The sequence below is a fragment of the Pseudonaja textilis genome, chromosome 1 (genome assembly GCF_049901715.1).
Source record: "Pseudonaja textilis isolate UNSWEBS1 chromosome 1, rPseTex1.2, whole genome shotgun sequence".
In the NCBI taxonomy this organism is placed as follows: domain Eukaryota; kingdom Metazoa; phylum Chordata; class Lepidosauria; order Squamata; family Elapidae; genus Pseudonaja; species Pseudonaja textilis.
Genome location: NC_141990.1, coordinates 272,275,130 through 272,376,702, shown reverse-complemented (window position 1 = coordinate 272,376,702; position 101,573 = coordinate 272,275,130). Strand labels below are relative to the sequence as shown.

Below are 101,573 nucleotides of genomic sequence, written 5' to 3'. Positions count from 1 at the left end.
TGCTTCACAGTGCTTTACTAAGCAGTTACAGAGTCAGCATATTGCCCCCAACAATCTGAATCATCATTTTACCGACCTCAGAAGGATAGATGGCTGAGTCAACCTTGAACTAGTGAGAATCGAACTGCCAAACTGCTACAATCAGCTGGCTTCACAAAACATACTAAGCCTCAAACAGGCAGATTAAATGACTTACTATAATACATGAACCTAACAACTGCAATGAAGAAGATCCCAAACATAGTGAAATTAGTATGTAGTTGTAAATAATGTACTGTAAAATTCATATATATATATATATATATATATATATTCATTAATTTAATTCTGATGCTTCCCAACTCCAACTACTCAAATATTATCTTTTATGTTATGTCAGAACTATCAGTAATAAAGATAATTCCTACCAAAGATGGCAAAATTGTGATTTTCCAATTCTTTCTGTGATGTGTTCTTTAAATTGAAATCAAACTATGTTATTTATGTTAACATTATTAATGATAATGTTTGGTTATCATTGTATCATTGTACTGCAATGTGTGTGTTGGCAGAGCTATTGATATCCCAAAGATACTTTTTCAAAATGGAACTGGACTTTGTTTTTCCTTGAATACTTCTTTGCTTCTCATCCAAGAATCTTCTTTAGTTCACTTCTTGGATGAAAAGCAAAATGTCTTCGAGGAAAAACAAAGTCCAGTTGCCTTTTGAAAGAGCACCTTTGGACAACCATTACCTGGATGACTGAGAATTTCCATAGACATAGCTATTGATATCTACATTGGCACACCCCATCAAAAAAAGATGAAGAGCAGCAGATAGGGACTTTCCTATAAATACCAGACCAATCTAAGTCTTTTACAGGACACTGAGCTATAACAGGCAACAAGGATTTATGGTAGTTCACTGAAAAATAGTCACTTTTTTTTACTGCAATTCCCATCTTCTAGTGTTTTTTTTTTTTTTTGTCAGGCAGGGAGTGAAGATGGGCCTGACGCAGCTGGAGAACACCAGGCAGTGAGGATAAAACTTCACTGGGTGTTGTGTCTGTTATTTTTCTAACTATTCCCACCGGGAATATCATATCTACTTTGCTATTCATCAGATCACCCCATTGGGCATGAGAACTTCAGACTACTTATAGCAAAACATTTTTAAACTACATAGGCTGAGTGCCTGGAGGCTAAGTCATATCACAATACAGATTTGGTATATCACATTTGCAGAGCTTCATTCAGCTGACCTAATATATAAGGATTGAAGTAGAGGGCTTGCAAGAATATAAGGGAACGGTGTGTTTCAAATTGACCCACTACAGGGAACCTTAAGGCCCCAAACTGAATCATGCAGCCATGAGCACATAATTCCGGTGTCCCATCACCAGAAATCGAAGGAACAAGAATAAACCTGGATAGAAGAAAGCAGTACATGATCAGTAAAACGCAGAAAGAAATATTTTGTCACATGAAAGTTCTCTATCTTCTGTGGGTGTGGGTGTGGGTGTGTGAAACCCAGGATTTGTAGAACAATCAGGACTTCAGCTTCCAATTTTACAATAAGGCTTAATCTTGCAATGTTTAAGTAGCAACGAGGTAGTTTCAGAGAAAGGCCAAAGAAAAGAAGGCTGCCAGGAAAGATAGTTTCCCCCACTCCCACTCCCACCCCTTTCAAAGAAGAGCAACGTTTTGGGAGAGGATGGTGATGAAGGCGAAGTGGTTCTGGCCTGGAAAACTCAGTACCAGGAGTGACTACATTGTCAAAACGTGGAAGTCAGGTTGAGTAGCCGCCGACATTATTTCCACCTGTAGCAAGGGGGGCAAGCTTAGCTAGCCATCCCAAAGATTCGCACCCGGGGGTCGCAAACCGTCGGAAGGAGATGGGAACTGGAGCCGATGCCCCGAGTAGTGGACGCTACGTGGAAAGGCGAACTCTCCCTGAAAGAAAGAAAAACTCACCCGGGGGATCCCCTAACCCCGTTGCGCAGTCGAAAGACGACAGAAGCAAGGAAGGCCAGAGGGGACCGAGGGCGGGAGGGGGGCCAGAAGCAGCGGCTAAAAAACACGACCCGAAAAAAAAACTTCCTCGGAGCAGATGCTGAACGCGGGGTTGGAGCTGGGATCGGGAAGGGGACGGCGGGGGGAGGGGGGCGAAAGAGTCGGCGCAAGAGCTTCAATTTGGAAGAAGCGGGGGGTGCAAAGGCAGCATCTCTCCCCCCACTCAAGGTCCAAGGAGGGCGGGAGAAGCAGATGGGGACTGACTGGGGGGCGCTCAGCGGGGCTGCGGAAAGACAGGTTAGGCGGGGGAGGGGGCGGGGCCGGCGCAGAGGCGGCTGCAGCTGCGGCTGCTTCTGCTGCTGTCGCTGCCGCCGCCACTCGCGTGGGGACGCCCCTCCCCCGCGCTGGGCGGCCGTGTCCGTGTCCGCAGGGAGCCGTCTGCCTGTGCTGGGACCTGGTGGCTGGTGTGGAGGATTGGTTAGCGGGGGCGGGCAAGGTGCCGTTTGATTGGCGGGCGCCTCAGAGCGGACAGCCGAGGAGAGCGCCATGATTGGCCGCCGACGAGGAAGCAGGAAGGGAGGACGGAGCGGAGCTGGGGCTCGATGCTGCCGCTGCCGCTTTCGGGGGAGTTAGAGCAGAGCGGCGGTATTGGAGGAGGAGGAGGAGGCGGCGAGGACGACGGAGCAGGGGAGGTGAGGGCACAGCGGCGCAGGGCAGGAGCCTTTCCCCGCGGCCGAGCGGCCGCCACCGCCCCCCTCCGGCCTTGCGCGCGCGGGCCCCAGAAGGGGGCGCGCCTCCTGTCCCCATCCTGTAGCCGGGCGGCGACGCGGAGGAGGAGGAGAGGAGGAGGAGGAGGCAGCGGCGCTGCTGTTGCTGCTGCTGCTGCTGCTGACGCAGCAGCGTGGAGCCCGGGTCTCGGGCGCCCCGGGGCGTTCCAGCCGCCGGATCTGAGCCCGGCTGGGGCCTTCGCCTACCCTGGGTGGGCCCCACGGAGTCAAACGGCGGCGGCGGTGGAAGCCACGACGACGGAGCAACCCGCGAGCGCCCCGGTGAGTGAGCCGGGGACTTGGCCAGCCCGTCAGTCAGTCAGTCAGTCCGCACCGGCCGGCAGCGCGATGGGGCTCCGCCCGCCGCCAGCCTTGAACGCTCGCGTGGTGGGGCGGGGAGGGCGCCGCGACGGGGAACTTGCGGGGCGCGGGCGGGTTAAGGGGAACAGGTGCCGCCGCCGCGGCTGGGGTTAGGGGTGGGTGGCCGGCCCGGGTGGGAGAGGAAGCGGAGGGGGCGCGGCTTTTGCGGGACGCCCCCTCCTACGAGCCGGCGCGCTGGCTTCAACGGGCGGCCCCCGGGAAGTTTCTGCCAGGATCCGGTTGGTGCTGGCCCCTGGGCCGCCGAGGACGGCGACTCGAGGTCTTAACGCGTGGAGCCCTCCAGCTCCGGGGGGGCGTCCCCGTCCCCTGCTCTGCCTCATGTCGGTCCGCCTCTCCTCGTGTCATGGTGGGTGGGTAAGCGGTTGGACTGGCTGCGTCTCTCTTTCCTTCCCTTCCCCTCCCCTCCCCTCCCCTCCGGGTATTGGCGTCTTGGCGCTGAGGATCCCCGGTTCCCGAAGGGTGCCGTGGCCCGTCGGGTCGTCCTAAGCCTGATCTGAAGGGCCCTCCGCGGCTGCTCCCATCTCACTCTCCCCTCCCCATCACCCGGCCGCCAGAGAGCAGCGAGGAAATGGCCCCCGGTGGCAGGTGGGCTGAGCTTTGACTCCGACACCCCGGTGTCTCCTTGGGTCCTATGAAGGCGCCTGCCTTTCTCCTTGGGATTACCTTTGGGTCTAAAGTTATGTAACAAACCTATTAACTTTTACAATAGCGCCGGAGGGAGAGGAAAAAAAATCCCCCCCCCCCCCAACAATCCGGGCCGAGGCAGGAACCGAATCTATGTTGGAAGCTGAGCAATTTAGGGTTTGAGCTTCTTTCTTGGCGATGTTTCGGTTTTCCTGGCGATTTTTCGGTTTTCCATTCTTGATGGCTCTCCTGTCTTTGGAAGGTATAGCCAGATAGGAGGCTTTCCCAGTTCCCCGGGTCAGCTCCATCTGGGGGATTTGGGGAAGGGATAAATGAGGCAGGGAGACAAGGTATCTTTAAAATGGTATATAGGAAGCAGAGAGACCAGTCTTGATACCTTGTTGAACGTTTTTGTTGGAAGAGAAACTAGGAGCCAGCCCCAGAAAGAAAGGACGAAGCTTTAAACTGTTCTTCAAAAGGGGTGTGTATATTTCTTTATGTATATATGTGATATCAGCTCTAGAAATACAACTCTGGGATATTTTCTCTAGAAACAGCCAAATAGTTAACACTTTGACTTCGCTCTAAGAGAAATGTATATAATGCAATATAAGCGTTTGAAAATATTGAAATAGTGAAGGAAGCTTGGGGGGTCATGACAACAATACTAAATCCAAAATGATGCCAGAAAACACTTTTATTTTCTTATGTAGAAAATGATCTTGCCAGGGATTCAAGAGAAATTAAAAAAAAAAAAACCCTTTTAATATTCTCCACTATACCATGGTTATGACATCAGCCAGAATCTTATCTTTAAACTACTTTAGCTGCAGATTTAGGCATACTAACCTGAGGAGGAGTGTTTTGGGAGTAGACATGAATAAGAATAGTTGCTTAGTTTTCAGTTCTGAAGTGTTCTTCCTTTCCATTAACAGTGCTTTATCACTATTTACAAATGCATATTCGTCCTGCTTTTAATGACACTGCATTCTTTCAGGTAGTGGTGGTGTTGCTCACTATTATTAATATACAATCAGTTGTTTGAAGGAAAAGGCAACTCTTATCCTTGTAGCAGCAAGCAAAAAATTATGAACTAATCAAATTCCCTCCCAATATGCCAGTTGGAAATATGCCATAGGAAATTATGGCTAAATTTTATTTGGTGGCTATGAGGATGCTTTCCTATATATTCTATATATAGTACAAGCAGGAAAGTACAGGGAAGTACAAGCAAGCTCTTCAAAAAAATATATAAGAACTGCTGGGAAAGCTGAGCAAGTTACACTGTGCTTCTTGTGGACCATGTCTCTGAAAAGTGACATGAAGATATCAAAGGAAATTTGAAATGAAATTGGTTATATGCAAATAAAATGTATAATGAGTTTCAAAATCTGATACCAAATCAGTTTCATGTCAGTGGTGTGAATGAGGCTCAGTTAAAATATGTGAAAAATATATTTTGAGTTCTTCATGAAGGTTTTAGATTAATACTTAGTAAGAAAATGTTCAGGGTATTTTAATTTCAATGTTAAGAAATTACAGCTGAATTATAGCTGTTACTAGCTTTGGTGGGGAAAGGCATGTGGAAAATTCTAGGAAGAAAAATATATTCGGTATACATGTATGTCAATCATGTGGTTAAAACAAGAAATTTCAGAAACTGCAAAGTGGCATGTCCAACCTTCTGTTTCAGCTGCTTGCTGACAAAATCTTGAAGCTGCTTGCCTAAGAGGGAAAAAAAACATAGGAAAGAAAAGTTTTTCCCTCCCTGCTGTATTTTACCCTAACTGTGAAAGGATGATATTGACTCAGTTTAAAACAACAACAACAACCAAGATTGGCATTGTATTTGCTTGCTGATTTCCATGTCTCTCTGTCACATGGAAGGCAGGAGTCTTGTTTTCTATAGCAAGGAAGTTATATCTGAGAGTTCCTCTTTGGTGATGCTGTTAAAGGGAGCAGGCAGCAGAATTTATGAGATGAAGACATTGATAGTTGCTTTTTATTTATTCACAATATATTTACATTTGCTTCCTGAATAATCTCAAAGCATAGGACATTTCCTTATTCATGTTGTTTTTCCAGGATTGTTTAAGGATGTTTCTTTTTATTATGATTATGGGAACTAAGATACATCTGAGTCAGTTTGCTTAAGGAATGAAGAGCTAATGTTTGTATCCGAAATGTGGGCTTACTTATCACCCATCCCTAATTTTTCCAGGTCTTTTTACTTACGGGATAAGTAAATGCCATATAAGTCCTGTGAATTGAATAGCAGAATCCTGAGGATCATAGGCAATACAATCTAAAAATGTTTCTTTGACATTCCAGTATGATTTCTGGAGAGCCTTTACAGAATTCTGGTATTTGAGACAATGTCTTGTATTTTAATAGAACAAAATATGTATTGTTTGCATATTTCTACTGTGTATTGTTTGTAACCTGAACTCACAGAAGCTTCTGTGGAAACATTTATGTTTTTATATATTAAAAATGAGTCTGAGAACATTTAAAACTATACAGCACTTTGTGGCTGGTGAAAAACCTCATATCATCAAATGTATGTGTTCCCTATTGTAAAAGAGTCTTGAAATTTCTTTTAGTGCTTAGAACTTGGCTTGGGAATGGGAAAAGGAGGGGTAGTATTAGAGGTATAATAATTTGTCAGTTGGGTGCTAAAGTGGCAGTGATTGTTCTTGCCTAGCAGAAGAGTTAGAGACCGAAACAGCAAATAAGGACTAGTAAAAGATGGAAATTGAGGGAAAATTAACTTTAAATCTACAGAAGGAAGAATATGGAGAAAGTTTTGGTGAGATTATAGTGTTCAATAGAACACTAGCTATCAAGTGACAGTTTCTTGTAATGTCTGAATTTGTCATAATGAACTGAATATAATGATTTCATCAAGCAGACAAAGAATGCTGTACATGATCGTTATTACGATGCTAAATTGAGATGAAATAAAGTATTCTAATTTGTGTAGAAAGCTGTACAGCATCTTAACACATGCCAGTTTTGAGGAAATGAATTAATTTACTACTGTTTATGTCTGTCTTTTTAAACATATGTAATACTTTTGTGTGTATTTACCCTGATTTGATAATCTGCGGATCATTTGTTTATGTCTAATTCCATCCTGATCCACAGTCCTTTTGCTAGGCAGAGGACTCATGCTTGGTTTTCATTGTCATCAAGTATGTAAATCATGAATAAGACTCATAAGAAGGTTCAAAGGTTGTTGTGTTATGGGTAACATTTTTAGGCGTTAACTTTTTGTCTGCATCACCTCCCCAAATAAGTACTTGGAAAAGCCACCAGGAATTGGACTTCAGGTTACATAAGAAATTAAACAAACCCTATAAGACAATGGTACTACGGCTGGTAGTAAAACTGCCATGTATCATGCTCCCAAGAAGACAAGCTGAATTCAAAGGTTTTGAGCTCTTTTCCTTTTTAACAGCATTTGGTTATTTTATTTTAAATAAAAACACAATGCATCCATCCTGAAAGAAGCCTTCACTGCAGGATAGTAAGGTGTCCTAAAGAGAACAAGACTTAGCCATTATCTATTATTTTCTCCCACAGCAGAACAAAGTTATTTCCCCCAGAAAATGGAGTGCGTGGAAAGGGGAAATTTAAGGCCTTTTCTAGCAATTGGTGGGATGTGAAATAGTGCTGTCCACTGAACAATTGGGAACGCTGCATTGGAACTTGCTTTGCTTTCTGCTTTGCTATGCCCTGCATAGTCAGTCAAGAAAACCTCTGGCTTCCATAGGGATTTGCATATTTTGAAGGTAATATTGCTTCTTGAAAATGTTTTCTGTGTTCTTTTAGCACCTTGAATCATGTATTTTATTACTTTTTTCTTAACTTGGCAATTGCCTTAAGGAAGTTCTGCCTTGTTATATTTAAAATAAATAAACCCACTAATGAGCTCATGGCTGAGTGGAGATTAGGACTAGAATTTCGGCTATTCAGTTGATATCAGTAAGTTATGATAAACTGAAGAGAGTTGAAGTGGCACATTTATGCCATATTCAGAGACTTTCTTAACATACCAATTTTTCTCAGGCTGATTTCAAACAAAAATTTTCAAAAGAAGTTGATATTTGTCATAGATGAGTTACTGCAAGGTCTGGAGGAGTTGGCCTCCTCCCTCCCTCCCAATTATCCATCAGCAGTGGTCATTTATTTCTTTTAGATTCTTTGATCTCGTCAAGTACCTGGCAGTAGCCTTGTAAAGCAAGAGAAAACTAATATGTTTACCAAAATTTTCTGGCTTGTTGAATAGATTTACTTAAATATAGATAAAACCTTGCCCAGCATTCTGATTCAAGAGATGCATTAATCTCTCTGAGCAAGGTCTGCAATATTATTTATTTTGGCACTTTTTAAGAGGCAAACATTATGCCTGATGAAACTACTGAGACAGCTAAATAAAATTTTAAGCAGATTTTTTTCTGTACTCTTATTTTAAAATATAATTGAATTAACTTGTGACAAAAATGTAAGTTTGAGTCCTTGAAAGTTCTAGATACTAAAAGGTGTGTGTGATCTCTATATTTTCTTCATCTAAGGTGGACATTTCTGACACCTATTTCTATTATAAATTTCCCTTTTCCTTTCTTCTCATATTTTCTTGGCAAAAATTCCTCCATTTAATATGCATTTATAGCTGGTGTTTGTAGGTTATTGGCTGTAAAATCCCATTGCCCTTTAGCTTATGCAACTGTGCTGGCTGTATTCTGCACAATGCTATGCCAGAATTTATTTAACTATGAATGGTTGACCAGGCTGTAGGGAACTGGATTGCACCTAGTGCTAACCCATAATGGGTGAATTTGCACAACAGACGAATCCAAATACATTATGGTTTAGCTTTAAATGTAAACTAGGCCCACACTAATTAAATCAAGCTAACTTTTAGAGAGATCTACTTTGCTACAGGAAACCTATTACTAAACTTTCAGCTCTCTACAATATACCTTAAAAGACTGGCCATTTAGGAACAGAAGAACCTGCTCTACACCGTATCAGACTTCTTAATCTGTCTGATCTAGTTCTTTCCATGTTGAGTGACAGCTGTTTCCAACAGTATTTTTCCTAGACTTTGGTTATATATACCAGATCTTGGTTTGTAGAAAAAAAATGTTTCTGAACTGCAGCACCAAATTTCAAATGTTTTCCTTATTTACTAGACTTGAGCAAAACATTTTTAAAAAAATGCTTCACAAATGTACCAAAGCAGTTCTGTCCTATGCAAGACTTACATGATTCCTTGAAAGTTGTCCTTGTCTGTTTCCACCTGTATATGCATGATTGTTTCATTGGCAGTCCCAGTGGAAGTGTAGATTGTTTGCATAGATGTGTGCATTCACCATCGGGATAGGCTCTGGAGTAGCAGCACAAGCTTTATAGTAATGCAGCTGTTTCATTATTTCAAAAAAATACCTTGCATAACCATACTATTTACTTCATCCCATGCATTCCCTAAATTATAGGTGGATTATATGTAATCTGAATCGGAAGATATATCTGTTCTATGCAATACATCTGGTACATGCACAGGTTTCAAGCTTCCTCTGTATCATTATTGCTCCCACTTATGACATTGGCTGGTTGTTATCTTGTGGCCCTTTTCCAGAGATAAGAGTTGTCCTGTTGATTTACCATCTGGCCACTGTGACATTGACATTTATTTATTTACATTTGGCTGCCTACCTCCAGTAGATTTCATTATGGAATTGCTAAAATTCACCACTGTCTGGATTTTGTGGTGACTAGGCACCATCTTGTTTGGTTACTTGGTTTCCTTTTTGGTTTTCTTTCTTCAAGGAAATGGATAAGGAGCTCTCTAGGATACCTGCAACCACCTGCGGGCTGCAGTCTCGTCCCACTGACTCTTTTGGGCTGCTGAGGAGGTAATAGGTCTGTGGTCCAGGAGATTCTCCCTTGCAGTTGAAGCTGCCATCTAAATCATGTCCTGGTAGCTGGAAATATGCTATACAGCTACTTATATACCCCAGGGTTTCTTTATACACCCCTGTTTTATCTATAGATGGGGTTGTACTGGCTTTGAAGGAGTAAGTCCATGATATGGGAATCTGCCCAGACTCACGGGTCCTGCTGGACCAGCAGGTTGAGGCCACATCCTGGGAGGCCCTTGTGCAGCTTTGCATCAGGTGCAGTTTTACTCGGAATGAGAAGACCTGACTTCAGTGGCTCACACCTTCCATCACCACCCAACTAGACTGCAACATGCTGTGTATGGGGGCTGCTTCTAATTTGGGACTGCAAACTACCACCAACTAGTTAATGCTGTTTTTTTTTTTTTTACTTTAAAAGACCTTTATGGCTTGGTTACCATTCATTCAGTCATGCCAGGAAAAACAGATGATTGAGCCATTATTTTCAACAGATTAGCAGGGCAAAATCCAGAAGTATTTTTCAGTGATGGGGCTGACCCATCAGTTGGGGATTCACCCCAACCTTATCTGCCTTCTACCAACCTTCTGCTGTAGGCAGAGCTTTTCTGGCAAGCTTTTGGGGATCTGATACTTTGCACTATGTTTGGGGTTTTATTTGTTACACCTTTATCTTTTGTATTTTATTCAATATTCTCATTTTGTGAGCCAGAAGAATGTTGTGATTGTGGCTGGATTTCATAAATAAACAATCTAAGATATTTTACGCTACTGTTAAGTGGCTAGTGCTGCTGATAAAATATTTGAACAGGGCAGATGTCTTTAGATTTGTATTCTCCTTATGAATGGTATCAAGATACAAACTGGTTTATATAAGATGCTGATGTGAATTAATCTGTGGGGGAGATGGCCTTGAATAAAACCCTTAGCTGCTAAACCTAGCCCCTTGCAGCCTTATTATTCTTTAGTGTTCATTTGATGCTGCTTATATATCAATTTACATTTGTATTAAAACGAATTATTAAGAACCTACATCTTCATATATGAGTGAGATGTATTTATGTACTGATTTTCTATCCCTAATAATAACTGGAAGCAAAACAAATAACAAAAATAACTGTTATCTTACATTGGACGTGCAGTATGGGTTATCAATTGATATTGCACGTAATACAACAGGTAATATTGGTTAATGAAAAAGAATAAGCCTCATCAATTTTGTTCATCAAATGGAGCCCGCGGAGGTGGCCACTTTGGATTTTACTTCTGCATAGCATATTTCCCACCACTTTGCCGTAAAGATCCAGATAAAGAAATATTGCAGCAAGGCTACCATGGGAACAAATTCAAGTTCCAGCTGATCAATTGAGCTAATTGAAACTCACAAATATAGACGTGTGCATAACTATAATTCAAGTATACTACATTAAACCAAAGAGAAAAAGGATAAGCACTTAACATTTCCTTCACGTGCATAAGTTTTTAGTCAGGGCAGGATAGCCCTGTGTTGTTAGATTCTTTGCTCTGAAGTGCTGTGGCTGCCTTTTTTTGTTTTTTGTTTTAAATGGTTTTCGGTGGCTTGGATAATTTCTGCATAAATTGGTTATACTATTGACTGAAGATAAATGGATACATTGTTTAACTGTATCAAATACTGCACTCTTTGGGAAAAGTAATTTACTTTTCGAACATGTGATAAGGTCAAGTTTTTACTAAAACTGTTTGTCCCTCGCATATCTATGGGTGTAGATTGCTTTGTTGTAGAATACCAGATTAAATGTTTCAGAGCACCATCAGTAGAAGATTTGGAAACTGGTTGATCAAGAGAATGTTAACAGTAGATCTGGTCATAAGACAAAGAAAAATGTTAAGTATGGTAGATTAATGACTGACATCAAGAAAAATAATACCTTGGATGCACAAAAAATTTGTAACCAACCAACACACTATATGTATATGTAACTGGAAGATGGTTTTATGTTTTATGTTTTGTTTGGGTATATTTGTCCAAAAATAAAAAATTCTTTAAAAAGAAAAAAAAACTAATACCTTGATGAAGTGTTTAGCAACATACAGTATATGTTTCAAGTTATTTAAAACTCCTTTAGAGTACATTTAAACCGCACTGATGAGAAATAGAAATACTGTTGCTTCTTTGTTCAAGAAAGGGTTACTTGCAGTTATGTTGTGCTTCAGATGGCTTAGCTTAGAAAGGAGGAAGATGTTCTCCAGCTCCAAAATAAAAAGAATGCATCAGCTTCAGTTGTCGGAATTGCAAAATGCCAAAGCCAATTCCATCTTTTCTCTTTTAGCTCCAGAAAGGAAACACGCTACTGGTTATCTAGGCAATGCATTGCCAAAAACTCTGGAGTGTGCTTTAATTAGAGCTGAGCTTCTAATCATCTTCTGCTGGTTCTGAAACCAGAGCTGGAGGTTGTCACTCAGTGGACTTGCAGCATGAAGTTTGGAATTAAGATCACAGTCCAATGTACACCTTGCAAAATAATCTGCGCTTAGTGCAGTAGGGTTTGTTTCCTATTAACCATACAAGAGATTTCATTGGAAGGTAATTATTCTGGCATCCAAAATATAAAGCAAGCAAGGTCAGCTAAAATGTTTAGGTCTAACATTAGTAAGAAAGAATAAATGCAAGTATCTGTTGAGCAAAGGATACCAGTAAAAAAAAAAAAAGTCAAATGTTTGAAACTGGAAAAATGATGAGATGTTAACTATTTCCAAAGAACATTCTCTTTAGGGAAAACTTCTTGTCAAACTTAATTCCTAATTGTATACTTATGTAAAAGATGGGAAAAGTTTAATTAGGTATGGATCCAATGTTTATATAAGCTTCCACTTAATTCCAAACCTAGAACTATTACAAATTATGTCAAGATAGATTATTTGGCAAAAAAGTATATTTGTAAATAAAAAACCCCAGCAATTAAAGATAAAAAAAATGGTAGTATAAACATAGCTTTGGCCTAACTTCAAATTATATATGCATATGAGAAATCCCCGTGTTCAGCACATATAAAGTTAAAAGTCAAAGTCAAAGGGGATGCATTAAACCTTGGTGAGTCAATGCACCCATTTTGACTTCTAAAAACTTTCCCCAATTTGTTTGATCTCACATTGCCACCTAACATATCACTTGCGGCCCTCGGAAGTCAAAATAATAAAGTGTGCTCTTCCATAATGGTACATGTTGTCTCTCTTGGACAGCACGTGGGTAGTTTTTAAAGTTTCTAAAGCGGTAGAGTTTTAGAGAATTGAATGAGAAGCAGTACCTGCTATGGAGCACAAGACGGGAGGGGGTTCCTGAGAGTAACTGCTCTGTAAAGGTGGCCCTAAGGCAATGACTGTGTATCCCAATTAAACAAAGCCTTGCTTTTAACAAGGGACCTGCTTACTTAGTCAGGCCTAGATGATGTTGTCAGATTGCTGCTGCTTCTTCTTTTTTTTTTTTTAAGAGCACGTTGTATTCAGTGCCATAGTTTTGCTTGGCAGTATCCCTAGCTTCACAAAGTATCTTGCTTGTTATAGAAAATTATTTGGACAGCTGGATATGGCATGTGGGTTTGAGACTCCGTAGTACAGGCATGGACAAGCCACCGTATCCACCTGAAGTCTTGACTTCCATGGCATTCTCAATAGAAGCTACCCATCCAAATCTACCTCAGCATCAAACAGCAGATTTGGGGTTATTTGTACAGCCCTAGTGTCTTGTACTAATTCAGTGCATTTGCTGGGAGACAAACTGATCCTTAAAAAAAAAAAACCCATCTTTTTTGCTGAGAGTTTTTTTTTTTTCTTATAAGAGAGTAGAAGAGAGTTGATCCCATCCAATACAAAAGATTTATTAGAGAAAGTGGAAGGAGCAGGGATTAAATGCCCATCTAATATTGAAATTCTTGTTTTTTGAACGTGGATTCAGTTTATTACCTGGACTTCAAGGAATCACATTTAATAAACTTAGAACAATGGTAAATACATGGGGAAAAGAGCCCAATATAGATTAAACTTCCTAAAAAGTATATACTGTGCTAAAGGCCCAGCTGCAAACAGTTCCAAAAAGGAAAGAAAATGGGAAATAGCAAAAGAATGCAATATAGCTGCACACAAAGCTCAGTGAAGTTCTGGGGAAGGGGGTAGTCTCTCATAAAGGAGACGGAAAGAGGAACACGTAATCAAGTAGGCACACACAAAAATAGCCTGAGATGATGTCAGAAAGGCTAAAACTCACAATGAACTGAGGTTGACCGAAGAGGCAAAGAACAACAAAATAGACTTTCCCAAATATGTTCAAAACAAAAGAAGTGGGGGGGGACTTTATTAGCTACTGAATGAAGACAGCAACACGTTAACAGATTAATGAAGAAAAATTGAACTATGTTGGTTCGGTTTTCTTTAACCCTGAAAATACGTGGGCAGTCAAAGCAGAATTCCAATTTGACCTTGTTAGAAGCAGAGGATACAAACTGACCTTGAATAAATTTAGACACCTCTAGGCCAGATAAATTGCATACTAAGGTACCTTAGGAACTTATTGTTAGTATAGTGGAACCTCTGCTACCTTTGAGGAATCCTGGAGATTAGGTGAAACATGAAAAATTTAAAAGACAGCAAACTTTGTATATTTCACAAAATGGAATAATATGTTAAGCGGGGTATTCAGGCTGTGATTTTGGGATTGGACCTCCTCAGCATTTTGCTTTATGACTTACATGAAATAATGCAGGGAGCGCCTATCAAATGTGCAGAATTGAATGAGATGAATTTCTTAAAGGGGGGTAAAATATATTAAAGTATCAAAATAAATTCTAAATGTGCTACTGGGATTTCTTTATATGATGGGACTTCAGCATAAAAGTTTTTAAAAGGCCTGGAGTAATAAGTTTAGAAATAATAAGCTATATATTAAAAACATCAGATATTGATGGTCTAAAATTATTATAATGTAACAAATACAGCATATTTGCTTATTGTAACATTTATAAACTCTCAATCCCATGAAAACTTGTAGCAGTTGACACATCATCTAACAAAAACATATATTCAATATCCTGTCTAATTAAAACCATAGCATGTAGACCGTACAAAAACTCAGTGATGTCAAAGGAACCAGATGTTTGGGGGGGGGGTGTTGATAGCTATTCTAAAATAGGTGCCACAAAATTTCCTTGTGTCTCAAAGATATTCCATAGGGATGGTATATACTGAAAAATAATGTTTCCTTCCTTCACAACCGAGATCTGATCTGAAATCTGAGAACTATAAAATGAAACATGTTGATGAAGATACTCAGTCATCTAGGAGGAGTGGTCTGGAAATTGAGTCATGGCAAATGGACTTCTTGTTGGTTTGAAACATTTCACTGGTTATCTAGTTCCTTATGATGGTGACTGACTAATACAGTCAAATTATGAGATATTTTCAGGAACATTTTAGGTAGGCCATGGTATATTTTAAGCATTAGTGCCTTGTGATACTGTAGATCCCAAGAATTTGAATTATTTGAATAGAATCAGGCAATAAGAGACATAAGGACTGCTAGATAGTGATATGAGACATACAAGGAAAGACAATTGGCACATGGACAAGATAATGATACCTAGTTTCTGGCAAGCAATACAAATTCTTTTATCATTCAGAGTCCCTACCCTCATTTGTACAATAAATGAGGGTAGTGAACTTTGCAGTACTTTGAATTCAGAAACATCCAGTGCTTGTGTGCATAAGCAATAATTCAGCCTTGAATATTTTATATAGATCATCATCATGCAAAAAGATTAAAAATAAAAGAAGAAATCATTTGAAATATGAATTGAACCACCTATGGGCACAGATGGTTAGATTTCAATCTACTACTTCATACAGAGATATACAGAAGTAGAAATATGAACTAGATAATATATCTGGCAAGAAATAAACATAAAAGGCAAATCTTGATTGAGAAAAAGGAAGCAGATTGTTTTATATCTGCTTATGCATACATTGATACCTGTTTATGGCGAAGAAAGCTGTCAGAAAAGTCTATGAGCTGATTTGGATGATGATGGTTTTTAGAGAACATGGATTATCACATTGCTAAAGAGGAGTTGGTATTAGATTCTATTCCAGAAAATTGTAACACTTGAAGCTGTCCATAGGGATATTGAGAAATAATGTGTATATTCTCTAGGGTCACAAAGTTGGTTATCATTCTTGCCAAGTAACAATAGCAGAAGAAATCTAAGTTTGTAAAATGCTGTAGTTGAGCTGCTATTAAGCCTGCACAGTGAACAAAGCAGGGCTTTCCATAACTTTCTGCATTTTTATTTTTCATCAGCATTTGGAAGCATCAATATCTAATGAGACCTTTCCTGTTGCCTCTGTTATGGGCAGAGTATGTGCCTGTATAATAAAGCCTTAAGGTTCTATACAATTCTCTATGCTTGCACCTCATCTCCAGCATTAATTTTAATTATTATTGTTTCAGCAGACCTCTAATGCTTTCATGACACAATTCAAGGCTAGTGCTTGATTAGATGTGTCAATGCAGAATGAGAGAGCCTTTTGGTCATGGAAAATAATTGCTGTAGTGCTTAGTGGCATAAGCATAACCAGCAAAAGCTGGTCTCACTACTGGTATATCACAGCTGTGCTGCTATGATGAAAATATGGCTAGATGTTTGAGGCATTACTAATAATTACTATGCCTCAAGAATGTGACACAACTTGAATCAGTTCCATTGTTGTAAACCTTTTTAGGGAATGTGGCTTAGGTGTGTTTTAAACCAAGGGCTTGAAATAAACCATTAAACTGAACCTTCCTGGTTCAATTTAATGTGTTTTAATGTTTTGGGGGGGGTTGGAAATGAGTTGTCTGGACTGTCAGAAGCAAGGAGGAGCTTCATGTATGGTTTCAGTGTTTCGATCCTGCACTTCCTTCCTTGCTGAACTTGATCCGTGGCTGGTTGGTAACACCCGGCCAACTTGGGCAGGTCTGAAAAAGCTAAGCAGTGTTGGACCTGCTTAGTCTTTGGATGAGAAGACATCAAGACAGCCTTTTCTCGGAAGCGGGGCTGGAATCATATGGGGAAATGGAAAAGCACTTTGGTATTTTTGCCAAGAAAACAGCCTGGACATTTTTGTTGGGTCACCAGATACCGAGCTCAACTTGAAAACGTTCAACTTCGTAGGTATAGCTGACCTTCAGTAGAACAAGTTACGTTAATTTTTTCATTCTATTCACACATTTGTATGCTGGATCTTGGACTGCCACTTTGCCTTATTTAGCAAGTATAGCATAGTAGAACTTTCAACTGTTAATATTCGAGGGAGAAATGCCATTGTTTGTTGAAGATTGCAGATTCTTTAATAAGTTGCACAAATGTAAATTTTGATTTAGAACATTTTTGAAGGCTTGCTCACTACCTAAATTTCCTCCTTAATTTAATGTGGGCGAGCACATTCCACAGACCCTATCCAGCCTCTCAGTCCTTCCTTTTTAATATTTAGTCAGCTTCCTAAAGTGACGTAACAAATGTTGTGAATAACAACTAACACAGTCTTTGCAGAAAGTACAATACAGGTAGTCCTTAACTTATGAGTCCAAAATTTCTGTTGTTAAGCAAGGCAGTTGTTAAGCGAACTGTGCTCCACTTTATGACTTTTTTAACCTCAGCTGTTAAGCAAATCACTGTATAATTTGTTAAGTGAATCATCCAGTCATTAAGTGAATCTTGCATCCCGCATTGATTTTGCTTATTAGAAACTGGCTGGGGAGGTTGCAAATGGTGATCACATAATCTTGGGACAGTGCAACCGTCATAAATACAGGCAGTCCTTGACTTACAACAATTCATTTAGTGACTATCAAAGTTACAACAGCACTGAAGAAAGAGGCTTATGACCATTTTTTACAGCTACAATCTTTGTAGCATCACCATGATCACATGATCACAATTCAGATACTTGGCAACTGGTTCATACTTACGACCACTGCTGTGCCCCAAGGTCATGAGATCCCCTTTTTCAGCCTTCTGACAAGCAAAGCCAATGGGGAAGCCGGACTCACTCAACAAGCGGGTGAATCCACTTAACAACTGCGGCATGCAAGGTCATTAAATGGGGGAGAATGATTTCCCTATTTTAAGTGATTCACTTAACAAATGACTCACTTAACCACAGAAATTTTGGGCTCAATTGTGGTTGAAAGTCAAGGACTACCAGTATGTGCCAGTGGCCAAGTGCCTGCATTTTGCATGGGATGTCATAACAGTTGCAAGTGTAAACTCCAGCCATAAGTCCCTTTTTGCAGATCCCATTGTAATTTCGAACAGTCACGAAACAAATGATTGTAAGTGAAGAACTACCTATAGCCGTGATGGCGAACCTATGGCACACGTGCCAGAAATGGGCACTGCGCATGTGCACGCACCCTCCGCGAGCCAGATGATTGTTGGATATCTGCTGTGCACGCGCAGGGGGGGATGCACCCACATGCGCAGGGACAGGGCACGCACGGGGGGTGTCTGTGCACATGCATAGAGGCACGTGGTGTGGGGGGTCATGCACATATGCGCAGAGGTGTGCGGTGCACGCATGGAGGTGTCATGTACGCATTGCATCATGGATGCAGGCATGCGCTCACTTTTGGCACATGACGAGAAAAAGTTTAGCCATCACTGACTATAGGTACAATGAGCCTCCAATAAATGTAGCATTTCTATTGTGCTTAATGCTCTAGGTCTGCAGAGGAAAATTGGGGGATTGAAAAATTCCACTTTGGTGACATCTTCACGTCATCCATTGCCTCCCCTACTGCATGTGTTCTACAGAATTTTTATGCCAAGTGTTCTGTTTGGGTTCTTTTAGAATACTGTAGCTCAACAGTGGCAATGTCCAGATTGTGGACTTCAACTCCCAAAATCATCAGCAGTGACCATACTAAACTCCTAAAGAAGTCTAGAAGTTAAAAGCCATGCATCTTAAATTTGCAACACAGTTGCATGGAAAAATAATGTTTTATATACAGTTTTAGTGTGACAATCTGCTTCCCAATTATATGGCACTGCTCTTGAATAATCCAGTATGCAATATTTGGCATCCTCCATATCCTGCAAATCAGAAAGATCTATACACAATGCCACAATGAATATTTCCACTATATTATTATAAAGTCTTTATTAGGATCATATTTCAGGCCCTCCAAAGAATAATGCTCTTATTATACATTGTATTTATTTTTGGCAGAATTTAATTTTGAAATTTAGAATTTCTGATGATTACATATCTTATTTAGGTCATATCACAAATTATATAGACACAAACCTGGAATTGTCCTGTGTCAAATATACAAGACTGATTTACATTCTAGATTTCTTAAGTGCAGATGAAACATGGTTTGGAGCAATTTCCTGTACAATTAAAATAATTCCTTTCATATAAGTTGCTGAGAGTCAAATTGATTGCTGCAAGATACAAATGTAATAAATAAATGCCATGGAGTAATTTGCATTTGAAAAAGTCTCAATCAAGGGCATTTATATTTATCTTATATACTCCAGATTAATAAACACCTAGAAACACTGATTACTAAGAAAGAAGAAAACCTGCTTACAAACATTACAGGTAAATATTTAGTTTCTAACTTCCCTCTTGTACTCAGACTGAGATTGATTGATTATATGCCATCAAGTTGTTTGTGATTCCTAGCAGCCACAAAGACAGATTTTCTCCATGACTGACTGATATACTGTACAATATTTACAACATTTAAATTTTTCATGTCTTTATGATTTCAGTTCTTTGATAAGTTCTTCGCCACCCCTTAAAAATATATTCTAAATTCTTAAATTTGCCTTGTTGCATAATATATGCAGACGTGATTCTTGCTTAGGTTTGGTTAAACTTATGCTATTGATTTTACCATTGCTGCATATTCTCCAATTTTTAACTTCCAATCTGATATCATCAGTAATATATATATATCTTTTCCAGAAAGTGCTTCGAAATTACTAAATTTGGAATTGGCACCTATTGATTATTATTAACATGCTTTGGAAGCAGAAAATGTTCCATGGAAGATTACACATTAGAAACTTCCCACAGTTTTTGGCTTGTGATCTCTTAAGCTTTTAAAATTGTGTGAAGTCCATTTAAGTGTTAGATTACAGATTTGTGTATTTATCTTTTCCAGTCAATAAGAAACTGAAATTTGAGGGGTGGAATTGAAAGGGGCCATAGATTACTCACCCCTGCATTATTCACTGGTGTTCCTTTTCCACAGCACATAGAGATTTTGTCATGACAGCTGAACCTCTCAGATAATAAACATGCCCTATTAGAACTTTTCTTACGCCTGTGGCATGTAATAAATTTTGCATAGCTGACATGGTTTTCCCATGTAACATGGATCATTGCTAAAGAAATGGAGCTATTCCCTCTCTTGAGCAGTTATGAAATCCAGCAGAGTGCTTAGTATTTGAATTCTTAAGTGTGAATTTTATGGGGAAATACCTGCCTATTCTGAAAGTAAATGGTGAACTTTTACCCGTTTGGCTGTGGAGACTGAATTAAAATCAGCTTCTAAGTTCTTCTTGTTGCTCGCCTGTAAGTGAAAGCAAAACCAAATTGAGCCCTTTGAATTAATGATAGTTTCACTTTCAGTATAGAAGAAGAGTGTCACATTTCTTTTCTCAAGCTGGGGAAAGTTTGCCTAACATCAGGTGTTTTAGGTTGGTCCAAAGATATCATTTGACAGGCAGCAGAGTTCCAGGGCTCTGCAGAAGAATTGCTTGCCATTTCCCCTAGTTTGTCAGCTCCTCCAGCTGGATGGTGTGGATTGCAAGCTATACTTCTGTGGTTTGTTTACAGTTAAAACATATTGCCTGAATTAACCGTGGTGGGTAGCCAAGGATTGCTTTGGGTTTGTTTTGGGACAAGGTCCCCTGTTGAATTCCATGTAGGAGCATTCCTCAAACTAAATTTGGCTGAGATGCTTATTTATGACCAAACCAGGAAGAGGAGGTAGTTTACAAAGCCATGCTACCCCAAGGCTTTGACTGGTATACTCACGTTATTCCTTCCTCTGCTGCCATAAGAATCCAAAGCATCCCACTATCAACAACTTCTTGTAATTAAATAGACTACTGAGTCAGTTTCCTGCAAAGCTTCTTTCTCACCCCCCCAATCCCACCCACCCCCCATGTCTTGTAAAAATCTCCTTTAGCAAAACAATATGTGGGTCAGATCATTTTGAGACATCCCTGTATTTTCCCCCAAAGAAAGGCATGCATTTCTACCCCTAATTGCCTTACCAGTGGGCTAGCTGTTGTTCACAGAATAGAGGTGGACCTTATTTAAAAGGCAATAGACTTTAGAAAAGAAGAAGATCTAACTGCAATGAGTAAAAAAATGTATGTAGAATTCATAAGTAGAAAGTCATGAACTCCATATAGATTGCTTAGATGCATCAGTCTCTGTCCTTTCTCCCCCTTTTATGCCAGAAACTCTTTTCTCCAGCCAGTTTTATTCCCTTATTTTGCTTAACTTCCCCTCCTGTTCACCTCATGTTTATCCAGGGTTTTCTTCTTTTATTATCTGTATGCTGGAAGGAAAGTGTGTGTGCGCACGTGTGTTTGTGTGGTATTCTGGGTATCCATGTGAAAAAGAATGGTTTGAGTATGTATATGTAGATAGGAGAAGCAATTAATTTAATCAATGAGATAAAGATTGAAGACAAAGACAATTTAATCAGTAGTTATTGAATTAGTTGCTTTGCTTTCCTTTTTGTCCAGAGACGTGTCATTTCTGGCCAATTTGCACACAGGATACACGGTATACACATATGCAAATGCCAGAGAGACACATGTATAAGAGTGGATATCTGGGTTTGGTTTCAACTGGGAGTTGGCAAATTAGACTGACTTAGGAGGTGCCTATGTCTATAATTCTTGGGGGGGGCACTTATTTAAGAGTAATTTTCTTTGCAGTACATATGTGCTTTTCTTGGACTGAAATATATTTATTTACCCTGGATTGTTGTAAGTGACTTTTTCTGAGCCAGTTGTAATTTTGAACTGTTCTTAAAGTGAACAATCTATGACTCTATGCCGAAGACTACCTGCAATCAAAACATCTCTAGTATATATAAATAATAAAAGCCTCTACAATAACAATAAATTCAATATAAATTCAGTTTAAAACAGAAGAAGCTTAACATACAGGCATCATTATAGCACCTGGAAGAACTCTCTCTTTAACAGCTTCCTAAAACTCCTTGATGTAAGGTAGTTTTGTTCTGAAAGAAAAGGCTCTGTTTCACAGCACAGTGGAAGTATAATCAACATATTACCAATGCTGAGAATCCAGAAACCAAAACTGACAGCAGTCCTTATTTACATGATTTTGTCTACTCTGGAAAGGCAACTTTGCCTGGAAGGATTAGAAAATAAAAATCTGGAAATCTAAATCAATCTTTCTCAACCTGGAAGGTTTCCAGTGCAGAATTTAATATCTGCAATTCCCAACCAGTATGACGATCCCTGAGAAGGTGATGTATAAAGCCTTGCATGACTGCGCACCAAGGGACTTTACAGAACTACCTGCTCTAATGGCAGCCTGTCTGAGTGGGTCTTCTGGGAAGGACATGATGGTGATGGAGCATTTTTGTGAAGTGATGAGCAGAACTAAGACTAGAAAGCATTATTCAATCATGGTATCCATCCGTTGGACCATTCTTCCTATAGAATTAGAAGGATTGTGGGTTATATGACAAATCCTCCTTTTAATCTACTCGTACATGAAATTTCAGTTTCCTAAAGTAAGAATTTTGAAGTTGTCTCTTTTAAATATCCTTGTTACGCGCAGCTCACTTGTCAATCAGAATAATTTTGAATTTTATTTCTGTCATCTAGCATATTAGGTTTGCCACCCGATTTGTATTATGTGCAAATTTGATAAGCTTTCCTTCCATTCCTTCATCCAAATCATAAATTAAAAAATTGTGGAGAACTTAACCTTAAGCGCTGATTTTTACACCACCTCACTTGATATTTCATTCCAGCTGGTGAGAAGAAATCATTGATAAGCATTCAGTGGGTAAGATTTCTGAGCCAGTTATGTATATGTGTGTGGTAATAGTTTTATTTAATTTAAAAAAGAAATATATTTACAATTACAATCTAACTTTTATATTTATATGGGCCCCTTGCGTACATATGACATCATAAATGTTACAAGATTTCATGATTCTTACCTGAAATAAGAGGAATTTTGAATGGGTATGCCAAATTTTCTGAGATTTGAGGCTAAAGCACCAATTTCATAAGATTGTAGGGCGCGATCCTGAAATATCTAATTTAGTACACAAACAGAATGGAGAATGGTGCATTGTAAACATCCATTTTTTCTGGCTTTGGCTTCTTGGAACACCATTGTTTCAACTGTTTAAATCATAGAAAACTATGTAGAGCACAGGCTATTTGGATCATTACAAGCTTAACATAAAATGCCTATATTTCAAGAAAATTTTTGAAGTTCAGAGCAAAAAACTGGAGCTATTTCAAGTCTAGTTCCAGTGGAACACAGGCAATTTGACCATTCCAGTGAAAAATTCTGAGCAGATTTTTTTTCCTTTTGGTTATAAGCTCCAAGCAAAATAGGTATCCCATTGTACATGTGCTTATCTCTCCATTCTCTAACCTTGCTATCTGCCATTCATAATTGTTTTAACTGTGGAATAACCATCCCTAAAGAAATACATCTGACTGCACATAAGAGGGCCTTCTCTGTGGTGGTTCCCTCTCTCTGGAACATCCTCCTCCCCCCGGAGATTAGGCAGGGCACTACTCTAACACCCTTTCAGAAGACCCTGAAGATGTGCTTCTGCCAGTGGGTCTGGGGAATCCAGAGCAGGATGGATCCCATTACATGGCTAGTATGAATGTGTGTTGTCGCCAAGGTGGGGAGGGGGGATTATTTTATTATTTTTATTTCTTCTATATGGTATTTTTATATCCTTGTAAGCTGCCTCAAGTTGCCATGTGTGAGTAGCAATATAATTTTTTTAAACAAAGCGTACATACTATGGAGAGTTAGTTTTTATCTAAATCTTGCAAAAAGTAAAGAAGTTGGGCAAAATTCGTGTTCAAGCTCTCGGAAAAATGCAGATTCCGATGTCCACCTGAGGAAGAAGAATAATGTATTGAGCAGGTATTTTTGTAGATTCTAAAGATGATAGAGATGTATTTGGCTTCACTTAACCAATTGAGATAAAAGCATTGAGGTATCCAGAGGCACAGGGAAAATTGGGAGTCCTTCCGGTCCACAGTTCCCCTGAGGCAACTTCCCTGCTGCTCAATTTTATAGAATCAATTAGCACCTCGAGAAATTTTTATGGTGGTGAGAAGAGGTAATCTCAAGCTTGCTTTTTGTCACACAGGTCTTTTTCTTCCGCAAATGATGGCATTCTGATTTACAGTATCATGGCTGCCCTTAAGAACTCTGGTCATTCCTTGTGTTTTTAAATTGTTTCATATGATCACACCCCAACCCTACAAAATGTTATAGGGCTGCTCTTGACTTAGGGTATCAAGTCAATAAAGTAACTCTAACTTATGTCCCAGTGTGGCATAGAGCATTGGGCAGGAAATACTGAGAGATTGTCTTCGATATCAATGCCATTATCATCCATAAATAGCACCTGTGTTAGAACTTTGCCATTTAAATAAATGCCTTCATCCTGCCCTTCCTTCTTTGCTTTCCCATTCCTTTATCTAGGTTTTTGAGGTCTGCCAAGTTTGGTTGGGTGCTATCAGCAAGCTGGGTTAACAGACACATATAGTCTATATTGTAGAGATTTATGATAGTATTATGGAACCTACCAATTGGATTGGTTGAGCCCAAACACTCATTTCAGCAACTCCTATATATGCATTCCTGGTTTTCCTTGAACTGTTTGGAATATTTTCCCTAGAATTTTTTCTATTTCTGCAAATCCTTCGGATTTACCCAAGCATGTTGATACCTTTTTCTCATTTTCAGAAAGCACTTTCATTGCCAAAATGTCACAATTGTCTTTATATAATAAACTTTTGTTAAAAAAATATTGAGAGCAAAGCAATCGCAAAAACATATAACCAGTCCTGAAAGCTAGATTCTATTAAAAAATGTTTGCCTGTCAAAATAAGTATCTAGTAAAGAAGTGTGAGTTGTTCCAAGTGAGTTCTGAGCAGGCCTGTCTGGTGAAAACATCTGATCCTAAAATCCCATCTAGGCAGAGAATACATCAATACAAGAATCTTCCATTTTTGCAATTCTACCTGCCTTTTAAGTGGTTTCTAAGTATTAACTGGAGATTTTATCTTATATCTGTAGAGAATCGGATGCTGTTTCTCCAGTAATCAGGTGGAAGAGAGGTTGCATGTTCTGAATAGATCTTCATGATTAGTAGTGGAAATAAACAAACTGAAGAACAATATGTTTAGATTGCATAAGTTACAATCCAAGTTAGTTGCATTTGGCTCTGCTCAAGTTAATGAGACTTTAAGTAGATGCCACTTTCTGTAGGATATGGAATTTGGTTTTAAGTTTGATTTCTGTTTTAAAAATGAGAGCCTGTTTGGTGCAGTGGTTATGGTACCAAACTAGAAACTGGGAGACTGTGAGACTCTTACTTGTTTTTTTGTAAAATGTATTAGTTGCCATCTTGCCATAACATAATTCTGGATGACTTTTTACTTACAACTTACTTACTTATTATCTGCATATTTTAGATGTTTTTGAATACAATTTACATATTTTTATAAACATGACAGATATTAAAATGTAGCTGGTAGACATATGACAATTTATTGTAAAATAAATGTGGTACAGAGTCTGAACAATGTTGAATCAGCTATTAGATCTTTCCTTTTGGGATAATTTATAATGACTTTACCAAGGAAATTATTGTTTCCCATCAATGCTATCACATCATGGTAAACTGATTTCTTTCTCACAATCTAAATCTGAACTTTATAAACTATGATACATTTATGCACCATTTTTAAACATTTATAGTATTCCCAAAGTGGAAATAATGTACAGAAACTGAAACTATAGATTTCTGCATTGAATAATGGATACATTCAATTTTTACCACAATAAAGAGCTTTGAAAGGGTTGAGAAGGGAGGATATTTTAATATTTCATTTACAACACGAGCAAGTATATTCATTTCAGTTGAAATAATTTGACTGTAATGTTGAGAAATGAAACTTAATAACTCGGGTGGGGGGCATAGAAAACGGACTATGAGTCAGCATGCATATAGGCAATGCTCCATTACTACTCCGAACCCCACGTTCTCCTGTGAGCTGTTCAGAGCATCCAGTAGTGGATGTATGTCTAGGCTGGGTTTAATTTGTGGAATGCTCCTCCTCCTCCACGGTACTCCTCCCCAGCATTCCCCAGTTTTGGCGAAGACGAGATAAATAACCGCCCTCATCCTCAATGCCACAAATTAAGCCCAGCCTAGACATGCAGAGACTGAAGCACCTCCCACTACTGGATGCTCTTCACAGCTCAAAGAGAACGGGCGTGTCTGTTAAAATTTCTGTTTCCCTTTTCTGTTAAAATTTTAAATATCTTAGCTTCGTGTATACTTTAGTGGATCACAAAATCCAGTCCACCCAAAATAATGGAACAATTTGAAGATTCAATACTGTAGCATTTAATAAGAAATGTATATAATATATTTGTTGAAATAAAAGATCACTGTCAATCCTGAACTCTCTCTGGATATCATCTTTCTCACAGTACTCCCAAGATATGTCCCGGGGGCATGATTGTACTGGGGCACACAAACATGCTCATCCATGGTTCCCACAGCCCACCAATTGGTGGGGGAGATTGGCTCTTACATGGAGGGCCGGAGGTGGAAAGAAGAATATTGCCTTTACCCTACCTATCTTCTGATTTTTTAAAAAAATATTTAAGAGAAAGTGGTGTTGCAGTTGAGGTTGTTTGTGTGTCTTGATGTGACAAGATTGCTAGCACTGATAGACCTTTCATTGCTTCTGGGTGTTCTCAAGAGGCGGAGGAGGGGGAGAAGGAGTAGCTTGATTGTTCTTGGTTTGAGAAGAGTTGAAATATTTGAAAATATTGAGAGTGTCAGTGAAAGTGATTGAGAGAAGGGGCGTTGGTTCTTACCTGATACGCTTCTTTTCGTAGAGCTGTTGAGAGTGTCCAGGTTGGGGAGGAGCTCCAGTCTCGGCTCTCACAGGCTGAGCTTGAGATTGAGGCACGCCTCTCACCATCACGTGGTCCTCCGGGCGCGCCCCAGTTTTGCGAAGACGAGAAGGAAGGTCCTGTTCTCATCTTACTCAGGAAAAAAATATTAGTTTGCTCGGTCGAACAGCAGGGTTTCCCACCAGACGGCCTACGGGTGGGGCTGGACACTCTCAACAGCTCTACGAAAAGAAGCGTATCAGGTAGGAACCAACGCCCTTTTTCCATAGAGCTGTCTCGAGTGTCCAGGTTGGGACATACCAAAGCTTGGCTAGTCCTGCGGGCGGGCTCCCGTCTGGAATGGGACCTCTCCTGGAACCCTGATGACCCGCTGGAGGCACGCCCAACAGGAGAACCCCTCGGAGGTTGGAATGCCTCAACGAGAGGGCCTGATGAAGGAGACGGGGCTGTCTAAAGGTAGCCCTGCCGGGATGCCACGGATGCTTACTGAGACCGTGGGGCAAGGAGACTAGGTAGAGCGGCCAAAACCTTGTTAGGGACCCGGTGCACGAGGAGCCGGGCAGAGGCGAGGATGGAAGTTCCCCTGAGAAGACCTAGCCAGAGTGAGGGGAGGCGCCCTCAATAACCGGAGGGACACCGTTGCGAGGGTGGCGATGGGACGCCCTAGGGTGTTATGGGATAGACCCTGTTGGGAACCCCCTGAGAGAACTCCAGGTCAGAGTGATGGAGGGGGCGTAAGGAGTTCCCAAACTGTGACCTGTGCTAGTGGGGACCAAGTTTGGTTCCGCCCAGAGCGAGGCGGTCGGCCCTGCTCAAGAGCCAACTGACCGAGGACCGCCCCAGAGGGAACTAAGGGTAGTAGTGAGGACCAGGGCAAGGGGTCCGTGTATCTGGATTATGAGGCTGTGGGCCGGGGCCCAGAGAAGGAACCCCAGCTAACATGGGGTGGGGATAAATGTGTTGCCAGCCAGATGCCCTGGGGCAAGGTGAGGAGGACAAGGGTGCTCCAGACTATGAGCCTGCGTCCGGGAGCCGTATGGTCTACCGGGAGTCTTGGTATGGAGAGGTAAGGCAGATATGAGGATTAGGCTTCCCCAACGGTTTGGGCAAGGCTGAAGAGAAAGAGATTTTGCAGGAGTTAAGTGTCAGAGTGGAGCCAGACTAGGCGAGAAGCCTGAAGAGGATTGGCTTTCTCGCTCTCCTTCTCCTCGTTTTTATACTTGTTTCTTTCTTTCTTTCTTTCTTTCTTTCTTTTTTTGGGAGGGGGCAGCCACCTGGGGGCGACTGCATTATCGGGAGCGACGGCGAACCTCTCCCGGATCCCGGGAGGGCTTCCTGGACGAGGTGTCTCCGGACCTGTCTGGTTCCGATCGGTCAGGAGGCCTGTAGGGAGATGATTGGTAGTACCTGGGGAAGGAGGAAGAGCGGGAAGAACCTTGGCGAGAAGAGGGAGAGGAACCTCTGAAATCAGACCTCCTAGCAAGAGAAGGGAGATATTTGCGCTTGTTGCGGGTCTCGGCCAGGAATGGGTGAGAACCGGTCCAAATAGCTTCCCCCAGAGATGGGGGCTGATGCTAGCTTAGCCTTGTTTTTACGTCCGCCTGCCAGTGGCGGAGCCAGAGAAGGCGACGGGCAGTAACCTGGGACGAGATGGCCCTGGTGGAGAATTTTGCAGCCTGGAAGATGGCGTCTGCAGAGAACTCGGCTGCGGCCAGGATCTTGGCAATATCCTGGTGCGCTCTGAGATTAGCTGCGGGACGTGCTGCTTGAGCTGCTGAAGCCACTTGATGGAGGTTCTGGTGAAAAAGAGCGCGGCCGTGGAGGCCCTGACCGCCCAGGCATCAGAGAGATGAGCGCGGCGCAGGGCCAGTTCAGCTCGTTTGTCCTCAGGCTGGAGAGCTTTGAGGGACTCGCTGGGAGTTGAGCGGGAGGCCAGACCTACTACGGGCTCGTCCACAGGGGGATCGAGCAAGGTAGAGAACTGCGGTTCAAGATTGAAAAACCGCTTGTCCTGGGCGTTGGGAGGAGGAGGAGGCCCGAGGAGGCTAGCTGCCTTGAGACCATGTCAGAGGATATGGGTGGGACAGGAATCACTTCGGTTTCCACCACAGGCTGGGAGAAAATGGAGTCGGGAGGAACCCCGATGCCGCTGGGTTGGGTGGGGGGAGGGTTCAGGCCCGAGGTATTCCTGGCCTTGAACAGGAGGGACCTAAATAGATGTGGTTTAAACAGCCCCAGAAACGCAGGCTGGCCTGGAGAGAGGCCCTCGTCCTCCGACATGTCCCCTTCTGGGGGCCTGCTCCCGAGAGGAGTTCACTGTCTACGACAGACCCCAATTCGAGATCCTCCTCGTCCCCAAGGAGGGTAGGGTCCCCGAGTTCCTGGGCCTCCATCTCCTCCATCTCCAAGGGCAGGGTCAAGTCCCGTGGAGAGCTACCTGACCATGCGAAGTTGCTGATCCTCGAGCCTCGGGGCCTCAGGCCTAGGGGCCAGACCGGTCAGCTGCTGAAACTGTTGTGCTATCCCGTGCCGGATGGCCAGCTCCATCGCTCGTTTGAGATTTTCGGGATTTCCACCGTGGGGGTGGGTGAGGCTCCTCCGGGCGCAGACCTGCAGCAGCGGGGGAAGGTGGCCTCAGGGGCCTGTCCAGGCTGCGATGAAGAGGCAGAAGCAGGGGAGGAGGGAGGATGGGTGGAGGTAGAGGATTGGAAGGGTCCAGAGGCACAGAGCTTGACTCCTTAGAGCGTCTGTCAATCTCCTTTTCAAGGGCCCTGTGTCGCCTAAGGGCATCCCTTTGAGAGGCTTTGGATGTTTCCTGTGCTTGTTTGCGCAGGTGGTGAGATTCTAGCCTTGGCCTTCAGTGAAGTGCCACGAGATGCATTGTCGTCTGCCATCTGGAGAGGAGAAAGGAGGAAAAGTTCTTGATTAACGTGAGGTGATTAACAAGGCTGGACACAGCCTAAGCAGGGCCGGAAACCCAGTACTAGTTTCGCCCCCCTAGGTCAAGGGCAACAGAGGTGCTTTGCACGTTGTTGAGAAGTAGGGCCTAGCCCAGAAGCCAATTGCCAAAGATGGACGCTTAAAAAACCGCCCCTGCCGGGCGGACCGGGGAAGGGGATGGCGGAGCTGCTATCTCCCTTGCTGGGGAGAGACTGTGTAGCCAGTAGACTCCTATATCTAGAGGAGTACCAAGGCAGGATTGCAAGGTACCAGCAGGGATTTGGACATTCCAAGGATCTGCCCAGGAATCAAACACAATGCGGCCTGCAGGTAGGCCTCGAGCAGTGGCAGGCGTCCCTGGGGCTACCAACCAAAAATTTTAAAGTAAAGTGCCATCACGGGTCCTCGGACAGTTGCACGTTTGGATGCGGCCTACGTAGAGGCCGGGTATCCTAAGCGCACGTTTCGCACCCCCTTTTGATCAAAAAATTTTTTTTGTATTTAAAATAGGAGGCTGTTGCACAGCAGGGCCTAGCCCAGAAGCCAATTAGCCAAAAGTTGAACGCCAGGCAGCTACCCCTGCCGGACGGACCGGGGAAGGGGATGGCAGAGCTGCTAACTCGCCTGCTGGGGGAAGGGCTACAGAGCCAACTAACCCTGGTTAGCCTGATAGAAACTAAGTGCAAACAGGCAAGGATATAGGCAGTCCGGAGTCTGCCTATAAAACCTTAAGAAAAACCCTGTTATAGGCCTCTGAAAAATGGCGCCCGGCCATGCCACACACACAAGATGGCGGCGACTCCTGCCACTCCCAAGATGGCTGACGCCACAGGAGCCCAAAATGGAGGGCGCAATGGCCAGGCAATCCCCAGCGGCGGCTATCACCCAGGAGAAGTTAAAAAGGCCCGGAGGCCACAAAGAAGTACCTGGGAGAGGCAGGGAAGCATCTCCCTGGGTTAGAGGGCGTTCGGGGGAAACGGCCAAAGAACAAAAACAGGCAGGAAAGAAACGATGCAGCTTTGCACGGAGCGAAAAGGCAGCAATCGGAGGGGGCAGCGCTCGAAGCGCTGGATTCTCCCTTAAAAGGATAGTGAAACAATTCCCCTTAGAAGAAAAAGGCTCCCTAGGGAGCTCAAACCTCAGTTTCCTGCGCTGTCTGAGAGTCCAAGTTGATCAAAAAAAGAAAACACAAGGTGCTAGAACGACCAGGAGCAAAAGAAAACCAGCCTGACTGCCACGAGGCTGAGCAAAAAACTGGGGCGCGCCCGGAGGACCACGTGATGGTGAGAGGCGTGCCTCAATCTCAAGCTCAGCCTGTGAGAGCCGAGACTGGAGCTCCTCCCCAACCTGGACACTCGAGACAGCTCTATGGAAAATTACCATTTTGCATGGAAGACATCGGTAGTTTCATTTGGAACAAGGTCTCTCTTCTAGAAATTTAAAAGAATCCATTAGTAAAATAATGAACTAATTATGAAACCTTTTCTAATGTAAATTATTCCAATGTTTTCCTCCAATTCATTTATATCACAGATTACATTAATGCTGAAAATAACTTTTTCTGGGCATTGTTTGTATAATAGGTATGCTCTACAATTAAGCCGGGATTCCTCCCCAAGAAAGGCAAATTTGTGCTTATTCAGCCTCACAAAAATGTAGTTATATTCATAGGTGTACCTCAGGTGCTTCAATACAATTGTAATTGAACAGTGTTAAACCTTTGGGACAGTTTTCTTCTAGTTGGAATAATTATTTCATTGTGTCACTGAACATATGCTATTGTTCTTCTCTAGGACATACTCCCACCACACAATTCATAGTGTTGCTTACATGGTCAAAAATTAAGACTTGCAAGCAAAGTAAATACTCCGCAGAATTTCAGTGCACACAATTAAAAAAAAATGTCATGAGAGAAAGTGCAAGCCTATTGCCGGAGGCTTCTCTGCATGTTTTGCCTGTAACTGCTGGCTCATTTTTTTTTTTCAGTGCCTCATAGTCTGGAAATCAAACATTCTAGCTAAGGCAATTATTGGTTTTGATAACAGTATAGTGTGTCCTGTAATTTACTGTGGAGTGGGATTGCTTGACAGCGATATAATTGCTAGGATGGGGCATATGTCCATAGAGATTCAAGGGATCCGTATGTTTTCAGGGACTGGGATTTGAAGTGTTGGTGGGGGAAGCTACTTCAGATAGTCTTGCAGTTTTGGTTTGACTGAAAAAGTTTACCGGCAGTTACTCCAGCGATTATAAGATAGCTACAGAGATCATCAGATCATCTAGGCACTTTTCTTTTACTTCCTTTTTTAAAAAGAACTGAGTAGCTCTGTTTTTTGCATATTTCGTCAGTGTCAAATTAAGACATGGCACTTTTTCACACAGCACTTGGAAAATGAGGCAAACATGCTGCTTACTCAGTGTTTTCTGCACTTAAAATGGTTATAGAAACAGTCTTTGAGAGCAAGGGTGTCTATGTTTGACACTGCTTCCATAACCTAATTTTCAAAACAAAATTTTAATTAACTGGAGAGAGGAATTCAAAGAAAGTTCTGGACTAAGAGTGAAAACGAAACTTCAGATCTTTTGCTGATAAATTTCAGTAAGGGGATTGTGCTGCATTGGTTGTTCTTGGATTCTGCTGTGACTAGAGGTCCCCAATATATTCTTCTTCAAATGAACTTTGAAAATGAAGATGCTCACTCTGAAGTTCATAACTTTATGCAGCTCCCAGGGTCTTGGATACAATATATAGAGCTTCTCCAAAAACCAAATTGTGTCTTAAAAGAGAGTAGCTGTATTTAAGTCTGAATTGACATGCGTGAGTAGGTGGCAATATAAATTTTCAAAATAAATAAAATAAATAATGTATCTGATTGTTTAAATTTCAGTCTTTGTTTTAGCACTGCCTAGACACCAAAAACATTGGCCATCCCTACTTGGGGTTTCAAGGAATCAGTCAGCCATGTTGTTTCATTTTTAGCATTTGCACACGACTGTGTACCAGAATTGCCTGATTCAAAACTAGACAGGTAGTTTATAAAAGTAGAGCTTTGATAGGTGCAGTCTAAAACATTTGGATAGTACATGATTGGGAGAGTTTTTGGAGTCTTTAGTTTGTAGTAAAATAAATCAATTATGTCATTTATTAAAAGGTGGTACACTATGTAGGTAATTAATTTTTACTGACTTACTGAGGACAGAGGTTCAGGTTGTAAGTAACTTTTGGGGATTCATCGTAAAGTCACTAATGCATAAACTGCATAAATATTATAATTCCCTCAACAGCTTTCCTTATTGCAGCTAGATTTAAAAAACTGAACTGAAAGGCACTAAAAATGGGTGATGAGTCGACATTAGCCAAATAAAATTAGCAAAAGTAGTTGTCTTTTTCTTTATACAACCTGTTGGCCCTCCTGAAAATCATTATTATATCATTGACAGAGGCTCTGGGACAGCCCAGACCTTTCACAGGTAAATATTGGTAGTGATGTTGTTGCTTGGGCTAATCTTAGAGATTCTTCTAGTACCTCCTGCAAAAGGGAAGTGGAAAGGGGGGGAAAGATAACGTTTCTCAGTTGCGGTTTACTCCCTCAGGGCATTCTAAATATGGTATTGATTCTCTTGGCCACAGTTTGGATTGTTTCCTCCCACACAGAGGCTTTTCTTTTTACAGGGCTTAAAAACTTTTTGGATAATAAATGCTGACACTTGGTGGCCCCTGCATGCTTCCAGTGAAAGGAAAAATAAAAATTTGGACATTTTCCTTGATGCAATAGAGGGCTCCATTCTACCTTTCAGTTGATAAATGTGGATGTATCTGTTGCTGACTGAAGACTAACTGCACTTTAGATACAGTTTGAGACCTGCTCATCTCTGTTTTTGGAAAAAATGAAAGCAAGGTTAGCTGCCCACCCAAGGAGAAAAAAGCACTGATAGTTCCAGCATTTTTCTCTGTTGCACATGGTAGGGGAGAGAACTAAAACCTTTCTGTATATTTTAAAATTTAAAAACAGGCACATCTATCTATATATGCTGCTCCAATCTGGCAGAGATATTGATACATTCTGGAAGCTTGTATTCCTTTCTTACTGCCTCATTCACAGAATTTTTCAAAGGCCCTAAATGGGTATGATCCACTGGCATTGCTCAGGAGCCATGCATTTTTACTGCCTTATTGATATTTTATGACTGCAAAAATGAAGGAAAAATAGAAACAAGAGAAACAGCAGAGCATCAATATTTATTTTTAGCAGGTCTAGATGGAATCATATATCATTTTTCAATAATATATGATTGCATAGCTTTGTTGTGTCAACATAATAGCCTTTTTTCTTCTCCCACAAGTTTATTTGCACTGTGAAAAATCAGAGATGGGGTGGAATTTTTCTGGGTTAGTATGGAATGGACTAGAAAAATGTTGAAACCAAATTAATTTGGAAATGAATTCACATTACACTGTCCTAAAATAATAGTAATTCCAACACTGAAATAATAACAGTTGTTAAACATAGATAGAGAACTGCAATGGATACTTCTAAATATCTAGAATTGTTATGAATGAGCAGCATTTTTGGTTTGTAGAAGCAGAGCCATAACTAGGAAATCTTGAGTGGTAGTTTGGAATTGGGATTGAGAGAATCAGGTGTATGGTAAGCAGAAAATTTAAAATTATGCTATCTTGATGTGGATGTTTTAAGAGAAGGGAATAGCTGCTTTACCTTTTGGGGGGGAAATGTGTTTTTAGACATCAAAATACACTATTCTTGATATATCCGCATTAACTGAAACCAAATGATTATATAGAGGAGGGGTCTTCAAACTTGACAGCTTTAAGACTCGTGGACTTCAACTCCCAGAATTCCTCCTCCAGTCATGTTAGCTCATGAATTCTGGGAGTTGAAGTCCACAAGTCTTAAACTTGCCAAGTTTAAAGATCCTTGATATAGAGTAGGGAAAAGTAAATGCAGCTAGAATAAATGCTTATATCTAAACCTGTTAAATTATAATTGCCTAACGCATCTCTGATAACCTGACCAATTAGTTCCATCTGTGCGTGGGAGGGTGTTTTGTTTTTCTTCCTAATACGTTCTTAAAAGTATTAAAAATTAAATATCCACATATGTGTCTTAATAATATGTGATCCAAAAGCAGTATGAAGAAAAATCAGCATTTCTGAGTGTTGCTCATCTTGGTTTCTAAGCCTGCCCTTATAGCTCTGTATGCTCATTCTCTGTTGGCTAAGAGATGCCACCCTCTGCAGATCAGTTTCTCACCCTGGTCAGGATGTGTTCTTCTATATGCAGGGATTTCAGAGATGCTTCTCATATTTTCTCCAGTCCTGGTCATGAATTTTCTTTCTTTTGAATGCATTCTATGCAGATGAAGATCAGATATATTGCAAACACAATTTATAGCTTTTTAACAGGATTTTATTTAAAACATAAATATTCAAAGATATATTCACTTTTCGAATACCAAATAAAAATGCTAAAAGTAGATACTTCTCTTTTTTTTTTAAAAAAAAAGGGGTTTCCCTAGTTATGTGAGAGAAATTCTACAAGTGGATAATCCCTGATGGCAACCATCCCTACAGATGATAGTGAGATGGATCCGAGTTGGTTGAAATTAACAAAAGAGTAGCATGCTTCTGCATAAAGAAGGAAGGTTTGGGGGTTAGTCTTATGCTGTGTTCAAAATGGTGGGATGCGTCCTGTTCTTTTCCAACAAAAATGGGGTTTTCTGGTTATGTGAGAGAAATCTTGGAACTGGATAATGTTGATGGGAATGGAAGATGGTAAGATAAATGGAAGATGGTGAGATAAATCAGCATTTGTTGGAATTAGTGTAGAGTAGTTACTAGTATAGAGTAGCATACTTCTAAGTAAGGAATGAAGATGAGATGTTTGGTCTTTAGCCAAACGATCTGGTCCTGGTTTGAAATGAAGACATGTTTGTACGATAGCTGAAATCCTAATTTGATTAAACGCCCTATCCCTTGCCCCCAAAGATCCATATTTTGTATAGAGCACATACGTTCTAAATATCAGTTGGTGCATTGTGTGAGGAAGCATTTATCTACCGCTGATATTAAGATATTTTCTTTGTGTTCTCAGGGGTGGACATTGATCCTATGACGCATGCCCGGAAGAAACAGCTCTTGCTTCTGAAATACTCTGCTGGTTCTGCTGGCCAAGCTTTGTCACCGATTGACGGTGAGAGAATGGATAGGACTGAGGTGGAGGGTGGCAAGCAAGGAAATGGTACTGAAGGGCAGAAAGTCCAGACTAGACTTGCCAGTACAACTAAAAGCAGGAATTTGCAAGAACTCCGAAAGACATATCCCTTAAGGAAACGCCTCAGTTCCTCTGTGGACAAAAAAACCTGCTCCGTGCTACTCACAAGACTAGAGGATGTAGCTGGATCACTGTCAGAGGAGACTCCAAGGGTGATGAAAAGGGGTCTTGCCAGTCGCATAGATGACTTCAGACCTTCCTGCCTTCCAGAACAAGTTCAAATAACAGGAGCAGGGAAACAAGACTCTTCTACAGGCAAATGCCAGCTATCATGCCTTGGGACTGAGGAGGAAGGGCATAATGTCTGCCTCTCGGAGCCCAGAAAACGGAGACTAGCCTCCTTGAACGCTGAAGCGGTGAACAACCTGCTCTTTGAACGGGATGACAACTTATTATCTGGCAGGCGTTTTCGAAAAGATTCCCCCCAGGTTAGTGGGATTTGTTGCACTAATAGCATATGTTGCAAAGCTCAGGGCTCATGGCCCTTGACAGAAAAACGAGGCACTAAAACAGCGAAGGGAAAGAACCAAACTAAATCAAGTCAGAAGTGTGCTCCTTATAGCCAGTCCCTGGGCAGTGGCTCTGAAGGGAAAAGACGGGAGGACAAAGGAATTCCCTACCATCCTGCCCCAAAGAGATTGGCCAGTCTCAATGCTGCAGCTTTCCTGAAACTGACTCATGAGAAAGACCAACCATTAAAGCCCAGAAGTAAATCAACTGGAGAAAGCAAGGTGGAAGGACACAGTTCCAAATCAAAACTCAAGTGGGCCAAAGCCAATGGAAAAAATTGTGTTAAATCCAAAAAGGAAATATCCTCTGTCAAAATAGAGGGTCAACATACCTGGCAAGGTGTCTCTGAGGATACATTTAGAAAAGCAGCTCATCAGGAGTCTCCTAGAATCTATGGGAAAATGGAATCCATCAATTACACACCATCACCTAACTCTTCTGAAGGCACAGAGAGTTTCTTCCACAGACTGCCTTTGCTGATGGGTGGGCAAGCTTCCATGAAGCCTGAATATGGAAGACCTGGGGAGAAATCTCCTACGCCCAAGCAAGAATTTCATCAGCCTTCCTTCCCAGTACCTCAGTTCCATCCTTTGCCTGTCCCAGGCAATCATCCAGATTGTGGCTGTCTCTATGAATCGTCTGACTTGACGCCGTTGAATGGATTTTATGTTTATTATGGCCAAAGTGGATATAATAGTTACACTCATTGCTCGATATACCCGAAGGATGAGTTGTCGCAGGCAACGGGTTGTGAGGGGCTTTTGGTATCTCCTGGTTCCTTACCGTCTGACCCCTCCTTTCAGCCATTTCATTGGTGTAGCTCTCCATATTGTTGTGGAGAGGGACCAGCAATTAACAGCTTCAGCCTTTGTGGAGTTATGCATGTACCAGAAAGCAGAATTGGTAGTGGGCATACAGGGCGGAATGGCTACCCTTATAAGATGCCTTTTGCAGCAGGTAAGTCTACAACCATCTCTTTTTGTTAAAAATGCTCATATTTGCGGGCAGTTCAGTCTCTAAATAAAGTTGTTCCCTTGTTGCCAGTAGATGATATGCTTGCATTGCCTGGATGATTGGATGCTAGAATACTGTGCTGGCCTTCAGCATCTCTGCACCTGAAGTAGGAAACCCATGTGGGTTAGGTCATTTTTATTCACAGACAAAGTTTGAGGTTGGAATCAGAAGAGCTCCCCCATGAAATCTCATGCTAAAGGAGATGTCAGTTGTGTCTTCCTGAGCCGTGGTGGTGCAGTGGTTAGAGGGCTACAGAAGGCTACTTCTGCTGACTGCCAATTGCCAGCAGTTTGGTAGTTCAAATCTCACCAGGTTGACTCAGCCTTCCATCCTTCCGAGGTGGGTAAAATGAGGACCCAGATTGTTGGGGACAATATCCTGACTCTGTAAACCACTTAGAGAGGGCTGTAAAGCACTGTGAAGTGGTATATAAGTCTAAGTGCTATTGCTATTTCTTGTAGCAGCCCAGTTGCTCCTTTCAAAGATCTTATGCTCAATCCTCTTCTCAGTTGCATCAAGTTTGCACATGGGATATTTCTTATAAATGCGTCTCCAGTTGATGCTTATATTCACCCCATCAACTAAAAGGCTGGCAAAACTTGCCGGCTGCTAATATAGAAATTCTGCTTTATGTTTGGATAATTCAGTTGTAATTTGAGTAGTCTAAAATGTAAAACAGTTCACTTAATGGAATGTCTTGTTCAAATTGTAATCCAAACCTAGCGTTTGGCCTGTATGTGGTTTCCTTAAGCAAGCAACAAAGGCATAAAAAAAGGCAGATGTTGCAAAAGGATGCAAGAAGTAGGATAACACAGAGGAAATGGCACTGCTTGAGGTTTCTGTTCTTCCCTGTTTCTGACTGAAGCTGTGAGCATGACACAACTGATTCATGTTACATGTAATATAATACGGATAGAGATACGTGTTGGATAAGTAGCGTACTATTGTTTTTGCAAACCAGGTATTCTGCAGCTAGGGTGAGATTGGCTAGCAATTTGAGGAATTATAGTCCTAACAACTCTGCAAGGTAAATAGAGTGAGGAGGCTGCTGTAGAAGGATGGAATATGTGGAGACTAGAAAAAATGTGGATTTTTTTCAGTCTTTTCTATCCTTCTCAACAGGGAGCCTTTAATTGCAGATATTTCTTCAAAATTCTCAAAGTTCATGATCCAGATCTGCAGAGCACCATGTGTGAGAGGACTGGTCTACTCAAACAAATGTTGATTTAAATCCATCGGAGCAATCTTTTTGACTATTCACTACTTCTTCCAGGTTTTTTTTAAATTTGTGGAACAGTCTAATTTTTTAAATGTACTTAAGCCTCTCCGAAGGCTTATCACAATTTTTTGTGTGGGTATTTTGTATTTCTTATCAAAAATTTGCACCACCAATTTTGGGTGACTTGCCCCAGATTTCTGCAATATATTGCTGGGGATTCTGAGATTTATGGGCCATGTATAGCTTACGAGTTTTCTCTCCCTGAGATTTTCTCTCCCTCGTTCTCCAAATATAAATATCTCATTCTCCAACAGTAGCACCCACAGTGTAGACACTTCGAAAGAACACTTGCTGCCCATCAGCCCTAGAAACGATCAGTTTAAACATAACTGCTTAGTTTCCCTTTCAACACTCATTCAACTCCCTTAATTCCACTAAAAAAAAAATGTGTTTATTTCTACATATCTCATGTCATGGTTCAGCTGCCTGCACAAACTACATGATGTCAGCCACTTTAAAGTACTGTAGAAAGAACATTGTTGTTCCCTTTCTGTGCACAGCTCTGCAGAGTCAGATTGCTTTATATACAGGTAATCTCAATTTACAATCACAGTTGGGACCAGAGTTTCCATTGTTAAGTAAGGCAAGTTGTTAAATGAGTCACATCCAATTTTACGACCTTTTCTGCCAGTGAAGTGAATCACAATCACACTTGTTACATTTATAAGGGAAGCCAGTTTCATTAGCGGATTCAGCCAGCTTCCCTTATAAACTTTGCCTGTTGGAAGCTGGCTGGAAAATTGCAAATGGTGATCCCATGACCACAGAATCAATCCAACCATACAGAATAATAGAGTTGGAAGAACTTTTGGTGCATGTTCTTCACTGTTCGTCAGATATTCTTCTGATGCCCTCTTTTCTTCTTCCACCGTTTGGTATACTTGCACCAATGCTTCTTGATAAATAGTCTGTCAAACATCTCTGTGTGTATGACGGGAATGATTCCTTGTAATTATTTTTCCTGTCTTCCCCTCTGGGCTTTTAGTACAGCTTAAATCCAGTCCACTTTTCCAGTTGTGTATCTGATGACTGGAATTGCCCAATATTAATGCCTTGTGGTATTTCCACCACTGAGCTTAAACTTTAAGATCTTATTCACTCTTCTGATGTATTCAGTACTGACCTTCTTGACTTCAGTATGCTTGATGATGTCAGCCTGAAGGATGCACAAATATTTGTAGGGATCTTTACCCAGACTCTTGATGTTACTTCCATAGGGCATCTTGAATCCTTCAGTTGTCATTATTTTTTCCCTGTTGACGGTAAGGGTGGCTCATTTGTCTAGTTCAAATTCCATTACAGTATCTCGGTTGTATATTTGGGCAGCAGTTGCTGAGCACCAGAGGAGTCAATGCAAAGACTATCAGTGGTGATGATAATGAGTCTTCTTGAAAGATTCTTCTCTTAATATTAATCTCTCCCAGTCTATTAACATTTACCAGCAACCATTTCTTCCATTCTGCCATTGATCTTTGCACAAAGCTTCTGATGTCTCCACTGACGCCTCTTATTTCTAGGCACTTGATTATCTAATCATGTGTCAGGGAGTTTGAATGCCTTCTTGCCATCAGTTCCAGCTTCGTTCAAGTTGGTCTTCCTTCTCTTGCCGTTTCCCAAAATCATCTTTTCAATTAGGAGCTGAACTTTTGTCCCTCAGCTGTTCAGGCAGCTTCCTTTCTGCTCAGATGGAAAGAACTTGTTTTCAATTAGGTGCTGTTGGACTGCATCAGCCAGTGTACCCGTTAGCAATTTGATAATTATCAGTAGGCAGGTAATTGGCCTGTAGTTTTCCTGATGCTGGCATTTCGTTGGATCTTTCATTATCAGGTAGGTTTAGTCAGATGTTAACCAATCTTCAATTTACCTCATTGCAATATGTTGTTAAATTATTTGTCGATGAGTGGGTGGCAAACCAGTTAAATGCTTCAACCCAAAACCATGCAGTTCATCTTCACCTAGTGCTAACCAATTCTTGATTTTTCTTGCTCTTTTCTCCACCATTTCTGGTGTTGTATACCAGTTGTGTGCCTTTCTGGATCATGAGGCTGTATGCTCAGTCATTCATGCCTTGGTCATTTCTTATCTGGATTACCACAATGCTCCCTAAATGGGGCTACCCTTGAAGAATATTTGGAAGCTTCAATTGGTTCAGAACCCAGTGGTGTAGAGAGTTCTGGAGGCCCCTGAGATGGCACATGTAACAACACCGTTACATGAACTTTGCTCACTGTTGATTTGCATCCAGGTCCGATTCAAAGTCTTACCAGCTTTAAAGCCCTTTGTCGCATCAATCCAGGACAGAGGTGGTATTCAGCAGGTTTTGACCAATTCTGGAGAACCGGTAGCAGAAATTTTGAGTAGGAGAACTGGCAGATACCACCTCTGACTGGAGATTTTACAATATCCTTCCCCTGCCACACCCACCAAGCCATGCCCACAGAATGGTAGTGCAAAAAATTGGAATCCCACCACTGGTCCAGGATATCTGAGGAACCATATTGCCTCAAGGAGCTGTCTTGCCCATTCGTTCTAGCAGAAGGGATCAGGAGAAATAGGCTTTTCTACTGTGACCTCTTCCCTTTGGTACATTTTGCTGCTGGAAGTTGGTCCATCCTATCCATTTGGCTTTCTCAGGGGACCTTAAGAATTAGCTCTGCCAGTTGGCATGAGGCCCTGATGGAGATACTTTAGGTTGGTGGGAAGGTATCTTCTGCTTGAGCCTGTAGTTTTTGAAAAACTGCATTTAATCCTCTGTAATTATAATTGTTCATATATTTATGATTGCTTTTATATTTTTATTTTTATTGTTTTGGATAGAGAGATAGGCAGCATATACATTTAATAAAATAAATAAATAGTTGCTGTTATTACAAGTTCTTTCATTTTTCCTTCTTCACCTTCTTTATCCAAGGTGCATTCTTGTATTTCATTGTTTTGTCCCATAGCTGTGCCCAGAATTGCATTATATCTTCTTTGTTAGGAGTTGGCTAGTTTATTGCAGTCTTTCCATTGATAGGAACTTTTTCGATTCAACTGAAATGGGAGATTCTGCCTGTAGTGTTTTAGATTTTTAGATTTTAGCAAGGCATTTGACAAAGTAGACCACGACCTACTTCTTGGTAAGCTAGAAAAAAGTGGAATAGATAGCACCACCACTAGATGGACTCGTAACTGGCTGACAAACCGTACTGAACAGGTAGTCCTTAATGGATTTAAGTCTACATGGAGGGAAGTAAACAGTGGGGTGCCACAAGATTCTGTCTTAGGCCCAGTACTCTTCAATATCTTCATTAACGACTTAGATGAGGGAATAGAAGGGGAACTTACCAAATTTTCAGATGATACTAAGCTGGCAGGAATAGCTAACACCCAAGAAGATAGGCTCAAGATCCAGATGGATCTTGACAGACTTGAACACTGGACCATATCTAACAAAATGAAATTCAGTGTAGAGAAAAGTTAGGCAAGAAAAACCAAAAGTACACATATAGACTGAGTGAAACCAGGCTCAATAGCAGTAACTGTGAGAGGGATCTTGGAGTCTTAGTGGACAACCAGCTAAATATGAGCCAGTAGTATGCAGCAGCAGCCCAAAAAGCTAATGCAATCCTAAATTGTATTAACAGAGGGATACAGTCGAGATCAAGGGAAGTACTAATACCACTCTATAAAGCCTTAGTAAGACCACACCTAGAGTACTGCATCCAGTTTTGTTCGCCACATTATAAAAAAGATGTTGAGACTCTAGAAAAAGTACAGAGAAGACCAACCAGGATGATTAGGGGACTGGAGGCTAAAACATACAACGAACGGTTGCAGGAACTGGGCTTGGCTAGTCTAGTAAAGAGAAGGACCAGGGGAGACATGATAGCAGTCTTCCAATATTTGAGGGCTGTCACAGAAAGGTAGGGGTCAAGCTATTTTCTAAAGCACCCGAAGGCCAGACAAAGAATAATGAATGGAAACTGAACAAGGATATATTTAACCTGGAAATAAGGAGAAACTTTCTGACAGTGAGAACAATCAACCAATGGAACAGCTGTGGGAGCGCCATCACTTGAGACTTTGAAAAAGAGATTGGACTGCCATTTGTCAGAAATGGTGTAGGGTCTCCTGCTTGGGCGGGGGGTTGGACTAGATGACCTACAAGGTCCCTTCCGACTCTGATTATCTGTTATCTGTTAGTGTACAATCTGAATGTCGTATCTGCTGATTTTCTTGTCTATGGCTGTTATGTTGCTTTATTACTTAACAGCGCTTCCTCTAACTTCTTTGGCTCTAGGTGTTGTTTCTTGTTCAGGTATTTTTGGTGGTCTTGTTCTTCAACTTCTTTTCATTTATCTATTATAGCTTATTTGCATATGATCTTAGCTTATTATCTTCCGTTTTGGTGATGTACTGTTTGGTTTTTTTTTCTCTTATTTATTGATTTTGCATCTAAGCAGGACTTATAATTGCAGCTCTGCTGTGCATCAGTTGGTTTGTGTTTTGCAGTGAGCTGATGCTTATATTTGATATTACAGTATTGACATCTTCTAATAGTTGTGCTATTTTGTAACAAGTTTAAATGCAGACAAGCTTATGCTGTTATTTTTTGTGCTGTTCTAGATGCTTAATTATTCTTCATTTCAGTTCTTTTTGTTTTCCAGTTGAGAATTTTGTTCTTTTTGACGAGAAGACAGAAGCGAGGATGACTGATTTGGGAATGAAAATGGTTCAATAGTGATGCTGACTTTCGTATTATGGTTGATCACACTGTCAGTCAGATGTTTAGGCTGGATTTGTTCTTGTTTTGTCTACCTATCAAGTCCTTCCCAAGGACATGGGGGTTTTATAATAAAAATCATGGTTTAAGATTATGCATGTGAACATAGTAGCCCATATTCTCTTTTTTCTTGTTCTAAAAAGCAAATTATTTGTTTACAAAAGAGGAGAAAACAGGAAAGAATGACAAAGAAGCCTTAAAAATAAATACATATTCTAGCCCAGCTACCCACACATACTTAATGTAAGTGAAAAAGAAGAAAATTTCTTCTAAATGCTTCTCTTTCTGTATGCTTCTGTTCACAGTTTGGTAGGCAAGTAATCATTTTTGAATCTTATTGATAGATTGGCTGGGGTCTAAGGATTCTTGCTTAAAGAGTCTAACCCAGTTGTTAGCAATTGCTGTGCTCCAAGGAGCTTATTCTTCAAATTTTAGAATTCAAATGGGTCACTTGAAGTTGAAGTCCAGAACACCAAGAGGACATTAGGCTGGAGAAAGTTAGTAAATGCTTCTTCAAGATCCAGATGGATTATATCATTTTTAGATTGCTTGGATATCCCTAAATACTAGATAGTTGGGACCTTTCAATTTAAAAGCAGATTTTGAGGGATCTCTTAGCGCTGTAGTGAGGTAACTTCAGGATTCAGAACAAGTGACTCTGAGCTCTTTAGAGTAATAATCCAATGTTGTGTATTGATAACTAGAGCAGATGGCCATATCCTGGCAATATTGGTGGATCCTGACAAAACTAACCAGATTTTGATCTTGTTATTTATTGGATAAAAGACCACTAGTCTCTAATCTCAGCACATTAGTCTTTTAAAGTTGAATAAGACTAAGGCAAACCAGCTCCATATCCTACCATAAAATCAGGATGAGTGTAGTCACTGAGAGTTGAGTTCAACACAAAGAAGGTTTTATCTTCAATATCAAATAGTAAAGGGCTCTAGTGCTGTTGTATCCATTTGTTCCTCTTGGCTCCCTGTACTGTGGTCTTCTCAACAGGCCTGCTCTTCTGCCTTCAGCTGGAATTGCTGTTGGTTGAGCAATTAAATTCCTTTTTACACACACCTTTTACAGAACGTCATTTTATATTCTTGTAAATTTCTGAAATCAATTCCTTCCAATTCTTATTCAGTACTAATTTTTATATATCTGAAAACATTTATTTATAATAAATATAAGTGCCCGTTTCATGTAATGGTTAAGGCACCAAGCTAGAAGCTAGGTAATTTAGCCCTGCTTTAGGCATGAAGTCATCTGTAGGGTGGCTCACAGCTGCACAAAGACAACAGTGGCAAATCATTTCCAAAACTCTTGCAAAAAACAAAACAAAAACCCTGCAGGAACTTATCTAGGCAGTCACCAGGACTGACTTGAAAACATCCCCTTCCCAAATTTGAATATAACTTAGCTACAACTTTCAAAGACTTCTAAGTATAATACTTTCAGCATTGAAATGCTTCTGATTTTACTCCCCACACCAAAAAAATATTGTTTACTTTTTAAAAAAGTTCATTAACCTACATTAGAATTGTTTCTCTCATATCATTAAAAATTCCTTTAAATATAAAAACAATCTTATCTTCCCTGCCCTATCATCCTTCACCACCAAGAAAGTAAATTTCAACCAACTGGTGATGATGAGTAAAATCATCATCAAAAGCCCTTGTTTTTCAGTTGCTTGGAAGAATCATAAACATTTATATTCCCAGCTTTAAGCTAAGGAAAATAAGTTAACTTATCCTCAGCCAAACTATTAATCTTATCTAGCTATGGACTACCTGACTAGTAGTGGGTTTTCAGAGGTTCAGATAGGAGTCTGTCAACTCCAAGTAGAAACGCTGGAACTAGTGTCCTTTCCTATGCAAAGCAGATTGTCTATGATTGTACTTACACACCAGAGATCCAAAAAGAACTATTAAAGTCTGCCAGGTGTATCACTGAATTGCTGACCATTGAATCACTATAGAAGCCATAAATGACAACTAACGATACCATTTTCCCCAAAGGCAAATTTTCAAATATTTATAAAATCTTAAAAACTCTTTTAATTATTACTTTATACATCATTGACTTATATTCACTCTTTATACAGTGGATATAAAAAGTCTACACACCGCTGTTAAAATGTCAGGCTTTTGAGATGTAAAAAAAATTAGAGCAAGATAAATCACTTCAGAATTTTTTTCTACTTATAACATATAAGCTGTACGGTTCAATTAGAAAACAAACTGAAATCTTTAAGGGGGAAAAGGAACAATAAAAATGTACAATAACATGGTTGCATAAGTGTGCACACCCTTAAAGTAAAATTTTGTTGAAAGGGATAGAATTACAAACATTTCAGCAACTGAACTGTTTTCCATTTAGAACCTAATTATCCCCAATTTATTAGGCTAGTCACCTTTTAAATTTATTTTGTATAGCCTTTCTGTGATCCCCTTGGGAGGCAAGATCTTCTCACTGATAACAGAAAAACTTGGAGTTGGTGGTTTGAATAACCATTTTCTAAATCTCAGTCTTGAAATAAACTATTAAAATCCCTTTAGCCCATCCAAAAGTTATTGCCAAAGGTTTTTTAAGCGGAGAGAGTTAATAAATGCATGTTGAGTAATTGTATTGGTGCATTTAACTAATTTAAAGTTAAATTCAACCATGCCTCAGCTCAAAAGTGTCCGAAAAGATGCTATCCATTTGTAGAATAAAGGCATTTAGGTAGAAAGGCTAAGAAAGAAGTTAGAGAAGAGCCTACTGTGCCAAAGAGAACAATAGACTGGCTTCTGTAGAGCCAATTTAATATGTAATCTGATTCAAAAAGAACACTTCTGGTGTTTGCATAAGTGATGTGTATTTTACTTCTTTTGTTGCTTGTGTATAGAATTCTAACTCAGACCATTTAAAACACTTCTCTTATTTGCTGTGTTGGAAAATTCCATACCAGTATCTCTAGTATAAAACCTGCAGGACTATAGAATTCTAATAACAGTTATTTAGACAATTAGTTGATAAAAGAGGTATAATTTCTTCTCTTCAAAATGGCAGGTGTCTCTGTGGACATCATTTTCTGGCTGTGTGCAACCATGCTGTGAGAACAATTTTAAGATTTCAGGAAGGAATAACTAATTCAATTAAACTGCTGGAGGATTTTAGATAGATCAAAGCAATATTTAAACTAGGACTGTGGGAAAAATGGGTATTATGACTTACTCATTTTGCAGAAGGGCACTGCCATTCAAAAAGAAGCATATGGATAAAGACTGTGTGACTAAACTTTTTTTTAATCTGTGGAATTATGGATTTCCCCAAATCCTGTCTTGCACTGAAGAGTTAATAGCTATATAATTTATTTGTAAAATTAAAATAGTGTTAGCTCCACAGATTAAGCTGTGCTGTTATGCGTTTCAAAGTTTTACTTGGTTGGCTATAGCTAAGTATTCAGAACTGAGATCATGTTTAATGTTCTGAATAATGTGGAAGCATGTTTGTAGCCTAATCAGTGAATGCTTTCCCTAGAAAAAAGACGAACTTGCTACATGAAGAGTTGTGTCATTCTTTGAACACAAAAAGTTCAAGTGGTAGTAGAGTGATTTGTGCACTGCTTCCAGCTTTCTGTGAGTAGTAAACAGTCGTCTTATAGGGAAGATGGACAGCATAAAATAAAGGTAAAATAAAGGTAAAGTAAAACAAAACAATAAAATAAAATAGTAGCTAGAAAAATTCCATCTTTGTTGGATCACAAGCAGAAAATTATTTCTTCCCTTTCTCTCCCTGAGTTTATGGGTCCTTCAAGCAACAAACCAGTTTGAAGTTATAACATATGTATATTTTTCCCAAGCCCGAAATTACACCCTATCCCAAATACAGGTAGTCCTTGACTTACAACCATTTGTTTAGTGACCATTTAAAGCTACAGAGGCACTGAAAAAAATGATTTAGTTTTCACACACAACCATTGCAACATCCCCATGGTCACATGATTAAAATTCAGGTGCTTGGCAACTGACAGTTGCTCTATCCCAGGGTCATGTGATCACTATTTATAATCTTCCCAGTTGGCTTCCAAATAAGCAAAGTCAATGGCGGAAGCCAGATTTGCTTACTGACCACATGATTCACTTAATATCTGCAGTGATTCACTTAACTGTGGCAGAAGAGATTATACAATGGAGTGCAACTCGGTTAATAACTGCCTTACTCAGCAACGAAAATGCTGGGCTCAACGGTAGCCATAAGAGGAGGGCTACCTGTACTGTCTCCTACTTTTTTGCAAATGTATAGAGTTTCCTGCCTGAGTAGGGGATTGGACTAGAAGGATCTCAAAGGTCCTTTCCAACTCTGTTATTCTGGTATTTTTTCACAATGCACTTTGCCAAGTTCAAATTCACTTGAAAGTTTGAGAAGTGCAGATTGAGTAGGCTCATCTAAAAAATACAGACTGGAGCTATTTTCCTTTCATCCTTATTTGAGATATATGAAACAACCCTTTTCAGAAAGAAATAGTACCTCTCAGTTCTGTATAGACCACCATTCCCTCCTTGAGATATTATGTATGCCTTGAGAATTATAGTTTTTTTAACATAACAAGGGAGAACCTACTCAGTCCAGGGAGTTCAGCATTCCAGAAGGGTCTTTGCAATCTCTAACATTGGGATCGTTAAATGTTTTTGTCATATTTATTAGCTATCCTTAATTGTGCAATTGTGGTAGCAGTATTATTACTATTTGTTCATGCTGCTCCTCAGGGGTTGGATTCAAATTTTTTAACAACCGGTTCTGTGGGTGTGGCTTAGTTGGTGGGCGTGGCTTGGTGGTAATGTGACTGGCTGGGCCTGGCCAACTCAACATCACTCACATCGAGGCACGCATCTCCTCATCTGGCCTCGTGACTGTGGGGAGGTTGCAATAGTCGTAAGTGTGAAAAATGGTTATAAGTCACCTTTTTCAGTGCTATTGTAACTTTGAATGGTCACTTCACACAAGCAAAGTACCAGCAAAGGAGGGGGGAAAACTCCAGAGACGTTCCTGAGATAGGAAGTCTAGTCCTGCCAAGAATGTAATAAGGGTTAACGGAGAGGCAGTTTTTGTAAGCAACACCAGAATGTTTCCTTCCTGCTTTCCTTACAGGATTAGGCCAGTAATTTCTTCTAACAACTGGTTCTCTGAACTGCTTAGAATGTTAACAACCGGTTCTAGCGAATAGGTGCGAGCCTGTAGAATCCCACCCCTGCTGCTCTCCCTATGGGACAGAGTAATAGCTTCATGGCTTTTTCTCTCAGTAAAACATCTCAGTCATGCTACATTCTTTAGGTCAAAATCAATGGCAATATTCTTTTTTTAAAAAAAACTAGTTGTCAGGATTCCAGGAATTTCAGCAGGGACTTGGTTTTATCACAGCTTGCATGTCAATGAACTTTCTTGCTTTCTAGAGGTTACACGAAGCATTATTGATTTTTATGGGTAGTAATACCTCTGCTCATGTAAAAATGTTTCACTCTTCAGGGTGATGGATACTTCTTGTGGAATTGGTCAGGCGTAAGCCACTTTCTATCTGCACTGATTCCTGCCACTCAGAATCTTTACATTAAGATGCATGACTCTTATTCTAAACATATTTGATGAAGTTTGAAGACTTCAGTCCACTCATTCTGTGTCCTTGAAAATCATGACCAATGTCAAGCATGTTTTACTTTCAACTGTTTATGTGATGATAGCCTTCATTAGCACTGCATCAGCAGCTACTTCCACATAGGGCTGTGCCGTGATCTAGGTTAGAAAGAAAAAGTTGCATGAGCCCAGGAAAAGAAGTTTTTGTTATTCTCCAGATGAGCTGTTCAGAGCATCTAGGCATGGGAGATGCTTCCTCTCTCATCCAATAGGCTGAGCCAAATTTTGAGGACACTCCTCCTTAGTGTCCCCAGTTTTTTGCTCAGCCTTAGTTCAAACAGAGCATTTTTTCTTCCCTTGGCTGGAATCAAGAGCAAGACATTGAGAAAACAAAATCAAAGAAAGGTCAGATCACAGCTTTTAGGCTACCCGCGGGCTTCGCATTTCTACAATATGTAGGCATGTGCCCTCATGGACATCTAAGTCACCTTTCCCCCATTTAAATCCAGATCTCCGCAGAGCTGAATTGAACTATTTTGATTCCCAGTTTCATCATTCCCCTGCTGTAATTTTTCTTGGGATACTATTTGATAAACTACTTGATAATTATTCTTGAATTCATGCATATTGTCGGGAGAAAAATTAAAAGACTTTATCCCACTGTTGATCAAATAGAAATATGGTCCATCCAATATGCTAGTATGGCAGGAATTGATGGCATGATTTATCGTGGTGTGTAAAAGATTTCCATTTGAAACATTCCATTTTGAATTCAAAACGGTACTTTTCAAATTAAAAATAATTTATTTTGCTTTTGAAACAAGATATTTTAATCCTTTTGGAGATGTTTTGAAACACCTTGTTTTGATGTTTGGAAATTAAGAAGAAGTATTTCAAAATGATTTGAGCATAGAACATTTTATACATCCCTAGTGATTTGTATTTCAAAAACATGGATTTTATGAATGATTGAAAATCTGAAGAAGACGTTTTCAAACAAATTTATTTGCTCCAAATGCCAAACTTTTTGTGGAGGGGGAAGATATGGAAATGGAAAGCATCTTTTTCCTTAGCTACTGAAATATGGGCTAATGACTCCCTCTGGGACTCGTGAAACATGGGTAGAAACTGTATTAAGTATTAGGGAGGTGAGCACTGGACACTTTTGATAGGTGTAATGCATAGAAAGTTTAAATGAAACTGCTTCTGCATTTTTTTCTTTTTTCTATTCATCAGGTGTAGCACTAGAACTGCAGGTTTTTATTTTGTTGAGGAAATATTCAAGGAAAATGATGTCTTGATTCTCAAGACTGAAAATAAGATTTGATAATTTAGTATAGATATAGAGGTCATACATTTTGTATACTAAGAATGCTGAGTTAATTATGATGGAAACCAACTGATAAAAATATCACATATTCATATGGCCTGTAGATCACCTTTGATATCTGTTCTGGTAATTCTCAAATGTGAGACTGGAGTTCTGGCTATAATATGGTTATGGTTAAATGGTGCTTTTCAATGTTCCTCCTTGGGAATGATTCCAGAAATCGTGAAAGGTTGAATCTTGTATTAGTTATTCACCTTGCTTACCTTGTAGATAGCTGCAAGTCCCTGGACCAGCTGAGCCTCACAATCCCAGTGGCAGGACATCCCGTTTCACCTGCCCATCCTCTCTCAGGATGTCCGGTACCCAGCGTGCCACCAGCTGCAGAACCTGTTCCTCACTTACGAACGCCAAACTCAGAGCCCCAGACGATGGCCCGTGAATGCCCGCAGAGCTCCAAACCACCCAGCGGCTCAAAGTCGGGCCTCCGGAATACCACTAGCTGCTTGCACGTATCTGACAGCAAAACAGTGGGAAGTCACCTGCATCCAAAGCAGCAACGCATCAACCGGAGGAGAGCCACAAATGGCTGGATACCCATTGGAGCAGCATCTGAGAAGGCTGTCTATGTTGTGGTAAGCATTCTGCAAATGACTTTTTCTTGTTAGCAGGCAGAGCTAAGAATGAATGAATGAATGAATGAATGAATGAATGAATGAATGAATATATATATATATATATATATATATATATATATATATATATATATATATATATATATATATATATTTGTTTTCTGAGGTTCTCGGGTATTTGTATGTGGATCTTTTCTCCGGGAGAAAACCGAACAACCAAAGATCCATATATATATATATATATATATATATATATATATATATATATATATATATATATATATATATATATATATAGAAAGAAGCAGTGTATAGTAAAGAAGCAAAACAATTTAGGTTACATCAGGATTGTTTGTGACATAATGTTTTATTGCCTTTCGGTGTAGGAAGAAAAGAATCTTATCTTTACTGTAATCATTGCAATCTAAATCTTACCTATTTGGGACAGGAGCAGAATGCCTTGTAGCAATTTCTCAGCAAAGATAGCAAGGCAAAGAGGCTAGTCATAGCTTGTCTTTGACTTAAAAGTCTTGCTTTCATCATTTTTAAAGTATACTTTCTTTGAGAAATATATTGGAAGACTTCCCTAGAAGATATTTAAATGACCTTTTTTTTTTAAAAATGAGAAAAATAATAGATTTGTTAAAAACTAAGTTAAACTGGAAATCTATAGATTATACTTATTGTACATATACGTATTTGTATAGGAGAAATAAATATTAGGTGCTGGAATTAAGCAAACTACTTGTTGTTAAGGAAGTACTGTATCTCTTTCAGAGTGCTGTTCACAGCAAAGTCTTCAAACATCAGCCATCTTTCTCTAGGCAATAAAATAATAGTCCTAATATTGGAAGCCAGTTTGGTCTAGTGGTTAAGGCATCAGGCTACAAACTAGGAGTCTGAATTCTAATCCCATTTTAAGCCTGAAAGCCAGTTGGGTGACTTAAAGCTGGTCATTCTCTCAGGCCAACTTACCTAACTGGGTTGTTATAGGGAAATTAAGAGGAGGAAGGAGTATTAAGTATGATAGTTGCCTTGAGTTATTTATAAAAATAATCTTGTCTCTCATGTCAAAAACACAGGAATTAGAAAGAGGGAAATTATTAATTTCTGTAAACACGTCAGTTCCAGAGTTATTATAAATTCCTACTATAATTTTATAGCAATTTATAAATATAATTATAGAAATATATTACACAAATAGAAATGTTTATAAATTATAAATTATCTATAAATATATATTAAAATGTATATTATTATAAAATAATAAAGGTAGGATTAAAAATGTTTTTAAAAAGTTGAATCCTAAGAAGGTAGAATTCCTGTTTAAAAATTTACTAAGGTTTGGTGATTGTACACAACTACATCTTTACCAAAAAAAAAATTGCTGCAAGACAGACTCTAAAACTACACTACTAATATTCACCCATTTTGCGACCAGATATGACATTGGAGTTACTATATATTCAAATTCTGTAAATACTTCAAAATGGCTTATGAGACAATTAGTTGCAATCCCCTAAATAATTGATCATTTGATGGACTTTAATGGAGTTCTGTAATCTGCAATTGGAGGCAAGTGCTTCTCTACTGTAAAACCCTACAGCAGCAGCCCCCAACCTTTTGGGCATCGGGGACCAATTCCGTGGAGAGAGGTATTTCCACGGATCGGAGGGGGCATGGTTTTGCATGCTGCCAGATGGGACTTCACTTGCTTGTGCAAACCAGTTTCTGGCATGCCACGGCCCAGTGCCGGTCCACGGAGCGGGGGTTGTGGATCCCTACCTTACCGACAAGGTATTCTATAAAATCTCTTAGAGGTAGTCCTTGACTTAGGACAGCAATTGGAACTGAAATTTCCATTGTTAAGCAGTGCACTTGTAAAGTGCAATTACGTTGTTTAGCAACAGCAATCCCTGCAGTCCTGGTTACAATCGTTAACCAGTTCCCATAGTCATTAGGCAGTTATGGTCAGCATAACCATCTCACCCCACTGGGACTGGCCTCCCCACCTGTGTTGGCAGAGGAGGAATGTTGTGGACCCCGTTAGTCAAGGAATTCAAGCTAGCGGGGTCCAGGAGAGAAGGGCCTTCTCCGCCATGGCTCCTGCCCTTTGGAACATCTTACTCCTGAGTTGAGATCAGTCTTGACCTTCTGCAAGAACCTGAAGACCTGGCTCTGCCAGATGGCTTGGGGTCCTAATGTGGGAGCATCACACTGGAGGTGGTGAATAGATTAAGAGACAATCCTACACCACCCCCAGCCCCCGGATATCCTGTTCCCTCCTTCCCCATCCTTTAATTTTATTTTCATTGTGATTTCCATTTTTATTGTTTTACAAAATATTTATCTGTCAGGATTTTAATATTTTAACACTATAAGCCATCCACAGACATTTCAGTATGAGATGGGGGAGCAAATAAATAAATTAAATAAATGAATGTTAACGAAATGGGGCTGGGGGGGGAGGGTGCATGGGTAGGGGAGACACAATCCAGCGACCAGCAACCTTTCCAGCTGGCATCCGCATTGCCTTTCTTGGGAAGCAGCAAGGAAGGTTACAAATGGTGATCACATGATCATGCGGTGCTGCAACAGATTGACCAAATCTCAGTCACATGACCACGGCGGTTCTGGGAAAGCCAAAACTCCAAGGCCCATTTGTAGGTTTGGATATAGGTGGAAGACTACTTACACTCAGTGTGCTTTCTATTTATGCTTCCTTCTTCTGAAATTCAGCCCTTGCCATCTTTTCTCATTCAGATTCTCTCATTTATATTTGCGTTTGGCACTTTTGGCCACTTTTTTGCAAATAATAATCCTGTAGATATGGCTGCCTTCTTGGGCAATTTGGTAACCAACTTCTATCACTAAATGCTAGATCTGTGCAGAATAAGATTATACCCATTCATGACATAGTAGATCTAGCCAGAGTAATAAATGTGGCTACTCCCACAACACTTTTGTCCCAGGCAGAGTTTCTTGGTTTTCTGAAGAGTGGAGAGAAATGAAATGATTGAAAAAATGTTTGTTTGTGGCCAAAATACAGAAACCACAACCAAACTTTGGCAAGAGTTCATGTTTTGAGACCCACTCAGTGGCAATGCAAACGGCAAAGTTCTCCTCTGCAATTATTGTATCCATTGGTTCCATCTAGCAACTATGTTCAGAGTGACCCAGAATCTTTTAGAGAGGATGGGTAGAATAAACTCCCTGCAGACACACCACATAAATTAGAGAATTTCCTTGCAGATAAAGTAACTTCTCTGTCTGCTCTGGTTTGGATGCTGGATGGGGAGACTCCATTTCAGAGAGTGAGGCATCGCTTGGTGTTGCTACTTAGAATACATTTGATCTTGTGGAGACCAAAGAAATAGATTGAATCCTCTGACATACTAAATCTGCCTTCCGCGTGTCCTTTCTGGCTTGTTTGGGTGGCATGGGGAGATGTAAGCAACTAGCTCCAAGAGATCATCTTGGGGCAGGCATAATGCCACTTGCCTTTAAAAAGGCTGTCTCCTGTTTGGACAATTCTTGCCTAGTTTTTAATCTCTTTCCTTCTTCAAACGTGTGGTGGGAAATTAGCAACAAGAGATTCCTAGATGAAATCTTTGCATCAGGATTCATACTTGATCATGGGACAGAAATGGCATTGGTCACTGGAACTTCACTGGTGGTGGTGGTGAGCGCATCTCACACCAGTGTTTCATACCAATGCCTGCCTGGAAACTGTGGGAGTGATTTTTAGAAAGCATCATTGTCATAAATCTTAAGATAAAAGTCTTTACAGGGTTATTTTCTCCAGTTTGAGAGTGAAACCCCTCCCCGTCCCAGAATTCGATTTTTTCTTTGAGCACATCATTTTTATTCCAGATCTTATGACTTTGAATATCAAGATTGGTAAAGTATTTCTCACAGATTTCTTTCGGCAATTCCATTTTATTTTGTGACCACACCATTGTAAACATTCTAAAAACTTATTTTTGGAGGAATTCTAAAAGCACAAGAAATACGGTGTAACATACTTTTTCTGGTAACACATGGAACATATTAGAAATGTACAATAGCAGTGAGAGGGGAGAACTGTTATCTATGGACAAATCTATATAAAAGTGTCCATTTAAGTATATACTATAGCTAGAGTTGGTATCAACTTTTCCATTTTGAAACTTCTAACTACAACACACATTTTGTATAGATCTTTACTATGTGTGTGGGCAAAGAAATGTAACACCACAAAAATATTTCATTATGTGGGGATATCCACATATGTGCACACATAGATGTTTGGTTACAGTGCTTATAGCAGACTATTTTGTACTTTTTTTTCCTTCTGCTCAATTCTGGGAGACTGCCTGAACCAGTCCCTGCATTTTCTTGGCAAGGTTTTTCAGAAATGATTTAGCCTCCTTCCTTAAAGCTGAAAGAAAGTGACTCACCCAAGGTCACCCAGTTGGCTTGGTGCCCAAGGTTGGAACTAGAATTCAAAGTCTCCTGGTTTCTAGTATCCAACCACTCCACCATACTGGTTATAGCAGGACAAATATCTGGCAACAGTTCTCACAAGGCAAATCATATTTTCAATGCGCATCATGGAAATCGGCAAAGAAGGATTTATAAGTGGAGCGGGCGTGGTCCTTCAATCGTTTAACTCTTTGCAACCAAGAGCAGTTCAGTATCAGTGGACACACATTAATGATTTCTCCACCAGGCCGCTTCAAATGGATTAATGGGGTTGTTAGCCTTGCAGTCTCCCACAGAGCCAGGCATGAAGCAATTCCCCTTTTGTCCGGCTTTTGTCCTTAAAATGAATCTGAACTAAGTAAAGTGAGTTGAATAATTTCTTCTTCTTGGCTTTAGTAATCGTTACCTTTCATTTGAGCAGCATGTTTTGCTTCTGAAATTAACCCGCTGGGAAGAGAGAAGCATCCTGCTGTTTTGTATGATCCGTCTTCTCCATGGGCTCTTTAGCAATAAAGACACCCTTTTTTTGGCAGGAAGCTGTCTCCTTGGCGTAGTGGAGGCTGCTGGTGTCTGTTTCTCAGCATTGTTTTTACAGACTGACTCCTTTTCTTGGCGCTCTCTCTTGTCAATATTTGTAGAATGAGCCAGAACCAGCTGTTCGTAAGAGCTACCAGGCCGTGGAAAGAGATGGAGAAATCATTCGGGTTCGGGATACAGTCCTTCTGAAATCAGGGCCACGGAAGAAATCGATGCCTTACGTGGCTAAGATATCCGCCCTGTGGGAAGACCCCAAAACAGGTATTGAGCACAAAACATAATGGCCGATGATATGATGGATGTTAGCTGTGTGATAATGTATTTGTTTAGAAAAGATTTATGGAATCTGGAGTGTGTGTGTGTGTGTGTGTGTATCTGAAAATCGTTTTGCATATTATCCCCTGTGTAGCTGTCTACCGAAGGCCCAGTGTAACAGAAATCCCTAGAATGTAAAAGGCATATAAATGATTCAGGCAACCTATCTGTATCCATGATGATAATACTTGCAAGCTTGGATCAGGTCAGGAAGATCCAAGGGAAGAAATTAAATTAACCTGGAAGTCCAGTTGGCAACCTGTGGACCTTTCTTTCATTTACATCATCTCTTTAATAAGGCAATTAATAGACATTCTCGGTCATCCAGGTCATGATTGTCCCAAAGGTGCTTTTTCAAAAGGCAACTGGATTTTGTTTTTTTCCTTGATGACATTTTGCTTCTCATCTAAGAAGCTTCTTCAGTTCTGACTGACTGAATTGAAAAAGCTTCTTGGATGAGGAGCAAGGAAAAACTAAGTCCAATTGCCTTTTAAAAAAGCATCTTTGGGATGATACAATTGATGGTGATCCCTAACCATTAGCTCAAAGGGAAAGGAATAGCGTATATCCCCAAATTATCTTTATTTCTTATTTTCATTTCTATGGCAGCATGGCCTTTGTTTAGTACTACTGGATGGCAATCAAGCAAAAAGATATCAAGTTATCTTCCGTTTCCCAGATGACAGACTACGGAGAATGTTAGCCTAATTAAAGTTTCAAGACATTCCTGCCATGGAAATACTTTGTGGGAGCTGCTGTTTCTGATGTCAACTTGGCAAAATCAGTGCAGTTCTTTTTTTTTTAAGTTGGCAAATTGGTGCCTTACTATTAAAGGCATTCAGAGGCTTCTGTTCTGACACGAAGGGAAGAGTAATCAACTCTGTCCTTGAATTAGATTTTGAATTGGCAAAACTGCCTATGTCTCTTACAACAGATAATTACATCCAATTGGTTAATAGTCACCCATACATCACCCCACCCCACCACACACCCCAAAAAACCCCAAAGTGGAATAATTTCTGAAGCTTTTCGGCTTACTTTATTTCCTAAGAATCATTAGACATTGGTTCTAATAATTGGGGATGTACACCCTGGAAACAGTTGCAGTGATTTTGCCAAGTTAACGTCAGAAACAGCAACTCCCACAAAATATTTCCACAGCCAGAATGTCTTGAACCTCTAATTAGGCTAATATTCTCTGTAGTTTGTCATCCGGGAAATGGAAGATAACTTTGATTTCTGTTCGTTTGATTGCCATAAAGTCATACTAAACAAAGGCCATGCTGCCAGAGAATTGGAAATAAGAAATTAAAAATATTTGTGGGGTATATGTTGTTCCTTCCCCGTAGGTTTACTGGTTAGGGATCTCCATCAGTTGTATTATTAATGAAAGTAGACGGGCCATTTTCAAAATGCTTTCATTGAAGACAGTTAGACTATACTTGCATCTCTCCATAACTGAGGATATGGGGGAAGGGAGTATACTGTTAACATGCAACACAAGCAGGCAGTTTGTGGTGCTGAATTTGAATCAGTTCACAATGTTTACAGCTCCTCAGAATTATTTCCACATATTTTAAAAATACAAACATGTCTCGTAAAGCTAGGGGCAAAAAGAAACTTAGAAGGTTTGCACGGGGCATTCAATCCGCATTAACATCTCTTTCAATTGCAAAGCAGGGTGACATTTCCATGGATTGAGGTGGCATGATCTCTGTGCATTTCACACTGGGTGATGAGTCTTCAGAGAGTCAGTAGTGGAAATTTCTAGAACTGCAGATGGTTTCTTTGGAAACTTAACATCTAGTCCACATCTGAGAATGTTTTCCATTGCTTCCATTAGTTTCCTTCTGACACTATAGCATCATCTGGATTCTTCTCTTCTCGAAAATGTGCTTAGTGATTCAGAGGTTGTTTTATGATTTCTGTTTGCTCTCCTGCATCTTTCACTGAGGCAAAAGTTTTGAAGGAGTCCTCTGCAGGTGTGGGGCAAAGGCACACTTCAAAAACTATGATAGCAAATTGCTCCCTACCAACATCATTCTTTCTGTCTGCTAAGACTAAGAGAAACTCATGTCATAGTAAGCTGTCTTGATGGTTAAATATCCTTGAAAAACACCATTTGCTCAAGTGTCATGCTATGTTTACAGGAGAAGGTCATTCTCATATCTATTTGGGCTTCAGAGATAATGACATTGGAAATTATACCAGTCACTTCAGAATCAATAGCTCCAATTTGATCTTCAGTGCTAACCACTCTTAGAAGTTCAGATGCGCATACCATTTTTTTTTTTTTACTATTTCAAGCAAGTTACGGAATTTCCCATTCCAATCATTTGTCCAGTGATCTTCCTGGTTTAAAAAAAGTCTTCAGTACAAAGTCTCTCTTTAATACTATATCAAAGGTATCCTCTTTTGGGCCTCATTCAACTGCATCACTTGAGAGGATTCATTTGCCATAACCGTCTCCTTGTCTCCAGCTTTGATAGACCCTGAATGACTTTCTAACACAGAGATTCAACAGTCCAGACAAGTTGCCAAAGAAATCATGTTCTTCTCAGTCCAGGTCATCCTGATCTCACTAAGAGTTGCCAGGAAATCCCTCAACACTTCCTACTATGGCTCCTCTGATGAAGAATTTTTATATAGACTAGTATAGATCCTGTTTCTCCATTTTTCTCCAGGGCATTGTCATCTTTCCATGCAATGTGAGCCATGGCACCATTTAGGGACCAGATTTCAATGTGAATTCTACCAATCTGCCCCACTGATACTTTCAAACTTTACCTGCATATGTTCACTCAAATTCTGAAGATTATCACTTTGACGGTTTTTCCACTTAATCAGACCACCTATTTCACTCTTTCATTTATCTCCTGACTCAATAGCATCTGTTTCCTTAATTACAATGAACCTTAAGAACCTGCATGAAATTTAAGGATATTAATACTATCTTCTCTTTTGACACTTGATACCAAATCCTATTATTGTAGATGCTTCTCAAATCTCAGGCTTACTAAATCTAGTGTATTGAGAGAAGCTGTTGCATCAAATTCCTGGGTTATTATAATTTGAGTATGTAGCACAATATTTTTTAGGATTTGTTTGTCATTCTCCTATTCTTCATGCTAAGGTTCTTGAGATCTTCCAGAAGTTTGCAGTAAAGTCAGCCACATATATTCTAGTCTTCAAACGTTTTACTTCAATAGTTTCTTTTGAGATGATAAAAGAGATGGATTTAAGAAACTGAAACACTTCAACTTGTGATAGAAAAATCTAGATGATGATTTTTCAAAACCTCCTGCCTTTACTAAAATTGGTTTGTATTAATTGGTTTACAACATACCTGTTCTCACATTACAAAAGTTATAACACAGGAAATATCATTTTGTAGGTGTTCTTTTCTTTAGTTTTTAAGATGTACCATGATTACTCATCTCTGTCTTCTCATCATCCAAATATACCTGTCATAGGCAATTGTTGCTCTTTTTAATCCAACTTTGAAAACTGATCCACGGAACCCTTCATCTTCTCCATCTCTCAGGCTTTGAGAGGTCTTACTTGCATTCTGCTGTCTCGTTTCCCTTCATAGGGGCAATTCTAGATTCACACTGACCCAGACTACTGTGGAAAAATGCTGTAAGCCTTCCCCAGGTGGCTTAATAAATACTGTGACTAGTGGATTATGGCAGTTTCTATTTCAGGATTTAGTTCACAAAGCTTTCTGTATTGTTCTGAGCTATAACTCTCGCAATCATCACCTGAAAAACTGACTTTGTCACCTGTGCAGCTTACACTTCATTCTTGTGTAAGGTTGAATCTCCCTGGAAGATTCACAACCCCATCTGAGTTGAATTACCCACTGTAAAAGCTTCCAAATTAATGAATATTATGTTAATCATCTAGAATTCATGGCATTCTTCAACTATGTACAAAGTTCAGTCCTGTGTTTTGGAATCAGGTGGACCAGCTGTTTTTGTATATCAACAAAGATGCAGAACTCGCTCCTCATTCGTGTTGCAACTAATCGTGGGATATCAGTGCTTAATCGACAAGACATTGCCTAACCATCCCACAATAAATAGTTCTCCTCACACATGACAAGGAAGGGAATTAACCTAACAACCTTTCAGATAGTGGCATGGTTTTTTTTGGTTTGCAGTTTTGTTTCCAAGTAAGAACCCACAAATCACTTTTGCTCAAGTAATAGACGTCATTTTTGTCTTGTTCTTCTAATGGGGAAACTGAGATAGGTGAGAACTTCCCACTAAAAACATCCCCTGCAGTTCTCACTATCTTCTAGTGTTGGTTATGCATGGATGCATTTCCTATATGTATGACTGCACTAGTGAGCCCTATTAAAGGTAAGCAGACTACCTTTATGTTCTACTTGATGCTGGTGTGTTAGAGTATTTAAAAAAGAAAAACTACTTTATTCCTTTCTAGGGGAATTGATGATGAGCCTCCTGTGGTATTATAGACCAGAGCACACTCAGGGAGGCCGTAATTCTAGCATGCATCAGGTGAGTATTTGGCCAGGATGATCAGGAATGGAAGTCCAGGACATTAAAATGAGTCAGCAAAGGCTGCTTGATGTGATGGTTCTGATGGTTCTAATCCTTCTTCAACCACTTATTTGCAAAGAAAAGGAGGATCATTTTATGCTCCTGCTTTAACAAATGCTTAGTATTTATTTTATAGTTGGGCCACTTCTTTCTAGATATGGGAACATCTCCACTGTTTCATAAGCCAGAAAAAGTAGCAAAGACTACATTAAAGACTAACACATTTATTGTTTTGAATGTTTCTGCTGTACCAAACTAACATAGCTGCCCTCTGGAATAAGTTGAGAAGTAATTTGAGTGGCAAGGCATTTAAAGACTTTCCATTACCTCACCCCAAACATTCACAATTTTATAAACAATCCTAAATTATGCTGAAAGTGTCCTTTTATCTCTGTGAATTTGTTACAGAATAGTTCTTCTTCATATTTTAAAGTTGGCTTTCATTCACTTTAAGACACGAAAGGCTATGGATGCATTCTCTTTTAAAACTGCAAGGTTATCTTTAAAGGCTACTTTCCAACAGATTAGTGTTTTATAGCACTATAAATGCAGAGGTTCTCTCTCATTATGGTAATTTTGGTACATCTAAATGTTCTTTTCTTCTGTTAAGACTTTTGGATGTAGGAAAATTGTTTCTTTCAGTAGCAATAAAAAAAATATTCTCGCACCTCTTCCCCTCTGCCCAACTAGCTATTGCTATTATTAAGTATAATTCCAGCTACAATAACCCCCTGATAGGATGAGCCAACCACCTCTGATGCCTTCAGATCTAAAATTTTTAGACTAACCCAGTGAAAATATGAGTGCCATTGCCTTTTAGTTTAAAATTGAGCTTTGAAGGAGTGAGAACTTTGAAGAAAAGGCAATAATGGATTTGAAGTGTTGTCAGGTGATCCCAGAAATTAAAATATAAGAGCTACTTGAAAATGAAGTCTTCTGGTCCAATTATATCAGCGATTGAAGAGGCAGTTGGGAGCTGTGAAATGTCTATACAAAGTTCTGAGCTGACAGATTTCGTTTTAGCTAGATACTTTACATGTTATATAAAATATAAATACTAAATGTAATCTATTTCAATTAAATTTCTTTCTTGGCTCCCTCAAAGAAGCGCTGCTTTTTTAATGTACACATAAAATGCCTGGTACAACAGTTACATAACTTAATGTATTGATAGGTTATTGTAAACTCTCTCATAAATTAATAAGTTTTCATCCATCTCATTTTCCGTACATTCTAGGAATTAAGGTGAGGTGGAACTTACTTATCATTAAATATATGCACTTAAACTTCAAAAAGCACGATATGCTATTAAGTCCTAGGATAGGACCAGAGAGATCCAGGTTCAGGGTTCAAATCTACTCTGGATGTGAAAGTTCAATGGGTAGCTTTGGGCTAATTGTTATTTCTCAGATCAACCTACCTCAGGATAGTTCTTGTGAGAAGAAAATCAGAAGAAGGAATGATTTGATGCTGCCTATAGCTCCTGAAGTAAAAGCAGGATATACATTTACTAAACAAACAAATATGTTCATTATTGCTATGTTACAATATAGAAGTCAACTAATTGGACACTTAGTGCATTATCTCATTTAAAAAAGGAGAGACTCCAGTAGCCTTGACATATCTTTTTTTGCTTTTAAACCACCCCTATTAATGAAACATTAGATCCCACGCTAGTAGCCTAATCCCTGGGGCCTTCAGAGAATAAATACACCGCTCAAAAAAATAAAGGGAACACTTAAACAACACAATGTAATTCCAAGTCAATCACACTTCTGTGAAATCAGACTGTCCACTTAGGTAGCAAGACTGATTGACAATCAATTTCACATGCTGTTGTACAAATGGAATAGTCAACAGGTGGAAAGCATAGGCAGTTAGCAAGACATCCCCAATAAAGGAGTGGTTCTGCAGGTGGTGACCACAGACCACTTCTCAGTTCCTATGCTTTCTGGCTGATGGTTTAGTCACTTCTGAACGCTGGCGGTGCTTTCACTCTAGTGGTAGCATGAGACGGAGTCTGCAACCCACACAAGTGGCTCAGGTAGTGCAGCTCATCCAGGATGGCACATCAATGCGAGCTGTGGCAAGAAGGTTTGCTGTGTCTGTCAGCATAGTGTTCAGAGCATGGAGGAGACAGGAGACAGGCCAGTACATCACGAGACATGGAGGAGGCCATAGGAGGGCAACAACCCAGCATCAGGACCGCTACCTCCACTTTTGTGGAAGGAGGGACAGGAGGAGCACTGCCAGAGCCCTGCAAAATGACCTCCAGCGGGCCACAAATGTGCATGTGGCTGCTCAAATGGTCAGAAACAGACTCCATAAAGGTGGTATGAGCGCCCGACGTCCACAGGTGGGGCTTGTGCTTACATCCCAACACCATGCAGGACGTTTGGCATTTGCCAGAGAACACCAAGATTGACAAATTCACCACTGGTGCCCTGTGCTCTTCACAGATGAAAGCAGGTTCACACTGAGCACTACTGAGCCTCATTTTGACTTATTTTAAGGACATTACATTGAAGTTGGATCAGCCTGTAGTGTTTTTTTCCACTTTAATTTTGAGTGTAACTCCAAATCCAGACCTTCATGGGTTGCTACATTTGATTTCCATTGATAATTTTTGTGTGATTTTGTTCTCAGAACATTCAACTATGTAATGGACAAAGTATTTAATAAGAATATTTCATTCATTCAGATCTAGGATGTCTTATTTTTGCGTTCCCTTTATTTTTTTGAGCGGTGTATATTCTTTGATTAAAATGTGCATCTCGGCGATGAAAAGTTTGCCTCATATATGGGTTCAGAAGATTACACTCCAGAAGGTGAACGAAAAACCCACACTCTGAATGCTTTATATATGACTTGAAAATGTAAACATTAATGTTTAAATCATCACATGTTGGTCTCCTAATAGAATTGACCTACTTGGTAGAACTGAGCTTAAAGATGTAACCCGAAGAGCATGTAAAAATAAGATACGTACTTTAACACACCACAGACAAAAGCATGCGATGGAAAAATGTTCTTGCCAGACTCTGATCCCCTTGTATACTTCCTTGCAGAATGAGATCTTTGCATCCCGACACCAGGACGAGAACAGTGTGGCCTGTATAGAGGAGAAGTGCTATGTTCTGACCTTTGCAGAGTACTGCAGGTAGGTGGTGCGCTTACCTTGTTTGCTTTATGGTCTCTGGGCCCCAATATAACAGTTTCACGGGACGGTTTGTTTTGTTATTGGAAGGGTGCTCCCTCCCTCCCTCCTCTCCCCTCCCTCTCTCCCTCCCTCCCCCTCTCCCTCCATCCCTTCTCTCACTCCCTCCCCTCTCTCCTCTCCCTCTCTCCTCTCCTCCCCCTCCCTCTCCCTCTCCCTCCCTCCTTCTCTCTCCCTCCCTCCCTCCCCCTCACTCACTCCCTCCCTCACTCACCCTCCCTCCTCCCTCTCTCTCTCCCTCTCTGTAGTTGTGGTTCGTGAGGCACCACAGATAGCTCCAGTATGCAAATGGAATTTTCCTCTTATTTACTGGGCCAGAATGGCAGAGAGTGAGAAAGACAGATAGGCGGATGATCCATAGACTGACATGTTATAATCAAGCTATTGTGGCATTTTCACAGATGTCCTAATGAGATCACCTCCGCATTTTTTTTTTCCAGACATTTTTTTGTACGTGCCTACTGGCATATCTATATATAGATCACTAAAAGTATTAATCTATGTTTTTGCACAAGCCTAGCAAGGGTTGCAGGTTTGGTAATTCAGCATTTATGGAAGGCCCCAGATTGCCTGTTCCTGCTGAAGACATAGCAGTAAAAACATACAGAAGCACAATTGACCCTTCCAGTCCAATTATTGGCCTTTCAGCCGAATGTATTGATTTTGCTGTATTTTTACGAGTTTTGATATTTTGTACTATGTATTTGCTATGCAGTATCCACTGTCATTTGACCGTGTACAAGAACTACGAGATAAATAAGTGAATGAATGAAATGTACCAGATCCAAATGTCTTAATAAACATGGTGATCTTGGAGAAGGGATGCCTGGGAAGGAACAATGGGACCATGCTATTATTTTTCCTCAAAAGTTTTGCCAGTACATCCTGAGCCAACTTTTGTAGATATGGAACCCATAGCTCCAAATCTACAAGAAAAAGAGCAATTTAACCTACTGTGGGAAATTGGTTTTCTTTGCCTTTTATCATAGTGCAAGATTGTAGGTACTGTGGTGGCACAGTGGTTAGAATGCAGAATTCAGGCTAACTCTGCCCACGGCTAGGAGTTCAATCCTGACCACTATTGACTCAGTCTTCTATCCTTCTGTGCTCAGTAAAATGAGGAGCCAGTTTTTTGGAGCAGATTTTTATCACTATAAATTGCCCAGAGAGTGCTGTAAAGGACTATGGAGCAGTATATAAGTATATACAATTGCTATTGCTGTTGTACAGTAGATTGTAGACTATATATATATAGCCCTTGGAAGCCTCCTGGGTGCCCACCACGGCTTCTAGTAGCCTGTCAGTCAGCTGGTTGATGGGCAAGCAGCAAAAAATTGCTGAAGTCCCACTGTCAAGTGATTTGAAGATGTGTCATTAAGTGAAAGAAAGGAGGAAGGAAAGCTCATGGCTCCGTTTTTCTTCATATAGCTTGCTTGGGACTCAGCAATCTTTTGGCGTCGGCCAGGGAAAGAATTGTGTGTGTGTGTGTGTGTGTGTGTGTGTGAGAGAGAGAGAGAGAGAGAGTGGAATAGATAATGGAGTCTTCGCATTGGAAAAACTAAACAAATAAATAAAAACAAAATTTGATAATCCCAGAGTGAATGAATTACGGCCAACTGCTGTCAGAGTAACCAAGAATGCACTAGTATGACTACATGACTATGCGGCTGTCTTGCAGATTTTGTGCCTTGGCAAAGCGTCGCGTGGAAGGGATTCCAGGCAAGAAAACTGTGATGGTTCCTCCTTCTGAAGAGTATTCCACCCCTGCCCATCGCAAGGTGCCAGAGGACACTGATCCGGAGTTGGTTTTTCTCTGCCGTCACGTCTATGATTTCAGGCATGGACGCATCTTGAAGAATCCACAGTAACACCGCTGTGGCATTAGTGAGCAACAATAGTGGGCCATTAGGCAGGCTAAGCTGTTTGTCCGTGTAGGGGGCCTCCTTTGGTGGAGGGCTGTCCACAGGCACTACATAACAACCCCGAAGCACTCAGTCCTCTACATCTGGGAGCAGATTTCCTGTCAAGGCAGATCTTCAAAGCACAGCACTTCATATAAAAAGCCTAAGTGGAAATATATATCTATAAAGAAATGTGTGTCTGTATATAGATATAGGTGCTTGCTTTTGTAAATCTATATCTATATATCTGTACAATGAGCTTCATATATTGGAGGGAGGGGGGAAGGGAGGATAAAAGTGGATAAAAGCCAGTAAACTGAATCTAGAGCCAATCTTGTTGGGGATGAGTAGAACATACTGAAGGAAAACTTCAGTGTGGAAGTGAATCAAACTATAAAAAATTCCTGATGTCATGTCCTTCTAAAAAGGAGAAGGACATATATCCTTTTGTTTAGTATAATACTGAAAATGGAGATGAGACTGTGTTTTGGGAGCCATCAATATACTAAAAATCCTTCTCATATTCTGCATACGTACTACTTGAGAAGGACCACACTCAAGTATTTTGTGTTGTGTGATTGCCCAGTCAAATGGTTGATTCAAAGCAGAAAATGGGAAAGATCACCTCACACCATTATGAAAAGCTGCATATCCTTCTAAGGTTGAAGCTCTAAGCCAATTGCTTAGCATTAACTTACATTGACATCTATAGGACCTATTTCCAAACAAATGCCATAAAAATCAGGATATCAGGAAATGGGCCCAGCCTTAAAGATCATGCTTATTGGGCACAGGAATGGTGAGGGTGATAAGGTGGCACTTGAGAAGATCTCAGAGATTGAGACATAGCTAACAGCTGCTACAATACTGATCTCTCCTCTCCACAAACTTAGAGAGGCCTGCCTATTTTGGGCAGAGGTAAATTACATTTTTTTTCCTTTCCACATCCCATTTTCTTTGCTCGCATATATACAGTCCTCATAGAACCTGGATTTGCACACTCATCTAACTTGGGAGGGCTAGAAGCCAGAGTTAAGAAGCGCTAGCATAGTGCATAGTGCTTGAGTGTCAGTCTTTGAAACAGGCATCGTAACCCAACTGAGTCTGTTTTTGCCTGTCTACCTCTCTTCTCTCCCACCCACCCCAGAATATCTTCAACACTGACATATAAACATGCCCGTGCTGGTGAGACTCTGGCTTCCAAAAGGAACTGGCCAGTGAGAGGTTTGCATTTTGAGAAACTGCTACTTGATTCTCACAGATATTTCTGCCTCTTGCCTTACATGTATAGCTCTTAGAATACTTTAGTTTAGCTTTAACACGAAGCTGTTTCAGTTAATTCTAAAGCAAACCAAAGGACAGCATAAGAAGAATCCGCCCAATCAGTCCACACCCAGCTGGGATTCCATTTGTAGATTGCACTAATTCGAAAGGAGAATCAACACTGTATTAGTCCATGTACCTGCTGACAGCCAGAGTTGCTCACTTGAACTAGGGACCTGTGTAGTTACTTTTATTTCCTTTTGTAAGGGGTGAGGGAGATTTAATTAGTGTTCAGTTATCATTGAAGCGTTCTACGGCTTTAATATTGTTACCTTTTTGAGTAGAGTTAGCACTGTCTTCTGACCCTCAGGCTAGAAGCAAGAGTTGGGCCACCAGTGCTCTATATCTGTCCCGGAGAAAGCAGCCCTACCATATTCAGCTTCCTGTGTGTTGCCACAAATGGTTCCTGCAGACTTGCTCTACATACCAAAGAGGGGAAATGATGGGGGGGGGGGAAACAGTGAAACAGTCTAACCAATGGTGGATAGCAGAGATCAGGTGATGATTGCATTCCATCAGGAATGGGTATATTCCTGCTTGGAAGAGAAACCTTCTACCCTAAGGCTGAGCATGAATTTTCCAAGCTTGCTAGTGTCCGCGTGGTGGCTTCCTTTCATCAAAACCACTGCTTGGGCACATAGAAGGACTCTTGGTTAACTAGGCCTACGAAGCGTATCTTGTGACAGCACAGGTGTGGAAGCGAAGATTCCGTACAACTTTTCTTCATGCAGGGGAAAAAAACAGCCCTGGAGGGAGAACTGTTTGATGGAAGGGGTAAGCATTGGAGGCAGTATTATATGCTCTGCAGCCATGGCCTGTTCTTCCATTGGCCAAGTCAAGGAGAGAAAGGGACAGTTCTGTAATGATCTGGGTTGGAGTGTGTATGAAGAGTTGGTTAGTCTGATCTATGCAGAGTCAGATTTGGGATTCTTTCTTTCTTTCTTTCTTTCTTTCCTTTCTTTCTTTCTTTCTTTCTTTCTTTCTTTCTTTCTTTCTTTCTTTCTTTCTTTCTTTCTTTCTTTCTTTCTTTCTTCTTAACTAGAAACGGGAGAGAAACTCTAGTGCCAGAGAGCCTCTTCCCAAAAAGATTTTTTTAGAATTCATGGTGTGGCGGCTGGAATCCTCAGCACGGTGACTTGAGACCCAGATTCAGGATGGTGTTCCTGCCCTCATGAAAGAAGATGAAATTTAGCTTCAGAAACAGAGCAACTTTGTAAAGTCCTGATTTCTGTGGCTACTTCCCCCCCCCCCTCCTTTCTCTGGCTTCTCCAGGCAGGAAAGCAACAGTAGTCTAAAAACAAACAAAAATTTTTTAAAAAATTAGTTACCTACCCAATGCTGAAATAGGGTTGGAGCCCCTTTTCTGGAGAACAGAAACCCAAAACCTTCCCTGCTTCTGATAATTGTCAGAATCTACTTCAGGCCAAGAATATTGTTTTAAAGATTTGTGTAGTTGTTTTATGCTGTTTGCAGACAGCATGTAAATGATTTGAAATGTCTTATCTTCAATGAAAATATTTCATGCTTTTTTAATCTATTAGATATGGGAAATATTTTTGAAACTGAAAATGCAGTCAGTAGAATTTAAATTGAAATGTAATACATGTAAAATATATTTTAGTTGATAATTTTGTAAAATGCACTTTTTGTGTCTCTCCCCTTGTTTCCCAGATCTGTATTTCAGTGTTTACAGATGGAATGAGAACATTCCCTATACTCTCCTTCTGTGAAAAAGATATATTAGAAGTAATTCTTAAAAATAAATTTGAGAAATTGTATTGACTTAGAAAACAAAACTAAAGCCGTTGTCTAATTTTTATTATGGGTACTATATGTATTAGTGAGACTGCACAGTAACAGGAAAAGACATTGTGTTTGTTTTATTAATTAAATGGATAATCCTGCCATACACTTGAAGAGGCTCACGAAATAATGGTACATAAAATACGTTTATTCTTTAAAGTTGGATGTAATCCACCATGCACATTTTGATTACACAATATTTCATATTAGGAGGGAGACTTTTTCCTTGATCTCAGGACATCTCTACCACCTCCTCTCTGGTCCTTGGAGGGAAAACTTATAACAAATGTCAAGCTCCCTTTGCCCAAAGGTTCTCCCTATTCTTGACTTCCGAAATAGGGGAGTGGCAGAGGAGCTGCAGTAATCCTCAACCTGAGGCTGAAATCAAGAATCCTTTTCCCTGAAGGATTCTTTTTAAGCTGCAAGAAACAGTCCAAACTCAGAGATCAAAAGGTTACATTTTGAAGACTGAACTCGGAGAGAAGCAACTCTACTTCGGTTTTCCTTCTGTTCCCCTGCAGCATCCGATCTCTTGGCGGTGGTCCTTTTATTTATTTTTTATTTTATTTTATTTATTTGTCAATTGTTTACGAGATAAGTAAAAGTGTATACATAATTATGAATACATGAAATGAGTACATATAAGAAAAATAAAAGAAAAATAAAAGAAACAATAGGACAGGGACGGTAGGCACGTTGGTGCGCTTATGCACGCCCCCTACAGACCTCTTAGGAAAGGGGTGAGGTCAATAGTAGACAGTCTAAGGTTAAAGTTTTTGGGGTTTGGGGAAGAAACTACAGAGTCGGGTAGAGTATTCCAGACATTGACCACTCTGTTGCTAAAGTCGTATTTCCTGCAGTCAAGCTTGGTGCGGTTAACCTTGAGTTTGTATCTGTTGTGTGTTCTTGTGTTGTTATGGTTGAAGCTGAAGTATTCATTCACAGGTAGGACATTGCAATGTATGATTTTATATACCATGCTTAAATCAGACCGAAGACGGCGTAATTCAAGGTTTTCTAGTTCTAGAATTTCAAGTCTGGTGGCATAAGGTATTCTACAACGAGTAGAGGAGTGGAGAACTCTTCTTGTGAAATATTTCTGGACTTTCTCAATTGTGCTAATATCAGATACGTAATGTGGGTTCCAGACTGATGAGCTGTATTCGAGTATTGGTCTAGCAAATGTTTTGTATGCTCTAGTTAGTAGTGTGATATTACCAGAGAAAAAGCTACGTAAGATTAGGTTAACAACTCTTAATGCCTTTTTGGCTATGTAGTTGCAGTGGGCACTAGCACTTAGATCATTAGAGGTGAGTATTCCAAGGTCCTTTACAGAGCTTGGATCATCAACAAGATCTTGACTATTCAGCTTGTATTTTATTTTCGGATTTTTTTTGCCAATATGTAAGACAGAGCATTTATTTGTTGAGATTTGAAGTTGCCATTTGTTTGACCATTCTGATACATAGTCAAGATCTTCTTGAAGGGTAGCAGTATTGTCTGTGGTATTGAACAGCTTTACATCATCAGCGAAAAGAACGCAGTTGCTCTTAATATGATCACAGAGGTCATTTATGTAGAGTATGAAGAGAGTTGGTCCTAGAACACTGCCTTGGGGACACCACTATTGACAGGTACAGAATTTGATAGGACACTCCCAATTTTGACCATTTGTTGTCTGTTTGACAGGAATGCTTCTATCCAGTTATGCAGTTGTCCAGAGATACCATAGGATTTTATTTTTAGTAGTAGTTTGTCATGTACCACTGAATCAAAGGCTTTACAGAAGTCTATGTAGATTGCATCTATTGTTTTGCCCTGATCAAGTTGTGTAGTCCATATGTTTTTGCAGTGTAAGAGTTGCAGATTACAGGATAGCTTTTTTCTGAAACCAAATTGTTTATTGGAGAGTAGGTTGTTTGTCTCTAAGTGGAGGATGATGGATTGGTTAATAATTGATTCCATGACTTTACAGGTGACGCAGCATAAGGAGATTGGTCTGTAATTTTCAACTAGGCAAGGGTCTCCCTTTTTGAAGATGGGGATGACTGTGGCTTGTGACCATAGGTTAGGCAAGGAACTGGTCCTGAAAGATTTTTCAAAGATTATGCTTAGAGGTTCGGCTATGGCAGTGGATAACTTTTTTAAGAGATAGGCACATATTCCATCCGGTCCAATAGATAGGGATGGTTTTAGATTGCGTAGTGCTTTTTCAACATTGTCTTCTGTAAAATCGATATGTATTAGATCACTGTAGTTATCTGTGGTTCGCTAGGAAATGCTGGGCATGATCCATTGCTGTTTACAAATACTGAGCCAAAAAATGTGTTAAAGATGTTGGCTTTAATGGTGTCGTCGTTGCAGTCTTTACCATTAGGTCCTATCAGGGGTGGGATGGACCTTGAATCTTTTAGTTTGTTGTTTACAAAATTGTAAAAAGCATTGGTGGAATTGGTGCTTAGAAGGTTTTCCTCTTGTTTAATATGATAATTGGTGCATTCGGTCTTTATTTGGTGGCATAAATTTTTGTATCGGCTTTTGAAATTGGCAACGTGACCAGATTTGTTTTTCCGCCAGAGTGATCTCTTTTTGGATTGAAGTTTCCTTATTGTTATGGGCAATCTGTTTTTTTGTTTTGTTTTGGGAGTAGTTGTTGGTACATATAGTTTGATGACTCTTTTGACTTCAAGTAAAAATATGTTGTAATGGTCTTCAACAGTATTGCATCCATTGAATAGAGATTGCCAATCAAGGGATGAGAGATCGTTGTTTATAAGATCATAGTTGCCTTTTTGAAATTATAATTGGGGATCACAACATTGTGGTGTTTTTGTGTGGACGTATGTTGAGACAAAAGTCAATCATATTGTGGTCACTGCTGGAAAAGGGTTCTTTAGTTTGTATTCCATAAATTAAATTTAAACTATTGCAGAAGATGAGATCGAGGCAGTTGTTTAGTCTAGTGTTGTTGGATACTAGCTGTTCCAGTCCCAGATTTGTAACAGCATTGTAAAAGGTTGCATGTATGGTTTCAGTTGTACATTCATTTAGGGTCCAGTCAATATGAGGCAGATTGAAATCACCAAGAAAGATAAAAGGGTATGGGCAGGATGCTGCCCATGTTAGTAGTGTATTTAGCTTGTTTACATGTTCAATGTCATAATCAGGTGCTCTGTAACATAGTAAGAATCGAATTGTGATATTTAAGGATAGTTCACAGATAATGGTCTCAGGAAGAGCAAGCTCCTGGGTAACTTGGATATTTTTAGATGTAAGGACTTTTGTAGAAGATAGCAACACCACCTCCTCTACGAATTTCACGATCTGATCGGTAAACATGATAGTCTCTTACTGTGGTAATGGAGTCGGGGAGAGATGCATTGAGCCATGTTTCACAGACAAATATAATGTCGAATTTAGCCATATTTAGTAGGAGGAAAAATTCAGGTATTTTATTTACAAGGCTTCTTGCATTGAGTAGCTTGCATTTAAGGCCAGCAGTAGTTGGAGTTGAGGTAGTTAGGGGCGTGCATGCCTAGTCTTGGGTGATGGTGGATTGGTTGAGGTAGGGTTGTGGTTGAAGGTTAAAGCTGAGTTGTGGGATGTGTGACTTACTTTTGATACAGTCAGCATGGTAGTCAATGTACAGGTCCTTCTCCCCATTGTCGAGACGTTTTTGAGTTCAGTGCGGAGTACACGGGAGCGGGCACGTTGCTGTATGGTTAGGTCAGGGCGACAACGGAGGTTCTTATGGTTGGTGTTGGTTTTGGCGAGTGAATTTATAGTGTAAATGAATTTGCGTTTGCTTGATTCATTTTTGCAAATGACCCTGCAGAAGCGTGGGGTCACAGAGCCGTCACTGTTTTTGAGCTCTCGGCCAATGCGGGAAATGTCAAGTATTTCATCAGGGGAGATGGTTGATGCTTGATAATCACTGATGATGTTTCGGACAGTTGTGATGTCATCATTATCATTGATGCCCTCTAGACCAAATAAGATGGCATTTGGACGTTTCGTTCACGCTCAACAGCCTCTCTGATGAGGATTGGGATATCAATATTTGTCTGGGTTATGTTTTTTGTGGATTGGGTTGTGGATTGGGTTGTGGTTGTTGAGTAGAGATGTGGTTTGTAGCTATTGGGTGTTCAGGTTTTTGCATTGTGTCTTTTTTTTTGAGGTTGGATAATCTTTCTATTAAGGCATCCAGGGATGCTACTTTGGTGTCAAGGGATGTTAATCGTGTTTCAATGGTATCGACTCTTTCCAACAGATCCAGTATGGGTCTGCATGAATTGCAGAGAAATGGAAACTCATTGGATGATTTTAGGTATTGAATCAATTGCTTGGGTAATCCCAAGCAGTCATGATGAGCGTATTTGTTACACAGAGAACATTTGATGGAGTTTTCATTATCCTTTAGAGTTTTGTAGCATTTAAGGCATGTGCAGGAGTCTTGTGGTTCATTGTTGGGGATTAAATTTTCTTTAGGTTCTTTTAGGGCTCTTCATCACGAGCACTTGAAGCAAAACAAGCAACAAGCACATTCCTGTAAGGGTGTTAGTGTTAAAGCAGATGAAGAAGTGAGGCGCTTGAGTAAAACCTTGAATGGGGCCCAGTTAGGCTTAGTCAGAGACTTCCGAAGCATTTCAAGAGCCTTGCTAGTGAATGATGGCAATGCATGATGGGTTTCCTGTTAGAGGGAAGTGCAAAGCAAGAAGGGATGGTGAAATACTTTAAACATATGTTAGAGCTCCGTTTTGTTGTAGCGTGCTACTAATGCAGCTTTTCCCCACTTGCTAGTGCAAAAGTACATTGGCTTCATTTCTACATTTAATTCTGATATCCAGGACAGCTAAAACCAAGATTTCCAAAGATAGGCAATTAAATGGTAAAGAAGTGCCATCTGGTGGCAGAATAGCAATTTGTAGAAGCATCTCAGTCTTGCTCACTTAAGGAGCTGATAAATTGAGCAACTGTTGCTTGACACACTGTGCTTCATTTTTAAAGGCATGACTCAAGCCTTCCTTTGGTTTTGAATGGTGGGGCCAGGATCTGCATATCGAAGAAGGGAGGTGGAACAAGGTCCTAAACAAAATTTATTTTTCATTTAATTAATTCAGTGTAGGTAAGGTAAGTGTTAGGTAACATAAGCAACATTTATGAATGCCTTTCATCTATCAATTTTAAAGTTACAAAGTGCCATCAACTTTGCAAGAGAGGAGGCAGTTCTGCAGTCCACACCCCAGGATTTCTAGAGGGGACATTCTACTATTAACACCTGTTGTGTAGGAAATTAATTCTAATCCGAGGTGTGAGAATTCCAACACACACACAAAATCCCTTCAAGTTATACACAGGATAAATAATGCCCCAACTGATGGGCAGAAATATTTGTGCTGCAATTAGCTTATTGCTGAATAGAATGCCACCAGCTATTCAGGTGAGCCATCAGGAACATAAATTAAGTCCCTTGCCTTTTCATGAAAGAAATGACACCGCCCTCCAATTCGGTGCCTCTCGGATGCTTTGAAGAACACCTCATCTTCCTTAATTTGGAAGAGGCAGAAAGAAGAAAGATGACCTTGCTGCTCATTGCCAAAAACAAACAAGGAAAAATTAGGAATCTCTTCTCTGATGTAATGACATGATTAAGGGAAGAAAGAACAAAAAAAAAAATCTGATCGGTCTGGCAGCCAGCACTGATAACCTATAGTATAAAGAACAGTACTTAATAAAACATTCATCATGACTATGGAGATTCTCAATCATCCAGGTGATGGTTGTCCTAAAGGTGCTTTTACTAAAAGGCAACTGGACTTTCTTTGGGGCGGGGGGTGTTCTTTGAAAACATTTCGCTTTTCATCCAAGAACTGAAGAAGCTTCTTATAGATGAGAAGTGAATTGTTTTCAAAGAAAAAAACAAGAACATCCAGTTGCCTTTTGAGAAAAGCACCTCTGAGACATTCATCATGAATTATGCCTGAAAATTTCCTCAGAAAAGCAACTTTTACACCAGACACATGCTAAAGTGATAGACTGAAACACTGGGACGAATGGGACTTGAACCAACACGTTCATATGTACAGTACATTTACAGCAAATGCGCCATTCACTACATCCACAAGATCCAAGAACTCTGCAGCTTGCCCGTGCTAAAGCTTAGCAGGCCAACCATTGTTTGCATTTTTAAAGGCCAATGGTGTCTCCACAAATGAAAGTGTACAAGAGAGAGTGCAATGCAATGGTTCACTTAGATAGTAGGCTGCTGGCCAAGCCAACCGATACAGTAGCACCTCTGTTCTTGGCAAGGCATCAAACACAATGCCCCAGGGAGATACAGCATGATAATACTATAAACCTCTGACAATACAAGCATTATAAAGTTTATTAAAACAAAGATAGTGTTGCCTCTATCCCTGTCTGAACAAACTAAACACTACTGTAATATCAAAGGAAAAGGAATCCGAAACAGAGTGGTTTGGAAGGGTTGAGCGGGAATTTTATGTGCTTGCTTTTCTGTTTCATTTTGTTTAGTTAAGAACTAAAGCATATTAAGAGAACATCGCAATTCCAAAGGCCATGAACATTTAGTAGCAATAGGTTTTCTTGTTTATTAAAAGATGTTTTGATAATTCTTTAGTAGCTGACTGTCATTGTTTCATCACAGGATTTCTCTTGCACTCTAAAAAGATTGTTTGGAAAGATTCTCAATGTAATACATAGTAATATGGTTTAGTATATAAAGGGTTTCTATCAGCTCCACTAGATGAATGAATCCATAAAGTCAGCACCACGGGAAGGCTAAAATTACTTTCATTCAGATTTGACCATAACAACACAATCTTGCAAATGAGACTGTGCTGTGCCTTGAGTTCAGCAAATTAGTCAGGTATCTGTGTCAGCTGTTTCCAAATGGTAGAACTTGAATGTTCTGGATTCAAACAATATTTCATCCCCTTCAGCCAAGCCAACAGCTTCTGCCTACCTCCATTAAAGTTCATCTTCTTTACCTTGAAATGCAGTTTTGAGAATTTCTAAACCATATAAATTTCAACTTTTCAGCTTGGATTTCCTGACATAAAAAGGATTGAAGAATAGGGAAATTATATTAATTATTTTATATAAGATTATTCCAGTAATAGAAAAATGAAAGAAACAAGCAATTAAGAAGCATGTGAGGGGACATGTTAGGAGGTTTTTCAACATATGTATTAGACAACTACAATGATCTAATACATATCAATTTTACAGTAGACAATGTTGAAAAAGCACTACACAATCTAAAACCATCTCTATTTATTGGACCAGACAGAATATGTGCCTACTTCTTAAAAAAGCTATCCACTGCCATAGCTGAACCTCTAAGTATAATCTTCGAAAAATCTTTCAGGACCAGCTCCTTGCCAAAACTATGGTCACAAGCCACAGTCACCCCCATCTTCAAAAAGGGAGACCCCAGCCTAGTTGAAAATTACAGACCAATCTCCTTATGCTGCATCACCTGTAAAGTCATGGAATCAATTATTAACCAATCCATTAACCTCCACTTAGAGACAAACAACCTACTCTCTAATAAACAATTTGGTTTCAGAAAAAAACTATCCTGCAATCTGCAACTCTTACATGCAAAAACATATGGACTACACAACTCGATCAGAGCAAAGCAATAAATGCAATCTACATAGACTTCTGTAAAGCCTTTGATTCAGTGGTACATGACAAACTACTCCTAAAACTAAAATCTTATGGTATCTCTGGATACCTGCATAACTGGATAGAAGCATTCCTATCAGACAACAAATGGTCAAAATTGGGAGCATCCTATCAAATTCTGTACCTGTCAACAGTGGTGTCCCCCAAGGCAGTGTTCTAGGACCAACTCTCTTCATACTCTACATAAATGACCTCTGTGATCATATTAAGAGCAACTGCGTTCTCTTCGCTGACGATGTAAAGCTATTCAACACCGCAGACAATACTGCTACCCTTCAAAAAGACCTCGACTATATATCAGAATGGTCAAACAAATGGCAACTTCAAATCTCAACAAATAAATGCTCCGTCTTACATATTGGCAAAAAAAAATCAGAAAATAAAATACAGGCTAAATAGCCAAGACCTTTTTGAGGATCCAAACTCTGTCAAGGATCTTGAAGTACTCATCTCTAATGATTTAAGTGCTAGAGCCCACTGTAACTAAATAGCCCAAAGGCATTAAGAGTTGTTAACCTAATCGTACGTAGCTTTTTCTCTGGTAATATCACACTAACTAGAGAATGTTCACTAAAATATGCATTATTCTAGAAGATATGACCCAATTGAACTTGGAGTGTAATGTTCATAATAGGATCTATATTTTAATTATTAGCAATGTCCATGACATATTTTTAGTAGGACAAGTCAAAGTAGTGCAAAACAGCATGCAAGTTGTCGATTTCTCCAGTACTTTTAATTAGGCAAGATTAAGATTAAATCTAGACTTAAAAATAATATATCAAGGAACAAGGTGGTTGTATTTGACAGGAAAAGGGAAGTGAACAGTGACTAGACAGACATAATTGGGGAGGAAAAAATCCCTCTAGAGTAAGTAGCTGAATTTGTGTCACTTGGTATACAAATTCTTGCTTTGCATAGTATTGCTTACCTCAAAAAGGAATAGCTTAACATATATATTTTTTATGCATTTGTGTCCATGTCAGCTTTAAATAATAATGTTTTAGCTTATATTTTCACTGTTCATAGTTTCTACTGCTTAATTTAGCCACAAAAATTTTAAGACCAAAGCTATGAGCCACAAAATTTTGTTTTCCTTTTTTTAAAAAAAACAGTACCTTCATTCTCGTTTAGTACATTTACATATTTTGTACCTTCTCTAAATGCTTTACTTTTTCTATAACCTGCCTGAGTCCATAACCTATTAGTATGGTTTCGTTATTGAAATTTAGAGGTGTATGTATGTGAATTACACAGAGTACTGCATCAAATTTGTTGACCTGTATAAATCTATATATTAATAATTGACATTATTGATTTGAACTTTTAGTAGAAATATACAGAAAAGAATGTGTATTTCATTATAGGCAGAAAAAGAAAGAAATGTATACATCAACAAAAGAATGAAATACATCGATAAACAAGCATCAGAATTAAGGTGAATTGCTCTTTTTAATTGTAGCAAAACCAACTTTTGAAATGGTTTCATATACTTATATGGACCCTATCTGCTAGTCTGCATAAATAATATATAGATTTATACAGATCAACAAATTTGATGCAGTACTCTGTGTAATTCACATACATACACCTCTAAAATTATAAAACCTTTTAAGTAACTCTGTAACTATTTATATTGATGAATGTTTGATATGTAGCTTTATAGTATGGAAAGCCGATAGCCCAGGTTTAAAACCCAAGCGCTACTCCTATTCTTTCCCCAGTTCCTGCCCATCTAGCGTTTGAAAGCATGCAAATCCGAGTAGATAAATAGGTACCACATTGGTTGGAAGATAACAGCATTTCATGTGCTTGAGCGTATAGTCATCCAATCTCTGAATACAAATGACCAGTTATAAGAATACTTTGAAATGTAATGGCTGTAGGAAGAATACAAATAAGGCATCTGGATGGTAAAACTGCTTTTTTACATGATGAAATTTAAAATGCAAAAGATATAAATATGGAACATCTCCTAGTTTGATGATTCAAGATATCAGAAACTAGTATGTAAACTTCAAAGGAGATAAGTTAAGAGCTTTCATGCTACTTGAGATATTTTAAAGAAAAGAGATGAGGAAGTCTTGTAAATGTTCCCAATGGACAAAAGTCTGTGATTCTCGAGATTTTTCTGAACTATAATACCAAATAGCTCTTAGAAATATGGAGAATACCTGAGTTGCTATTAAGATGCATCTTATTTGTCTCCATTATCTGAATATGAATCATCTATAAAGCATCCATGCATCTTAAATGGATAAATTAACCAATGGAGGATAATGCACATTAATAAATCATTGAATAATAATGTGGGAAGCTAAGACTGAAAATGGCAATTTCTGATTTTCTCTGCGGACTCCAGATAATATACATTTTATCCCAACAAGAACAACCACGTGAGATAGGTTGGTCTGGAAGGGAATCCCTGGCACAAAGTCATTCAGTGAATTCCCTACGAGAGAACCTTAGGTTTCACTGATTCAAGTACAAAAACTATTCTAGCTCTCACAACATAGCATCACCATAATACATTCTAATAAATGAAAGTCTTTTTGTTGTTCATTGAATTTAATGTTGGGTTGCAATTCAAAGCTGGAACATCAGCCAGGATGGTTTGGGTTTGTCCTTCGATTTCTCTTTGATCAGAAATTCATAGGAATGCTAATTAGATGATAATCAGTGCCAGACTTCAGCTGGAGGCCAAAAAGTGATTAAGGAAGTGTCAAAAGAATTTCAGCAAGGTTAAACTAGTCGTATTTCTAAAGATAAAGTTCAAAGTTTGTTGCGTTTAGTATTTTGTTCTCCTCTATCTCAAATTATCCCACTTTGGACACCTTTATCTGAAGATCTAGTTCTCTGGAAACAGTCTAATGTTGATAAAGGTGTAAGGAAAGGAAAGAAGACAACAACCAGGAGCAAATTCAGCTACAGTAGTGATGAGGGCACAGTTGGAAGATTTTAAAGACCAGGTCAGGCACAGATCATCATCAATAAAATCTATGTGGTCACTAAAGTAGAAAACAACTTAATATCACATAATTAAAAAAAACCTTAACAAAGAACTTAGCTCCTTCTTTTGAGCTGGTTGTCCTTTGTTTTTACAGTGATTATGAAAAAACTCTCATACTCAGCATGATTTTAATCACCGTTTATCAACAATGCTACATGTTCTCTGGCTGTTTCTCAAGTATTTGAAGTTTATCAAGGCATCAAATATTATTGTGAATCATCTGTCAAGTGAACTACTCTGCAATACTGGGAAGATAAGGGAATGCTGAGTCCATAGGTTGCTGTTTTGTCAAATCCGATTAGTCTTTTTATTATTTATTTAATTTATTATTTTTTAAAATTATTTTTACAAATAACTCAGGCAGCAGACATATCCAACACACCTTCCTCCTATTTTCCCCACAGCAACAGCCCTGGCCCAAAATCACCCAACCAACTTTTATGGCTATGGCAGGAGTTGACCAAACCATGAAAATATAATCTATGATATATCAAACCAGAGAAAAGTAACAGGTAGAATCCCATAGAGCTCTATCTTGAGACCAATATCATTCAACATTTATATTGAATGCATTTATATTGATAAGGGAGCCCATCAATTATTATACTCATTACCAAATCGCAGGTGTGGCAGAACAAGAATGCTATTTAACCTACACAGTTTGGAAGACTAGGCTGAGAGGAACAAGATGTACTTGCACCAGAAGCAAAGATAAGGAGAGAAAAAATATAGGGCTTAGTGAGGGATTCATCATGGCTTCAAAGCACTACATCATAGAAGGCCTGGAGGGTTGTCATTGATAATAAACTGAAATAAGCAAACTCTGAGACAGCTACTAGACTAGCGAACACAAATATTAAAAGAATGGTATCCAAGATACATGAGGTCCCTATTCCTCTTTATTCTGCACACTGAGAGATTGGAACAGCTTCAGAGGAGGGTGACAAAGATAATACAGAGACCAGAGGGTGTGCCTTATCAGGACAGGCTGAAGTAACCTGGAATGTTCAGTCTATTAAAAAAGGAGGCATGGATAGGTTGAGGCTAGACAACGTATTATTTTTCAGGAACCTAAAAAGGTGCCATAGGAAAGACAGGAAGTGTATTCATAACCAAAGATACCAAGATCAATTGCATATACTTTTAGTCTTAGATAAATTGCATATACATTTAGATTTTATTAAACTGTGAATAAACACATACGTATACATAGGAAAAACACCATAATAAGATATACGGTGGAACAGTGGAAAAACAAAGAAAGAATTTACATGCAGATTTTAATTGTTTGTTTATTATTTATTTAACTTATATGCGCCCATTTCATTGAGGGGCAACTCTAAGGGGCTTACAATCAATTAAAAAAAAACACAAGATGAAACATTTAAAACAATAAATAATAGCATTAAAATTGAGTTAAAATTAACAAAGGTGGGAGGGAAGGGAGCAACAGGTGTGCACGGGAATGGGGTAGAGGCTTATCTTAGTCCATTAACTACCACCAGAATGACACCATCGGGGCCTCAGGCTAATTGTCAGGGCCAGGTCTTCAGACCCTTTTCGAAGGCATCTCTCCCCTTGGGGGCACAATGTTCCAGAGGTCAGGAACCATGATAGAAAAGGCCCTTCTCCTCATCCACGCCAACCGGAATCCTATGGCTCTTCTGCCAGTGGGAGTGGGGTGGGCCAATTCCATTGGGGTGAAATTGTTCCTCAGATATGGTGGACTCTCTGTCTCTAGATTATTATTTTTTAAAAGAGAGATTAGGTACCCTAGTCGCCTCTTAGAATGGTTTAATTGGTTTTCCTGCACACACTGCAGAAGGTTGGATTAAGATCAGTGTTTGTCAATCTTGGTAACTTTAAGGTGTGTTTCCTTCAACTCCCAGAATTGTCCAGCCAGCTAAAGTTGAGAAGACACTGAGTTAGATTATTTTTATGGTGGTTTTCAACTCCACAATTCTATGATTGGCTTTTATTAATCTTGTTGGGTTTTGTTTTGTTTTGCCTCGGTGAAAGACAGTTCAGCCCATCACACTCTCTCTTGACCATGAATGAATCTCCCTATGTACCAGAGGAATTCTTCTTTTTGATGGACCTCTTTGTGTACTCTTTTGTTTGTGGCCTGGTCTGAAATGCAGCAACCTGCCTTTCAAAAAACCAGCCCAATTAAAGTGCATTCTTGCTTATTTTGCTACCTGTTTGCTTGGATTGTTGTTTGTGCTTGAAAACACAACCAGAAGCTAGTCTCCAAAGTATCTCACAGAGAAGAGAAAATAAGAGTGCTTTGGGCATCTTTCAATTCCCAGTAAAAGCCATTTCGTGTGGTGATAATGAGGGCAGGGCCCCTGTAGTCCACAGGAGGTGTATTGATTCCTCAAGATACTCACTATGAAACTCCAAGAGAAAGAGCAGTTCTTCAAAGGTTTGGCCTTTCAGAACAACAGCTGTCACTACAGTAACAACTTTGGCGTTTTTCTCTGCAGGAGGGAAAAGGATTATTTCTTCCATATGGTTAACAATCTCTCTGGGCTGCCCAGTAGTTATTAGGTGGTTGGTACCCACAAAGGAGAACTGGCTTAGCAGCTAGCTGCCTTGGCTATTGCTTCGCCATTATTTAACGGAGGCTGTCAATAGTAGCTCAGCAAGGAAACATCACAGTCTAGCTGCCCCCATATTGTATGAAGCTTTCTTGCATAATAATCATAAGAATATTTTGGGCTAGGGAGACACCTTTTATGCCAATGAACACTTCTGATACTTTAAAAACGTGCCATGAAAGTTCTCACAAAGGGTTGCCTTCAAGGGTCACCAAATACCTATGTAGAATCACAGATCCAAAAGGGGGCCATTCAGACCACTGAATGCAGCTCTCTGCCCAATGCAGACAACTCATGAAAACATCCCAGACAGATGGTTGCTCAGTCTCTGCTTGAATACATTCAATGAGGAGGAAGCTACTACCTGTTTGGGTAATTCATCCGAATGCTAAACTGCTCTAACTGCTGCTCTATTAGGTTGTTTCCTAATATTCAGTTGGCATCTGCTGACTTTTTATCTATGAGGTACTATTGGCATTTATCAAAAAGCAAAATGGACCATCATCCAGAATATCCCTTACTATCTCAGCTTTCCTTCATCATTTTTTTGTCTTAGTGGATTGCAATTCCAACCTATACCTTACATTTAAACTTAGAAACTAATTAAAATTTAACATTTGAATGTTAAGAGTCTGGTGCCGTGTTCTGCAGTCTGGCTGTGTAATTTTTCTAATCTAAAAACCATAATGATTCATATATTATGAAAAGGGAGCCTGGAAGGCAACAAGAAAGGTATCCATGGACACCACATTGTTTTTCCCTAACCTGGAATTTAATGGAATTCTATGAAGCATGAAAGGGATTAACACACATTATTTCTGAGTCTAATATTTTAAAAATAAATAAATGAAAGTGCTTAAACATAATAAATACAAAGCATTACAATGATTATTATTAAAAAAGTAAAACAACAAGTAACTTTAAAGGCAATCCAGTCTTAGAAGAGTTACTATATCATAAACGCTTTGGTGCAGAGGCCCGTCTTCAAATATTTTCCAAAAGAAAGCAGTGTATGGATCATTTCCTAGGAGAGAGCTTCATGATTGAGATGCTAGTGTCACCAAGAAGGGCATTCTCCCGGCAACTCATAGTGAGTCAAACCTATCTCTAGGTCAGGTCTAGGACAACTCGCCATGGCCAACTCATCACAGCCAACTCACTGCGGCTAACTTGCTGCAACCAACTCACCACGGACAGCTCACCACAGGATAACTCACTGTATTAATCATTTCATTTGGTTATGTTTGTTATTGGTGATCACCATTTTCATCAACATTATTGGAACTCTTGTATTTCTGGACTGACTTTCTTATTTCATTATTGGCCACAGTTGCATCGAAATTAATTTAACTTTTGTATTTGCTGAATTGTCCTGCAGTAAGTTGTCCCAAGGCAAGTTGCCCTATTCTACTGTAGGATTGTGAGCAAAGCCTTCCCAGCTGATCTTATTGGGGGAGGAATTTTTTTAATGACTGGGTCTTAAATTGCTTAAAGCTTTATAGACCAAGGTCAACATTTTAAATTGGACTTCATAATTCCCAAGTAGCCCATGTACTTCTTTCAAGGACTTATTTGATATAATTCCATTTAGCCACCCTACTTAACAATTGGTAATTGCACTCTGGCCTATTGTAGATTGCAGTAATCTGAGTAATTATTAAGATAAGTAAAGGCATCCAGATGTGTGATACCCTAATGCACCAGCCAAAACTAAACCTATGTTTTTCTTCTTGATAAAGATGTACATGTATCTAGCAACAGATTACTATCAAGGGGAACTTCCATATCATCTTTTCCTTTAAAGGGAGCCATACTTTATTCAGAGCAGGTTACCTTCAAAGCACCCAGTCCTGAAAGTACCTATTCAATATCTGTCTCTATTTAAATTCATCTTTGGTCTGCCTAAACCCTCATTACAGCCTCTTGGAAACTGTCAAGTCTCAGGCTAGTCTCTCCTGATTCAGGTGAAAAAGTCAGAATGAAGTGTCACATATATACTAGATATCAAACATGACATCTCCAGCAGCTTAAATAGAATTACTACTTTGTGTAACTAGATTGAATTCAAGAACAGGTACAGTTCCTCAGTCTTGAAGATGTTGAGCATTGTACAGGAACTAATTGTCTACAGGATCCACAATCAGAGAGAAATATTGTTTTTTTCCATGGGGGAGCATTGGGGGATGTCTTGCTGCGTGTTTTTGGTACTCTATGAATATTTATTATTTATTTATTTCAAATTTCTAGACTTCCCATTTTCCTCAAAGAGCAATATGGATGCCGTAACACTGACAGAAAATAACATGGACAGTATCTTCACCAAGTCTAAATATAAATGGAGAAGGAAATCTGATGAACTTCTGAATGTCAAATTTGACCATTACACAATACTGATTATTTCAAAATATGTAGATAAATACAACTTAATTAAAAACATTTTGACAGGCAACAACGTTTCACCCTCCACCCCTGTTTCAAAATTCAGGTTTCCTCCAGGAATGTTAATATTTCTGACTAAATTTCACATTCTTCAGATTAGTTTTATGTTATTACACAAAACAAAACATCCCACCTGGCATACAGAGAAATAGTTTGAAAAATCTATTTGCATTTTCCTGACTTGTGTAGAAAGCATTGCTAGAAATATTTGGCGAAATAAAATGTAACCATTATAAGCATGCTGGCTGGGGAATTCCGGGAGGTGAAATCCCACAACTTTTAAAAGTTGAAAAACTCTAATTTAGAGCTAGATTAAGAAAGGATGTTATGTATTCACATTTCTGTTTATTATACGAGGCTGAAGGAAAGAGGAATTGAGCTATGAAAATAAGTTCTGTGTTCTCATTCAAATAATTGCTTTAATGAGATGGCTAGCATGACAAAAATTTGTTACCATAGAAACTTCAAAAGTTGTTTATTAGCAGTCATTATCCAAAAGCAAGGACCATCATGAGGAAAAAAAAGATGTTATTAGTGCAAATCATTCCATATAATCAGTGGTGCATCTAGAAATTGTTCTTGTAGCTGGCACTTATAATCCAGCAGCCAAGTGGATGACCAAAAATTTGTGACAGATGATTGGCCTATCAATTTTTAAGCATAAACATCTGTGCTGGTATGTATATGACACATCAAGACTGACTTCACCTGATATACAATCCCTGTATCTTAATTTTTAACTTATTTTATTTATTTTATTTACTTATTAAGAAAATGGCCAGCCAACTAACTTCAGGTGGTTTACAGAAATAAAACCTCAATGCAAAGCCAATAAACACCTATCCCCTCCTTCCTGGTGACAACAATCAAACCAGCAACTTGATGAATTCCATATTACCCTGGGTTCCTTGGCCTATAGGTCACATCCATGCCTTTAGGGCTTTTTGAAATAATGTCAAGGTAGTGGGCATCATTTCCATAGAAATGATGTTCCACAGGGAAGGAGCCACCACAAAGAAGACCATCTTCTTGGTCCCACCAGATGAACCTCCTTTAAGAGAGTGGAGCCGTAACATACCCGCCCACTTGGGTGGCTTGGGTAGATATAATTAGGAAAATATGGTCTTTCAAATCACCTGACCCCAGGCCATGTGCAGGCGATAATCCGCACCTTGAAATTGAACCCGGAAGAAAATCAGTAGTCAATGCAGCTCCTGCAAAAGAGAAGACATGTATAAATCTAGATTTGCAAAGAACCTTGTGGGTTACTGCATTTTGAATCAATTGAAGCTTCAAGACACTGTAAAAAGTTAGCACCCACCTCTCTCCTAGAAGAATGAAATACTCTAGGAAATATTAAAAAAACAGAATATTATATTTCCTTGGATGAGAATGTTTTTAAAGACAAAAAAGCTTCCTGCAGCTCCCTGCCCCCCCCCCCCTTGAGCTCCAGGGTGATGGGATTAAGATATGGCCCTCAGGACATGATAGGATTAGCCCTCTAGCCATCTCACCACATGGCACCTGGGAAGATTACATCACCCAGCAAGATTCAACCAAGCTACCCCTGCATGGCCCTGTGGGAGACTGACAACCAATCAGGATATATTTCTTGCCATAGGAACAGGAAGCAAGTTCAAAGCCCAATAAAGGTTATAAATCTCTCTCCCTCTCTTACTTACGTGCTCTGTTTTGCCCAGGACCTCACTGTGGTCCTGTCCACCATTAAAACCATCCTTCCAAGCAGTCTTCATGTTTCCAGTGTCTTTCTTCCCACTTGGAACTGAACCCAGATACATTTCTTCCAACAACAACACTTTTCGAGGAGAGCCCCCGGTATAGTGCCTTGCAGCCGTCAAGACAGTGGTGACTAGGGTGTGTGTGTGTGTGTGTGTGTGTTGCTCTAAGAAAGGATTGTTGAGCAGATCTAAGAAAGGGCATATCAGACACACAATCTGCAGTTGCACAAAGACCCTTCTATCCATAACAGCCACCAGTTGTGAGTGCAGGAGAACCCCAGATTATGTACCAGGTCTTTCTGGGGCAGTGTGACCCCACTGAAAATCAGTGATGACAATTTTCCATTGACCAGAGTCCCAAACCCAGAACCATTCTGATTTGCTAGGGTTTGGTTTTAGTTTGTTGCTCCCCATCCAGCCCTTAACAGCCTCCAAGCATCGTTTAACTCACCCACGTGTGGAGACAAACAACTGGGTGTCATCAGTATATTGGTGATATCTCAGCCTGTTAAGTTTGAGCAATGAGAGGATGAACCAGAGCATGAGTGCAACAATACTTTATTATAACAATAAAGGGCTGACCGTGCTTGCCACGCCTGGAACTGGCTCGCAGCAATCAGCAACTGGTTGGACCCCGCAGCCTGCTTTATAGCTGGCTGCTGGAGAGAACCAACCAATGAGGAAAGGGGGAAGAACGCCCACACAAAGTGAGTGGACCTGAGTGAGAACTCCTAGAGTCCTCAGGACATAACACAGCCCATGGTGTTGAATGATCTCATGTGTATGAAGCAGAGAAAATATGGGACCTGCAGGACCCGACAAGTAGAGCAAGGATGGATATGCTATCTCCATCCTGCTCCTGTCAGGGATCATCAAAAAGTAGTGACCAATGCTATTTCCATGCCATATCCAGACCTCAGCTCTGACAGGACAAGGTTTCACCCAGAAACCTTAAGAACTGCAGTGCAATCATCTTCTCAAGAACCTTCTCCAGAAAGGGAAGATTGGAGACAGGATGAAAATTATCCAATAGGGCGGAGTCTAGCAATGGTCTCTTAAGAAAGGAGTGGATCACAACCTCCTTAAAAAGCTGGGGTATTGCCCTTCTCCCATCGATCACTGCTAGAACGTAGTCACATTTCACTTCGCAAGAAGCTTTCATAAGCCAGGAGGCATTGGTTTAAACATAAGGCACATATTTATTGTTATGCTTCTCCCAATATATCTGGTGTTTAAAGAACTACAGCATAGCAGTCTTTTACCTACTGATGTAAACTTCTGATATATCAGAATGTGCTTTGGGACTTTCCCCACACCAAGTAAAAAAATGATGTGCAGAAAAATAAACGGACACATTTAATTTGGATTCTGGTGAGTGCTTGGTATGGTTATGAAGTTTCAGTGCAGCAAAACTTCTGCTGTCTCACAGTGCCATGTCTTTATTCAAGTACACAGAATTTATGCACAGAAACACCAGGGAATGAAATGATCACAGTGACTTCCTGTTTTACAAGTATTCACAAGAGACCAGTTCTAGTTTGCTAAACGTAACAAGTATATGAAGTATGCAAAGGGCAGGGAACTCTGTTTCTGATTCCTTGTCTGCTGCAGAGTTCTTGCCAATTTGTTACAAACAGTATAACTTGACCTGAAGCTTTTTAATGTCCAAAAAGCAATTTACAAGCCAATTCCAATAAAAAGTGATTAAAAGGGTAGATGGACGATCCCAGTGTCCTTATGAAAGACTCTGATCATAGCTTGAAAAAAGCTGTTTCTACATGTCTCCCGGAGCTCTGAAATCCACCGTAGACCGCTACTCACTGACACAGGAAATATCTGTAAGGAGCCCTCTGGATGATCTCAAGTCCTCTCTTTTTTTCCAGAGGAGAATTCAGAAAGACCTTTGGTGGCATCCATTACTCTGGGAGTTGAAATCCACACCTCCTCAAATTGCCATGGTTGAGAAACACTGTTGGAGAGGAGAGGCTTAATACATTCCCCTGGGCTTGGGGGTCTTCCTTTTTCCCTTAAAAGTTTGAGCATGCCAACTAAAGAGAGAATGCCAAGGTTTATGCAGAGAAAGCACAACCCTCTGGTACAGCATTAGCATTCAAACAGACCTTTCATATCTACTTGCCTGTTCCTCTCCCCCCACCTCCATCCTATTGGTTTCTATAGCAACAGGAGGTTACTAATACCAGATCCTATCTGAATATAATAATAATACATCTGCTTTCTATTTCCCAATATTAGGAAAGATGGTTCTGGACAATATGTACTTCTAGCATTCAGACAATACATTATTATGCTCAAAGATCCTCCTGCCTGGAAGGGGGGAAGTATTTGCATTATTTTATTACATTAAGTGTAATCAGGATAAAACATGAGTGATAAACACCTCTATTGAAAAGGCATTGCTCCTGCCCTCCCTTTTTAAGTATGACTCACTCGCCAAACATTGCCTTTTTCTGGGTATATATGTGTGTGTGTGTGTGTGTGTGTGTGTTTTCTTAAGTTATCGCGGGTACTTACATGTATGGTATTCAGCTTTGTTTGGGTATTTTCCCACGTCATTATAGTTGTGCTTTTAAAGTGGTAGCAACGTTTGGGCAGAATCTCATCTGCCATCATCAGGCTTCTGTATTGTGTTCATCTGACAAACACAATACAGGAGCCTGATGATGGCAGATGAGATTCTGCCGAAACGTTGCTACAACTTTAAAAGCACAACTCTAATGACGTGGGAAAATACCCGAACAAAGCTGAATACCATATATATATAATTTTTATAGATTTTCACGGGTACAGGTATGCAGGTCTTTTTCCATGTAAGATTGAGAGTGTCTTGGCGACGTTTTGACGAGGTCCACTTGCCATCTTCAGGCTGGTGCTTTTGGCTTTGTGCTTATGCAAGCAAAGCGTGATCAGAGCTACCATCTCTCTATAAATACTGGTGGGGAGATTGGCTTTGTTGTCATTTCTTGATTGGTTGATGGAGTTGATGTTTGCAGATTAGCTGGCTTTTCATAAGAACATGTGTGGCTGAGGTATTGGCTGTGTGTCGATCAGCCTCCTGTGTTGTAATGACCTGGGTAATGGGCTGTGTGATGACCTTCTGAGTTCTATTGTTGTGACATCCTGAGTCTTGTGCTGTAATCTCCTGGGTCATTGGCTGTGTTGTAACATTCTGAGGTTTTGTGGTGTAACCTCCTGAGTTCTGTGATGTGATATCCTGAGCGGGTGGCTGTGGTGTAATGTTCCGGGTTTTGGTTTGGCTCTGAGTTTGAGGCCTGGCTATATGTTCATGGCATGTGTCAGTTTGCTTGGTTTGGGGGTCAGGGTGTGTAGCAGTTGGTATGCAGCCATGGTCAGGTTTCTGGACGGTGGTTGCCTTTCGTCTATGGGGTGCGTTTGGGTTTGAGTCTAGTGAGGGAGATTAGTGGTGGTATCATGTGTTGTTTTGGATTCGGTGTTGGTGTTTGTGGCTGGGACTCATTTATGCATAAGGGCTAGTTTCCAGATGTCTGGTAGGCAGGAGGTATCATCCTGTTTATTCATGTTATGGGGGTGTTTCTCTATTTTGATGGCTTCCCTGATTATTCTCTTGTTGAAGTGTTCAGTATTAGAGATTAATTTGGTTCCCTCAAAATTAATTTCATGTCCTGTGGCTTTAAGGTGCTGGAAAAGGGAGGAAGTATTTTCTTCTTTTCTGACTGCATTCTGCGATGCGTGCATTTATTCTCCTGTTGGTCTGTCAACAACAGCCAACCTCCCCACCAGTATTTATAGAGAGACGGCAGCCCCCATCACACTTTGCTTGCACAAGCACGAAGCCGAAAGCATCAGCCTGAAGATGGCAAGTGGGACCTCATCGAAACGTCGACAAGATACTCTCAATCTTACACAGGAAAAGACTTGAGCACGCCAAGACCTGCATACCTGTAACCCCTCTGTGGAGAGAAAACCTTCCAGCTGACCAGGACCTACGACCTACAGCTTTCCCAAAGTGCCGCCACTGTTGCAATCTGTCTGTCCGTCCATCCATTCAAAAGGTCTGTCTTTTTGCCTGCCTGCCTTCCTGCCTACCTCTCTCTCTCTCTCTCTCTCTCTCTCTCTCTCTCTCCATCCATGTTCGAAGCGCCGGCCCCGCAGGCACATCGGGAAAGTAGAGCAAAGCCAGTCTGAGACAGAGGGAGGGAAGGAGGGAGGGAGAGAGAGAGAAAGAGAGAGACCTAATGCATCAGATTGAATGAGGCCTAGTTTAGACTGAGGCCCTTTTCCACATTGAAACATCTTTGCCAGCACATTGAAATCTCTTTGGCTTCTATTATTTTGTGTATGAAACATGGTCAAGACTATCAGGAAGTTCTCACATTTTGTTGAGGTTTTAAACAGGATCCATTGGACCAGATCTCCACCCTAAAAATTACTTTTCCCCAATGTGCCAATTCTGAAGAAGGCAAAACCAAAATGTACTGATAAATTACAAGGAGAACACACACACACACATACACACTCCCTTCTAACCCTGCTGGAGCAGGTGATTGGATTAGAATAGATATCTAATTATCTTTCTCCCCCCCTCCCTCCTTTTTTATTTCTTTTTCTTTCTGTCCCTTCCTTCCATCCCCCTTCTTTCTTTGTCCCTTTTTCTTTCTTTCCCTTTTCTCTTCATTTTCTTCCTCTCTTTCTCTCTTTCTTTTCTCTCTCTCTTTCCCTCTCTCAGGCTCATCCCTCTGGATCAGAGGTCGCCAAACTTTTGGACCTCAGGGACCACCAAACTCATAATTTTAAATTCCGGAGACCACTAATATGAATTTTGACTGATGGTGGCTTTCTGGTGTTGGTGGGAGAGAAAGAGAGAGAGAGAGAGAGAGAGAGAGAGAGAGAGAGAGAGAGAGAGAGATCTGATCCAACCTCTCTCTCTCCCTCTCTCTCGCACACACAGGCAGGGGTGGGATTTAGACCCCTGATCTAAAGCTGTCAAAACTCCAAAAACTGGTTAAGTAGTTCTGGGGAGGCCAGTCATAAATTAGAACACTTGCTAAACAACTGGTCATTAAGTCAGGACTACTTGTATTTGGTTTGCCAGTCACCTGGCCACACCCACCCAGTCACATGACCAGCAAGCCACACCCACCCAGTCATGTGACCAGCAAACCACACCCTCAAATTAGGCCACACCCACAGAAATTTGAATCCCACCCCTAGGTGGGGAGCACCAAGGATGAGTTTGTAGCACCAAGGGGGCAGTGGACCGAAAAAGTTTGGGAACCACTGCTCTAGAAGCTTAGTCAGTGACACATGTTTGTCCGTACAAAAAATCTATATACCATACATAGCATCACAGTTTCACTTTATCCTGTTCTTTAATAAAGTATCAAGATTTACATTTACCGGCTGGCTTATTAAAGGATAGGAGGGTTTAGCTGCATGTTGAAGTACACACAGGGTAATGCGCAGTGAGGACAAAAGATTGCCTCTGAAACCTAAGCAAATAATACAGAAAAGGATTGTGGTTCAACTGAAGGTTGCCTCACATGCACATTCCTTATCCTATCTTGTTCTCTCATGCAGTCACCTGGGCTGCATCCTCCATTATTGGGAGCAGACATTTGGCCTTTGGACTTCTTGTTTTGTGCTATCTAAGCCACAGCCTGGAGGGATATTTAATAACTGGGGGAAAAAAGTCTCTGGTAGCTAAATCTCCATTAACATTACCAATCATATTAGACATGAATACCAGGCATTGCTAAGAACCATATTTCCTGTTTCCATGGAATTGGCAATTACCAACAAAGAATTCAAGAGGCTTTTGATGCATCTGATGCTTAAAGAAAATCTGAAAAATCTCCAACTCAAAATCTGGTGCGTGTGGGGGACCAAAAAAGATTAAAATCAACTCTAAATTAGGATGCACAGACATTTTTCAGTATATTTGATAGGAAGATATATATCAAAGCCTATATGTTTCATTGAACAGTAGCAGGGATGAGATTCAAATTATTTAACAACCGGTTTTGTGGGTGTGGCTTAGGAGGTGGGCGTGGCTCGATGGTCATGTGACTGGGTGGACATGGCTTGATGGTCATGTTATTGGCTGGGCGTGGCCAACTCAACATCACTCACTTCAAGGCACACATCTCTTAGCCTGGCCTCTCATGATTGTGGGGATGCTGCAACAGTTGTAAGTGTGAAAAACGGTCATAAGTCACATTTTTCAATGCCACTGTAACTTTGAATGGTCACTGTTGAGGTAATCCCCTGTTAGGAGAATGAACGCATACAGGGAGATGTATAGACAGTAGTGTTTGAATAATACACATACAGCATACAGATACACTGTACAGTAAATGTAGGGTTTTACTTTCAATAAAGGTTTAAGCAAAGTTCAAAATAAGCAGTCCAAAAGTCATTCACAGGTAAATCAGTCAGTTTTTCAATCCAGGGATAATCCAAATATCAAATTCCAGTGTCAAAAACAGTTCAGTATCAGACTTATATCAAATCCAGTAATATCAATCAATTAGAAGAAATGGAGGAACGGCAATACTTTCCAAAAGAAGGAAACAGAGATACTCACTAAGACATACTCTCTTCTGAGACTAAGACTAAACAACCCAGGTTTCTGGCTCCATCTTATGGCCCTTTGAAAAACCACACCCAATTGCAGTTTTTGCAATCTCTTAAAGACATAGTACTAAAATGTCTATCCTGGCTTATATATTTCTAACCCAAATACCTGTTAGGTGACTTATATTCCTAACAGTGACTCCACACAAAGTACCACCAAAGCAAAGTACCAGCAAAGGAGGGGAAAAAAACTCCAGAGACATTCCTGAGACAGGAAGTCTAGTCCTGCCAAGAATGTAATAAGGGTTAATGGAGAGGCAGTTTCTGTAAGCAACACCAGAATGTTTCCTTCCTGCCTTCCTTACAGGATTAGGCCAGTAATTTCTTCTAACAACCGGTTCTCCAAACTGCTTAGAATGTTAACAACCGGTTCTACCAAATAGGTGCGAACTGGTAGAATCCCACCCCTGAACAGTAGCTATTATGACACTTGGCTACTGGGGTTAAAAAAAACCCCACAAAATGTTAAGGTACCCACTAATGTAATTTTATCAGCATGCCACCCAGTTACGCATTTCATAGACCTCAAAGAAGAAGTAAAAATTTCTCTGGGAACTGATCATTAGCTTATGCCTTGCTTCTTCTTTATGTGTTTCTATACTACACTAGGATACTTAAGCATGCCTTATCCCTGAAAATTGCATTTCATCCTTGTTTAAACTGTACTGATTTTCTGATAGTTTGCCCAGCACGCTAAAAAGTTATGGTGGACATCCAATGCTCAAGGCCCGAGGCTTTAAACAATGTTTCCTAGCTGAAATTCCTTACTTACAATACAGGGCTGGAATAAGGAGAGGATTTGCATGCTCATATAAACCACTCAGAAAGTGTCGTATGAGAGAACCCAATGAAATAACCAGATGGTGTGTGCCAAGCATGACTAGGAAGTCTCTCTCATCAGATCCAGCCAGCTTAGCTAATGGGAAGAGGAGCTGAGGATTACAGTTCTGGACCATCTAGTTTGTTTATGCATGTCAGAAACATCACAATTAAAATGAGGCATGCTATACAATAGAAAATATAAAATACATACTTAAAATATCTTGTATTTTATTTTGCCAGAAATTAGCAACATTAATTCTGCATTCTGTCATGCTGTCATGAAATCCTCAAGTGTAAACTGATTAGGACACAAAGGGCAGGTATACATATGTATTGTTATCTGCATGTCAGCACAATTGCAAAGGGCAGAAGCCACCTAATAGCCCCATTTGTTCAGAGTGTCTCTGAATCTTGTTGTACCAGTGCATAGTCTTACTCTATACAAAGATTTCCATACTTCCCAGCTCTCTGCCAGACTCAGGTACCAGCTCCTCCGTGGGTTCCATCCATTGTTGGTTCTTTGTAGCTTTCCCTAAGTCCACTCTGCTGTCAAATTCTTCGAAATCTTCCATCAACCTAAGGAAGCTTGTCCTGTATTTTAATCTCTCATGAGCTGGTTGTAGACCACAGAGTGAGTGCTGTCTAGATATTGATGATTTGAGCCTCTCTCTGTATGCTGCCTCTTCTCTGTAAACAGCAGATTGGTCAATGGCAGCTAGATGGAAATTTAGTTCCTTCTCTTTAACATATAATTTAGGGAGAAATGAGACTTTCTTCTACATATTTCTTAATAAATCTACTTTTACTTCTAATAGACAAATTGGCGGATAGGAAGGCCCCCTTTCTCAGTTGCTATTTTGGCCTCATGGAATGTCCTTCTCTTAAAGTTACCAATTGCTCTGTCATTTTTAATGTTTGGGAAGCTACTGAAGATAGGACTTTTCCAAAGAGTTTTCAGTTAATTTGTTTTACTTGGAATTATTTATATTGGTGTTGTCATGTTATGTTATATTTTTATGTTATGTTACCTTATGTTTTGTCTTTATGTTACATTACGTTATGCAGTTACATTAATTGTAGGTATTGTTTTATTTTGTTCTCTTAAGTGTTTTGTCATTGATACAATTTACCCTCATATAATTATATATTTGACTGGCTATTGATTGTTTTAATGTATTTATATTTATGATACATTGTAACTTTTACACATGTGTATTTTATGAACAACCTTTACTCTGTATTGACTCAACAATATCTGGTAGAACAACCGTGATAAATGTAATGATTTTCTGTTAATATTCACTAGTAGCGGAGCTAAACCCATCTATGTTTTGTTCTGCTACTTAACTATTCTGTATTTGTTGGGATCTCATCGTATGCTCAGGAACAAATATTCTTTCTCCACCCATTGCACAGCTGTGAACTATGCCGTCTCTTATCTGACCATTTCCCAGATAACATCTCTTTGCCCTGTTTCTCAAAGTCTTTCTTACAAGCCATTATAGAGGGATGTTACTTCATATGGGATAGAGAATAACAGAATAATATCTGAAATCACAGCCATAATTTATATTATTGTTATTTTTAAATTGTATGTCCTTGTTGTTTCAGCCAGGAGTTGTTCCAGATCTATTTTTGATATAATGGCATTATAGAAATTTAGAAAACAAAAGCAAAACTTAATAAATATTTCATAGCCTTAACATCATCCTCCTCCCCTGCAATTATTTCTGCAGATGCTTTTGTGGCTTGTCAGTCTGGAATCATCCCAGAGAAAATGTGGGTGGCAATGTTATCCGTAGATATTTTCAAATAGTGAGTAATTTGAGTTGTATCTGTGTAATGAGTCTCTTTTTATGTAGAAGAAGAAAAATCAATTTGCAATAATGTTGCTGTTTGCACAGTTCTAAAGAGATCTTGCGAATAACTGACCAGCTCAAGCTGGTTCAGAAGCAGCAATAAAAATAACTGATACAGATTTCCTGGAAGAACACCAAAATTTTACATCAACAATTCAAGGGATCCCAAATGCTCTTTGAAACTAAGAATTACTTGTACTGGATGACACCCAAAAAAATAAAGACAAGGGACAGATTGGAACTCCCCCAAGTGCCAGTTCCAGAGCTTTGGCATGAAAAATGCTCAGTCTTAGGCAACCTCTCCTACCACAAAACAGAATCAAACCTTGTATCTCTGATACAGAATTGAAAGAATGAATCAATGAATCAACCAACCAACCAACCAACCAATCAATCAATCAATGAAATCTTTGGGGGAGGGAAATCTTTATACAACATTGGGCCAACCCACTTCCCTCTTATTCTAGACTTCATTGCTGTATTTAAGTAACATTCTTGTCTTCAGCATTATCTTCAAGCAAACCTGACAATCTTGCCATATCTTTCTAAGTCTATGTTTCCATGAAGTATTCTCTCCTAAGCAGTTCTTGAATCCACTTAGATGGGAAGAGAATGAGCAAGCCATGTAGTTAGTGCTAAAGGCCCTAGTCCAGGGAACCTTCTAAAAAAAACAAAATGTTTTGTATTGTGCTTGCAGCAGGTTGCTATTCTCTCTTCATGTTACTTCAGAGGTGGCATTCAGCTGGTTTGGACTGGTTCAGGCAAGCCGGTATCAGAAATTTTCAGTAGTTCAAAGAACCAGCAAATACCACGCAATTTGATAGTCATGTACAGGCTAGGGAAGAACATCTGAAGGCATGTGTAATATTCTAATGTACAGAAATTATATTAAATTTGTGGCAGAAAGTGGACTCTGGTGTGTGTTTTTCTAAATGCAGTAAGTGAGGTTGCATGTGTATAGTTTTAGAAAACCCTGTATCTTTTTGTGTGCCTATACACACTCTATTGTATGTAATATGTATGTACACATATGGAATATATACATAGGATTAAATAGTGTATTTTGGATGTTCAGTAGTAATAAATAAATAGACAGGGAAATTGTATCTCGTTGAGGCCTTTGAGGCGAGGAAAGGCCAGGCAAGGTGCCCCTTGACGTGAGTGATGTCAAGTTGGCCATGCCTACCCAATCACATGACCACCCAGTCACTCCCACCCAGTCACATAATCACCCACCCATGCCCACCAAGCCACGCCCACAGAACCGGTAGTAAAAAGAAATTTGAATCCCACCACTGTTTTACTTGCTCATGATGGCAGCATACCAGAGCAGGCAAAACATCCTCTACTTTCCTTTGTCATCCTCTTTGGACAGTCTGGGTCCTGAGAGGTAAAGGTTTACCACATAGAGCAGTAAATCTGCTTTAAATTTCTTTAGGATTTGTCACATAAGTTGGAGGTGCTTCTTTATCTTGGCATTAAAAATGAATCCTAGGAAAGCAAATTTTCTCTGTTCCACATGAAAAACATGCCCTTAAATGCTTTTAAGGGAAGGACAAGATGTTAGCAGCTAAATGCAGGTTGTTGACAGGATTATTTTCAGACATGTCATCTGCTTCTGATTCTACTTTTAGCCGTCAAATAAGGTCTGTTTTGATTCATTCTGCCAGGGATGAACCATCAGGTCAAGCCTGCAATCAAACCCACATTTTGACTTTTTTCTTGTGAATGGCCTTGATAAGCTCTGTGAGAGTGAATCATTGGGAGACCACAACATTCTCTTCCACTACATCTTAGAAACTTCTCTTGTGATTGTGCCGAAAAAGGCTGTCTTAAAATTGCAAAAAAGGAGGGGGGAAATGATAATACAAAATTAGTTCCCCCTAATCAGCAATAATGATTAGAGTGCACAATTTGCCCTAAATAACACATAATATAATGGGGGTTGGCTGTCTTATCATAAGAGGAGGGAGAGAGAATTTGAAAAAAACTCCCTCAAATGAGCTGAAAATTCCTTCAGTCATACCAACCCTAAATAGTCAACTGAAAAGCCCATCCTGATGGCTTGATTTGGGTTCTGCTGACATCATTCAGTAAACGCCTAAAAAAATTTAGTCTGTGGTAGCCTTTCATGACATAGACCTTTTCAGAAATAATGGATAAAAACTCTGATCATTTCCTTTCATTGCGATATACAATTTATGTTGAGGATAAAAAGGCAGACAACTCATAAATGAATAATCTGAGGTATTTATTTAGTCAGTTCTGTCTGGTTCACAGTTGATGTTATTCCCCCCTCCCCAAGCCCAGAACATCTCTTTTCTTACCTTAAGTGAAATATGGCAAACAGGACAAGACATACAGAAAGGTGAAAGAACACCACTCTCACAAAGATGCCTGATGATGCCAGTCCAGAAGTTAATCTCCTCCCAGTAAAATGGGGAGTCAAACAGGAGGAAGGATGACCCCCATGCACTAAAGAAGGACGTGTCTTTTTCCCGCCAGCTAGACCAGCCAAAATGTATGGAAACCAATCACCCAACTGTTGGAAATGCTTGAAAGAACGGGACAGTTACTATTATGTATGGTGGACATGTAAAAAAAAACTCAGGAGTTTTGGTACAGAATTTGGTTATGGCTAGAGGGAATGATGGGGTTAAAAATTAGTTATATATCAGAAATGTTCTTCCAACAGAATAATGGAAGAGAACTTTAGTAAAGCTATCTATTTGTACCTATCTATTTGTACACATAATCACAGCAGCAAGAATGATATTCGCCCAAAACTGGAAAACAAATGAAATCCCTAGTGGAGATGCTATGATTGATAAGATTTTTCAATGCACCGAAATGGATAGATTGACACTAGAATTGAAGGAAGAAGATAAATCAGAATACTATAAAGTATGGAATAAATTCTATTATGGGAGGGACATGAAAGGGAGTTCACAAAATTGAAATAAGAACTTAAGATGAAATAGGAAAGAGGTGAGAGACCTCATACCTGAGGAATAAGAAAAAGAACTAAAAAGGTGCAAAGCTTAAATGTATATATGTATATGTATGTGTTGTGACTCAGAGGTCTGAGCCTGCCTTGTTAGAAGATACAGACTTAAGCAATGAAGAAGAGAGGGATTTGGCCTCGAGATTTGAGCCTGCTTTGCTGGAAGACACAGACTCGAGCCAGGAGGAAGAGGAGGATTTGGCTCTGAGGTTTGAGCCTGCTTTGCTGGAGGATTCAGAATCATCTTCCTCCCCAGGACCTTCCTCCCTGGTTGTGCCTCAGGTGTCGGCAGATAATCAGGTGAGCGTAGCGGAGCCTCTGACTGAGGCATGTTGGTTTGATGCAAGGCAAAGACGTAGACATAGATGTGAAATGCAATGTAAACGGAAATGTCAAATCAGGGACTGAGATGAGAGACTGATACGCCCCTCAGGAAATAAAAGGGGGCATGTTAGCTCTGAATCCTTGTTCAGGACAACTTGTTTATTTGGGATAGAAGCTTTGACAAATTCTCTGTGCGCCATTTGCCTTGATTTGTGGTCTGTTATCGGACTTGGCAGGCAGCTTTTGGAAGACTGCCAAGGACTTCTCCAGTCAAAGGAATTTAACTCTGTCATTCCTGGTCCTGTCTGTTTATTTATATTCCTTTGGAAACTTGGACTCTCACCTCGTGGTCACAGGTGAGACAGAACATGTATGTATATATACATGTATACATTGTATGTATGTATGTATATAAATGTTTATATTTTTTAAATGTAAATGTAAATTTAAATGTAAATGTAAATTTAAATGTAAATTTAAATTTAAATGTAAAATGATTTGACTGAAATGTAGGTTAAAGAAGACCACTACGTTCAATGTTTTTAATGTTTATACTCAATAAAATTTATTAAAAATTAAAAAAAAGAGAAGAAGGAGGAGGAGCAGGAGGAGGAGGAGGAGGAGGAGGAGGAAGAGGAGATGTCTCAACATGTTGGTCCTCTCAGTCCCACTTTCTACTTCTCAGTTTTTTCTATGCCTTACTTGTCTAAGAACCAATTGTTATGAATCCAAATAACATCACTTGAAACAATATGGAAATGGTTAACCCTTGCCTTTCTTTGGATAGGCTTTTATAACTTCCCAAGCTGACCTAAAACCTGAAATTTCCTGGTGGATCCTCTTCCAAATAGCATCCAGATTTGATCTTACTAAGCTTTTTTCAAGATAAGCCAAGGTGATCAGGGGCATCATCTGTTGTGACTGGCTATGGGATAGGTTTTTGCTGGCAGGTTACAAATTGCCATTTATGCTCACATATCTGTAGAAGCCTTCTTGAAGCCTTCACATATTCACCTCTGGGGCAGATCTTCTGCATCATATCGTTTACTTTTCCCCTTGGACTAACTCACAATCCAGCCTGCCATGAGAACAGGAAATAAGTATGTGCAACAAACAAAGCTGCTGCCAAGATGACTTCCAATGTGACTTTAGTGCCATTTACTGCATCCAGTTTTGGTCACCACATTATTAAAAAGACGTTGAGACTTTGGAAAGAGTGCAGAGAAGAGCAACAAAGATGATTAGGGAAGTGGAGGCTAAAACAAAAAGAATGGTTGAGGAATTGGGTATGTCGAGTTTAATGAAAATAAGGGCTAGGGATGACATGATTGCAGGGTTGCAATATTTGAGAGGCTGCCACAAAGAAGAGGGGGCCAACCTATTTTCCAAAGCCCCAGAAGGCAAGACAAGAAACAATGGAGGGAAACTAATCAAGGAGAGAAGCAACCTAGAATTAAGGAGAAACTTCCTAACAGTGAGAACAATTAACCAGTGGAACAGCTTGTCTCAGACATTGTGGGTACTTTCATCACTGGAGGCTACTAAGAAGAGATTGGACAGCCATTTGTTCTGAAATGGTATAGGGCCATGATGGTGAACCTATAACACGCGTGCCAGAAGTGGCATGCAGAGCCATCTCTTCCAGCACGCCAGCCATCACCTGTTGCTCTTCCAGGTTCCGGCACGCTCATGCACACTGGTCACCCGGTCTTCTGGTTTCTGGTGTGCATGAGCGTGCAAAGACTAGCCAGCTGGTGCACATGCCCATGCCAGAAACTGGAAGCTCAGCTTCCCAGCATGCATGCGCACCGGGAGCTGCTCTTCTGGTTTCTGGTGCTTCCCCCATGCATCATGCTCCCATTTCGGCACTCTGTGCCGAAAAGGTTTGCCAACACTGGTGTAGGGTCTCCTGCTTGAGCAAGGGGTTAGACCAAGAGACCTGCAAGTTCCCCTCCAACTGTTACTCTGTTATTCTATGTCATTAAAGCAAAAAAGTAACAAAGCCCACCATGACACAGGCTGTGATTTCAT

General features: G+C 40.0%; 1 protein-coding gene, 1 long non-coding RNA gene and 1 pseudogene across 2 annotated transcripts; 1 reads left to right on the top strand and 2 right to left on the bottom strand.

Moving 5' to 3' along the window:
- Window positions 1-2,553: 2,553 nt before the first annotated feature.
- Window positions 2,554-67,874, top strand: BAHD1 (bromo adjacent homology domain containing 1). The gene is made up of 7 exons (XM_026710230.2): window positions 2,554-3,040; window positions 35,958-37,604; window positions 50,913-51,274; window positions 56,377-56,536; window positions 61,037-61,113; window positions 64,224-64,315; window positions 66,051-67,874. The coding sequence occupies exons 2-7, from the start codon at window positions 35,975-35,977 to the stop codon at window positions 66,238-66,240; spliced, it is 2,511 nt and encodes an 836-aa protein (XP_026566015.2). The 5' UTR covers window positions 2,554-3,040; window positions 35,958-35,974; the 3' UTR covers window positions 66,241-67,874.
- Window positions 67,875-68,456: 582 nt separating this feature from the next.
- LOC148128211 (uncharacterized) lies at window positions 68,457-68,690 on the bottom strand. The gene is made up of 2 exons (XR_015741038.1): window positions 68,636-68,690; window positions 68,457-68,562 (listed from the first exon to the last, which is right to left on the bottom strand). It is a non-coding gene; the product is annotated as an uncharacterized LOC148128211 (long non-coding RNA).
- Window positions 68,691-99,212: 30,522 nt separating this feature from the next.
- LOC113438630 (prolactin-releasing peptide receptor-like) overlaps window positions 99,213-101,573 on the bottom strand; it is a 13,694-nt pseudogene continuing 11,333 nt past the window's right edge.

Coding starts and splice junctions, on each gene's coding strand:
- BAHD1 (XM_026710230.2), top strand. CDS start 35,975: ATGACGCATGCCCGGAAGAAACAGCTCTTGCTTCTGAAATACTCTGCT. Junction 61,114..64,223: donor GTAATTCTAGCATGCATCAG/GTGAGTATTTGG, acceptor ACTTCCTTGCAG/AATGAGATCTTTGCATCCCG. Junction 64,316..66,050: donor ACCTTTGCAGAGTACTGCAG/GTAGGTGGTGCG, acceptor GCTGTCTTGCAG/ATTTTGTGCCTTGGCAAAGC.